Source organism: Asterias amurensis, chromosome 2 (genome assembly GCF_032118995.1).
Source record: "Asterias amurensis chromosome 2, ASM3211899v1".
In the NCBI taxonomy this organism is placed as follows: Eukaryota; Metazoa; Echinodermata; class Asteroidea; order Forcipulatida; family Asteriidae; genus Asterias; species Asterias amurensis.
Window position 1 is genome coordinate 20,696,427 of NC_092649.1, and position 132,945 is coordinate 20,829,371.

The 132,945-nt window shown below is 38.4% G+C and overlaps 7 protein-coding genes across 10 annotated transcripts; 4 read left to right on the plus strand and 3 right to left on the minus strand.

The window, feature by feature from the left end:
* Positions 1-829: 829 nt before the first annotated feature.
* Positions 830-1,789, minus strand: LOC139952535 (somatostatin receptor type 5-like). Its single transcript, XM_071951705.1, has one exon. It carries the CDS (start codon positions 1,787-1,789, stop codon positions 830-832), a length of 960 nt encoding a protein of 319 aa, XP_071807806.1.
* Positions 1,790-8,145: 6,356 nt separating this feature from the next.
* Positions 8,146-9,660, plus strand: LOC139933980 (rhodopsin, GQ-coupled-like). Its single transcript, XM_071928229.1, has one exon. It carries the CDS (start codon positions 8,544-8,546, stop codon positions 9,579-9,581), a length of 1,038 nt encoding a protein of 345 aa, XP_071784330.1. The 5' UTR covers positions 8,146-8,543; the 3' UTR covers positions 9,582-9,660.
* A 4,777-nt stretch (positions 9,661-14,437) lies between these two features.
* On the plus strand, positions 14,438-28,653 carry LOC139953311 (sodium- and chloride-dependent GABA transporter 1-like). Its single transcript, XM_071952808.1, has 12 exons — positions 14,438-14,872; positions 18,604-18,735; positions 18,955-19,222; positions 19,711-19,843; positions 20,572-20,706; positions 21,169-21,272; positions 21,695-21,819; positions 22,274-22,386; positions 22,966-23,100; positions 23,901-24,104; positions 25,235-25,405; positions 26,125-28,653. The coding sequence occupies exons 1-12, from the start codon at positions 14,605-14,607 to the stop codon at positions 26,380-26,382; spliced, it is 2,046 nt and encodes a 681-aa protein (XP_071808909.1). The 5' UTR covers positions 14,438-14,604; the 3' UTR covers positions 26,383-28,653.
* Positions 28,654-32,185: 3,532 nt separating this feature from the next.
* On the plus strand, positions 32,186-46,561 carry LOC139953318 (sodium- and chloride-dependent GABA transporter 1-like). Its single transcript, XM_071952818.1, has 12 exons — positions 32,186-32,610; positions 34,609-34,740; positions 35,297-35,564; positions 36,119-36,251; positions 37,340-37,474; positions 38,273-38,376; positions 38,709-38,833; positions 39,306-39,418; positions 41,440-41,574; positions 42,247-42,450; positions 43,141-43,311; positions 43,665-46,561. Exons 1-12 carry the CDS (start codon positions 32,376-32,378, stop codon positions 43,875-43,877), a joined length of 1,968 nt encoding a protein of 655 aa, XP_071808919.1. The 5' UTR covers positions 32,186-32,375; the 3' UTR covers positions 43,878-46,561.
* A 1,417-nt stretch (positions 46,562-47,978) lies between these two features.
* LOC139953288 (sodium- and chloride-dependent GABA transporter 1-like) lies at positions 47,979-77,388 on the plus strand. 4 transcript variants are annotated; one of them, XM_071952778.1, is made up of 13 exons: positions 47,979-48,117; positions 50,148-50,552; positions 56,433-56,564; positions 59,320-59,587; positions 64,196-64,328; positions 65,984-66,118; positions 66,514-66,617; positions 67,518-67,642; positions 69,294-69,406; positions 71,698-71,832; positions 73,720-73,923; positions 74,576-74,746; positions 76,206-77,388. In XM_071952778.1, exons 2-13 carry the CDS (start codon positions 50,174-50,176, stop codon positions 76,371-76,373), a joined length of 2,067 nt encoding a protein of 688 aa, XP_071808879.1. In that variant the 5' UTR covers positions 47,979-48,117; positions 50,148-50,173; the 3' UTR covers positions 76,374-77,388. The 4 variants fall into 4 exon arrangements, with proteins under 4 accessions (XP_071808879.1, XP_071808888.1, XP_071808873.1 ...); XM_071952787.1 differs by having other exon boundaries at positions 47,979-48,113; positions 49,525-50,552; XM_071952772.1 differs by having other exon boundaries at positions 47,979-48,113.
* Positions 77,389-113,015: 35,627 nt separating this feature from the next.
* Positions 113,016-113,978, minus strand: LOC139952545 (somatostatin receptor type 5-like). Its single transcript, XM_071951717.1, has one exon. It carries the CDS (start codon positions 113,976-113,978, stop codon positions 113,016-113,018), a length of 963 nt encoding a protein of 320 aa, XP_071807818.1.
* A 9,450-nt stretch (positions 113,979-123,428) lies between these two features.
* Positions 123,429-124,382, minus strand: LOC139952555 (galanin receptor 2b-like). The gene has a single exon (XM_071951729.1). The coding sequence runs from the start codon at positions 124,380-124,382 to the stop codon at positions 123,429-123,431; it is 954 nt and encodes a 317-aa protein (XP_071807830.1).
* Positions 124,383-132,945: the final 8,563 nt, after the last annotated feature.

The following is a 132,945-nucleotide window of genomic DNA, read 5'->3' on the forward strand; positions in this document are numbered from 1 at the left end:
AACAAACTTGCTGGGTTAACAATACATTTTATACCTTAACAAGGCACACTGGTGGTACCACATTAGACAAGGGGTCATGTCACCTGCACCACCACAGATATAATATCTTACGAAACTTTTGGTGCTCAATATATTATGTGAAATCAAACGTACAGTTATATAGCGGCCATTGATCCATATTGGCAACACCATTTTAGTAGTAAGCCGTTTGCAACAGCTACCTTCACATTCGTTGCAAGACACTGCAGTTTCCACGTGGTATCTCACTAAACTCAACTAATGTGTTCAACGTTTTCAGAGTCCAGTTTCTGTTTAGTTACAAATATCCATGTTCAATCTTGGCTTGGTGTATATTCAGACCGGGAAACATTTACCGCCGACTATAAGGTTTAGACCGGTCCCTTCTCGGTAATTTAAGTTGATGTGTGTAAGATTTAAAGACACTGGAAACATTAAATAACCAATATTCCCTCTAGTAGGTGTATCCCAACATAAGCATAAAATAACAAGTCTGTGAAAATTTTGACTCAATTGGTAATCGAAATTGGAAAAGAAAAATGACAGATAATCCCCTTGTTGCCCAAATGTGCGTGCTTTCATTATGCCTTTTGAAACTGAGTGAGGAATGACCTCAAAAAAGACTTCATTTTTCACAATGTTTTTTTGTGTGTGTGTTATAAAATGCTCCCCAATGCTCGTTACCAAGTAAGTTTTTTATGCTAACATTTATTTATTTGAGTAATGTTGAGTAATTACCAGTGCCCTAACAAAAAGTGTTTTAATATGATGAGGTTATTATTTTTACACCTCCTTTAGAGTTCTCAATGCGTTACCCGGTACCGGTTGATATTGTGCTCATATCATTTGCTTGATTTCGTTGTCTGCAAAATATCTGACGTAATCCATTACGAAACTGACGGTACTTGAAAGCGTAAATCATCGGGTTGACGCAAGAGTTTGAGGCAACCATTGCGACAGTTATGAAGAAAAACCAGCCATTGAACTGAATGTCTATCCCAAGATTAAACATAAGAAAGATGACCTGGTTAGGCGTCCAGCAGATCAAGAATGTTATGAAGACGATCAGGAGCATCTTGAAGGTGTTGCGTCTTGCACGGAGGAGGGACTCGGCCATGTCCGGTGCGTTTGCTCCACCGGGAAGATGCTGGGCTGGTGCCGGGCCGACACGGGCTGCTCCCCGCTTCATCTCCACACTGATGCGAATGTAGGCGAAGAGCATCACGGCAACCGGGACGACGTACTGCAAGACCGCGACAATAACTCCAATTATGTTCGCTCCTGGGATCAGATTCTGAACACATTTACCGTTTTCCTCTTTGTAAATCAGCAAAGTATACGACATCAGAATGGTATTGAAAATCCAACACATCGCCATAGACATTGAGACTTTCAGCCGAGGCCAAGTGGTGAATGCTGCCTGATATTTGAAGGGGTAAACGATGGCGAAATACCGCTCCATGGTCAACACCAATAAATTGAAGGTCGACAGAATGAAGAAGTAAAACAGCGAATAGTTTGAAACCCAGAACTGGCAGGTAAACCGTCCCAGAGCGTTGCTTGGGATAGTATCAGGCAAGACGATTTCATTTCTTAAGACATTCATGGTAGAGCCAAGTAAATCAATGACTGCTTGATGAAATATGAAGGCGTTTGTACGCGTCTGCATTGTTCGTACTTTGAAGATGACGAAGCAAACTAAACCATTGCCCAGGATCCCGACTATACCGGTGAGGTCTTGGTAGATCCGCAGAGCAAGCAGGCCGTCCATGTTGAAAATTTGTATCGCAACTTGGAGAAACTAGAACCGTATCCGAATTTCCTGTACATCAGGTTGCGTTTTATATGCGTAGGAATTCCTTTCGGCCCCTCCACGTGGATTCAACAATGCATATTATTGGTCGATGTAAGCGAGAACGATAACGAGAACGATAAAAATGCACGCCCTCGATTGGTTGAAATGCTTCACGCAGAATACTTCGCTCGTCCCCATCGCCTTGCTTTAATTAACCAAAGGCGCTGGGATGGGCAAACGTGTTATGCACTGTCATTGGTTTATAATGCGCAACCCATCATGCATCACACTCACACAGCACCACATCTATATGCACTGTACGCATGACGTACTTCCTGAGCAAGAATCTGTGGATCTGGCAGGTCGCTGGGGCCAAGCGAAGCAGAATACGTCCACGCTCATTCAACCAATCGAGGGCGTGCATTTTTATCGTTCTCGTTATCGTTCTCGTTATAGGGGCCTGTGTGACCGGGCGATGGGAGGAGCCACCCGTGGCTTCACATTTTCGCGTGCACACAATAGATACATTCAGGGCCCGGTTTCATGGCTCTGCTTACCGCCGAATTCTGCACTTAGGATCACCATTTCTGCACTATAATTAGCTGTGTAAGCGTAGAATGCCTAGAAAAACGTGGAGTACGCACGCGCACACAAGCCAAAACTCACAGCTTATGTGAAATACGCGTGACCTTTAGCCTTAACATCTGAAGTCACACTTCGAGGCTCGTGAATAACGCCAGAGAGTGGCCTCTAGTGTAGGTCGATCCCTTTCCACCTTCACCTTTCACCTAGATTCATATGCAGACGACCTCTGCAAGTGTAGCTGCCAAACATCACCTCGGACCAATCAAAACACCGAAATAGAAAGTTTACGTCACTGCACGTTTATCCAATGAAATGATATTATCCAATGAAATCACTGGTTCTAAACGAGCATGTACCTGCCTTTGCGGATAAACGGGGACAAGTCTACGACTATCTGCGCTATCTGTGTTAGCGTAGGACGCCTACGAGTGGGTATGCGCACTACGCCAAAAATCACAGCTAACCTGTGAATAGTACACTTCACGTATGCACAGAATTCACTGCTTCCGTAAGCGGCCATTACTTGCTAACGGTAAGCAAGGCAATGAAATTGAGCCAAGGTTGGACTACTGCAACAGCCTCTTGATTGGTGTAAGCAAATCCCGAATCACTAAACCTAACAATGCCCAACGCACCTCTGCTCGCGTCATTGTCAAGCGCAAGAAGTATGACTCACATAAATCACATCGTATCTCATATACTAAGGAGAGCAGCAGAGTATACTGTTCGAAACGCCGAGACCACACCAGCTCTTTCGTGTGGTTTGTACCCGCAAGTTTACTATTTATTTTTAGTTTCCTCCTACATCGTAACTCATTACTCTTCCCTATATACAGCAGCGTATCCAATACAGAGTTCTTTTTCTTGTGTACAAAGCTCTCCATAGACAGTCTCCATCCTACATATGACTTACTACAGATGCACCAACAACGCAGACGGATTAGATCATCCACATCTTCTCCTCAGTTTATCGAGCCCATTTATATAGAACCCTTGCCGTGTCATTTCCGATCGCTCACTCTCCTGCACGGACCGAAAGAATGGAACACTCTTCTTCCAAATCACACAAAGGATGCTCAGACTATTTATTTGTTCAAGAAACTGCAAAAAAAAATGTGTTTTTCATTAAGTGTAAAATTAAAAAATAATAAGCCTATTTTCATGTAATAATTAGGCATAGATAAACATATTTGTTATTTGCTACATGTAGATAATATTTGCATCAGGGATACAATAATATTCATGGAATATGTTTTACCCATACACCGATGTACTCAGTAGTTTCCCGAGTTCTGTGAAAATAAAACCACGGGCAAATCTCGGGTGGGATTCAAACCTACGACCTTTGCACTCCCAGAGCAGTGTCTTACCAATAAGGACACAGACATTGCCCGGTAGCTATACAGGCAGTTCGGTTCTTATGTATTGTAAATAATTTCATGTAACTGTCTTTTTTTCCCTTCTTTTTTTTGCGCTATTAAAAGTCATTGGATACTTTCGGTAGACAGTATTGTCAAGGCTCACACTTCGTCTATCGCAACTTATGTATAATTTTAACAAACCTGTGAACATTTAGGCTCAATTGGTCATCGGAGTCGGGAGAAATTAACGGGAAAACCCACCCTTGTGTCCGCACGTGTCGCCGTGTCATGACGTGTGTTTAAAATAAATCCGTTATTCTCGATATCGAGAACTGATACTGCTTTAATGTTTCATCAAAAAGTAAAGCATTTCATGGAATATTATTTAATGAGAAGTCTTTCACCATTACCTTCTGTATACCCTGTAACTTATTTGTATATCTGTGAACTTTGAATATTGTTTTTCTGTTCCGAAAATGTCCAATGGCTTTAAATAAAATATTCCGATTGATTGATTGATTGATTGATTGGATTGGTTTGGTGAACGTGGACCACTTTAGCGTACTTCTTTATGCATGTTTGCTTCGTTTTTGAAATGACAAGGGCACCAAAGCATGTTTTCCTTGGCAAAGGGCATCCTATGAAGAAATTGTAAATTTATACAGGAGCATTTCAAGGGCACCAAGTCACGGAGGCATTCGTTGCCTCCGTGAAGTGGCAGACCTGACTCTTTTTATGTAAAAACGAGAAACAGTTAGGCTAGTCTTTTTCTGCTTCAATACACAACATAATGTAAAGATAGGTAAATGGGAAATTAGGTAACTGGAAAAAACTTAAAATTATTTGAGGTTGATTTAATTTTAATATAAATTTGCTGTGGGCTTTAAGTGGGGAATATACTCCAAGTTTTTGTTTTCTTATAATGGTTTTTTTTTTGCTGTTAAGCGCTTTGAGGATATTCTAATTCATATTGCGCTGTATAAATACTGTTTTATTATTATTATTATTATTATTATGGTGCATCTGTAGTAAGTCATATGTAGGATGGAGACTGTCTATGGAGAGCTTTGTACACAAGAAAAAGAACTCTGTATTGGGTACGCTGCTGTTGTTGTCGTCGTCGTCGTCGTCGTCGTCGTCGTCGTCGTCGTCGTCGTCGTCGTCGTCGTCGTCGTCGTCGTCGTTGTTGTTGTTGTTATTATTATTGAACAAAGGCAGCTTTATTTGAGTGGGACTCGAACCAACGACTCCCCGAGTTAACATACCGGCGCTTAACCAGTTGACCTTTATCCCGATGTTCGCAGTCTCTCTATTTTGTCAGTAATTTTTGTCGGGTGCCAGTCAGAAGCCATACAACCGTAAGCCACTGTGATAGCCAACATCCATGGTGTAATTATTTAACACCCCAGTTTTGCAGTGTACTAAATTTGAGTATTGTTCTTAAGTCAGAACTGTGGTCGGTATAATTTATAGGTTGTGCAGAATCCATGGCAGAAAAAAAATCTTTGGAAGAATGTAGAATTGCTATCGTAAAGGCAGTGGACACTATTGGTCATTACTCAAAATAATTATTATCATGAAACCTTACTTGGTAACGAGTAATGGGGAGAGGTTGATGGTATAAAACATTGTGAGAAACGGTTCCCTCTGAAGTAAGGTAGTTTTCGAGAAAGAAGTAATTTTCCACGAATTTGATTTCGAGCCCTCAGATTTAGAATTTGAGGTTTCGAAATCAACCATCTAAAAGCACACAACTTCGTGTGACAAGTATGTTTTTCTTTCATTATTAATTATCTCTCATCTTCAACGATCGATTGAACTCAAATTGTCACAGGTTTGTTGTTTTATGCAACTGAGAAGACTAGTTTTTGACAATTACCAATAGTGTCTATGTATTTAACTGTTATGTGCCCTCGAACAGGTTAGAGTACGCAATATAAGTTTAATAAAAAATTGTTTTATTATAAATACCATGATTATACACAAGTGCCCTTTTTGTGAACAAGTGCCCTTTTTTGGTTTTGACTAGCGCTGAAAATCAATGTTGACTGTTGCCTGAATGATTTTTTTTAGTGAAAGCCTTGGTGGCCTTCGCAAATTTGCGTAGAAAAACAGCAACAATGCTACAGCCACAATGCTACTGCCGACAAAATATGTTGAATAAAATGTCAAATCTTGAAGTAATTGTATTTAGTTCCTGATAAAATGGGCATTGTATGGGCAAAATTCTTTCTGCGTTTCGGTTTGAAATCTTAAATCGGTTGGCAATGACATTTCTAAGTGTTCGGATTGCAACTTCAAGCTATTGTGTTTTCTTCCGTTATGAATTCCTTCGATGCGTTCCATTTAGATCATCTGGCGTTACAAAAATATGTTTTAAAAGTTGATGTTCATTTTCAAGTTGCTGCTCCAGTTTCCACAAATTCCTACATCTTCATTGTCATCCTTTTCTCCAAATGTAATTACATTTGTAAAATAAAAAAAAGACGTTTAAATTTTAACACAAGTGATGAAATCATACGAAGCTCCGCAAGTGCCATGCAACTTGTTCAAGGCACCGTACACTGTTGAAAGCCTGATACTTCACGGAGGCAACGAAGGCGATTGCATACACCCTGGTCGTTGCATTGATGTTTTTATATGACCTATTTATAATAGGAGACTTTGGAACGCTAGGTGGCAGCAGACTTACCAGGTAAATGGCAATACGCAATCCGTACTTCAATGAGAACAGCAAATTTTAAGTACCGATGAACGAACACCTTTAATGTTTCACCCTAATCGTGGGATGGATCATTAATTCCGACAAGCGTTTGGACACATGATAAACCACTTGAGACGAACAAGTATTAAAAAAGACATGTCAGAGTAATGGTCGGGCGAGACACTGAGGTAGAATATTAAGAACAATTATCCAGTACATCTGGAGCAGCAAGACTCGTCTTAAAGGCACTGAACACTTTTGGTAAATACTAGCCTTGCTCAAGGCAGTCGAATTATTCACTCCGAAAAAAGACCACCGCTGTATAAGAACCCAGCCGTATTCACTGTGCGTAAAACCCACCCGTATTCACTGTGCGTAACATCGCACGACACGATGCCCCCGTACACTATCCGCATGCGGAGGCCGTCAGGCCGACAGCCTTGTAGGATCTGTGTTGAAGCCACTGACCTCATTACTATAATAAGCGAAGAGTTCCCACGGTCAGCTCATTACCATAATGCCCGCGAAAGATGAGACATGTCTACATCATCACACACCACCACCACGGACGCTCAGCGAGCATGATAGGCGTGTGTGATTGGACGTCAAAATGAATAATTCATTTGCCTCACATCCTGTGTTGTCTGATAGGTCTGACGAACGATATACATATTCATGAGCTGCATACTAGCATATCCTAGAGCCCCCCCAATTTCGTCCACTATTGGAATTTTTTCAATACAACACATTAAAACGGGAAGATACAGACCCGACAAGGCTGTCGGCCTGACGGCCTCCGCATGCGGTTAGTGGTGTACGAGTGCGATGACTTGTGTGAACAGTATTCGTGCGATGTGACAGTGTGTGTACGGGTGGGTCATTCGGTGTGATCGCACACACCATACACAGGGTATATGGCGGGTGGGTTTACAGCTGCGTTTTTTCGGAGCGAATAATGCGACTGCCTTGAGCAAGGCTAGGTAAATACTCAAAATAACTGTTAGCATAAAAACTTACTTGGTTGTGAGCAATGGAGAGCTGTTGAGAGAAACGGCTCCCTCAAGGTTACATAGTTTGTGAGAAAGAGTTTTTTTCTCGCTGAAGCCTTTTTATAGGCATTTGATACGTACAACAATGCGTTTTTCCCCTTAATTGTATTATTCTCTTGCAATTGCGATGGCAAATTGAGGCAAAATTTCCACAGCTTTTGTAATACTTTATGCATGTGTTGAGCTACACCAAGTGAGAACACTGGTCTCTGACAGTTACCAAAGGTATCTTGTGACTTTAAAGCAGAAGAGGCCGAGAAATGTTATTTTGGTACTCACTATAAAAATTAATGACAAAATAAAAACAGTTGGCATTTGAGACAATTCGTTTTTACAAAATACACCATACCTAGTTAAAATTATGAATAATTGTCGTGGTGGTACAGTTTCGATTTCCTGTGAAACGAACACGACTTTCAAAATCCAATTAAATTGAAAATGCTAATCATCGTCCATGTAATAACTCTTGCAGGTTTTATTTATTGCGGGTATGGAATAATTATTATAATCATAGCTTTATGATCAAACCATATATCAAGGGACATTGAATGTAGTCACGAAGCCTGACAAACCATGATGACTAGCAGCTGGTCTTTTATTACACGTCGCGATGAGCCGAATATGGTGGAGCTTTCCATGACACCATGACGCACTTTGTCTGTCCTCGCCTTATGGGTTTATTTATAACGCCTCCAAATTACAATCATTCTGAGAGGGCTATCCGTGAATAATTTAGAGCTTTTAATAACAACGGTTGTTTAGTAATAGCCGTCGTTCGCTGAAGAGCACTTTGTATTTTGGAGAGCGTCCAAACATCATCAGGGAGTCTTTACATTTTCTCCTCTTTGCTGTTCTAAACCTGGTGACGAAAACGATGCGGTCGGTTGTGAAGAAAGTTGCATTATGTCTTAGAGTGTGTGCGAACTAACACCCGGTGTGATTTGAACGTCTTGAACTTGTACTCCGGGGTCTACTGAGTCTCGTCTGACTCGCAGATCGGTATGTTGTAACTTGATTGGTGAGGAGTAAACATGGAAAATGTTACCAGTGTAGATATTATGAACGCATCGCCATTCACGTACAGCGAAAGGGTAGGCGTTGCGATATTGCTTCTGATTATCTTCGTTCTAGGCACAGTAGGAAATGGCATCGTCATCTTGGCTGTAGCCCTGTCTAAAGATTTACAGACTATTCCTAACGTGTTTGTAGTGAGTCTAGCTGTTGCAGACTTATGTTATTGTCTGCTTCTTCCGTTTAGCTCAGTGGTACCTTTACTCTCTAGGGACGGGTGGCGCTCAGAAACTCTTTGCTTCCTTCTAGCGCTCATGGCCTTTACCAGCGTCGGTTCAAGCTTGTACAATCTCGCATGCATCGCTCTCAACCGCCTATTTGTGATTAAAGGACCAGTGAAAGCACACGAGTGGCTGTTTACCACCAAGAAGATTATCATCATGGTGGCTGGTACGTGGGTTATCCCTCTGGCAGCTATGCTAGTTCCACCCGCCTTCGGGATCGGTGCTTTGGGTTACGACGAGCAGGATAACACATGCAGTGATATTGACACACACCTACGATTCATGGATTACCATTTGATCCAGGTGTTCTGTTTTTATCCTATCCCACTTCTGATACTAACTATCAGTTACTCTCTAGTATTCATACACGTCAAGCGTCATTTCAAGCACAGAGAAGAGTCATTTAGGTCATCACATGAGATGACTGACTTTCAAGCAGACGATGAGATGCAAGAACAAGTCACTGTGCGTTTCAAGAAACGCGCGAACAGACAACAACTTCAGATCACTAAAAATCTCTTCATAGTGACCTGTTTATTCGTTGTGTGTTTCTCTCCATATTCAGTTGCTCTTCTAGTGACATCTAACTCGAGAACATTGCTGTTTTCGTCGGTGTTGTTTACATTTAACAGCTGTGTCAATCCAATAGTGTACACTGTGAACCATCCACGGTTCAATGTTGTCATTCGATGTATCTTAGGATGTAGGTTCAAGGATATACCTAAACCATCAGGACTTCTTGTGTCGACCCGTGAAAGATTCTGTCGAGCATAAAGTGACATCGTGCACGGATCTTCTTGTAATTTGAGCATGACGGTGACTTTATGATGTACCTAATTTTGTCGAGCTTCATAAGGACATCATAAAGTGAGCATAACTTTGATTTCATGTTTCGAACTTTAGGCCTATGACGTAACATGTCGAGCATAAGAGTGACATCGTAAAGGGTATAGTACCCCATGTCGAGCATAAACGTGACATAAAAAGTGAGCATACAAGTGTCGTACTTTGTAGTCAATGTACTGTGAGCATAATTGTGACGTTATGAATTATCGCACCTTGTAGTAAATGGTATGTCGAGCATAATAGTATGAAGTGTCGTAATTTTAGTTCAATCTCCTGTCGAGCAAACAACATCAAATACTGAGCAGTTGTACTTTAAGGCCAATGCCCTGTCGAGCAAATCACTTACATCACGAAGTGTCGTCATGTGTAGTCCTGTCGAGCATAAGCATGATATAATGAAGTGTCGTACTTTAATGCCTTGTCGAGTTTAAAATGACACAATGATGTATTGTAGTTTATCGACAGAATCATTCTCTATAAAGGAACGTCACATTGACACCATATTGTTCTTTATATTAATTTCTCATTATTCATGCCACTACTAACGGTATTTGTTAGGATATTATGTTATTATTAAACTGATGAATTGCTTGCTCTAATCTTAGCCGAAATGAATACGTGGTTTAGGCTATGTTTTGTGAATCAAAGAAACCGTTCATAAAAACATTAAATCGTACAAACAAAGGCACACCTGTGTAATTTTCCACAAGTGAACATTTATCTCGAAAAATGCCCCTACACCACTTAACAAATAAAACCTACTTTTCAGGGCCCATGTCGTCCAAAATACCTCAAGTTGAAGTCAACGTCCAATGTCACAATTAGGTAAATGTTGACATTGTACCCCCTTCTGTTTGGCTCTCACATTTGTTTAATGTAGAGTATTTTGAGAGCCTACAAAATGAGGCCGATGCTCTGTTTAATTTTGTCTCCATGTTCGATAAAGCCTTTGAAGGTAGAGTATACCTTTGGTTTTAGGAACCGTTCGATATTGTTTTAATTAAAGACCCTGGACACTATTGGTAATTGTCTAAGACCAGTCTTCTCACTTCGAGTATCTCAACATATGCATAAAATAACAAACCTGTGAAATGTTTAGCTCAACTGGTCGTCGAAGTTGTGAGATAACTATGAAATAAAAACACACTTGATGGCACTGCACGAAGTTGTGTGCTACCAGATGCTTGATTTCGAGACCTCAAATTCTAAATCTTAGGTCTCGAAATCAAATTCGTGAAAAATTACTGCTTTCTCGAAAACTACATCACTTCAAGCCGTTTTTCATAATGTTTTATCAGCCTCTCCCCATTTACTCGTTACCAAGTGAGGTTTTATGCTAATAACTATTTTGAGTATTTACCAATAGTGTCCACTGCTTTTAAGTACACATGGCTTAGGTCGGCTTAATGAAGCTGTCACCTGTCTGCCTGTAAAGAATAATGGTCATGAGTAATAACAAAAAAAAGTATAAGGAATTGCTTTCATGATTTAATTAAATCCAATATCTAGTCTTTCAATGACGTAGGCCACTGTAAGATTAAATTTCTTAGATATTCCTGGAACAATTTTATTGCTGTACATAAAAAATCAAATTAAATCAAGCGAGCTGCTCATTAAAATCAAAAACAAAAAACGCCTCCCCTTTTTGAAAAAAAAAGCCGGAAGTTTGAGATTAAATAATTATTACCAGAATTTAATCATTACGTCGTATTAGCTTTTATTAAAATAAATACATGTTTTTTCAAAAAGAATTGTGTAGTTACTTTTGTATTTGTTTTTCCAAGTCAGATTATCTTGTAAAAACTATAGAGAATAAGATTTACAGGCAGTGGACACTATTGGTAATTACTCAAAATAATTATTAGCATAAAACCTTTCTTGGTGACAAGTGATGGGGAGAGGTTGGTGGTATAAAACATTGTGAGAAACAGCTCCCTCTGAAGTGCCATAGTTTTGGAGAAAGAAGTAAACGCACACAACTTCGTGTGATAAGGGTGTTTTCTTCGTTCATTATTATCTCGCAACTTTGATGACCGATTGAGCTCAAATTTTCACAGGTTTGTTATTTTATGCATATGTTGAGATACACCAACTGTGAAGGCTAGTCTTTGACAATTACCAATAGTGTCCACTGCCTTTAACAAAAGAATATAATTATTTTATTCTGTTCCCCTTAGACCGATGTGTATAAAGCACAAATCCACATGCCATGAAACCATATACTTCAACAGATAAAGATACACAGTTTTTATTTACCAGAAGTGCCTCCCCCTATACAAAAATGATATTTCTCCGTGTGCCCCGTAAAATATTTATTATAGTTTCGTCGCTGAGTGAAACTAGTTTTATTTGCAACATTTTTTGGTTGTTTTGAATGACGGATGAAATGACGTCATTTGTCACGGTGAGTTCCGTTTACGCACACATGTATAATCACATGATTCAAACACTTTTTTTTTAACCAACAATATTTTCCTCGTTTTAATCTTCAGTTATAAAGGGGATTAACATTGTTGACAACTCGATCCCTGTATGCACAGTAAAGCTTCCCACTGCACAAAAACTTTGATGTTAAAACTGTCACCATGGATGTCATTATAAATACCGACAACAACATCAATATTTACAGCATAAGTGTGTTATTTAAATGACATATGGTGTTAATTTTGATCTCGCTTGCGCATTTTATATAAGCCAACACCAGGGTGTCGGTTTAAACACCCTAGTGTAGCAGCATCAGGTATTAAAATATCACCATATCCAAAACGTTGTCTTCACCTGCAATTGTTGTATTTACTTTGCTTTTTGGTGAAAGGCCATGACTTTTTCGAGTGCGGTATTATGTACATAACACGTTTCAACACTTGTAATAACTATTGTTTGATATGTATATAGCATTGTGTATTTAAAAGCAAAAGGTACACATTTAACGCCCAGAAAGAGGGCAAACATGGTTCCATTTTATTATTATATGATGACCTTATGCTTAACATCTTGCCGATAAATTAGGGCCGTTTTTATCAGATAACACGACATCAATAAAGTTAATGCAGTTATTAAAACTATACAGTATTGTGAAACACATTTTATACCATTTGAAAACCGTTCGATTTTACTTCACTATGTTTCCCTATAATGTATTGTTCCTATGTTCATTGTATATGTATAAATCCCATTTCACACGAGAGCATTTGGGCAAGGGTTCCTTGCTAAATATTCGCACGGTTGTAAAATTGTACAAAATGTACCTCGTGTGAAAGGAATATAACTGTTTCTACTGTCCAGCTTCTCCAGCTTATCTAGTCAAACAGAGCTACATTTTACAACCATGTTAATATTCAGCAAGAGACCCAAGTTTAAATTGCTGTCGTGTGAATAGCACTTAATTAATGCATCATCGTCCATATGGTGGAAACAAATCAACGTATTTTTCCAAACACTAAGAGTGATGACAATTAAAATTCCATCCTCAGAGTCTTTTTTTTTGCAAAACACTTGCAATGACGTTGTTCTAGATCGACATCTGATTGGTCAGCGTGTGGTTGGTATCACGTACCATGGACATGGACACAATCCCACGGAGCCATGTGATAAAACCTTATTGTTAATCACATCTGAATCATGTTGTGTTTCACACCACTATCTTGCTAATAGCACGCCAATCATAGTGCCATGTATGATAAATAATGCCATTGTTATCGCACATCTTGCTATCGATTATACCAATGGAACAAACACCATTGGTCAATAAAGCACCCGTTGATCAACTGCCTTCCCAAACCACTGATCAACGGAGTACCAGAACTATTGATCAACAATGTACCTAAACAATCGATCAGTAAAGTACCACAACGTTAATTTAGAAAGAACTAAACCATTGACAAAGTACCCAAACCGTTGATCACCAAGTTACAAAACAATTGATAAACAAAGTACCAGACCCACTGGTCAACAAAGTACTATGGTAAGAACCCTTAATCAACAAAGTACCAGAACCTTTGATCAATAATGTACCAGAACCATTGATCAATAAAGCACCAGAACCATTGATAAAAAAAAAACCAGAACTATATTGATAAACAAAGTACTAGAATAATTGATCAACAAAGTACCAGAACTGTATCGATCAACAAAGTACCAGAACTGTATTGATCAACAAAGTACCAGAACTGTATTGATCAACACAGTACCAGAACTGTATTGATTAACAAAGTACCAGGACTGTGTTGATCAACAAAGTACCAGAACTGTATTGATCAACAAAGTACCAGATCTGTATTGATCAACAAAGTACCAGAACTGTATGGATCAACAAAGTACCAGAACCATTAAACAGCGTTGATCGATAAAGTACTAGAACCATTGATCGACAAAGCATTTTAATTTATCAATTACATCCCCCAACCCTTTTCCTTGTTGTTGGCATATTGCATCAAAGAAACAAACTTGAGTAACACTTGTTTGGTTGGTGGTGGTGCCAAACTCGTTCATTGTTTCTTTTGGAAATCTGAAGTACCAAAACTTGTTTGAATATCCAATAGGGCAAACGCTATAGCCCATGGATTTTAAAAGATTTAAACAATGAATACAAATGTGGACACACCCAACCTTGGTTTGATGTATAAAATAAACAATGACACCGACAAATACCACGAGGTCCGCCCTTTAAATTTATTCAATGAACTTTGAACTGTTGGTACTAGTGTCTCTTATCAATTCTGTGTACAATACTCTGGCGTATATTGATCTCACCCTCACTCAATCAGCCAGTATCAACATAAATCTTTCAAGTGAACGGACTGTAAGGCTTAATCAGTTATACAACTGTTGATTAGAGTTTGGTAAGGTTGAATAGTTACGAGTCTTTTTGAGTTGTGCTGGAAACTTGATTGGTAAAAGACTCCTGAAAACCAGTGAAACCTGTACTGTTAAAACTGATTCCAGAGCAAGTATGGCTGACTTGAAGTCAGAGATAGCGCTGAACGGAGATGTTGTGGGTGGAAAGACGCATCTGAACGGCGGGGTTGAGAAGGAGATGATGCCCATCGATATGGGGAAGATGATGATGGACGATGATGATGAGCTTAATGAAGAGGAGGAGGAAGTTGAAAGAGAAGGATGGGGGAACAAGATGGACTTCATCATGGCGTGTATTGGTTACGCCGTGGGGTTAGGAAACGTCTGGAGGTTCCCGTACCTATGCTACAAAAATGGAGGAGGTTGGTCTTAGTCGAATCATTTGAACTTCATCCTCTTCTCCCATGTCCATTGTCATTGTCAATACTACTTTGATTATGTCTTTTTTCGAGCGTTGAAAGTCAGCTTCAACCTTACACCTATAAGATTGAAGCTGGACCTCAATTTTCAAACAAAGACAACTCGTGTACACTCGCAAAACATTTTTGTTTCATTATACATTTAGTATAATCGTTATATGTTGAGGCTCCGATTTTTCAAAAGAATGTCCTTTAAAAGTAATAAAATTAACTTGTTTAACTTTAAGGCATTAGGAAGCACTACAAAGTATTACATATAAATATCAATGGTCTTAGAAAATGGATGTAGCTCGCAATTAATTTTAATAACAGCGCGCTAAGAGCCAAACTACTAAGCGTGTCAAAAATCTGACTGACATGGCTTTACCCTCTCAAGCATAAAGAACAAAATTCAATGCAACAAGGGTGTTTTTCATTCACTATTTTCTTGCAACTTCGATGACCAGTTGAGCCAAAAGTTCACAGGTTTCTTGTTGCATACATATGTTGGGATACACCAAGTGGAATTACTGGTCTATAAAAATTACAAAAAGTATACCTTGTCGTTGAGACACTTTTATATCATTGTGCCATCTCTTTGTTCTAAAAATTGGAGCAGCTGAAACTTGCATACAAACTCATGACAACGGATGTATTTTAAATAAATATAAGTCATCCTTCAAGTTATAAAATGGTAATGATTCATTCGTGCACTTTTTCTTTAGACACAAAATATGGACATTTAACAAGTATCTGACGATTAGAAAAGTCCACTTAGCTGCTCTTCATTTATTGATCAAATCCGTTGTTTTTCCCCCAAATGTTTTCTCCATAATTATAGAATGTAAACATCATTATACGTAAGTTTTTCTTTTAAATTGGAAGGTTTATGGTTAAATTTTGCAAATGTCCTTTTGTATCAAGAGGACATAACAAAATGGACATTTAACAAGTATCTGCCGATTGGAAAATTCCACTTCGCTGCTCTCCGATTATTGATCAAACCACTTGGTGTTCTCCATATGTTATCTCCACAATCATAGTATGTAAACATCATTATCATTTCATGGTTTTATAGAGGCCAGCCCCTGACCAAAGGTCACCAACACCGCTGGACAAAATTAATTATTAACTTGCTTGTTTTATCAGAATATCTGTCCACCTGTAACTTTGTATTTATTTTGCTCCGGGCTGTTGGTCATTACACAGTTTTATGAATATATCATACAACTGTAAATAGTGTGTTTATACAACTGTAAATCGTCTATTCGTACATCTGTACATTTATTATTATGAGCAACACCCTGGAGGAAAAATAAATACAAAGTTACGGTTGGAGAACTATAATGACAAAGATGATCTTCCACATTACCTAATTTACTTCTGATTTTAAGAAAAACAGAATAGGTTTTATACAAGACTGGATTCAAACTCCCGAGCAAACTTTGTGGTCTAGTTCGTTGGTAAGACACTGCTCTAGAATGAGAAGGTTCGAATCCCACCCGTCGGCGAGTAATTTGCCTGTTTTTTTTTTTTTGGACCGAGCTCGGGAGAGTACTGATGAGTATAAAGTGCTAACACACATCGGTGTATTGGTAAAACCATGGTAAAACCAAAAATAATATTCTTTATCCCCGATTGCAAATTTCCATCTTTTGGATTTAAACTCTTAACAGAAATGATAACATTAAGGTTATGGCAAACTGCCAGGACTATAAGCCCAATAATAAAACTTAATATTTAAATGATTAAAATTCGCTGGGATCAAAATCACAAACCAAACCGGATACGGACTCCGAAAATAGCCCATTAAATGAAGACTTAAGTTTATCACTATTATGATAAATTAATTTAGCTCGTGATGTCCCATGACCAATAATCGCCTTAAACAACAGCTGGGGAATAGAAGAATTTTCCCCGTCAAATTGTTGACGCAGTGAGATGGTTGATGGGTCTTGTGTACAAGACACACACAGGCATACCTTTTCTATTAGCCATTTTTGTTTTGGAAGTACAAATCCTACTGTCATTATATGACAACTCAATTTCATCTTCGGGAGGTTTTACATGCTTAAACTTAATTTCATCTTTAGGAAATATGACATGCTGTAAGGCAACGTAAACGATTGTTCCTTTGACAATGTAGATGTTATTCAACATCAAAACTAACCTGTGAAATTTGTATTTTAAACGGCGGTCCCAATTATGAGATATCCCTGAAAATCTTGAGCGAATAATGTCCACGCAGGAAGAATACTCCCTAATAATAGGGGTACACACTCTGAGAAACGTCACTGACAGTAACACTTTTCAGATTCAAATTTTTGGGCATAAACACTGATATCTTTTTACAGAACCACACTATTTCGAAGTGAGGTATTTCTTGAAATGTTTTATAATATTAATATTAGAATTGTGACATGCTTGAACTCAATTTCATCTTTAGGAAACCGGACTGCCAAACATTAAATGTTATCGGTTATACATTTTAAAATGAACTAACTATTTGGTTAATTCCTCTGTACTCATTCATATAAAAGCAAAATATAAACCTTCAATTTAGTCTTTCATAAGGCCCAAAGTATCCTGTTAATGATATATGACATTTATCTGCGTTATATAAGGTATATTTAATTATTTATAACCTTCTAATCATTGCTAGTACGTGTTGTAAATTTCCACTGGGTCCATCAAGTGACCGGGTGGAGTTTATATCGCTGCTTAAATATAAGCTTATAATAATGATAAGGATAGGTCAGAAAGCTAGTACAGGTATGGTCATTGTCGATCCACCCATTGTGTTACTGAACACGACATCATTATAGTTGTATCAGAGAGTAGCAGTGTTTACTTAAGATATACAAACCAGGATCACAAACATGTGATAAAGTACGGTGTATGATCTGACAAAATCCTCAAAAAAACTCCCCCCAAAACAAACTTTTTTACTCATCTGTCAGCTCTTCTGGTAACCTTTCTCGTAACTACCCCTGCACTCTAAACAAATAACATAATACATAGACACAGACCCCACCCGTATAAAAACACGTAAAATACCTTTATGGTTTTATATATCTCATGTCAACAGTGCATAGAGTGTCACTGAAACGGACAGCGCCTTTGCGGTGTGGCCGACCGGCTTATGGCATCGGACTCGAGTTCTGGTGGCTGGGTCATCGGGGTGTGGGTTCGAATCCCAGTCATGACACTGTTTCCCTTAAGCAAGGCACTTAACCATAATTACTTCTCTTCACCCAGTCACCACCATAATGATGCCTAGAGCAAGCTATAGGCCTTTATCACGCTACACCATCTTGGTCATGTTCCCTTTTCCAATAACAGTAATGAATGCGATTATTCATTGCGCATGACACCAGACTATTATTTCGTCTAGCCTCAGTTTGGTTACAATGAGTTGGAATTGCGTAAAGTCAAGATGACCACACCGTCAACTATTTCTATGAAACGTTGAAACAAGTAACGTTTATAATGAGAAGCCCCCTCGAAGCTAGTAGTAGTACCGGACGCGATAATGGTTTACCTTCCGCCCAGCAGTTAGTAGTCAAAGAGCAGAGAAGTCTCCCGAAAAATCTACTCCGCGCGCATAGATTGTTTCTGCATTGATGCATTTTTCATCCCGTATATTATGATAATTTGCATAAACAATTAACATTAGTGATTGATTGTTTCTGTAGGTGCCTTTTTGATCCCGTATTTTATCTCATTGGTCATGTGTGGTGTACCAATCTTCCTGATGGAAGTCTCTCTGGGACAGATGTTACAGACAGGTGGCATCAGTACATGGGATTTATTCCCAGCAATAAAAGGTAACAGTTTGATCACCTCTTAAAAAAAAAACCTTTTCCCTTACTTTCTAGGGCTCGATTTCCCAAAGCACTAAGATTCACCCTAAGATGAGTTGTCAATATTACCATAGTGATTTGTTTTGTGACCCCACATTTATCAATTAAGACTTGTGACATCATGTATTGGTCTCTTTTTAATAGTGTTACGTTTAATATTTCCTTCACGTCCGTTATTTACAGGTGTTGGTCTGGCTGCCGCCACAATCGCCGCCATGCTGAACGTGTACTACATCATCATCGTGTCGTGGTCTCTCTTCTACATGTTTGTTTCTTTCACGTCCGTATTGCCGTGGAACGACTGTAAAAATTACTGGAACAATGAGTATTGCAGCGAACTTGAACTTCAAGCAAATTTGACCAAGGAGGTCAGGCAGGAATATTTCCTGTCTTTGAATGGGTCTCTACTGCCGAAGGTTATGGGCGAGTCACCAGCGGAGCAGTACTGGGAGTAAGTGGCATTTAGAGGACACCTTAACTTTAACTCCTTAAAGGGACACGTTGCCTCTGATCGGCCGAGTTGGTCTTTGAGTGTACCCGTTTGTTGTGAAATACATAATGGTGTTGAAAAAGATGTTGAATAAGGATCCACACAAAATAGGATTCGAAATTGCACGGTTTCCTTTTACTTTGCGAACTAAACACGGTCGGCCATTTTGTTGGATTTACAAATTTGGCTTCACAAGTTGGCATGCCATTTTTTTTTACAATTTCAATGAAACAGGGTCACATGTTTCCACAGAATAATAATCGTAATGCAGTTTTATTCTGTAGGCTTATCTAGTATTTAGTGATTAATTTTCGGGTTTGAGCGGCGGGCACATGTATGCTGATTTGGAAACTTTTGTTTACCCTCCCCCTGAACGGCCTCTACTTGTATCATTTCAACGAATTAAAATGAATTTGTCAATAAATAAGTATGAATGTTGGTACTTTCAGGAGAAGAGTTCTTCATATTAGTTCCGGCTTTGAGGAGATTGGAAGTATCCGTTGGGATCTTCTGGGTTGTCTGGCTCTGGCCTGGGTACTGACTTTCCTCTGCATTTGGAAAGGTGTCAAAACGACCGGAAAGGTATTCCATATCATAACCTAACATCATAACTTCATTGGAAGAAACTATAAATGAAAATTAAAATTGCGACTACATTTGTGTAAAGCCCTTTTGTGTGGGTGTTGGTTCTGAATTGAGCCGGGGGCATGGTCTCGACGTTTTTTTTATAGAACAGTATACTCTGCTCGTCTTCAGGAGTAATGCATGACTAGTGCTAGCCGAACGAAACGTCGAGATCTTACCGGCTCTTTTCAGAGCCAACACTCCTACAAAAGAGATTTACACATGGTTGTACCCGCAAGTTTACTATTTATTTATAGTTACTTCTATTTATCCACGCCATGCACGAACACTTCGCATCAGTTGTCTTGCCCTGAACTCCTGCGAAACATTCGCTGCGAAAACAGCCCTGTGACGTAGGTCCTACAGCAGCTTGAGCCATATTGAACTATTCTTTTGGATTAAAGCCTGAGATGCACTTAAAAAAAACCTCCCCGGCTTGACCCCATTATTGGTCAGCTTGACCTTATTCCGGTCAGGCTGACCCAGAAAATTTTTACAGAAGTGTGATTTTTAACTCAGATTCTGCTTCAATCAGTTGACCAATTTATTGGTCAATGTGACACAGATTCTGGGTCATACTGACTGGGTCAGGCCTCACGGAACCCAGATCCGAGTAAATTTTGACCCATAACCTTTTTTTGTGGGTAGAATGTTTAATATTTCGTATGATTTCTTTTGATGCCTAGATCGTCTGGTTTACGGCTCTTATTCCTTACGTCATCCTTTTGATTCTCCTCATCAATGGACTCCTCCTGGAAGGCTCAACGGCTGGTATCATTTATTACGTCACTCCAACCTTTGATAAGCTGACGGAACCAACGGTAAATATACGCAGACTACGCCCATGAATTCGTGGATACACATAGCTTAAATTATTCATCCAAGTGACTATCTACCAATGTTTATTCCTCTTTATACATGAATGGGTATAGTAGAGTTGTTATTGGTTGAGAACCAATCAAGTGGTATGGGATAACAGACGAATGTACATAATAATTTGGAACATGAATGATGTACTGTACAGGACCCATTATCTTGCTCTCGCTGGCTGTTGTGCAGCCTGCAGCCTCTCGAATAATTCATAGAGAGGTTTGCGGGAACACCGTGTAAATGTATACAATTTCTTAATAGCCCATGTTCGAGGTGAATGCTGACAATGGTACAGATAAATTGATGTAAGGTTCATTGTGCGAGTCAAAGCTCTGTATTTCGGCGGTGCGTCTTACTTAACAAGTTGTATCTTTATAATTGAATATTTTGACTTCTTCCTCATTCTCCCGTAGGTATGGGTAGATGCAGCGACGCAGATCTTCTTCTCGTACGGTGTTGGTATTGGTTCTCTCATCTCACTCGGTAGCTACAACCCCTACAGGAATAACTGCTTGATGTGAGTACTCATGCTCTAAAACCTACCGGGTCAGGGTTGACCTGGATCACTGACTCGGATTCTTGACTTGGATTCCTGACATGACCCAGATCCCTGACCCAGATGACCCGGATGACCCGGATCCAAGATCCGTAACCAAAATTCCTGACCCCGGTTCCTGACCCTGGTTCTTTACCCTTGTTCCTGACCCTGGTTCCTGACCCGAAATTTCAAAATGGATCCCGCCGATTTGGACCTAAAATACAGGGCAATTCTGACCGGGAAATTCTGTAATACTCACGACCTGAGAAAACAAAAGAGATGTAAAAATTTAGAGACAATCAACATAACTAATATATTATTAAAACAAAACTAGATGTCAGAAACCATACATGGTTTGGATAGTAAGTTACCAAGTGTCTTTCATTGTATCTTTCCCGCAGTGATACTATTGTCGTGGGTATCGTCAATGCGGGTACCAGCCTGTTCGCTGGTTTCGTCATCTTTGCCATTCTTGGCTACATGGCATTCATACAAGAAGTAGACATACAAGATGTTGCTGATGAAGGTATGGAATATTCAGTGCGATATTGCTTTGTTACTTGTTAAAATCTGAAACCTCTTAGCTTTTTTCCGTATGACGTCACAAGAGGAATAAAATACACGTACCAACGACTGTTTAGACAGTAATTGTATTGGGCTCAATATTGATCATCGAAGTTGCAAGAGAATAGTGAAAGAAAAAAAAACACCCTTGTTGCACAAATAATTGTGTGTGCTTTGAGATGCCTAATAACAGGTTTCAGGCCTGAAGTCTTATATTATTTGAGTGAGAAATCACCTCTCTCTAAAAAACCTCAGAGGGAGCCTTTTTTTCACAATGTTTGATATAATACTATGAACAACTCTCCTAACCAAGTAAGTTTTTGTGATAACAATTGTTTGAGTAATTGCCAATAATGAAGTGCATTTATAACTGTGGAATTTCAAACAATTAACCCGTTTTGGGTTTTTTTTTTCAGGGCCTGGTTTGGCGTTTGTTGCGTATCCCACGGCAGTGAATACGATGCCTGGAGCTCCATTCTGGTCAATCTTGTTCTTTGCTATGTTGGTCATGCTCGGCTTAGATAGTCAGGTACTTGAAAAAACGCATTGGACAAATCTGAGGTTTTAAAAATAACACAAAGGGTGTTGTCACATATGGCAAAAAAAAAAAAAATACATATCAATTGTATGCAATTGTAGCACCCCATGATGCTATTTAAAACTCTGTTCTGTATCCCATGGTGTCCATTTTAACAGCCCAGTTTTTGGCTGTGTAATTATTAATGAAATAGTATTGGAGAAACTAAAGGGACTAAAAAAGAAAATTAACATAGAGTTTTTTTCAGAACAAACTTTAAATAATAGTCAACTTGCGGGTACAATCATGTATTAAATTTCTTCTAAGGGAGTGTTGGCTCTGTAAACAACCGGTGTTGTCTCAACGTTTCGAGCAGTATACACTGCCCTTCTTCAGGAAAAAATATATTGTTAAAGGTATGCACAAAATAGAATGTGTGTACACCATTGGTGATTCATCTGTAGTTTATCTCTAATACGAAAACAATGTCTTTCGAATTTAATTGTTAACTATTTAGGAAAGACAAATTGTAACAAATGGAATGTTTGTATACCATGGTTCATCAATCGTTGTTTTATCTATTTTTAACAGTTTTGTGTCGTAGAGGGCTTCATTACGTCACTCATGGATGGTTTCCCAGAGTTCAGACTGAGACAGAGACGCACCATCTTCGTCATCTCGATTTGCGTCATAGATTTCTTCTTAGGGATATTGTGCATAACCGAAGTAAGTTCAACATTAGTTAAAGACATTGGACACTCTTGGTAATTACTCAAAATATTTATTAGCATAAAACCTTACTTGGTAACGAGTAATGGGGAGAGGTTGATAGTATAAAACATTGTGAGAAACAGCTCCCTCTGAAGTGACGTAGTTTTCGAGAAAGAACTAATTTTCCACAAATTTGATCATGAAACCAAGCATCTGAAAGCACACAACTTCGTGTGACAAGGGTATTTTTCTTTCATAGTTATCTCGCAACTCCGACGACCAATTGAGCTTAAATGTTCACAGGTTTGTTATTTTGTGCGTATGTTGAGATACATTAAGTGAGAAGAATTGTATTTGACAATTACCAATAGGGTCCAGACTTGTCTATGACATTTACCAATAGTGTCCAGTGTCTTTAAAGAGAAAAAAAAGAGAACAAAATCCTTTCTTGTCTTCGCTCCATTGGTTTTTGGCCTATACAGTGATTAAGTTTGCTCTTTTGAGAGTCATTGGCTTCACAACCAGAATAAAGGAAATGAAATGAAATAAACAAAAATTATGGTTTCCAATTTATTAATTTATTTACACAGAGAGTTTGTTTTCTCTGACGGGTTTGTGTCTATTGAGTTTATGGAGTTTAGTGTACTAATCTTCCCGGAAAAAAAGGTCCTTCATATAATTTGGAATTCATGGCTTTTAAAGAATCAAATCATCGCTGGTTATGATTTTGTAAAGTGATTCCATTGTTACACAAAACACGATTTTGTTTTTGTCTTTCTTTTAATTTTGCCCTGTTTAATTTGTTTTGTCAAAAGGGTGGAATGTACATGTTCCAGTTACTGGATTCGTTTGCAGCAAGTGGTATGCCTTTACTGTGGGTCGCAAGCTGGGAATGCATCACAATATCGTATGGCTATGGTATTAGGAAATACTACAATGACGTCAGCACTATGTTAACCTTCACCCCAGGGTGGTTCTGGCCATTCAGCTGGGCTATTCTTACCCCTGTCGTCACAATTGTAAGTATCTCACTTTATTACACAATTTAACTTATATACCTTACACATAGATCCTTTTCATTTGATTAGAGGAACATGCATCTTGGTCACACTTAATTTATAGATGGATTGCAATACGCACCATTGACCGCCATCTTTGATGTATAACAATGGAAAAGTGCACGCGTGTTAGCGCTACGCACGACTCTCAGCCAATGATATCGCTTCAAGCGTGCACAATTCATCAAATATGGCGGCCATAACGTCATGCGCAATCTATCTATTGCAAGTTATATATTGATAAATAATTGACACTTTGGACACCTCGCAGCGATGCTTTGCAGCTTGGTTTCCCAAGATGATCGTTCCCGCTAGTTCGTAAAGCAACGAAACAAAGTCATGATGTTGCGACTAGACTTTACACAATATTTTAATAAGCGGAGATTCGTTCAAAATTAGACTAAAAGCCACTCTTGGTTAGGGGGACAGGAAGACAAAATAATACTTTAGATGAAAATAATCCAGAGGAGCTGAAGGTAGAAACTGATGATCCTCGTAAAACAAATCTCTATATATAGAGATTTTTTTTTAAGGAAGGAGGGGGAAATGCACCAAACAAGGGGTAATCTAAAGACCGCAGTACATGGAAAATAACTTTTGAAATGGTTCCTTGTGATGCATCTCATTAAAGCGAGAGGTTGAAAGCCCGGTGTCGAAAATGGGGTCGTCCACGCCAAGGTTTGGGGTGGATTTTTCAAAGTGAAGGGTGGACGAAGTTTCAATTTTGTCCCCATCATTGAATGCAATAAAATAAAATAAAACATTAAAAATGCATTAATGCCGCATTATAGAGGGGCCATTTAGTTACTAATATTATTTCAAACAATAGCACGACGTAAAAGAGGAACATACAGCACTTCAACTTAAACAAACAAAATTTGCAATAAAGCGCTTGATTAAAAAAAATAATCACATTTGTATCCTTACATTTTTCTGTTTTGCTTGTCCTTGAATGTTAATGCTCAGTTAGATTTTTACTTAGTTTGACCTCAATATCAAAAAACCATTGCAACTGATGCAATAAAGCGCCTGATTAAAAAACAACAAGATTTGTTTACCTTTAAATGTTTCTGTTCTGTTTTTTTTTTCAGGGGATATTTTTATTCAGTCTGATTGATTATTCCACTCCTAAATACGGCGAGGATTACTATTTCCCGATATCCGGTGAGATCTTGGGCTGGATGATGTCCATAGCCTCTATGCAGTGGGTCATCACTTATGCCGTGTACCTCTTTATCATTACGCCAGGATCATTCAAAGAGGTACATACAATTTGTTTGCATTCTTTAGTTTGTTGGGAGGGTATTTTGGGTACTCCACTTTAGGTGGCAGCAGACTGACCAGGGGTCGATATCACAAAGAGTTAGGACTAGTCCTAACTTATGACTAGTCCTAAGAGATATAAAAAACGTACAGCTAGTCCTAAGTTAGGACTAGTAACTCGTCCTACTCGAGATAAGACTAATCCTAACTCTTTGTGAAATCCGCCCCTGGTATCTATTATTTTGGTTAATTTGTGCAAATACTCAGAACTATGTAATCATTTAAAAAGGCTGCTTCTCTTTTTCAAAATTATGTCAGTATTGTCATGCATAAGCTCTACTCGTATTGGATCAGTTTTGCCATGTTAGTTATTTTTTTCGTAATAACCAATATTTGTAAACAATTAAAGATATCAGTGGCCCCGCTGTAAGAATTGCCTGAGTAAATACAAAACAAAACCTTGTGACTTTATTAAATATGTTTTTCCCTGTGAGCTTTCTAACTCTCTATTCATGTATTTCCACTTCACTGCTTATGATACTTTTAGTTACCTATTCATGTGTGTTGCGTTGTCATTTAGCCTTCAAGAAAAACTCTGGGGTTGAAACGTCAAACCACTAAACACGTTTTGCATTTATACCATGATGGGTCTTTTTTGTTGGTAAGCAGTTTGCAACAGCTAATTCTATTCTCTCGTTTTTTTTCTAATTTTTCTTAGCGAATTCATTACATGGCAACTCCTCGAATATTCCCCAAAGAGAAAGAGAATCCACTCCCAGTGGAAGATGTAAGCGTCCACGGAAACTCAGACGTGTCGACAGACCGTACATCGGAAGATGTCATCCCACCAACCTACAAGAAGACCGTTACAGAAGGCGCTGAGACCGAAAACGCCTACGACAATATCGCATTCACGAAAGACAACGGCGAGGTTCGTGTGGACGTTGGTGTCGAAGAAGAGGTAGCCTCTTTGTAAATGTAGAGCGCCACCAAGAGGTCACCAGGTGTTAACAACACTGTGTACAACATCTTTAAATCCCATCAGACACTTATATGTCTAGTCTCTGTGGTTAAACTTCTTCTATCATTTGTTCTTGTGTGTTTTATCCAACACGACTGTTTAAACTTCAACACCAAACTTCGGATGGCAAGCAAACGATCCAAGTCATTGAAATGGATAGATGGCTGTTTGTGATGTGCATGAGGCAGGACTAAGGGCCCTGCTCCCAAGTGCACCATAGAGAAAGGGTCTAAAGGTGCGCTGAGAATGGCACTCTGGTTTAAGGCAGGGATACCAACATCAGTTAATATTAACCTTCACTGAGCAAGTGTCTCATCTTTATAATGCACGATATGCACCAGCTAAGTCAAATGAAAACTTTGTGGACTTGTAGTTGTTTACAACTACTCTGTCGAGGAATGACAACTTAACACAGCCTTGTATCCGATAACATTGAACTACACTGTGTTGCACAATATTTAGAGTTCTAAAAACTAACACCTTTAAGTTCAACGTATTGTCCGTTGTAAGCGTCTTATTGGTTCATGGTAATTTAACAACATGAGCAAATGGCAATGGTGGCTGCTCTATTTGTCTCCCAAGATGTCTCTAACATTATGTTGGACTTTAATCCAAAACGTGCTTCCACATAAAGTTGCTGGGAATTTTGCATCTTCATTTTTACTAAAACGAACGTTTCTTACGTTCAAAATAGGCTGAAACGAACAAGGGGTCTTTTAAATGAGCTACACTTGATGTACATTAATGTTTAATTATTAACGATAGCTCTGAAATCTTTAAAGTTTCTTATGCACAGATCGTTCACTTTGTATATTATAAGCTACATGATGGATACAATTTTTTTTGTTAAAATTCCTTATCCTTATAGCTCTGAAATCTTTATATTTCTGAAGCAAAATTACGATTCTTGAATTTAAATGAAGTTGTAAGAATCCTGGATGCGTTTTCGGCTGTAACCAGTAACTGTTTCATTAATTGAGAAATGATTAGTACAATGCAATGTATACTTCGGAACGCTAGGTGGCAGCAGACTTACCAGATAAAAATTTCATTGCTCACGTTGTTCTGATCAGGCCCCTATATCCAAGTTACAGTTGTTGGTTTCGATCGCGAAAACGTACCCCTGCACAAAAAACAGTGTGTTACTGGTAAAATACGGGTTAATAAATAAGTTATACATCTGTTTTTACCGACAGTCACTCTAAAAAGACCCGTGGTACCTGACCCTAATAAGTCAGAATGACCCGGAAATGGGTCGGTAACTGACACACAATTTCAAAATTTAAATCCCATTATTCCAGTATCATGGTCAGGCTGGCACAGTAATGGCTCAGACTAACTCAAATCTGGGTCAACTTGACCCAGGGAAGGGTACACTTGACCCAGGGATGGGTTAATTTGAACCAAATATTGGTCAGCTTGACCCAAATTTGGTCAGGCCCTTTCGGATACGAAATCCAGGTCAATTCTGACCCGGGAGTTTTTAGAGTGTGGTTTCATTATCTGTCGCGTGATTCGGACAAGCATATTTCTTTTAAAATATGTTTTAAGTTTTTGAGCATACCTATAATATAATAGGTAAGCAGCTTTAAAAAAAGGGTGTCAGAGTAAAATCAAAAAAAAATGTGAAAGACAATGAACGAATAGTAATGAAACAGTTGTATAATTCTTCTGATTGTACACTTTGGGTAAATGGTTTATGTCTGCACAACACTAAAAGCTCTTTTAAAGATCAATCTCATGTTAAGCGAATTAGAGTTTTAAAATGCCTAGTTATTGATGATTTCTGATGATGCGTTGTGTTTTACTAAATGTATTTAACACAAAAATAAGACATTGCAAAGATTTATAAAAACATATTATGTTACGTATATCATGTAAATATATATTATATAGAATGTGGATAGACTTATATAAAGAATTATCTTAGCTGAGAGTGTTACACTGGAAATACTTGGGTGTTAATGTTGACACTATGGGTGTGGTAACGATCAGACCAACAAAGGGTGTGTTTAAATAACACTAACTATAAAACACAGTTATCTTAGTGTTTTTTAACACCTTCTATGCTAGTCTGGATTCTCTTTTTGATAGGTGTCAATTTTAACACTCAGGTTGTGCAGTGTATGATATTTCATAAAAAAAATCAGTATAATTTTTCAAAATTTAACTGTACAAACTAATGACGACTAAATAAAATAAAAGCCACAATGAAATGATTTAACACGGAGCGGTTTTAAACTACAGGGAGATTTGTATTAACATTGCAATTAAATGTCGTAGGTTGGAATCCCACCCGAGTATTTTGCCTGTGATTTTGTTCACAGAGCTTTGGAACGTACTAAGTATACAGTGATAATACACTCATCGGTGTTTATGGGTAACACCAAAAATGATTATTGCATTCAGTTGTTTAAACCCTTTGTGTGTGTTTCGTACGAAAAGTTACAGGTCGCCCATGTAATTGAATGGTCTATATTTTGGTATAGTTCTTTGCACGTATAGATTGGTTATGTATTTTACTATACTGGTTCGGATGCTATGGTTATTACACAGAGAGAAGGTTTGATATTTCAAACTTGTCAAAGGATTATATCAAAATAGTGTAAATTTCTAAATTTCGTATGTGGTGTTCAGAATTTCGAATGGGGCAAAGTTCTATGTGCAGATCTATCACATTTTTGTTCTCTTTCATAAACAGTTGCCAAATGATAATATAAAATACTACTGTTTCGTACGTACGTTTTACTAATCTATACGTACGGAACGTACTGCGAAAACTGGGAGTGTTCAAATATATACCCGTAACGCACCGAGAAGAGACTCAAACTTTCCATTGGTATGACACATGGTATGATTGGTGTTTATTTAATACCCTTTGCTGTTAATTTTGATTCTCTCTGTCTTGGCAACCAAGGTTTAGTAATCCGTACGTACAACAGGGATTATTAATGTGTACGTACCCAACGACTTAGTAATCCGTACGTACGGAATATGGTTGCTCGTTTCTCTCTCTTTTTTGACAACAAGTGTTTCCGTACGTACAACAAGGATGACTTGTGTCTCTCTCTCTCTCTCTCTCTTTTGACAACCTAAGTTTTGCAGTGTAATCCGTAAGTAAACAGTAATGCGTACGTACAACAGGGATGACTACTCGTACATACAAAATAGTATTTCGTACCTGCGACTTAGTAGCCCGTACGTACGGAATGTGGTTGTTCGTTTCTCTCTCTCTCTCTTTAGACAACCAGGGTTTCCGTACGTACAACAAGGATGACTTATGCGTACGTACAAAATAGTATTTCGTACGTACGACTTAGTAGCCCGTACGTACGGAATATGGTTGTTCGTTTCTCTCTCTGTTTTTTTGACAATCAATGTTTTGCAGTGTAATCCGTAAAGAAATGGTAATACGTACGTACAATAAGGATGACTATTTCGTACGTACAGAATAGTATTTCGTACGTACTATACTTAGTACTCCGTACGTACAGAATATGTTTTTACAGCCTAAATACACTTTAATGCGTTGAGTTTCCAATTGTATTTCCATTTGTTTGTTGTTTAAATATCCAAGTAGGCATATCTTAGGTAAAACCTTATCGTAATTGACACAATTTAGACTTTGAAACTTTCGAAGCTGATAAGCAAAATGGAAGCGTTCTGATAAAACACACCCACTGCACCTTTGAACCAGTTTAATCGCACCATGCATCATCTGATGGCAAGCATTTTGTTGCCAAAGTAATACTTAATTTAGCATCTATTATATCGTTGCGGTACCCGCTGCCGAAACATAGGATTCGAACTGCCTCTAGCTACCGGGTAACCTCGGTAGTCTAGTTGGTAAGACACTGCTCTAGAATTGCAAGGGTCGTGGGTTCGAATCCCACCCGAGTAACATGCCTGTGATATTTTTTCACAGGACTCGGGAAAGTACTGAGTATACAGTGCTAACACACATCGGTGTATGGATAAAAAGCGAACAACTAATAAAGTAATACTGGTTTCATATTGCATTCAATTTCTGATAATGCAAACTGCTGATCCAGAAAGCTATAATGCTTATAGGAACATAGTTTCGTTTAGTGTCACCCTTTGATTATAAGCAGTTATTGGTAAACAAAGTGTTGTTTTATGAAATCCTAAACAATATTGCTGGCAGTGTGAATAATCAGCAATTATTAAATTGTCCATGCAATGTAAATACTATAATATAAGCAGGTGTTGCCAATGTACGTAAGGCTGTATATTATAGGCAAAGCATCCTAACTAGAAAATTGTTTTTACTTGTAAGAGATCATTTCAGGGTATGAGAGCGGTTTGTTTTTCAAAGGTTTCAAATGCATATGTTCTATCTAACTATGTGAATACAAGATGTCCTATGTCGGCCTCTTTTTACCTTCTCGTCTCGTTTTAAAGCAATTATGCATGTTGCAGAAAGCCATACTTAACTGTCGTACAGTACTTTTCCATCAGCTTCTTTGTTAGATAAAAAGATTGCCTGCCCTACACGCAGGTCAGACTGCTAAACACTCTAAACTCAACCATCGTAATTATTTACTTAGTGAAAGATAAGAGTATTGGCACTGAGAGGTCTATCTGCAATATCATTGCAAACATAGAGGGATTTTTGAGAAACTTATTGAAATTCAAATGTATTGTAAGACCATATCTTTCGAGTGTTGGTTGTTGCTAAAAGACTGTTGGGTACAACATAAGGTGTCGTGGCCTAGCGGATAGGAGCACCAAGCTCTGGTGTTTCTGATCAGCAGAGTGTCGGTTTGAGCCCAGTCGAGACACCTGTGTCCTCAGGCAACACACTTAGCCATGATGATTCGTCCTTCGAATGGGACGTAACGCCGTTGGTCCTGTGTGTTGTGTAATACACGTAAAATAACCCAGTGCACTTCTCGAAAAGATAAGGGGTTCGCCCCGGTGCTGCTGGTTTAAGAAAGTGGGTCAAGCTGACCCAGAATAAAGACAGACCCCATGTGACACACAATCCGGCTCAATTCTGACCGGAGTTTATCCGAGGAAACTAAAGCAAATAGTATTTCAGTTTTTTTTTCCCAATTTGAGATAAGTATGTTGTGTTTACTATTTGATTAAACTCTAATCTATTGAAGTCAATGTTTACGTTCAAGGCGTTGGAATGACACGCCCTGCTAATGTGCATACTCTTGTTCAGTAAGTACAAGTTCATGCTTGAGATAGTTGTGACATGGAGGGACCAGTTTTGGGAAACTTTAAACATTTTCGGATCAAATTTGACCCGGATTTTATTAACCAGGGGGCCTAACCCATTGAAGGGTAAGTTTGACTAGAAAAGTGTTTTAAAAATGGTATACCCTGCGTCAGTTTGACCCATTTCTGAGTCATTTCTGAGTCGTATTCCGGGTCAAACTGACCCAGAAATTAGTCTGCTCCCACCACTGGACAAGGTTACGGGTCAATTCTGATCCGGAAGGGTTTGTAGAGTGTATTCATTCTTGTTTTTCATATAAGGCGAGGACTTTCTAATTTGCAAAGCTAATAGCTAATAAGTGGTTGTATTTTTGTTCTTATAAGAGACTCCGTATTAAAAATTGTGTGCAGTTAAGTGAAGTTTCAGTGAAACATTGAGAATGAACCTTGGAACCTCCAGCTCAAGTACTGCGACAAAAAGCTTTGTCCAATTAGCATTATTCTCGTGCCCTTAATAAAATAGTCTGTATCATTATTTATTGACCGCTAACCTGATAGTAATTAGTCTTATCGGGTTTGACTGTTGTTCACTCCCTTTAACTGCGGTGCACAGACATATAGTTCATTACCGAAGCTCTTTGCAAACGGTGGAGGTGAAGCCTGTAGTTTTGTCTGAAATTTTGTTTAATAAGAGATGGAAGACTGCTGTATAATAGTTTGATTAATGTGCTGTATAAGGTCTGTTAAGTTAAGATTTTGCAATGGCAGACGTGCAATACGGGAACAGTAAGACGCCGGAAGGACCGATGAAGACATTGGAATTGGAGCACAGGACGGCAGAGAGTGAAGATGTTTCGATTGAAGACGAAGAGGAGGAGGAGGTTGAAAGAGAAGGATGGGGGAACAAGATGGACTTCATCATGGCGTGTATTGGTTACGCCGTGGGGTTAGGAAACGTCTGGAGGTTCCCGTACCTATGCTACAAGAATGGAGGAGGTTGGTTCCAGTCATATCATTTGAACTTCATCATCTTGTTCGATGTCCAATGTCATTGCAAATACTATTAAGAGTAGGATTGGAAAAGACTTAGCATGGTGGAAGTGTAACAAGAGAGTTTTGCGGTAATACCATGGAGGTCTCTACTGAGTAGTTTTGGTTTTCTGAAAAGAATCGGTGTTTTACCACCTGACGTTTCGCTCAGTATTTTCTGATCGTCTTCAGGAGAATGTTCTATTCAGAACCAGCACTTCTCAATTAGAGATTTTAACAAAATGAACACAGTATGGTTTTAAAATAACATGCGTGCAGAAATTCTTGTTATTTAAACATCTTATGGTATCTTCTTCTTTTTTTGTTTGCAAATGTGACAACACCCATATGCCGTAAATTTTAACATGCCCAGGTTTTGCAGCGAACCCGTCAAAACGATCGCAAACCGCTAAGCCTTTAAAACATGAGCATATTTTGCTTACTACGAATTTAACATTATAAGAACATGAAACATGAAGTTGATACATTGTCTCTTGAGTAAAACTTTACATAATTTAACAAACGAGAAAGGCCATTACATAAACTACGACTATCCAACAAACAGTTCTTAAACGCATAACCTTTCACAGATGCGAACTGAATTTAGCGGACTCTGGCCAGAGATACCGCCAGCAATACGAAGATGAGTAAACAGTATTATCTAAACGCGTCCAAAGGTTAACCTATCCGTTATCAATTTACACGATGTTATTACGCTCCTTGTGTTTCCAGTCGCAGCTGTAGCTCCAATTATTTTTCCATGGCCAGTCAGGAACAGTGTTTAAATACAGTTTATTCACTCTGTTTGACAATTCTTGAAATTAAAATTTACTTTAAAAGTGAGCAAAGCCCGGTTCATACTTCCTGCGAATGCAAATGCACCTTTCTTGTTGTATCTATCAGACCGTGATCAGACTTACATGTACATGGCTATAGACGAGCGATGTGACCTGTGTCATCACATGTTTACAAAAGAGCCACCAAGCCTGGACAAGCTGTAATGTGCAGGCAGGATTTGTACACGGCATAATGGAAGAAAACATACAATCTTATATTAATTTATGGATATTGCAATGTCTATTTTTCTTAACAACTTTTGATATGATGAAAGGGGGCACATCTTAAAACTTGTTTAGCTTTTACTTTCATAACTCCTGGTTTTATATGGAAATTAAGACACCAAGATATAAACTTCCCCACATGACCAGTGCAGTGTCTTGCCTACCAGAAAAGCCAAATAATGTACAAGGCCACACTTATTGTAAACAAAGGTTATTTTATAAGAGATGTTAAATTTGCATCGGGGATAAAGACTATTAATGTTGGTTTTTTCCCATACACCGATGTGTGTTAGCACTGTATAGTCAGTACTTTTCCCGAGTCCTGTGAAAAAATATCGCAGGCATGTTACTCGGGTGGGATTCGAACTCACGACCCTTGCAATTCTAGAGCAGTGTCTTACCAACTGCAGTAAAATGGACAAAGACGCACGGCTATACATGTATGATTAAAGAGACACGACATTACCAATAATATGAAAATAAATACCCCAACCCCAACAACGCTGAATACCGATACCACTAACATATCAATCCCTATTACTCATCTGATATTGTCTTTTCTTTTAATTTTTATAACTGAATAATTATTCGGAATAGTTTGATAAACAATGTCACATCGGTATATAACCCAAAGTAGTAAAATCCAACAGGTAACGCTTTAGATGCTGCTTGAGTAAAATATTTGATTGCAAATTCTTTTTTCTTTTCTTCAGAAGACGTTCAGAGCATACTGATCGAAACCTAACGGTTCTTTTCAGAACCACCCCAACTCATTAGAGATAGTCATTACATGGTGTTACCGCAAACCTTACTTATCGTGTTTTGCACCATGCTAAGTTTCAAATCCTTCTTTACAAAAACTGAATTAACTATTAATTACATTTATTGTCTTTGTTGACTATAGGAGCATTTCTCATCCCGTACTTTGTGTCTTTGGCGATGTGTGGAGTTCCAATGTTTTTCATGGAAGTCACTTTGGGACAAATGCTGCAGACGGGAGGTATTGGAACATGGGATATATTCCCAGCCATTAAAGGTGAGATTTTAATCACGTATCAATGATTTCATTGTCGTTGTACATCGCCAAAAGCAGCTGTGTAACCAGACATTTCAAGTAAGGGCAAGACATTTGGAAGGGGCTATTTTAAAAGTGAACCATCGATGTTTTCGTGTTGTGGCTGAGCGGATAAGAGAACTGAATCAAGCTCTGGTAATTCTGATCAGCAGAAGTTGGGTTCATGTCCAGGTCGAGACACTTGTGTTCTTGAGCAAGACACTTAACCATTAATGGTGCGTCCTTCGGATGGGATGTACAAACGTTGGTCCCGTGTGTTGTGCATCGCACGTAAACGAACCCGAAAGGATTAGAAAAGAAGCGGCTCACCCCCGTGTTCCTGGTATGATTGGCTGTAGTAAAATGTGCAACAGAACCATCTTGTTCTAACACACAACATAATTTTTACAACCAAGATGTGTGTCTAAGTTGACCCCGCTTATGAGCCCGCAAGGTCAAAGTAAATTGATACAAAAATGAGCGATTTTCAAACAGCTGAAACCATGCTGATTACTGTATCTACTGTTTGTACATACAGGTGTTGGTCTGGCCGCCGCCACAATCGCTGCTATGCTGAACGTGTACTACATCATCATCGTGTCGTGGTCTCTCTTCTACATGTTTGTTTCTTTCACGTCCGTATTGCCTTGGAACGACTGTAGAAATTACTGGAACAATGAGTATTGCAGCGAACTTGAACTTCAGGCAACTTTGCCGAGTGACGTAAGGAAAGAGTTCTTCCTGTCTACAAATGGGTCTCTACTGCCAAAGAAGCTTGGAGAGTCGGCAGCAGAGCAGTACTGGGAGTAAGTGGCACTCAAGGGACTCCGTAACGAAATCTTAAAACATGACAATCAGCAATTTCGAGATATGTTGAGGATTGGAAAAAAATTCTGTATACACCAAAACCAACCATATCTCAAAAAGGCTAATGCCGTTGTCGTTTTATTGTATCAGAAATTACATTCAAATGTGGAGCAATAATTGAAATCATTAAAATTCTTACAGTTGTTTCTTGCAGTCTGTCCTCTCGCCCAGTGTATGTAGGCCTACATAGGTATATATTTTTTGAAAGCGATTTTTTTTTCAATTTAGCAAATAGGTCTACATCCTTCTGAGAAACTCAGCAATGGCACGGCAGAAATTCATACGTTGGATGTTGTTTACATAATCTTATACAAATTTCTGTAGGCCCCACCGCGTACAAAATCTAAAGGTCAACATCCCCATAGACTGTGACTTTCAACTCTCTGTTTTTATTACATTTCACGATCTCCTGGCAAATAAGCTGGTGGTCACCAGCTTTCATTGAATAATAAATAAATAACTTGTTTATAATATGGCTGTAATTCTTTGATAGAAGGAGAGTTCTTCACGTCAGTTCAGGCTTTGATGAGATTGGAGGCCTTCGATGGGATCTCCTTGGATGCCTCGCTCTCGCTTGGGTCTTAACTTTCCTCTGTATCTGGAAAGGTGTCAAAACCACTGGAAAGGTAAATATATTGCACAAGTTTTTTTTTTTGGAACGCTAGGTGGCAGCAGACTTACCAGGTGAAATCATTGTAAATACCCAATGCGCAAGCGCCGTAAAGTTATATATAACTCTATGGCAAGCGCTTCTGTTGAATGAGGTACATGCTTGCATGTATCTAGCTAGCGACAACTTGATCGCGTTTACCGAGATTGCGTTAAGGTCTGTGACATTTAACCTGGCATTAAAGTCTGCTGCAATCTAGCGTTCCAAAGTATCCCATTATGGAAGTGTTTATTTAAACCTGAATAAAATCCTGCCTACATTTTTTTTTGGTTGGAAATCTTAAAGAAAATTAGGAATGGATAGGGTTGCTAAAGTCGATTCAGCTAAAACAGTACAGGGCTCAATTGTATAAAGCCTGAAAGCGTGCATAAACATGCATGCACAGAAAATACTGCTAGTGGATGATACCACATGTTACATTGTGAAGGGGATGGGGGGGGGGGGGGTAATCCTGTTTCAGCCCAGTAGTAGGTGGCAATGTGCTCCTGTTGGCAAGTGATATGGATCAAGAATCATAATCAGTATAATTAGTGTCGCTCTCACCTTGAATGGACCGTGTAGCCTCGTGAAGATGGTGATCTCTCATAAAAAATAAAGCAATGGAAACTAATCATTTTTTAAATCGTTATCTTTAAGTCATCTTTAAAAATGATGTTATCTCCCATTATGTATCTTAGCTTCCCATCATATGTAATTGAACCACATCCATCTCTTCAACACTTGTCTTATTTATTTTCATCTTAAACTGTTCTGCCATCTTGTCGCTTCTATTACGAACTTGTTGTGTCATGTCTTACGTTCATCTGCCATTTTGTATGTTTGTCTGTCTGTCTGTCTGGTTTCTTGTTTCTTGTTTGTCTGACTGTTGTTAACAAGCTCATGCTACCCCAAACGGCCCGTACTCTATTTATTTATTACTGTAACCTAATGAAATGTTTTGCTTTACTCCGTAATACATGTAACTATCGATATTCTTCAAATGAGAGTATTGACATTTCCTGAATTGAATTGAATTATCTAATCTTGATTTCTGTTGATGTCTAGATCGTCTGGTTTACGGCTCTTATTCCTTACGTCATCCTTTTGATTCTCCTCATCAATGGACTCCTGCTGGAAGGCTCAACGGCTGGTATCATTTATTACGTCACTCCAACCTTTGATAAGCTGACGGAACCAGCGGTAAATATAGACCACACCCAATAAAAAGTCTGCGATTTTTTTTTAATCAATTCGTCATCGAAGTTGCAATGAAAAAAAAAAACCTTGTTGAAAAAATTTGGGTGCCTTCAGGCCTCAAGTCTTTTAACAATTGAGTGAGAAATAACCTCTTTCTCAAAAACCACGTTACTCCAGAGGGAGCCGTTTGAACTATTCCCAGCTCCCCGTCGCTCAATGCCATGTAAGTGTTTTTTTATGCGAACAGTTTTGTTGAGTAATAGTGTCCATGCTTTTAAAGTCATTATACACTTTCGGTACAGAAAAAAAAAGTTCACAGATTTACAAATAATTTACAGGGTTTACAGAAGGTAATGGTGAAAGACTAATTCTCTTGAAATACTGTTCCATGAAATGCTTTACTGTTTGAGAAAACATTAAAACAACATCAATTCTCGATAGCGAGAATTACGGGTTTATTTTAAACACATGTCATGACACGGCGAAACGTGCGGAAACAAGTGTGGGTTTTCCCGTTATTTTCTCCCGACTCCGATGACCGATTGAGCCTAAATTTTCACAGGTTTGTTATTGTATATATAAGTTGTGATACACGAAGTGTGAGACTTAGACAATACTGTTAACCGAAAGGGTCCAATGGCTTTAAGAACGACGTCGAGTGATGCTGTTTAGTAACAACGGAAATGACTATAGAGCTGGTATTTGACTGTACGTCTACATGTCTTTCTTGGTCGAGTAGGTATCAATGACAACCACTACTGTTTAGCGTACAATCATGGTATCTTCTTGGTTTTCCCGTAGGTATGGGTAGACGCAGCGACGCAGATCTTCTTCTCGTACGGTGTTGGTATTGGTTCTCTCATCTCACTCGGTAGCTACAACCCCTACAGAAATAACTCACTTATGTACGTATACAAACTAAACAAATAAACCAGGTTTATACCGGATAAACTAATACTAATTTGACAGGGTTTATTGTGGTAGTATTGTCTCATCCTTCGGTTTGGACGTAATGCCGTTGGTCCCGTGTGTTGTGTAAAAAACGAAAACAAGAACCGAGTGTACTTTTATCGAAAAGAGAAGTGGGTTTGTCCCAATGTAGCTCCACACACCTTGCATGACAAAAAAACGAGCGTTTTGATACGCTCCATGTGATTAAGTACTTTAAGAAACTAGTATTAGTATTATTTCAGTTTTCTTTTTCACTGTCTACTCTATATATTTCTTTTCTTGATAGAGACACCGTTGTTGTTGGTATCGTGAATGCGGCTACCAGTCTGTTCGCTGGTTTCGTCATCTTTGCCATTCTTGGTTACATGGCATTTATACAAGAAGTAGACGTAAAAGATGTCGCTGATGAAGGTATGGTTATTCATATAAGTGTTGCATCTATCATGTTGAACATGTGGTACTTTCTTTTTGTTCAGGTGGCTAGCAAATTTCACTCTTGCTTTTGTTTTGTCCGAATGTTAAATAAGCTACGAATTAAGCAGCTTCTTGTGGTTGTGATTCAGATCTAGTGGCCGGTGATTCGGTTCTTGTGGCCAGTGATTCTGTTATTTTGGCTGGTGATTCCTTTCTTGTGTTTGGTGATTCAGTTCTTGTGGCTGGTGACTCGGTTTTTGTGGCTGGTGATTTGGGTTCTGGGTTCTTGTGGCTGGTGGTTCAGTTCTTGTGGCTGGTGATTCGGGTTCTTGTGGCTGGAGATTTTGTTATTGTCTCTGCGTGATTCGGTTTAAGTTTTTAAATGCAGCCTGGTACTTGACAGACACAGTGTTGGTTGTATTGTTCGAAGCCTATTAATTAATTTGTATTCTATTATTTAACTTTTCAGGGCCTGGTTTGGCGTTTGTTGCGTATCCCACGGCAGTGAATACGATGCCTGGAGCTCCATTCTGGTCAATCTTGTTCTTTGCTATGTTGGTCATGCTCGGCTTAGATAGTCAGGTAATACAGCACTTCATTCTTGTGAAAATACATGCATTAATATAGGGGCTTGTATGTGAACAAACCTACCTTTTCTGATTCACCCGATCAATACCAATTGATCCGTTTACAGTACCCATCTTGACAACTAGTTTAATTGACTTGGATTAGTGCCCGAATCCAGTTTGACAAAATCAATTTGATTGACTCAGTTTAGTGCCCATTTCGTTGACAATCAATATCAGTGCTAGGTGTTTTGTTAAGTGGTGCCCATCTTTGCAACCAATTTGCTGATTGACTTGGTTTAGTTACTCGGTTTAAGTAACAAATTCCTATCTCAACAATCGATTGATTGACCCTAATGAGTGCCGTATACCCATCTTGACAAAATAGTCTTATGTTCGGTGCAAAATGCACTCTACAAACATCATGGTCAAAAATAACCCACATCCGCGTCCATGAGGCCTAACCCATTTGTGGGTCATTATGACACAGACTCTGGGTCAAATGACATAGAAATGGGTCAAGCTGACGCCGAATGAATTACTTGCGAGTTGAACAATCAGCTTTATCTTTTCTGACCCTGGGATTTTTTTATTTGGACTCAATCAGAATTTCTTTTCAAATCTTGCCAATTAATTTTACTAGCCCAAATTAGCTAGTTCCAATATTGACCATGAGTTTGATTAATCTGGTTTACTTTCCAATCTTGACAATAAACTTGGAGATTGAACAATACGATGGCTTATCAATGTCAACCAAGGCACAGCTTGTACGCAGTAGTAAGGTTTTAAAAAGTGTGGTTTATTCAGATGGATACCCTTCAATTTCAGTTTCCTATAAGATAATTAACCTTTACATTTAAATCCAGCGAGTGCCAAAAGGTTACCATCATAAAAAGGCAGCCCACATACAGTCATGCAGCCAATTGTTCTCAGAAATTAAGTTACTGATACAAAGACTGATTTATTTTAACTTCATTGTCCTAGGATATATTGTGGCTGGCCTTTCTGTTCTTTGTGGCTGGTGGTTCAGTTATTGTGGCTGCTTGATTGAATTTGATGAACTTGACATTTCCACACGTCAAGCGGTATCATCATCAAGAGCAGTCGACTTTGTACCCAGAAATTTATAGTTTCTTAACAAAAACCTAATTATTACGAACACAATTGAGGTTCATTTTCTTAAGACGGATGAACTTGACATTGCAGATCAAACAGCTAACTCTTCTTGAACTCAGTATGCATCCATTTCCGCTTGAAATTGTCTAAAAATTCCCTTGGGAAAGTTTGTTGTGGAGCTTTGTATCATTGGTCGTTAATTACATGCCAGTTTACGTATTTCTCCCATAGCAACCCAGTCCATTTTAAAAATTTTTATTGTTACCTGTTTTTCTTGTCTCTTTGGTTTGTATTTTGTCTGTCTAGGTTGTCTTCTACCAGCCTTGCCCTTAATCTGAGAGCTCAATACTCCCTTTATAATGGTTTACATATAGACCATAGAGCTATGGACCTAGATCTATGCATAGACTATTTTCCCTCCATCCTCTGTGCTTATTATACTTTGCGTATCTATGTAATAATTGAGTAAAATGTTTTATCCTGAGAAATAGTATGAAATCAAGTTGGTGTTGCTGTGTCTCGCCCGCCTTCTACCACTAGGACCCCGGTTCGAATCTCACCGGGGGCACTATGTGGATTGGGTTTTCAGTCCCTACTTGACTGCATGTTTTTCCCTGGAATAATTCTCTGGGGTTTTCCTCCTATATTTAAAACTGAAACTTCTTCATCATCTTCTCTTCTCGTTTGGCTCTAATGGGAGACTTTCAGAACGCTTGGTGCCATGAGCAGACTATACCAGGTAAATTAATTTTCTCGTTAATGTGCACATGCTCAGAGCAACGTAAACAATGGACATTTACCTGGTAAGTCTGCTGCCACCTAGCGTTCAAAAGTCTCCCATGAGAGCGTTGAGAATATACATATTCAGAATTAAATATTGACTTGAATTGAACTAATGTGAGTTTGTTTAATTATATCTAGTTCTGTGTCGTGGAGGGTTTCGTTACGTCTCTAATGGATGGTTTCCCCGAGTTGAAACTGAGACAGCGACGGACAGGCTTCATCATAGGTATCTGCGTTGTGGATTTCTTTCTTGGTTTTTTGTGCTTCACTGATGTAAGTTTCCCTCCATTTGAATTTTTATTTCTTGTTATACTTCTGGTCGACAGATAGATTATGGCCATTTGTCGATAATCTATTGAGAAGTTGGTACACTCATACCTTATACGATTTTGTTTATAATATCATCTTTTTTGACAGATCTTTTTCACATGCTGATGGACCATCTCTTTTCTGTAATGCTCTTCAACTGAACCTAAGACTAGAATTCACTCTCTCCAACTTCAAAACAAACACGAAAACTCAGTCTTATATAGGCCTAGCTTTAAGAACAGTCATAAGTAGAGTTCCTTTTCTATGCGTCAGGAGTGTCTTTCTGATGGCTCCTACACAAGTCTCAATTGTCATTGTCTTACATAAATTGTACAGACGAATATTTATTTGAGTATATGAGTATGAATTTACACCACATTGTGTTCCAGCTGATGTGGAAACAGTACAATCACAAATAAATATGTTTAATAACAAACACAACAATAACAATTCAATACCAATTTGTTACCGCAAACCAAATATTTTGATACCTCACCATGCAATGCCTCAAATCCTTTATAACAGACCCAACAAAAAATCAGTAATATGTTGTTCAGTATACATCTATAGGCAGATGCCCCTATAGAAGTAGAAGGAAACAAATTACATATTTTTGAATGTTGTCTTCTGGATTAGGGTGGAATATACATGTTCCAGTTACTGGACTCCTATGCAGCAAGTGGTATGCCTCTGTTGTGGGTCGCAAGCTGGGAATGCATCACAATATCGTATGGCTATGGTATTAGGAAATACTACAATGACGTCAGCACTATGTTAACCTTCACCCCAGGGTGGTTCTGGCCAATAAGCTGGGCTATCCTTACCCCTGTCGTAACAGTTGTAAGTATCTTACGCTAAATCTCAGTTAAACATTTATATCGCATGGCGTGCTTTGCCAGCGGTTAAGAGCACCAGACTCAAGCTCTGGTGTTTGTGATCGGCAGACGTTTGAGTCCCAGTCGTGACACCCGTTTCCTTAAGTAATAAAATGCTTAATCCTTCGGATGGGACATAAAGCCGTTGGTTCCGTGTTTTTTTCACACGCACTTAAAAGAACCAAGTGCTAAAACATCACGAAGTTTGGTAAAGAAGAGCTCGTCTACTGAGAACTATAAGGTCGCAATTTGTATGGGTTTTGTAAAACTGCTTTTTGATTTTTTTGGAACTCCCTTGTGCAACAACAAGGGTGTTTTTCTTTCGTTATTTCCTAGTTACTTTGATGACCAATTGAGTCATAATTTTTCACAGATTTGTAACTTTATGCATGAACGTATACACCAAGTGAGATAAATATTCTATGACAATAGACCGATCCATTACGCCCCGCCTCCTTACCAGTTGACCAATCACAGCCGCGAAACCCGATCACCATTAGTGCAAAGATCACCAAACGGTTCAAATGGTGATCAGATTTCGCGGTTGTGATTGGTCAATAATAATCGGGCCTCGCTTAATGGATCGGTGTATTACAAAAGGGTGTCCAGCAGCCCATTTCATAACATCTGTCTTTTTGTCTGCCTATTTTTCCAGGGCATATTTATATTCAACTTGGTGGCTTACTCGGCACCTAAATATGGTCCAGATTACTATTTCCCAATCTCCGGTGAAATATTAGGATGGATGATGGCAGTTGCAGCTATGCAGTGGGTTCCTTCCTACGCCGTGTACCTCTTCATAGTAACACCAGGATCAGTCAGTGAGGTATACTATGAACCCTTATTGTGTTACACGAGCAGTTAGGGCAAGGTCGTTTATCCGCTGGATTATTTTACAACATCAACTGGTCCACTGTTTCAGGAGAATTTCCCATAGACCTTTTCACAAGTACTCATTCCGCAAGCGTTAACTGTTGAATGCAGGTGCATAATGCCATACATTATTTGTACACAGTTACCTGTGTCGTTTTAACACCTTGTTTTGTTTATGTTTATTAACTCTTTGTTATCTATAATGTGACAACACCCGTAGTGCAAATTTTAACACCCTATAGTTGCTCTCAATCTCCCTCAACGAGGCTTTACTAAACGGGTGCCATTTTGATGTTTCATATCTAGCGCCTACATTACATGGTCACACCCAGAGTCTTCCCAAAAGAGAAGGAAAACCCAGTCCTTGATGACGTCAGCATGGATGGATCATCCGGGGGTGCTAAACAAATTAAGAAGATAACCGCCCATGAGAACGAGTTCGATAACAAAGCCTTCACTAAAGACAATGGAGATGTACACGTTGATGTAGGTATTGGGGACGAGGATGCTGCTTTGTAGAACTTGATATTGGAATCAAATATTCTAATCAAGAGCTCGGTCGGAGTACACTGACCGAAACGTCGAGTAGTACAAACCGTCTCTTCTCAGAGCCACCACTACTCACAGAGAATGTTTACATGGGTTCACCGCAATTCTTACTTAACTTAGAATCGAATACTGTTTCGAAAAAACGTGGACGATTGTAATGAACGGTCAACATTGACGCTGTGAATTCTGGTTCACCATACTTTTGCATAAAAGGGTAATCCTTTGGTAGTTACCCAAAACTTTATTGGTTGTAAATACCTACCATAATAAGCTACACTGATAATGTATATCATTTGAAGAAGCGATTATCCTAAAAGAAGTGTGGTTTAAGGGAAAGATATTCAAAGGCAGCTTATAGTATAACTTTGCATGTAAATACTCTCTGAAATAACTCTCATTTGAAATACTCTCTTTTGGAATACTTTCTGAATTATCTCTTAAATACTCTCTTTTGAAATACTCTCTAAATTATCTCTGAAATACTCTCTTTTGAAATACTCTCTGAAATACTCTCTTTGAAATACTCTCAGCAAATACCCTAAATTATCTCTGAAATACTCTCTGAAAAAACTCTTTGAAATACTCTCTAAAATACTCTCTGCAAAACAAATTGATTTTTATTGAAAAAATATTCTGACTTCATAAGTAATAACTTGAATTCCCAAGAACAAATGCCTAGAACATTCTCCAAAGAACGCTGAAATAAATTATTAATGTATCATTATACCGTTATAAACACATCGTGGTAGTTCTGCAAACTATCGGTCATTTTTATTGTAAAGTATCAATGCAAATTGATAACATTTATGTCTTGTGATAGTTTTGTATATTAAAAAACTGCATAATCTGATCAAATACCAGAGAAAACTCAATCAACCGTATAATATTGTAAAAAACAAAAAAATGTAACCTTACACAGTTTAAATAACATTTCTTCATTTGGTATTATTCTAACACAGATGTTCGTATATAGCACTGTATATACTCGGTACTTCCCTGAGTTCTGTGAAAAAAAAATCACATGCATATTACTCGGGTGAAAAAGAAAGTATTCTCTCTTTTGTTGTTTTCCTAAAAGGAACATGTTGCCTTGGATCGGGCGAGTTGGTCTTGAAAAGCGTTTGCAACCAATTGTTGTGAAATGCATATGGTTAGAAAGATATATTAAAAGTGTCACTCGAATTGGCACGATTGGCCATTTTATGAAGTAAACATTTTGACTACACAAAATGGCCGACCGTGTTTCTTCGCGACGTAAAATGAAAACCGTGCAACTGTTACCGTTTGCATTGCATAACAAACGGTTTCAAAAGCTTTTCAAAGACCAACTCGACGGATCCAAGGCAACGCGTGTTCCTTTAAAGCTTACCGATTGTTTCTTTGTTTCACATGTTAATGTTAAAGGATGAACAGAACACCGATGTTGATATTAGAATGATCGGTTTGTCTTTTTATGTAAATTTGTAAATCATACAAAAGTGTTTATCTTCATTTCATGTTGGCTTTGTATATCTACTCACCCGCCACAGCAAGTTTGTTTTATTCATTATCTATAATTTCGATGTCTTTTGTTTTTGCTTCTAATTATTAGAGCATATTTTTGTCTCTTGACTAGGTTTTAATGACCACGACGGAAACTGACTGGTTAAATTATAAATGGTTTGGAATTGAAAAAAGAAAAAAACTTCCCAACTGAGCTATCTAGCCATATGTTGGTGGTCTCCTATTATTAGTATTTCAATGTCGTTATTCTGTACCATTTAGAAGCCATAGAACAGCTTTCGTTGCTAGGGATCACACCCAAGTTTAAGATACAATCTAAGAACAATCTGTGTAATATTTTGAAATGATTTGGGGTTGACAAAAAAACAAATTACAATAGAGCGGGATTCGAAACCAACGACCTCTATATTAATGTGCCGGCGCTATACAAGCTGGGTTATCTAACTGTCACGAATGAGACTGGAAAAGAACTAATTATTCCATCTTATGTTCGCCATTATTTACACAGAAACATGACCTAATTGTTATCAGATTTTTTAAAATTAAGAACAAATTGGAACAAAATTGAACGACTACATTGTTTGTACATTTTCTTTTTGGCATTGTTGTCTACCTCTTGTATCGATGTTAGCGACGTTATAATGTTTAAATTTCATTTGGTGTTACATATTAATTACCATATACATCGACTGCATTAGCATATTCATTACTTATTCAAGGGTTTTGATGGTATACATATTGCTATGAAATAATCATGTCATTGAAAACTCATGTTATTTCAAACTAGTATTTTCATGATAAAATAATCCTGTTTCTTCAAACTACTCTTTAGGTTTTTGTTTTTGTTTTGTTTTCTGAGAAGAATCACCAAATGCAATTCACACTCAAACTCTTTAACATAGTTCTGTGAAAGGTTATACGAAAAATACTGGTATTATTTCTTATTCGTATTAAACATATTTTTCCTGTATTATATTTTGTTTCATACATCTTGATCGTAATAACAGTTCATTTGAATTGTAGGTGAATTCTAATTACCAAAGCATTTTAAATATTTTAAATACTATGCTGTAATCATTTGTATGAATAATAATTTAAAAAGAACACATTCCAAAGTAATTGATACATAACTGTAAACGTTCTTTATTATAATGACTATAATGTGCTAATTAAATTTGTGTATGTTATCAATTCCTCCAAAGTTTAATGAAAATATCCGAAATTATCCGTTTTTCTTTTTAAATCATGGGATGACTGAACTGTTCTTCTATGAAGAAAGCACTATAATTTAAAGGGAAGGTACACGTTTGGTGTGTACTCAAAACAAATATTAAAGGAACACGTTGCCTTGGATCGGACGAATTGGTCTATAAAAAGGGTTTGTAACCGTTTTTTATCAAATGCATATGGTTGGAAAGATGTTTTAAAAGTAGAATACAATGATCCACACAAATTTGCCTCGAAATTGCGTGGTTTTCCTTTTACTGTGCGAACTAACACGGTCGGCCATTTACGGGAGTCAAAAGTTTGACTCCCATAAATGGCCGACCGTGATAGTCGCCGAGGTAAAAGGAAAACCACGCAATTTAGAGGCATGTTTGTGTGGATCATTGTATTCTACTTTTACAACATCTTTCTAACCATATGCATTTTATAAGAAACGGTTACAAACTCTTTTAAAAGACCAACTCGACCGATCCAAGGCAACGTGTTCCTTTAACTTAAAAACTGACTTGGAAATGAGCATTGGAGAGCTGTTGATAATATAAAACATTGTGGGAAACGACTCCCTCTGAAGTAGCATAGATTTTGAAATAGAGGTAATTTCTCACTAAATGATAAAAGACTTGTAATATTATAGCTAGAAGTCTTTAATTCCTATCTGAAAACACACAAATTCGTCCAACAAGGATGTTTTTTCTTTCATCATTTTCTCCCAACTCCGATGACCAATTGAGCTCAAATTTTCACAGGTTTGTTATTTTATGCATATGTTGAGATACACCAAGTGAGAACACTGGTCTTTGACAATTACCAATAGTGTACCTTCCCTTTAAGTAATGTTTACTGTGGTTGGCAAGCCAACAACATAATGCACGACTGTATAATGATACACCATTATGGGAACAATTGTCAATGTGGAGCAGTTAAGCTAAGAACTTCATTTAATTACCATGTTTGTGTAAAAATTACACTAAATGAAGTTAAACATATTTAGCTTTACCCACAAATACTGAACGACTTAATCCTGGGTTTTAAACTATTTCGATTTCCTACCCAATTTCGGGTAGTATTACCCCTTTTCATGTGTAAATTGACACAAATATGTACACAATTTTACACTTCTTAATTTAGAGTGTGCAGTACCCGAATCTTCTCTTTAATATTGCATAGATCGGGCAGGAGTTGAATTGAAGTAAACAGTAAGCCTGATAAATGACCAGGGTACTTCTAAAAGCCTATACAAAAAGCACCGATTTGATGCTGAAGTGATTGTTAGATGTTATATAATAAAGGTATAGTTATCGTGACAAAACCACTGAAGCATATCGGTGGCTGTGTGCCAGACACGAGGAGGCAGTCTGGGTTCTTGTACCACAAAGTACCCTGACGTGTGTCTGTATTTTGTTACCACGGAGCCAGGACTTGCTCTTTCTTTGCACCTTTTTCCCAATACACTGATGGCGACGAGGAGGTAATACTGTGAGTAAGTTTGTAATGATTATTTGAGATTCTAATAATGTGTGCACTAGACCTCAATTCTGTTTGCATTTAGATGAACATTTTAAATGCTTTTCTTGATTTCGATAGACCTTTCACTATTTCACACACAGCTCGCACTTTCTTTGTCAAGGACTGGAATACCGCCCTCTGTTGTTGTCTATTATTTTGCAGGGTATTTCGTTTTTGGACCTCGTCAATATTAGCCAGGTTAATTAGCCAGGGATCTGTTATCACAAGCGACATATCAAATTAGGCAGAGGCAAGGCAATGAACACTATTTGTAGTTACTCGAAATAAGGAAAAGTTTCCTTATGGTGCCACCACTTTTTCATTCGATATGAAATAATATAGTATCTAATTTACCTCAATGAGATATCCCTTTTTGTAAAAATGAGTGAAAAGGTGTTGGCGCCATACGGAAAGTTATCCGAGATGGCTCCCTCTGAAATGCTCGGAAATAATAGAAAACTACTCACCCAAATCATTTTCCTCCATGCCCAACTAGGAATCACCCAACTATTAAAAGACATCAGGCCTAAGCATTTTGAGGCATCTGAAAGAACACAATTAATTTGTGCAACAAGGGTGTTTTTTCTTTCAATCTTGCAACCTAGTCCAATTTTCACAGATTTTGTTATTGTATGCATACGTAAAGTGAGAATAGACCTACTGGTCTCAATTGCCAAATGCGTCCAATGCCTTTTACCGCCAATGAATACTGTTTACTTTACTTATAAATGCTGTTAGATTTCTAGGTATTTTGTTGTGTAATGTTTTCATTTTATTATTTAGCATTGTGGGGCACTCGGGAGATCGTGTCCCTCAAAATAACCGAATTTCATATAATATAGCGCCCTCTTTTGAATAATCTTCCTTCATCCCTGTAATATTATATGATGTGATTTTTTTTTTTCATAAGTGGCATTATTATTTGCTCGGTACTCGTTAAACCAGGGCCCAATTTTGTGCAGCTCTTTGTGCACAAAATATTGGTAAACAATTTTCTCATCAGCAACAATCAGGATACAGTCATAGATACATAGGAAATTGTAACTAAGCTTATAACGGTATGCTATGTGTTGTGCTTCGATATTTTTATTTTGTTTGTGCTTACCATGCCACAGGCAGCTATCTGAAATTGGGTCAAGTTAAGTTATAACCGGAATGCTATGTTCATTCAGAAAGATAGCAATTGCTACATTAATTTCTGTATGCTATATCCGTTTTATGCAATATCCATTTCTTTGTGCTATAAAAAAAGGACCCTGTTCTATGGCTCATTAATGGTCTATAATGGTAGCCAGAGGGCTTGCGTTATCAGTTCTACGCACATTCTAGGCTAGCGATTTGTTATGGCATTATCTTGACCCAATTCGCTCACACACTCCAGCTGTTTCAGCAAGACGGACCTAGCACCCAAAATACACCGCCGACTGTGCATTCCGTATGAGAAGATAATAACCTAGAAAGGGATGAGAGTTATCTGACACCAGTTATAACCCCCCTTGCCCTCTAACACGCATGCTCAGACAAGACAAGAAACTTCCAAACCCCACACGTCCGGGGGTAAAGGGAGGCATTTCACATGGGAGCCCAGCGCAGTCCTTGACACCCGTGACCTGCAAATAATGCGACCCGCTGCATCTCTACACACGCGGGGACCTACCGCTTGTTTCTACCCATGTAAATGTGCGTGTTTTGTCAAGTATTGGCGTCATTGGTTTACACTTTCACCGGGGTTCAACTGTGGAGCATACACGTGGTGAGTCCCTCGCTGCTACACTCCATGGGTACTGAGCCTTGCTTCTGTTGGGTTGAGGCACCCTTAGGCTCATCACAAAGGGAGCCCATGCACGAACACTACTCATGGTGAACTTCCTTCCTCAATGCCTTCTCCCATGAGAAGAGTCTAGCCTAACCAAGTACATGAATGAATGCCAATTTAACTTTGGAACAGATCCATGATTCAACCTTGCTCTACGATTCGACTTGTCTTCTTTTTTACCACAAAAGGACCTTGACTGGAAACATTGCTAAAGATGGACGGTGTACACGTGGACAACAACAGCAGTCCCAACAATGCAGTGAATAATGTGGATTCAAACGAAAACTCGTGTGATGGTAGCACACAAACACCGACTAAAGAACACACCGTACGAGCAGGCGGGGACGCATACAACCCTGATGAAACTACTGGTCTTGTGAAAGTGAATGCTGAGGATGGGAAGACAAAGGAGGCCAATGAAGATGTGGAAAGATGTTGCCAGGATGAGGAGGGCGATCAGAAAGACGGTGAGGACGAGGTGATAAGAGAAGGATGGGGGAACAAGATGGACTTCATCATGGCGTGTATTGGTTACGCCGTGGGGTTAGGAAACGTCTGGAGGTTCCCGTACCTATGCTACAAGAATGGAGGAGGTGAGTATAACTAGCTACTTATAACTTAGTTACTGATTAACAAGTTAATTTACCTGGTTACTTAGTCACTGACAAACTAGTTTATTCACCAATTGACCTGGTGACTGGCAGTGTAATTGAGTAACCGCACAATGAAACCAACACTTATCTGGGTATTGACCATGTAACTAACAGGTTAACTAAGTTACTGACAATGTAACTAACATGTTAATTTGGTTACCTGGTTAACTGTCAACGGAACTGTCAAGTTTGTTTAGTTACTTGGTGATTGACAATGTAACTAACAAGATAATTTACCGACAGTTAATTTGGTAATCCCTGGTCACTGACAATGGAAAAAACAAGTTAGTTTAGTTACCTGGTTAATGACAATGTAACTAAAACGTTAACTTAGTTACCTGGCTACTTACAATAAAACTAACAAGTTAGTTTAGTTACCTGGTTTAACTGATAGTGTAGCTAACAAGCTAATTTAGTTTCCGTGTAATATACAAGTTTTAGTTACCTCGTGACGGTACTCTGACAATGTAGCCTACTAGTACAACTGGTGTTGTTAATTTTGTAGTTGACAATGTAACTCAAGTTAACTTGTTTACCGACAATGAAGGTACACTTTCTTTATTAACACGAATAAAATCGGTCACAACTAGTATAGTTTCATACTACTGCAAGTAACTAGGTCCTACTTCCGAAGTTCTGTAGTCTCACCTTATATTTGCCCCTGAACTTGACGTGAACCTTTTCGGCTGCTTTATCTATATCAATCTGTCAATGTTTAATATTTAATTGTTTGTATCATAGATACATGTCGGGGTTTCTGTAAAGTTATGTTGTGTTGTTGAGAGGTTAGTTTGTAAGTTATTGTAAAAGTCTCATCGAATCTCAGACAGTAGTGCGTGGAGGGCACCACGTTGGGGACCTTTCATATGCAGCATCTACTTTTACCTTAAAGGCACTGACCGCTATTGGTTATTACTCGAAATAATTATGAGCACAAAACCTTAATTGGTCAAGAGAAATGGGGAGAGGAGATAGTATAAAACATTGTGAGAAACGGCTCCCTCTGAAGTGACGTTGTTTTCGAGAAAGAAGTCTTTTTCATCAAATTTGATTTCGAGACCTCAGATTTAGAATTTGAGGTCTCGAAATCAAGCATCTGAAAGCACACAACTCAACGTGACAAAGGTGTTTTTTTCTTTCATTATTATCTCCCAACTTTGATGACCGATTGAGCTCAATTTTTCACAGGTTTGTTATTATTTATGCATACAAATTATGTTGAGATACAGCAAATGAGAAGACTGGTCTTTGACAATTACCAATAGTGTCCAGCTGTCTTTAAAGGCACTGGACACTATTGTTGGGCCCTTTTGCTCTAATCGTTATATAGGTCAAATAAAAAAGGACTCATGCCTTCAATATTATGTGATTATTATGGGGAGTGTGGGTTGTGGACATACTGAGGAAAACTGTGGAAACTGAACTGAACTCATGCCCTACGGCCATACAGGTGGTCGAGTTGACCAAACCATGACAAAACCAAGGGTACAATTTCACCAAATGTTCAATATTAGTTATTGCAGCACATGCACATGCTGTAATTTTAGACAGCCCAATGTACACAGAAAAAGGGCTAATGTATTTATTTTTGTCCGTGAACTTTTTCAATGATAAGGTGTTTTATATGGAAAACTTAAATGAACACGTTGCCTTGGATCGGTCGAGTATGTCTTTGATAAGCGTTCTGTAACCGTTTGTTATAAAATCGGTATGGTATAAGAAAGATGTTGTAAAAGTAGAATACAGTGATCTACACAAATATGCCTCGAAATTGCGTGGTTTTCGTTTTACCTCGTTGACAAACACGTTCGGCCATTTATGGGAGTCAAAAATTTGACTCCCATAAATGGCCGACCGTGTTAGTTCGCGACGTGAAATGAAAACCGTGCAATTTGAGTGATACGTGTGTGGATCATTATATTCTACTTTTAAAACATCTTTCTAACCATATGCATTTCATAACCAACGGTTTCAAACGCTTTTCATGGACCAACTCGTCCGATCCGAGGCAACGTGTTCCTTTAAAGACATTGGACACTTGGTAATTTTCAAAGACCAACCAGTCTTCTCACTTGGTGTATCTCAACGTATGCATAAAATAACAAACCTGTGGAACCTTGAGCTCGATTGGTCGTCGGGGTTACTTCTTTCTCGAAAACTACGTCACTTTAGAGGGAACCGTTTCTCACAATGTTTTATACTATCAACCTCTCCCCATTACTCGTTACCATGTGAAGTTTTATAACATTTTTGCCGCTAAAATAGGCTTTTGGTTGGGCCTAATGCCATCTAACAATGTGGGCATGGAACCATATGATGCCCTACCCACTAGTACATTCGACTACCCTAGATCGAACTTGAATCAACAGAGTACTCTTTTATCCGGAGGTAACTGGGGGAAATTAATCGATTCCACAGGTGAAATTACTTTTTTGTTGGTGGGTGCTGTTTTTGTTGGCTTGCCGTGTGATGAGAGATGTTGCCTGAAGCTCCCCGCCTAGCTTTGTACATGTAGTACGTGACTGGTAATGTGTGTCAGGGAGTTTGGGTGGAGGCCCAGCGGGGATTATGCAGTGTGTCTGGGGATAGTGTTTCCCTAGTCTTCGATTGGCGTGGTCTCTCATTAATGTATGGTACATCAATAGTCTATCACAATTTTCTATTATTAAACAGGATTGAATGAGCTGACAAAAAAATCACAGACAGTGTTCATGTTTTGTATGTGATCAAACATAAAAAATAACAAACCTCTGTTGTTTGGGGCTTTAAGAGGATTTGTTATCCTGAAGACAAGCATGACGTATGAAGTATGAGTATGAGTATGACGTACGAAACCTCGAGACCAAAACCAGCTCTTTTCAGAGCTAACACTCCCTCATAAGAAAATTATGGCACGGTTGTACCCGCACATTTTCTATATGAAAACTATGACAGTGAAAAAGTAAGCACAATTTTCAGGTAATATATAAAGCAGTTTGAGAATCAAAATTTCACTACGAAGTTGTGGAAAAAGATAGCAGTTTTTGTCCTGTACCAAAATTTGAATTTTTATAAAAGTTACTGTCAGAAACGTTTCTCAGGGTGAGTATTCCCATTACGGATTATTCTTCCTGCACTGACATAACCGCTCCAGATTGTCGGCAATTCTCATAAGCGCTGCCACCTCTCATAAGCGCTGCCACCTTTTGAACACTCAGTCAAATGGTTCTTGAAACTAAATGTTTAGACGATGTAGCCTGTGACATCACATGGTTACGAAAGAGCCACAGAGCCTGGACTTCCTGCAGGCACGATTTGTAAACAACCTAATGGAAGAAAACATAAAAAATCTTATATTTTATGGAGATTGCACTGTCCAATTCTTATCAACTTTTGATATGATGAATGGGGGCACATCTTAAAAATTGTCTAGCTTTTACTTTCATAACTCCTGGATTAATGTGGAAATTATGACACAAAATTTAAACTTTCCCATAGGATCAGTGCAGTATTTTGCCTGCCAGTATACTCAAAGAATGCACAAGGTCACACTTAATATTGTAAACAAAGTTCACATGGTATATACGATCCCTTTAAACCATCCCTTCCAGATAAAAAACAACAAAAGCACATGCTTTTTTAGCGACAATGAATTGACAGGTTGAGTGTGACTGATCACTTAGTCACAGTCAACCTATTTTATACCGCATTAGGCCTACATGAAACTGATGTATTCGCATACATGCTAAAAGGTGTCAGAACACTTCAGAACAAAGTGGTCTAAACAACACCAAATCACCAACTGAGCAATTGTCGTTCCATTATTCCACTAAACCTTTCATAAGCTGTATTTACTTTCGATAAAAACACTTTAGTGCATACCTTTCTTCCGTTTCAAGACATCATCACCGGTCTAACTTTGTAGGTCAGATGTCGAAAGGCCACCATTTCCTATGCCCCTCGACGGTTCGTGAAAACCCAATTGAATGAAGTCCTTATTCAATAGCGTGTTGTTTGGTCAAGTCAAGTTCAGTAACCGACTACCGTGTTATTGAACCGCGCTGCTGCACTTTCTTACCAGGGTCGGCCAAACAAACCGGTCCGGGCAAACAAGATGGTCCAAATTAAATATTCCAGCTACTTCCTTCTTTGAACGTTTCAGCACTCTAAAAGTAAACTCAGGGATCATTTGACCCAGTTTCAATCAATTGACCCAGTTCCATGTGTGAGGGCCTGAGTGATATCTGGGTCAGTTAATTTGTGTTAAAATGGTCTAGATGTTGGTCAAACTGCACGATTGTAGAGTCCAAGCTAAAATCATACTTTTAAAACCAGTTTCTGCGTCAGTCTGACCCAGATATGGGTCAGGTCCCCCTTTGACAACGCATCCGGGTCAATTCTGACCCGGGATTAGAGCCACACTCGAACCAACGACCTCCGGATTAACGTGTCAGTGCTCTTCCAACTGTGCTATCTATAGCTCTATGCTGTATTACTATTACTGTCTCCCTAATTTGTCAAAATATCTCCCTTTTTCGGGGTACGCCAGTCAGATGCCGTTTCCGAGGTTGTTGTATTGTAAACTTTGATAATTCTTTTTGGTGGGTATTGTTCTTTTTGATTGCCTATTTGTAGTTCCTCTTCGGGTATCAGCCTTTCACCCATGCCAATCAACCCCTTCCTTTCACAAATTGAATTCTACCACTAAAGCCCTCCGGAGTCGTGCATGTCTCGGTAGGGTTCCAAAACATCCAGTTGAAAACCTTATTATCGGTGTAAACCCCTGGACACGTCCTTGACCCCTGGCGTACATGTTCGTGTACACACACAGACACATGTACCATGTACATGTAGATGCATACAATGTACATGTACATGTAAATGTAAATGGTTTTAACCATGTGGTTAAATGTAACTCCAAGGTGATGCCACCCTCGGTCCTCAAATAACCGAAACCGAGCTTGATGACTTGATCATATGTTCAGAAGAGCACAGAGAGGCGACCCAAAGTGGCGATAAAGGCAGTGGACACTTGGTAATTGTCAAAGACCAGTCTTCTCACTTCTGTATCTCAACATATGCAAAACATAACAAACATGTGAAAAATTTGAGCTCAATTGGTCGTCTAAGTTGCGAGCTTATAATGTAAGAAAAAACACCCTTGTCACACGAAGTTTTGTGCTTTCAAATGCTTGATTTTGAGACTTCAATTACTTCTTTCTCGAAAACTACTTTACTTCAGAGGGAGCCGTTTCTCATAATGTTTTATACTATCAACCTCTCCCCATTACTCGTAATCAAGAAAGATTTCGATAACAATTATTTTGAGTAATTACCAATAGTGTCCACACTGCCTTTAAAGGCACATCAGCCGATTACACGAAATGCCACGGATCTCGAGTAATATGACGTGTAACTCGTCCTTACAACGTAGGTATAAGTAACTCGTCCTAACTAATAGAATGAGTAACTCGTCCTAACTTACGATGGGTTCAATGCGTCCTAACGTCTATGGTTATGGAACTTAACTCGTCCTAAGTCCTAAGACTAAACCTGAGTAAGGAAGAGTTTGGTAAAATCGACGGCTGGAAAATATTGGTAATTACTCAGAAGGTTAGCATAAAAAGTTATCTTGGTTGTGAGAGAAATTTAAGACTTACGTACAAAAGTTATCGTGTACGTACAAAACTTATTGTGTACGTACACAATGAGTTGGATGTATCGAGTATTTACAGAATAGAAGATACAATGTTTTATGCATCTGGCGGCTATACGCTTTGTGCCCGTATTACTGACTATTAAATGCTAATTTTTTCACTCCTCTCTCTCTCCTTTTCCAAGGTGCATTTTTAGTTCCTTACTTCATATCGCTGGTAGCCTGCGGGGTACCGATGTTCTTTATGGAGGTGTCCTTGGGTCAGCTCATGCAGACGGGAGGCATCGGTGTTTGGGACATCTTTCCCGCCCTTAAAGGTCAGGGCCGTAGCACATTGATGATTGTGCAAAACCATTAACGAAGTCTTGTGTTAAAGTATAATTATTTACAGAAGTTTGTGCTGACTTGTTCCAACCATTTTACAGTATTGGCCACAGGGTTTGTGTAATTTTGTACAGAAAAAACAAAAATGTAGAACGATATACAACGCTTTCCTAATATCATTACTTGCTAAGGTGCTGTAGTCTTTGAGAAATGGTAAAAACAATGTCAAGATGATAGTTGTCGTCTCAGTGAAACGAACAATATTTTAGCATGCGACGCATAACGGGATAATTATATGCAACTCTCCTGAAAATATTGCTCTGTAGTTTGAAACAATTGTCCTTAAGAACTCATCAACTAAAGAAGCTGAAACGTAGGTAGTTTATATTACATAATGTACATCTTCATAGTGAGTAAGGATTCATGTCATGGCCAACAAACTTGATCCCAAAGGGTATAAAAACCCTATAAACAATACGCCTTTGCGGCACCATAATGTAGCCTGAGCCCTAAATGTAGCCTGACCTAAATGTAGCTTAGGGCTCGGGCTATATTATGGTGCCGCACATACGCCTTTCTTGTTTATGGACCCAGCTATATCGATGATCGTGGGGGGGGGGGGGGGGGCACTCCACAAAACAGGGAGAAAACAGAGCGTCGACCATGTTGATATTCTGTAGACCTCAAATTATTCTCTTAAAGACAGATTTGAGAGCCCAATAAAATGGACATCGCCTAGATGTGACCTAGGGGTTGTTGACCTCCAAATTGAGGTATTTTGGATGAATGAACACCAGTCACACGTACAAAGACATACGGTCATCGCTCTATGGCATACTCATCACATGTACTCTGGAACCCCTCTGCCAAACCACATAAAAACTGCCCAAACTGCTAATCAATTCAAATCACTGCTCCAAACCTATTTATTCAATTAGTTCTCTGTTGTTTTCTGCCGCTTTCTGTGTATATATATGCTCATCTTAAATTATGTTGATTTGTTATATTGTTGTTGTTTTTCCTTGTAAAGCGCTTTGAGGCTTTTTGTGTGAAGCGCTATATAAAAACTGTGTATTATTATTATTATTATTATTATGAATGACCCTGGAATAATTTTCCTATTTGCCGAGAGGTGCAGAGACACTTCATTTTCAGTATTGATGCTCGGACGGTTGGAAAAGTACACCGGCGTATGATAGGGGTAAATTTATTTGAAGGAGAAGAAAACTGGACTTGGGCCTCAGGCCTTGGGATTCCACATACATATGAAATTGAACAGAGGATAATAGTTCCAGAGGCAATTAATAATTTATCCTTGAATGTAGAAAGCTGTGGGACCTCTTAGTTAGACTTAGTATTGTTTGCGTATTTTTGGAATAGTTGGCATTTCGTACGGTATTGTTATGGGGGTTTTCTTAGTGGGGTGGGGTGCGCCCTTGGAATTAACACCTCACCTTGGCGAGTTAGACATTCTTAAGGTGGTTGAAGGTTGACCACGTAGGGGTGCATTAACATGTTTATGTTTAAAGTCAGTGGACACTATTGGTAATTACTCATTATTAGCATAAAACCTTTATTTGGTGACAAGTAATAGGAAGAGGTTGATGGTATAAAACAATGTGGGAAACGGCACCCTCTGAAGTGCCATAGTTCTCGTGAAAGAAGTATTTTTCCAAGAATTTGATTTCGAGAATCAACTATCTAAACGCACAAAACTTCGTGTGTTAAGGGTGTTTTTTCTTTCATTATTATCTCGCGGGTTCGATGACCGATTGAGCTCAAATTTTCACAGGTTTTTTATTTTTTTTGCATATGTTGAGATACACCAACTGTGAAGGCTAGTCTTTGACATTATTACCAATAGTGTCCACTGCCTTTAACATGCTGATGTTAGACTAGACCGGCATTTAGAACTATGACATTCCTCTCATCGGAGCTTATCAATGAGAACCAAAGCCCGATTTAAAAAAATTCTGCTTGGCAAAAATCTGAAGGATGCCAAGTCCAGGGTTTTAGCATTTTTTTGAGGGCAAGGCCCTTTTTGTAAAGGGCTCTTCCAATGGAAAATCTTAAAATCCATGGGAAACTTCTAAAAAAGGCACCAATGGGAGACTCTTGGGACGCTTGGTGGCAGCAGACTTACCAGGTAAAATTCAATGTTCTCGGTAATGTGCGCATGCTCAGAACTACGTAAACAATAAAAATTTACCTGGTAAATCTGCTGCCACCTAGCGTTCCAAAGTCTCCCATTGGCATGGCCTCCGTGTCCTTGGCACGGGATACAAGTCAAATAGAGTACATGAAGCATTGTAGTTTATTTGGTAGTGTGATTTCGGCAAGCACGTCTCGTTGTGCGTAGCTACTTGTTTAGCTTAGAGACACTAGACACCGTTGGTTATTGTATTCAAACAAACATTTGCATAAAATATCAAATCTGCTAAATTTTAACACAAATTTGTGTGCTTTCAGATCCCTAAAAAAGGGTTCGTCCAGGCCTGAAATCTTTGTATATTTAAGTGAGAAATCACCTCTTTCTCAAAAACTACGCTACTTCAGAGGGAGCCGTTTCTCACAATGTGCTATACTATCGACAGCTCCATTGCCTGTTATCTTACGTTTTTATGCCAACAATTATTTTGAGTAACTGCCAATTTAGTCCAGTGCCTTTAAATCAAGTTTTCGTTGTCCCATAAGAAGTCAACCTGAGTTAATAAGAGCAGCATTTTGACCTTTTGTTGTTTTCTACAGGTGTGGGTCTTGCAGCTGCCAACATAGCCGCCATGTTAAACATATATTATATCATCATCTGCGCCTGGTCTATATTCTATTTCTTCGCTTCCTTCAGCAACCCATTGCCATGGCACGACTGCCAGAACTACTGGAATGATATTCACTGTCTGGACAGGGATCTTCAGAGTAACCTTACAACAGACGTGAGAAACAATTCCTTCTTGACAATAAATGGAACCCTACTGGCGAAGAATCTATCAGAATCACCAGCACAGCAATACTGGGAGTAAGTGACGCTAAAATTATTCTGGTTTCACTTGAAAGGGTAGAATCTGTTCAAGTTGTATTCATTTTTATATTCCAATTTCGATAAAGGGAACCTGTAGGCTTTGGCTTTTGGAAGGGCTCGATCGTTTTAAAGACAGTGTACACTATTGGTAATTGTCCAAGAGCAGTCTTCTCACTTGGTGTATCTCAACATATGCATAAAATAACAAACCGTTAATTTAAGCTCGATTGGTCGTCGGAGTTCTAAGATAACTATGAAAGAAAGAAAAACACCCTTGTCACACGAAGTTGTGTGCTTTCAGATGCTTGATTGCGATACCTCAAATTCTAAACTTGAGGGGCTTGAAATCAAATTCGTGGAAAATTACTTCTTTCTCCACAACTAGGTCACTTCAGAGGGAGCTGTTTCTCACAATGATTTATACCATCAACCTCTCCCCACTACTTGCTACCAAGCAAGGCTTTATGCCAATAATTATTTTGAGTAATTACCATCAGTGTCCACTGCCTTTAAGCTATATAAATGTAGATATGTACAACAAAACTAATCTAGGAAACGTTCATCTCAAATGTGGGCAGCATTTCTGAGATAATGCTGAAAATCTAGAGCGTAATATTTGAAAACACAATATCAGAAACGTTGTGACAGTAACAGTTTTCAGGTTCAAATTTTTTGAGATAGAAACTGTTATTTTTTCCATAGCCACTTATTTCCAAGTGAGATGATTCTCGTAATGCTTTAAACTATCGAAACCTGTTGTACCAAGTAAGTTTTTGTTGCCATTAACTGAGTCGAGTGATAACCGAACGTAACATTTCCTTTAAACATTAAGTGTACACTGTGCAGCAGTCATGTAATAATATGCTCATGATTGAAATCTGACTCGGGTGTCGTGGACGAGTGGTCGAGGGCGATGCACTCAAGTTCTGTAATTTACAGAATGTGTTTTCGAATAAGGTCACCGGTCATGTCTCTTTGAGTTGGGCAAGGCACTTTACCATAACTGCTTCTCCCCACCCAGGAGTACAAATGAGTACCAGCGAGAGCTGGGGAACCTGCGATGGACTGGCATCCGGTCCAGGAGGAATACAAATAATATTTCAGACGTGTTATGCCAAGGAAACCGGATATAAACACCGGCCTGATAAGCGATATTGGCCCGGGACATACTTCACTGTAATACTTATTTTAAACCCGCGTATAAAAAAAAAATTATATAGTCTCAAACCTAAACCTTTTTTTGCAATTATTTTAACTTGGAGAGATGTTGAAGAAATTGTGCTATGTACGACCAGTGATGTGGCTGGTACCCGCTGCCACCTCGCTTTTTAATAACAAAAGCTTACCATTCAACTAAAACTTTCGAATATTACTTTTATTTTATCTTTCCTGACAATTGTGCACATAAGTTAATAAACCAAACCGATTTCATGGACCAAAGCCAAGCTTATCCAGTTCGCGCACCACCGAGCCAAGTACTTAAGCAGCATCCGGCAACAGAGTCCAGTCGTTGATTTCACCAAGAGGATAAATCATAGGACGAATCCCGCTCTTTCACTGTAACATGTAAAACCTCAAGATTAATCCTAAGTTAGGACTAGTTACTCGTCCTTACCAGAGATAAGATTAATCATAGCGTTTCGTGAAACCGGCTGCAGCATTCCCCTGATGACGATCAAAGCAGACTGATCGAAACGTCGAGTTGAAACCAACGGTTCTTTTCAGAACCAACTCTTTACTCAAAAGTGCACATGGTGCTACCGAAAGAAAACAAATCCATGACGACACTACTTTGCTGTAGGCTTATGTAAATTGTACCCGATGACTTGAGTTCAAACCTTTGTGGTAAGGCAGATGTGGCAGATGTTATTTTGGGGGATAATAACAACCATCCTACGGTTTGGATATCGAGAAAGTACAGGTCTTGGCGATGTGAAAGCTATTTGCTATTTACACGTCAATGTGACGCCACAAGCTATGGTCGGATTTCACACTTGCATTCAGCGCTTTGAATGAGCGCCTTATAAGCAATCATTGCGACAACAATTAAAGAAACATTACAAAACTGGTAAGAACAAAATCCGTCGAAGATAACACAGATTTGAATAAAACTTACACAGTCTATCTAATGATGATGATATTAGAAAACCTCTCTTTAGATATTTCTGTCTGAATTGTCATGTTTCTTGATGAGAAATAAATAAAACCAAGTTACCGTTTGGAGTTTATCGCTCAGTGACCGTTTTATTAATTTTTGTAGAAATCGATGTCTTGCTAATGTGTAATCGTTGTCACTATTTTCGCGTGACACTGGCCGATCGATCCCAAACTTCTACAGGGTTGGTCAGTTTGTGTATGTGTGGATTACATAAAGTGCTTACACTGTTAGCAACTGATTTGTTGGCAAAAACCAATTTTGCAATGTTCCTTTAAGAAATATAGTACGGTAATATTTTTATTTGCAGGAAAGGGTCTATCGTTGGAGGATTTCATGATCTTAACTTCCCCTCATAAATAAGAAATTCAATCACATCCACTTATCAGTCTTGCTTACCATAGTTGTTTTTGATGGTTTCTGCTTGAACTGTTCTGCAATTATGAACTCGTTGTGTTTCCTCCAATAAATCTTGTGTTAGAGTATATGTCATGTCTTTTGTTCTTATGTCCTGCTGTTTGTATGACTGTCTGTCCCCTTGTTTGCATGTTTTTTGTTTTTTTGTTTGTTTATTTGTTTGTTTATCCTGCTAACATGTTATTTATATCTGATACATTTTGTGTCAGAATATAGCTGTCATTTCCTATGTTCTTCTCTCCTTCCGTTTGTATGTCTATATGTTAGTTAGTTTGTTTGTTCGTTTGTTGTCTGTCTTTTGGTGTGTTTGTCTGTCTGTAAGTTTGTTTTGTTTCTTTTTGTGTCTGTCTAATCTTTTTTACAAGCTTCATCTTATCAAAACAGCCCCATACTCTACTTATTATATTTATCATGCTTACTGCTACATTGTGTGATCTATCGTGTGTGAGCATACTGCCATGTCCTATGTTTGTCTATCCTTTCGTTTGAATGGCTGTCTGCTTGTTTTATTTGCTTGTTTGTCTGTCTGGCATTTTTTTTTTTTTTTACAAGTCTCTGTTTTTCAAAACAGCCCCATTATACTCTATTTATAGCACCCACCTGCTTACTGTTACTTAATGTTGTTTTTGCGTTACTCAATCGTAACATGTTCTTGACAATATTTTCTATGTAAATATAGACATTATTGTGTATCTGAATTGAATTGAATTTATCACAAGTTCCTGTTAACTTCAATGTATGACAACAGAGCTACAGATGTATGGTTAGACGGTTATATAAATGTTTACAAGGTCACACTGCAGGGAATAAACATTATCATCACGTGAATGTACTTTTTATGAGCGTTCAAGGTTGGACACATTGTGTCCATATGGCTTAGTGCATACTTAAATCCAGGGCAGGTTAATTTTTTTAAGTAAACAGCTCCCCCCCCAAAAAAAAAACATTGTGTCCATATGGTTCAATGCGTAATCAAAACCAGGGCAGGACCATTTCTTTAAGTAAACGGCTTCCCTCCAAAATAATTCCATATACAATCTGGGCCCAATTTCATAGAGCTGCTTAAGCAAAAACAGTGTTGCTTCAACCGCTATAAGCACAACCAGAAAGCACTGAGCAGGATACCAGTTACATTTTGTACGTGTAAACTGGTATTTTAGCTGGTAATCTTATTCTGTCAAGCATAATTTGGTTATGCTTAACAACTTTGTATTAAAGACATTGGACACTATTGGTAATTGTCAAAGACCAGTCTTCTCACTTGCTGTATCTCAACATATGCATGAATTTTTTTTATTATTATTATGAAATGACAAACCTGTGAAAATTTGAGCTCCATCAGTCATCGAAGTTGCCAGATAATAATGAAAATAGATAATAATAGAAAAAACACCCATGTCACACGAAGTTGTGTGCTTTCTGATGCTTAATTTTGAAAACCTCAGATTCTAAATCTGAGGTCTCGAAATCAAATTCGTGGAAAATAACTTCTTTCTCGAGAACTACGCCACTTCAGAGGGAGCCGTTACTCACAATGTTTTATTCTATCAACCTCTCCCCATTACTCGTTACCAAGTAAGGTTTTATGCTTATAATATTTTTGAGTAGTTACCAATAGTGTCCACTGCATTTAAGTAAACAGCTTCCCCCCTAAATAAAAAGCATTGAGCAGGATACCAGTTACATTCTGTACATACATACTGGTATTTTAGCTGGTAACCTTACTCTGGTAAGCATCATTTTGTTATGCTCAGCAACTTTGTATTATGTAAGCTCTAGGGCACTGCACGTAGAAGATAACACTTAAAAGCTTTCAATGCTGGACACATCGTAATTAAAACCAACAATATTCAGGGGTTGAAGTTTAGTTATGGTATGGGTAAACATGTTTTCCCCAAGAATTGCCATATTTACAGTCTGCAAGTAGAGTACAGCGCTAAAAATAGCATTCAAATGCTTACATAAGTCAGGGAAATGTTCAAGTTAATAATTGAAAAAACCTGTATCTCTCTTTTTATTTTTGTGTCCCGTAGACGACGCGTGCTAAGTGTTTCAAGTGGTCTAAGCGACGTGGGACGCATCCGCTGGGAGTTGGTTGCCTGTGTAGCTCTAGCATGGATCCTTACCTTCTTATGCATATGGAGGGGCGTCAAGACAACTGGGAAGGTAAACTACACTGGAAAGTCACCCCCCCCCCCTCAAGGAATTTTGTGTAAAAGGCACTGCAGCCGATTTCACGAAACGCTAGGATTAATCCTATCTCGGGTTATGGGATGAGTAACTAAAAGGATTTGAGTACTTTTTCAAAATGGCCATAGATTTACATTAAACTTACATAGTTTGAAGATAATGATAGTGGAAAGCTTCCCTTCAAATCTTACTTACTGAGGCCTGTAGTTTTTGAGAAATGAGTAAAACAATGTCATGAAAATACGTTTGTAAATGATTAAAATAATGTTCGTCTCATGTGACGAAAACTATTTTCATGACATTGTTTTACTCATTTCCCAAAAACTACAGCACCTCAGCATGTAGTATTTTCAGGGAAGCTTTCTACTATCATTATCTTCAAACTGTGTAAGTTTAGTGTAAATCTGTGGGCATTGTGTTTTTTGTCCCGCAAAAGTTACATAAACCCTGTAACTTATGATGGGTTCAATGCGTACTAATGTCTATTCGTTGAAAAGAGTTTTGTGAAATCGACAGCTGGACACCTTTTGTAAATGTCAAGGACTAGTATTCTCACTTGGTGTATCTCAACATACGCATAAAAAACAAATCTGTGAAAATTTGGACTCAATTGGTCATCGAAAATGCAAGAAAATAATTTAAAGAAAAAACACCCTTGTTGTACAAATGTGTGTGCTTTCATCCATAAAAAGAAGTATTTTAATATTTGAGTGAGAAATCACCTCTTTCAGAGAGAATCGTTTCTCACAATGTTTTGTACTATCAACAACTCTCCATTGCTTTGAACCAATTCGTATTTATGCTTACAATTATTTTGAGTAATTACCAATTTAGTGCCCAGTGCCTTTAACAAAAATCTTTTGAACAGTAATTGTCATAGGGTGATGTAACCTCACCTGTGCTTTATGGAGTGATAACTTCTCTCTCACCTCCGTCTCGGTGTATGGATTATTCATCATCGATAAGTGTTTCCGATTCTTGGGGAGGAAAGCTCCAATTCATGGATAACTGCTAAGGCAGACGGCAAGGGTCACCCCACGATAGGGATACCATTTTTCTTCAGTTTTTGTACCGTTTCTTTGTACTGTGTTTCTTGAACTAAACTTGTAATGGTGTGAGTTTCATTTGTTTTGGCGAATTATTTCTATTAAATTAGCCAGCTAAACTGAAATGACGGGATTAATTTATTTGTTGAAATTGCAAGAAAATGGAAGAAAAAGCCACATTTGTTGCGAGAGTGCCATGCAAATTCAAATTTGCTTATGAAAAACTACCTCTCTCTCTTAAACTATATTTTTAAGTGTTGGTGTCGTTTCTAACGGTGTTTTATAAAAAATAAAAATAAAAAAATACATAAATACATAAATAACATCAAAAGACTTCTGGCCTGAAGCACCTTAATATGTACAACATTATTAATTGTGCAACGAGAGTGTTGTTCTCCTTTATTATTTTCTTGCAAATTCGATGACCAGTTTAGTCAAACTTGTTCACGTATATTCCATTCGATACATATGAAGGGATACACCAAGTAAGAATAATGGTCTTTGGCAAAGTGTCCAATAACTGTAATCGTTTAAATATTTTGCTAAACAAGTTAAACAGTTGATTGTCTTTTATACATTTTTCAGATCGTTTGGTTTACTGCTCTGGTGCCGTATTTGATTCTGTTGATTCTCTTGATCAACGGACTCTTACTAGAGGGATCGATGGATGGGATTCTATTTTACATCACACCAACTTTTGACAAGCTTGGTGAACCAACGGTAAGATACCAAAACGATGTTTTGATTCGTAAAATACTTAGGAACATCGTCATACATTATGGCGCGCCATTGCGTATCGTGGCCTAATGGGCCAGTCCACCGGACCGAAGGTCTTGAACCAATTTCATATATGAGCTGCTTAAGCACAAAATTTGTTTAAGCTATAAAAATCCTTGCTTAGTAAATTAGATAACCGGTCAAGACTCCACTCATTTGTTATGCTAAGTCAACAGCAGCTAAATACCAGTCACAATAAATGTATATGTCATAATACAAAAGTATTATGTGTAAAATAAGCAAGTTCCTTTCGTGCTTAATATACCCCTGCAGTAAGGATTCTGTATATTATCTTTAAGCAAATTTGCTTAATTTTTTTCTTCTTGAAATGTTGGCAGGTATGGGTAGATGCAGCGACGCAGATCTTCTTCTCGTATGGTGTTGGTATTGGTTCTCTCATCTCACTCGGTAGCTACAACCCCTACAGGAATAACTGCTTGTTGTGAGTTTGTATTATTAATTTTCTCCCCGATTTGACGATCGAGGCCTACGATTATTAGAGCGGAATGACCAGCCAGCCTTAGGCATTGCTTCTCACTCGCATGGCCTCCTATACCTTTAGTTATAATCAGTTGACATTTTGCTGTGAACTCCAGTGACCCTATCCAGTGCAATATGATCGCGGTTATTGAAAGGGTATTGGTAACTCGAACTCTCTCAATTGAAATGGACTTAAGCTGGAAACTTTCTCTCGCTATTCAAATGATAAAAACCTTGAATAAGAAGCATGAGAAAGGACGTGGAATTTATCTGTGTTGCCCTTGGCAATGTTTATTCATAGAATGTAAGTATAAGCCATGTACTTGCATACGCACGTCTCCCAAAACCTTACATCTAGGTGCTTTTGTAATAGAAGTAATGTTTCATGATATTTGCTGAAATTCAAAGATCCGAAATAAGCTGATCTAAGATTTACACTTAAATAATTTGTCTTTAATTTTTTAATCTATGAGTTTAAGACATTAAATGTAGGTATCAATTTATACAGTTTACGGTAACTTACATATATGGATGTGTATACATCTTACTTTTATATTATATTCTACTGCCATTTTTCAGATGTCGCCAAAAAACCCAGGCTATGTCCATGCAGGAAAAGGTTATCCCTAATAGAAATACAAAATACAAAAGCGTTACCGCAGTAACGCTTTTCAAATTCACTTTCATGGGGCATAACAACTTTTACATTTTGTACAAATCACAATCCTTCAAAGAGAAATTTTTACAAAATGCTTTATACTATCGAAATCTGTTGTAGTCTTCTAGCCATAAGTTTTTATTGTGATTAATATTAAGAATGATTACCAAACTTATTACATGTATACCTACCTTATAATGACAGTGACACGTTGGTGGTAGGCGTGGTGAACGCTGCAACGAGTCTTTTTGCTGGCCTTGTCATCTTTGCCGTCTTGGGATATATGGCTTTTGTCCAAGAAGTACACGTAAAAGACGTCGTCGATGAAGGTAAATGATGTCATTAAATTGTTTCACAGGTCATGGAATCGATCAGGGAAATATGATGGACTGATCATCCATTATGGAACACTCTCCCTCTCAAAATTCAATGCTTCTTCCTGAATTAGACTCACTTATTCAAATCTTTGTAGTTACCCCCATTCTGCAGCTAGTTATGTGCTGTTAAACTTGTTTTTTTTTTCTCATTTCTGCTTATTTTGTTTAAACATGTATGTTTAAACGCGGTGTAAATACGCTTATATTATATTAAATTCAGATATCCGTTTGTGGTACCTTCTGCCAAAAATGACTTCACTCAAAACTAATACCACAATAAAAAGGGAAAATACGGACAAATGAATACCTTTGTTTACGAAAAGAGTGGCGATGTTTGTTCCTGGCAACGATTTTTTTTCTGTAAATCAAAATTGTCACAGAACCCGATTTCAGCCAATCACAATATTTGGTATGCAGACGTCGACAACTTCATGCATAGATAACAGCGTACATAACACATTTAGTGGATGTACATGTACATGTACACCCCTGTGGATGAACATGTACAAGTGCATAAATGATCTGCATGCAGCAAGACTGGTCATTATGTGTCATATTTTCCACATAAATATTTCAAGAATTATACAACAAAATGGCTGAGCAAGTTTTGAGATGGGCCACCTTCTTTCATAATATCAAAGGCGATACAAATCACACAGTGCAACCTCCTACTAAATCAGATTGCATGTATTATTCCATTGAGCTGTGTACAAATTAATCGTCCCTCAGGAAGTCCAGGCTCTTTTGTAAACATGTGGTGTCTCAGGTTACACGGTCTGTACAAATAGCTATTTGCAATTCAAATTCCCTCGTCCTCGGTCTATTTACACATTATTTTGTGGGAAAACATTAATCTTTGATCAACTGCACTCCTTGCAAAGGAACACACGGTAGCACAAGAGACAATCTTATAGCTGGAACTCATTATCCCCAAGAAAGTACTAATAAAACAGAAATGTAGATGAATGTTTTAGTAATATTGGAAATTGCCTGGAAATGGTTGCCTGTAAATTACACTGCTTTGGGATGTGTGTCTCGGATGTAGTTGAACTGATTGCACTTCTGATATCAATTATGTTTTGAAAAAATTGCTAAACTCAAGGACATCTTTAGAATTTAAAGGAATGTTTCCTTTTTCAGGCATGATATTTTACTTTAGTCTGATTCCCGAGTTTTTTGCCTCTGGGCAATTCTCTGAAAAAATGGTAATTAAAAAGCCTGAAATATATGTTAAACCATGAACATGTAGGTCAGCCATTGTGCCAAACAATTATGCTCCTAAGTAGAAACTATAAATACATAGCAAACTTGCGGGTACAACCATGTGTAAATCTCTTAGGGCGAGTGTTGGCTCTGAAAAGAGCCGGTTTGGTCTCGACGTTTCAAACAGTATACTCTGCTCGTCTTCTTATTTCTCCACACCATGCAAAGCTTCAAACAATAATTATTTTCCTACTTCATCCAAAGATAAATATCATGCCTGCTTTGAGTGTGACTTGATCTTCAACCGTATTCCAAGAATTCATACAAACCATTTTTAGAAATTTTTAGTTGCCGATTTTCTCCTCCAAATATCTTCTAAGCCTGCGTGTTTTCTTTAAAGGTCCGGGTTTAGCCTTCGTTGCCTATCCCACGGCTGTCGACACGATGGCTGGGGCACCGTTCTGGTCAGTGCTGTTCTTCGGCATGTTGATTATGCTAGGACTCGACAGTCAGGTGATATATACTAGATATCGAGTGGGAGACTTTAAAACACTAGGTGGCAGCAGACCTACGAGGTAAATTTCCACTGGTTACGTACCGAGAACAATGGATTTTACCTGGACAGTTTGCTGCCACCAAGCGTCCCGAAAGTCTCCCATTGTTTCACTGCATTACAGTTTCTGAAATATCTTTTAACTTTGCAGTTAAACAAAATAAACAACTTTTGAGGTAAAGCTTGTGGTACTAACTACATGAAACGTATCATAGACCTTTATCACGCTGTCACCATCTTGGTCATGTTCCCTGTTTTCATAACAACGAATGCTAACATTCACTGCGCAAAAATGACACTAGACTATTATTTCGTCCAGCCTCAGTTTGGTTTCATAGAGTTGGAATGGAGTGAAATCAAGATGGCCACACCGTGATTAAGGTCTATACCTTTTCCTTAAACTTTGTTTACTTATTTTTATTTTAAAAATCTTTAGACATAGTACACATTGATTACAAGTTGGGCAGGGGCTGCAAAGGTAAAACAAAAGTATAAAAACGGTCACCTTAAGAGGTGTAAGACAACCTACCCCTGCCAACGATAAAAATATAATTAAATCATGATAAAAAGGAGATAATACCTGTCAAAGCAGTCAATGGAAAGAAAATTATTGTACCTACTGAGAGATCTGGACTCTTTTGAATGAGGCTTTAAAATGGTTCACTGACGATTGGCTTTTGATTTCTTCGTCAATGACATTCCACAAGCAAGGACCAAATGCCCGAAATGCAGGCATGTAGTCCTTTAAAGGCACTGGACAACTTTGGTAATTATACTTAAAATAGTTGTTAGCATAACAGCTTACTTGGTAACGAACAATGGTGAGCTGTTGATAGTATAAAACAATGTGAGAAACGACCCCCTCTGAAGTTACATAGTTTTTGAGAAAGAGGTAATTTCTCACTCAAATATTATGTGAATTGAATGAGACCTCCGCTAAGGTCTCGCAATCAAGCATCTGAAAGGACTGAAAAGGTTTTTTTACGTCCATTTTTCTTTTGCAACCTCGACGACCAAATTGAGTCAAAATGTTCACAGAGTTGTTATTTTATGGAAGTGTCGTGGCCGAGCGGTTAAGAGCACCGAATTCAAACTCTGGTGTTTCTGATCAGCAGAGTGTGGGTTCGAATCCCCAGCCGTGACACTGTGTCCTTGAGCAAGACACTTATCCATTGCTTCGTCCTTCGGATGGGACGTAAAGCCGTTGGTCCCATGTGTTGTGTAACGCATGTAAAAGAACCCAGTGCACTTATCGAAAAGAGAAGGGGTTCGCCCCGGTGTTCCTGGTTGTGGCTGCTTAATGCGCCGTAGCACCTTGTAACCCCTTACAAGGTGCTAAATAACTGGGTCTCAGAAATCATCACTACAATAACCTATCTTTCTGAAAGTTTGTATATACTCAGCGCCTTGAGTACCTTGTTTGGTAGATACGTGCGCTATATAAGACTTCGATATTATTATTATTATTTTATGCATATGTTGGGATACATCAAAAAGTGAGAATACTGGTCTTTGACAATTACAAAATGTGTCCAATGCCTTTAAGCACATCCCTATCGACAACAATCTGATCTTTCGTACCCCTGGACTGCTTCCAACATTCCAACATTAATGTAGTACCCCTCCCTTTTTATTTTAATAGTTTAGTTGAAACTATTCTCCAAAATAATTACTCTGAACACAAAATGTTTTTTAATGGCAATTACAAATCAGAGTACCTTTATGATTGTAAAAGTGAACCAAATTGTTTGTTCTCTATTTCTATGAAATAAATTAGTCATCACTGTTAGTTCCCCTGAGAAACGGTCGTTAAAAGTACTGGACACCTTTGGTAATTGTCAAAGACCAGCATTCTCACTTGGTGTATCTCAACATATGCATATAAACATTACAAACCTGTGAACATTTTGACTCGATGTGTCACTAAGTTGCAAGAAAACAATGAAAGAGAAAACACCACTGTTGCAGTAAGTTGTGCGCTTTCAGAGAGGCTTCAACCACCATATTCGAGTGAGAAATTACCTCTTTCTCAAAAACTATACGTTACTTCAGAAGAAACCGTTTCTCCCAATATTTATAAGCTCCCCATTGCTCGTTGCCAAGTAAGTTTTTATGCTCACAACTATTTTGAGTAATTACCAATGGTTTGGTTTCCATTGCCTTAAGTATAACAGAAGTACAGTTCTACAAAGCATTACCCTGCATTAATTTAATTTCATGTGTTAATGTGTTCCTGTTTTAATGTTTACAGTTCTGTGTTGTTGAGGGATTTGCAACCTCTATCATGGACGCCTGGCCCCAGTTTAATCTCCGGAAAAGACGCAGCCAGTTCCTGGTCGCAATTTGCGTTATCGACTTCTTCCTTAATCTCTTTTGTATAACTGAGGTACATTCTGAAATGATTGATAGTGTTCATAATATTAATGTATAACTATTGCTCTCATGAAGTTTTCCTTGAGTCGAAGGCCACACACATATATCGTAGCCTAGATGACCTTTTTGTTTCGGATCAATTCCCCGGGCCGACCCCGTTGTGCTCATCCAAGAGCAAGTTCGAGTGTGCACAATAATTAACTAAAGGTTGACCATTTTGACTCGAACCCAGGCTGGTCGACCATTGGTTGACTACTGTGGTCGACCAAGTTGGAACCAGCCTCGAGCCCATGGTTTCTTCACTGGTCCCAACAGCATGTTCCATTCTAACATGTGTTAAGCACAGAGGGGAACCAGTGACACTTTAGCGAAAAGGTGGAAGGTTGACTAGACTTACCAAACGAGTCGTTCGGGTGAGTACGTCACTGCGCATGTGCATTGCTAGTCTGTGGTCGACCACTGGTGGACTAAACGCACTCGAACTTGCCCCAAGTGAGCCCCTGAATTTAACCAATCAAACGCAAGCTATCCCCAGCATTCACATCAATGCATTTTGTGACATCAGAGATTCTGTCCACCGGAGATTCCGTCCCACCATATAGACGATGTGACCTTTGACATCACATGTTTACAAAAGAGCCACAGAGCCTTGACTTTCTGAGGGCACGATTTGTACACAGCCTAATGGACGAAAACATAAAATCTGTTACTTTATGGAGATTGCACTGTCTATTTCGCATCAACTTTTGATATGACGAAAGGGGGCACATCTCAAAACTTGGCCAGCTTTTACTTTCATAATTCTTGCATTTATGTGAAAATTTTTGACACAAAATCAACTTTCCCATATGACCTGTCCAGTATTGTGCCTGCAAGATCACTCAAAGATTGTGCACACTTATTGTAAACAAAGTTCACATGGTCTATTAGCTATAACTTCGCTCGTCCCCGTCGCCTTGCTTTAACCAAAGGCGCTGGGATGGGCAAACGTGTCGTGTACTGTCATTGGTTTAATAATGCGCAGTCCCATCATGCATCACACTCACACTGCACCATATTTTTATGCACTGTACGCATGACGTACTTCCTGAACAGGAATCTGTGCAAGCGATTAGCCCATCCCAGCGGTCCTGGGTAGACTGGCCGCTGGGGCTGAGCGAAGGTCTATAGCGAGCTGTGTACAAACTTCTTCTGATAGCGCCCTCTATTAAATCCCCCTATATCAGCCTCCTATATTAATTTCCTATATGGTGGACAGAATCTCTGGGGAGATCGGAACTTCTTTCAGTACAATTTGGTTTTTTTCAACCCCATGCTGATTCAATAGTTGATACAAAACTTACCGCTTAGTCGCTGTTTTAAGGACACTGGACACTATTGGTAGTTGTCATAGACTAGTCTTCTCACTTGCTGTATCTCAACATATGCATAAATTAACAAACCTGTGAACATTTGAGCTCAATCTGTCGTCGAAGTTGCGAGACAATAATGAAAAAAGAAACTTCACACGAAACTTCAAGATGCTTGATTTCGAGACCTCAAATTCTAAATCTGAGGTCTCGAAATCAAATTCGTGGAAAATTACTTCTTTCTCAAACTTTACGTTACTTCAGAGGGAGCCGTTTCTCACAATGTTTCATTCCATCAACCTCTCCCCATAACTCGTTATCAAGTAGGGTTTCATGCGAAAAATTATTTTGAGTAATTACCAATAGTGTGCACTGCCTTTAAGGCTGAAATGTGCGTCAAACTTCCCTAAAGAAATTTAAACAAAATGTAGGTTATTGACAAAGTTTTTGTAACCCGGATTCCTGGTAACTCTGAGCTGGGATTTTTCAGAGAATAAGGGGAACCAAAGTTAACTCTTATATTTGTCTTGCTTTCTTTTGTTGATTTCTAGGGAGGAGTTTACATATTCCAGTTGATGGATACCTACGCTGCTAGTGGGATGCCCCTGTTATGGGTAGCTGGTTGGGAGTGTGTGGCCGTTTCATATGGTTATGGTACCAGACGAATGTACAATGACGTCACCACAATGTTAACCTTCACCCCAGGGTGGTTTTGGCCAATAAGCTGGGCCATACTCACTCCTGTTGTGTCATTTGTAAGTTTAAAACCATTACGTTGTGATATTGATTAGTAAAATAGTTGGATGTTGAGTTAGTTCTTACCAAAAATCATGCTTATTTCATTCATGCATGCGTACATACAGTATTGGTTTGCATATGCAATATACTTGTACATTAAGCAGACGCACAAACGTGTAGCAGTATGCCACCATCAGCCCTCATACAGAGAGGAGCAAAGTTCCCTTATTTTGCCAACGAATAGATATATTGAATATATTTATAAATTGAATGAATTTGCGCTCTCGAACAGGCTGGTCCTGGAGAGAGCGCAATAATAAGTTCCGATAGGATAAGGACATGTGTTGGCTTTATATGGTAAAGCACGTTCGTCGAATTTTAACTGTGAATCTCCATAACCATGAAGGCTATGTGAAATTATGCGAGGTCAAATGTGATAATGTACGTTAGTTCAACAGCAGATCTCTGGTGATCCACGAGCCTCGTAGTGTGACGTCGGTTGTTCAGGTTAGTGCACGTCATCAAAGATGGCGGCCAATGCAGAGGGATTCAAGTGCGTACGCAAAATGTGAAATATTAACCTATTATTTTCATGGAAAGGGTATACCTTTCTTTTAAAAGAACCACTTCATTTTGATCACGAACACAATGTTGATTTCTGTTCCATAGGGGATATTCATCTTTAGTCTGGTTGCCTATAAGGGGCCGAAGTATGGAGAGGATTATTACTACGATTCGACAGGTGAAATGCTGGGTTGGTTTATGGCTCTGGCTCCCATGCAGTGGATCCCAAGCTACGCTATCTACCTTTTTATCGTTACCCCAGGAACAATGCGTGAGGTAGGATTTTATAAAACAAACTCGTAAATGACTAAATAAGAAAACGTACAATGGCCAGATTACTTGGGATTGTAACAGGGGGGGGGGGGACTTTGGAACGCTAGGTGGCAGCAGACTTGCCAGAAAGATTTCCATCGGTACACGCTCTGTAGGCGTTTAAGTGCATGCTGGTCTAGCTAGCGCCCAGGTTATCTGCGAAAAGGTATTTTGATAACGTAGTTTTTAGCATGCGCACATGATTTATAACCGAAAACAATGGACTTGCCTAGTGAGTCTGCTGCCACCAAGCGTCTCTAAAGTTGCCCATTGGTGTTAATTTAAAACAAACTTTATTAAAACTCTGTACTGATGGCCGCTGTCAGCACATGCTGACATGTTTTATATGCCATGATGATATCTTAAGCTGGACCATTCCACACCTTCAAGAGGGGTGTCGATCAACAGGGTTCAGCGATTTGGTTAAAAGGGGTTTGACAAAACTCTACCAGAATCACTGTATATAAATCGTTCCAATTTGTAAACAGAAACGGTAACGGATTAGTGTAATTTTTAATGGTAGATGAAACCAAATTATAAATCTTGAGCACACAAATAAGCTTAATAATGAGTCTTATCCAGGCAAAACATTGACTTGTTAACAAAAAACTATACAAAACAAACCTTTCTCAACCAGTTGGAAACAACAAACCACGCTTAACCTCCTCATTGCGTACATTCGAGACACTCCTGAAAGCTCACCTGTTTCAGGAGGTATATGGCCTATTTTTAAAAAATGGCCGGAAAATAAAATGGTTCAGAGTCGGTAAAAAAAAACCAAGTTTAACCGCTTGCAGTTTTTTCAACAAATACACCTGGCTCAAATTGGCCTATTTTTAAAAATTTGCAAAAAATAAAATGGTTCAAAATCATTCAAAAGAACAAGTTCAACCCCTTGCAGTTTTTTGAAACGAAAAAACCTGGCTCAAAAAGGCACATTTCTTAAAATTGGCCGAAAAATAAAATGATTAAAAAAAACCAGGTTTAACCCCATTGCAGTTTAAAAAAAAAAAAAAAAAAAAAATTCTTTAAATTGGCTGCAAAAATAAAATGGTTCAAAAATAAGTAAAAAGAACCACTTGCAGTTTTTTCCAAAAAAATCCTGGCTCAGATTTGCCTAATTTTTAAATTCAATCAAAAGAGCAAGTTTAACCCCTTGCAGGGTTTTTTTTTACCAAAAGCCCTGGCTCAAAAAGACCCATTTTTTCATCTCACAACTTCGACGACCAATTGAGTTCAAATTTTCACAGGTTTGTTATTTCATGCATATGTTGAGATACACCAAGTGAGCAGACTGGTCTTTGACAATTACCAAAGGTGTCCAGTGTCTTTAGATGAAGGTTTACACTGAACTCTAAATGTGTGTAGGGTGATGTATAAATAAGTTGCTAGCTCAAATCTTTATTTCCACTCATCTCACCAGCGTCTTCAGTATATGACCACGCCACTTGTCTTCCCGAAGGAAGCTCAAAACCCTCTGAGCCCCACGGAGCAGGTCACTCTGGAGCATTACGAGTCGAAACGAGACGACCCGATGATTACATCACCATTACGACAAGAGGCAAATACGGATCATGAAGAGGAAAAATAGGTGCTGTGTGTCTTTTTAAAAACCTGGGACCAATTTCATAGAGCTAATGTGGCTTACACATGTAGTGCTTAGCATAAAATGTGCAGGATACCAGTCACAAGTAAACGTGGCAAGGTTATTTGGCTGTAAACGTGTACTAAAAATGTATATATATAGAAAGGTTTTTAGTAACACCATGCAAGGATAATCTCGGATTGAGTTGCTGTGGTTCTAAAAAGAACCGTTGTTAAGGTATGCTCTAACCTTCATGATAATAATAATAATAATAATAACCCGTTTTTATATAGCGCTTTTCACACCCGAAGGGCGTCCCAAAGCGCTTCACATTATTACCCCTGGTCACTGGGCCTTAAATCACTCCTTAAACCATCTCAGCTCCCTGGTGGGGAGTATGCAGCCTGTGCACCATTAGTTATGCGCTACTCGGCTAAATCAATCACAAGAACCATCTCTGCCCTCACAGGTACCCATTTACCCCTGGGTGGAGAGAAGCAATTATAGTAAAGTGTCTTGCTTAAGGACACAAGTGTCACGACCGGGATTCGAACCCACACTCTGCTGAGCAGAAACATCCGAGCTTGAGTTCGGTGCTCTTATCCGCTTGACCATGACACCTTGTGGTGTTTTTTCCTCTGAAGACAGTCAAAGCAAACTGATCAAAACTTTGAGTCGAAACCAAGTTTTTTTTTTAGATCCTGTCCAACTAAATTAGAGAATACCTTTACAAGGTGTTACCGCAAACCTTTCTATATCATATGTCCGCCATGCAAAGTTTCAAATTCTACTTCAACTTATTCTTGTTTAAGCATAATTGAGTTGTGCTTATAGTTACGTTTTGTGCTTAAAGAAACGTTACAGAATTGGTGACAGATCTAACGAAACTTATGATGATGATAGTTGAAAACATCGCTTGAAATATTTCTGTCTGAAATGTCATATTTAATGAGAAATTTTGTGTTTACCGCTCAGGGAGCATTTTATTAATTTTTTATTTTGGCATAGATGCAATGCAAAATTTGTAATCAGTTTTTCACTATTCACTCGTGACCCAGATGGCCGATCGATCTCAAACTTCTAAAGACTTGTTTGTTTATGATATTGTGGATTACATAAAATGCTTACACTGCCAGCAACTGTTTTGTTAGCAAAAACCATATCTGTAATGTTCCTTTAAGCAGCTCTATGCAATTGGTCCCTGTCTCTAAAGAATATTGCCTAAACCCATGTTTCGATGGTGGGGAGTTTGAAAGTTTGTTCTTTGTTATTGTAAATAGAAAGCTGCAGTTTGCGGTTTATTTCTTACGCCTTTTACTGATTTATTTTTTAAATCTCAGACAATGAAGATGTTTGATATGTTGTCTTATTGGTTCAAAAAGGTAATAATTGTCGTAATTTTTTACATTTTTTACAACTTTAACCAGAAGGAGGATGATTGTATCAATCCGGCAAGACCATGCGTGGCTTGTATTGTTATACTTCAATAACTCTCTTAAAGTTGCTAAGCAAAAAATAGTACTTCTTAAAGGCAGTGGACACTATTGGTTATTACTCAAAATAATTATAAGCTTAAAACCTCACTTGGTAACAGGTAATGGGGAGAGGTTGAAACCAAGCATTAGAAAGAGGGGAAACCAAGCATTAGAAAGCACATAACTTCGTGTGACAAGGGTGTTTTTCTCTCATTATTGTCTCGCAACTTCTAGAACCGATTAAGCTCAAATTTTCACAGGTTTGTTATTGTATGCATATGTTGAGATACACCAAGTGAGAAGACTGGTTTTTGACAATTACCAATAGTGTCCACTGTCTTTAAGGAACAAGTTTTGTTTTTCTTTCATTTTTGTAATTGAAACTTCGATGACAAATTATCCAAAGGTTTGCACGGGTATGTTATGTTGTTCATTGGTTTCTGGTCATTGACAACAAATTACTAGATGATGGTGCATTTCAGCAGTTCTTTGAAATTGGGTGCCGATCAATTTGGACCTGGATCAACATGACCCGGTTCTGAATTATTTCTGATCCAGGAGATTTGAGCCAAGATTGTCTGATGAATTCTAGTATCAAAAGCACAACTGGAACTGAAGTTTTTAGGAAAATGTTTAATTTAGACTATATTAAATGTAACCTTAAAGGGAAGGTACACGTTTGGTAATTACTCAAAACAAATATTCATTTAAAAACTGACTTGGTAATGAGCATTGGAGAGCCGTTCATAGTATAAAACGTTGTGAGAAACGGCTCCCTCTGAAGTAACGTAGTTTTTGAGAAAGAATTAGGCCGTGTCCGAAACGGCGACTTCGGCTAAAGCTACGGCTAGATCGCGCGCGTCTGCCTATTCTTCAACACTGGTAGACGCGCTGATCTAGACGTAGCTGTAGCCGAAGTCGTCATTTCGGACACGGCCGTAGCTTCTCATCGCAAAGAGGTAATTTCTCTTAAGTCATGAACCCTTTAGCTAGAGGTCTTTTATTCCTATCTGAAAACGCACATATTCGTCCTACAAGGGTGTTTTTTTGCTTTTCATCGTTTTCTCGCAACTTCGACTGACCAATTGAGCCCAAATTCTCACAGGCTTGTTATTTTATGGTTATTGTGGGATACACCAAGGGAGAACACTGGTCTTTTACAAATGCCAAATATGTACGATGCGTTTTAATAATTTGGGATAATCCAATGCAACCAGATAATATTTCTGAAAAAGTGCAAATTCATCTTTAAAGAGTATAATTTTGTTCGTTAAGCAGTGTTTCTGCTGGGGAATTATTTTGTTTTTATATCCATTTTTATTACGGCTTTTAATTACACCTCAATGAGTTCTAAAAAGAGTTGTTATAACGTGAATTGATTCCCGACAAACTCAATGTTGATTAAACCAGAAGAGAAGACCGGTTCGGCAGGATATTTCACCGGAAGGTCTGATAGCGCCCTCTTTCGACCTAATTCCCTTAGCCTGTGTTAACTTACCGTAAGGGGGAAAACACAAACAGTGACCAAAATCTCCCATGAAACCGTCGCAACAAGTAAACATACTTGTACTGCAGCAAAAAAAAAAACTTCTTTGTAGTTGTTAACTTATTCAACACAAGCACTTATCTGAAGTGAAATTTGAATATATATTTTAACCTATAAAAAAAAAGATGTTTTGTTATCAGATTACGTTTTAGCTAATGAACATGTGCGTATTATGTGATCACGTTCATAACAAAATGAACAGGTTGCATCACAGGTTTTATTCTTTAAACGCGATTGCATTTATCCCGGGTTCTAAAAAATATATGGCATTGTTCTAGGTAGCATGTTTGGTATCGTCTTGTTTTGTATATAAAATGTATGTTTTTAAACGAAGCTAAAAACAAACTAAAACTTGAGGTGTTTCTACATTTTCGTTTAATAAAGTGCCGTATTAATCATGTAATGTACCATGTTATTCTATCGTTGTTTTAAATACTGCTAATGCGTATTACAAACACAGGGTATTTAGAAAAAAACTGAATATTATTAAATAAAATTTTCACAAAAAAATTGGTATTCATTTATAATGGTGAGAATGTGTGATTTTGTACTCTTGTGAAATTGTTGTGACTTTTCAAAAGATTTGTTTTCATCTTGATTTTGAATTATCGTATATCCTTATTGTGGCAATATCTCAGAAAGTTGACACCGTGGACTACAAAACCAAGATTTTTGTGATCGTCGCACCTTTTGACACCCGAGTATGAAATTTCAGGCGATTTGGAAACTAAAAATTTCGACCGATTTTTGAAAAAAAGACAAGGGGGTATTATAACTTGACGTTTTTTCACCCTCGAAAACTTTTTCTCTCCGATTTGCCTCAAAATTTAACCAAAGGGAGTTCTTTATGTGAAGAAGACATTCTCCAAGTACAGGTTGCTGGAATAATGGGATGGGTCTCAATAATTCAGTTTTAGCATGTTTTTGAACCGTCGTTATATCCGAATTATGGCAATATCTAAAAAGTTGACACCGTAGACGACTAAAACCAAGATTTTTGTGATCCTCGCACCTTTTTACACCCTAGTATGAAATTTCAGGCGATTTGGAAACTGAAAATTTCGACCGATTTTGGAAAAAACGACAAGGGTACGGTAAGCTTGACGTTTTTTCACCCTCGAAAACTTTATCTCTCCGATTTGCCTCAAAATTCAACCAAAGGAAGTTATTGATGTGTAGAAGACAGTCTCCAAGTTACAGGTTGCTGGAACAATTGGATGGGTCTTAATTACTCATTTTTAACACGATTTTGAACCGTCGTTATATCCGAATTAAGGCAATATCTCAAAAAGTTGACACCGTAGAGGACTAAAACCAAGATTTTTGTGATCCTCGCACCTTTTTACACCTGTGTGTGAAATTTTAGGCGGTGGGAAAACAAAAGTTTTCGGCCGATTCTGGAAAAAAACGACAAGGGGGTAAAGCTTGACGTTTTTTCACCCTCGAAAACTTTTTCTCTCCAATTTGCCTCAAATTTTAACCGAAGGGAGTCCCTGATGTGTAGAAGACAGTCTCCAAGTTACAGGTTGCTGGAACAATGGGATGGGTCTCAATAATTCATTTGTAACATGATTTTGAACCGTCGTTATATCCGAATTATGGCAATATCTCAAAAAGTTGACACCGTAGACAACTAAAATCAAGATTTTTGTAATCCTCGCACATTTTTTTCACCCGAGTATGAAATTTCAGGCGATTTGGAAACTGAAAATTTCGACCGATTTTGGAAAAAACGACAAGGGGGTAAGCTTGACGTTTTTTCACCTTCGAAAACTTTTTCTCTCCAATTTGCCTCAAATTTGAACCAAAGGGATTCCCTTATGTGTAGAAGACAGTCTCCAAATTACAGGTTGCTGTTACAATGGGATGGGTCTCAATAATTCATTTGTAACATGATTTTGAACCGTCGTTATATCCGAATTATGGCAATAATATCTCAAAAAGTTGACACCGTAGACAACTAAAACCAAGATTTTTGTGATCCTCGCATATTTTTACACCAGAGTATGAAATTTGAGGCGATTTGGAACTGAAAATTTCGACCGATTTTGGAAAAAACGACACGGGGTATTCACCCTCGAAAACTTTTTCTCTCCAATTTGCCTCAAATTTTAACCGAAAGGATTCCCTTATGTGTAGAAGACAGTCTCCAAGTTACAGGTTGCTGGAACAATGGGATGGGTCTCAATAATTAATTTTTAACATGATTTTGAACCGTCGTTATATCCGAATTATGGCAATATCTCAAAAAGTTGACACCGTAGACAAATAAAACCAAGATTTTTGTGACCCTCGCACCTTTTTACACCCAAGTATGAAATTTCAGGCGATTTGGAAACTGAAAATTTCGACCGATTTTGGAAAAAACGACAAGGGGTATAACTTGACGTTTTTTCACCCTCGAAAACTTTTTCTCTCCAATTTGCCTCAAAATTTAACCAAAGGGAGTCCTTTATGTGTAGAAGACAGTCTCCAAGTTACAGGGTAGACGACTCAAACCAAGGTTTTATTCTTCAGGGAACTCTTCAAGTCGGTGTTTCCATTCTAAGATACTACATTAAATAAATATGCAAATTAGGAAAAGGAGCGGTAGCCCAGAGGAAGGGCTTCGGATTCTGAACCCAAAGGTACTGGGTTCGAGCCCTGGTGTTCTTTATTCGCTTAAGGCCATTAGATTTTTGCAGAATATGGTAGAGGAAAACCTCTGCTTCACACTTTAATAATTTGCGAGTGGAAAGATATAATACGCTAAAATTAGTTTTATTAATTTATTTAAAATAATTTGTTCCTTCTAAGATTTAAAATTGAACTCGAACACAATTTCAATCGAGAAGAGTAGTGGCCGAGTGGAAGGGGTTCGGATTCTGAACCCAAAGGTACTGGGTTCGAGCCCGGCTGTGTTCTTTTTCTACCCTCAAGAATATTGGTCTACACGTTACCCCAAAGCATATAATAGGGAAATACTTGCTTTACACTCAAAAACATGCGAAGGGAAGGCACACTATATTTATATACGTTTTGATTTCATGTTGTTCACTTTAATGATTATAATTAAACTCGAATGCAATCTAAGTGTTAAGAGTCGTGGCTTAGTGGAAGAGCATCGGAATCTGAACCAAAAGGTTCTGGGTTCGAACCCGGGTGGCTTCTTTTTCTACGCATAAGACCATTATTTCACGTAGTACCCTATGGCAAAGGGAAATCCTTGCTTTATACTTAATACGTCGCGAGTGGAAGGCATACGCTATAATACGTTTTGATTTATAGTAGCTCAATCTAAGGTTTATAAATAAACTCGAACGCAAATTTAAGTAAGAGTAGTTGTGGCCCAGTGGAAGTGCTCCCGACTCTACACCGAAAGGTACCGGGTTCGAATCATGGATGTTCTTTTACTACGTTTTGATTTAAAGTTGTTCAACATATCGTTTAAATTTAAACTCGGACGGAGTTTAAGTAAGAAAGAGCAGTGGCCCAGTGGAAGGGCTCCCGACTCCATACCGAAAGGTACGAGGTTCGAATCATGAGTGTTCTTTTTGTATGCTTAAGTCAAATGGTTCATGCTTTACCCTATGGCATAGGTAATCCTTGCTTTATACTTCATACTTTGCAAGTGGAAGGGCAACGCTATAACACGTTTTGATATAAAATTACTTTTTCTAAGGTTTATAATTAAACTCGAACGCAAAACAAACAAGAGGGGTAGTGGCGCGGTGGAAGGATTCCGGACTCCATACCAATAGGTACGGGGTTCGAATCATGGGTATTCTTTTTCAAATGGTTTACGCTTCTCCCTACGGCAAAGGGAAATCCTTGCTTTATACTTAGTACTTTGCGAATGAAATGGATACACTATAACACTATAATGCTTATTCTAAGGTTTATAATTAAACTCGAACACAAATAAGAACAACGCGTACTAGTGGCCAAGTGGAAGGGCCCCGGGCTCCATACCGAAAGATACGGGGTTCGAATCATGGGTGTTCTTTTACTAAGTTTTAATTTAAAATTGTTCATACGAAGGTTTAAAATTAAACTCGGACACATATAGTAAGAAGGATCAGTGGCCCAGTGGAAGGGCTCCGGACTCTAGACCGAAAGATACCGGGTTCGAATCATGGGTGTTCTTTTACTAAGTTTTAATTTAAAATTGTTCATACGAAGGTTTAAAATTAAACTCGAACGCATATTTAGTAAGAAGGACCAGTGGCCCAGTGGAAGGGCTCCGGACTCTAGACCGAAAGATACCGGGTTCGAATCATGGGTGTTCTTTTACTAAGTTTTAATTTAAAATTGTTCATACGAAGGTTTAAAATTAAACTCGAACGCATATTTAGTAAGAAGGAGCAGTGGCCCAGTGGAAGGGCTCCCGACTTTATACCGAAAGGTAATGGGTTCGAATCATTGGTGTTCTTTTAATTCCGTTTTGATTTAAAATTGTTCATACGAAGGTTTAAAATTAAACTCGAACGCATATTAAGTAAGAAGGAGCAGTGGCCCAGTGGAAGGGCTCCGGACTCTAGACCGAAAGGTCCCGGGTTCGAATCACGGGTGTTCTTTAATTTCGATTTTATTTTAAATTGTTCATACGAAGGTTTAAAATTAAACTCGAACGCATATTAAGTAAGAAGGAGTCGTGGCCCAGTGGAAGGGCTCCGGACTCTGGACCGAAAGGTACCGGGTTCGAATCATGGGTGTTCTTTTACTAAGTTTTAATTTAAAATTGTTCATACGAAGGTTTAAAATTAAACTCGAACGCATATTTAGTAAGAAGGACCAGTGGCCCAGTGGAAGGGCTCCGGACTCTAGACCGAAAGGTACCAAGTTCGAACCATGGGTGTTCTTTTACTAAGTTTTAATTTAAAATTGTTAATACGAAGGTTTTTAATTAAACTCGAACACATGATTAGTAAGAAGGAGCAGTGGCCCAGTGGAAGGGCTCCCGACTTTATACCGAAAGGTAATGGGTTCGAATCATTGGTGTTCTTTTAATTCCGTTTTGATTTAAAATTGTTCATACGAAGGTTTAAAATTAAACTCGAACGCATATTAAGTAAGAAGGAGCAGTGGCCCAGTGGAAGGGCTCCGGACTCTAGACCGAAAGGTCCCGGGTTCGAATCACGGGTGTTCTTTAATTTCGATTTTATTTTAAATTGTTCATACGAAGGTTTAAAATTAAACTCGAACGCATATTAAGTAAGAAGGAGTCGTGGCGCAGTGGAAGGGCTCCGGACTCTGGACCGAAAGGTTCCGGGTTCGAATCATGGGTGTTCTTTTACTAAGTTTTAATTTAAAATTGTTCATACGAAGGTTTAAAATTAAACTCGAACACATATTAGGTAAGAAGGAGTCGTGGCCCAGTGGAAGGGCTCCGGACTCTGGACCGAAAGGTCCCGGGTTCGATTCACGGGTGTTCTTTTAATTCCGTTTTAATTTAAAATTGTTCATACGAAGGTTTAAAATTAAACTCGAACACATATTAAGTAAGAAGGAGTCGTGGCCTAGTGGAAGGGCTCTGGACTCTGGACCGAAAGGTTCCGGGTTCGAATCATGGGTGTTCTTTTACTAAGTTTTAATTTAAAATTGTTCATACGAAGGTTTAAAATTAAACTCGAACACATATTAGGTAAGAAGGAGTCGTGGCCCAGTGGAAGGGCTCTGGACTCTGGACCGAAAGGTCCCGGGATCGAATCCCGTTACAGAATCCTTCGAGCCTTTTAAGAAAAGTCTTTTTCTATAGAACTTCAAAATTAATTTTAAAAAAGTTCATAGGTTCGTTTTAAGTTTTAAGTTTCTTTTCTAAGCGAGTGGGAGCGGTGGGTGCCACTGCGCGGTGAGTCGAGACTTCGCGGTCGGTCACTCACCATGCTGCCACCGCCGTGGCTCGTATCGAGAGGCGCTGCCGCTGCCGGGGTTCGAACCGGGGACCTTTCGCTTCGGGGACCGACACCTTCCCACGACACCTAGGTGGGTCCCCCCATTAAAATACGCATTTTGGACTTGATAAACCTTCGGTTCATACTTTACACAGGACACTATGGCATGGAAATACAGTGCTTTATACTTAGTATATAATTTGCGAGTAGAATTATTTGCACTGGATGCTATGGTATGGGAAATACAGTGCTTTATACTCGGTATATAATTTGCGAGTAGAATTATTTGCACTGGATGCTATGTTATGGGAAATACAGTGCTTTATACTTGGTATATAATTTGAGAGTGGAATTCTTTACACAGGATGCTATGGTATGGGAAAGTCACTGCTTTATACTTAATATATAATTTGCGAGTGGAATTCTTCTTTGCACTGGATGCTATGGTATGGGAATTACAGTGCTTTATACTTATATATAATTTGCGAGTGGAATTCTTTGCACTGGATGCTATGGTATGGGAACATAGGAAACATAGGCATAATAGGGGGACTCTTTGGTTTGGACTTAGAAAATAATTCAAGTGGAAGGCAAACGCTGTAGGTATGGAGCATTAGTTTAAATAGGAAACATAGGCATATAGGGGATTCTTTGGTTTGGACTTTAACAATATATAAAAATCTGAATTGGAGGCACACGCTGCAGACCATAGATACAGCAACTTAGTTTAATTAGGAAACAGGGTACGCAGCAGGGTAATATGACATAGGGAAATCATTGCTTTATACTTGAACATAATTTGCGAGTATGTGGTAGGTATACGCTGTAACGGGAGTAGGTTAATAGGGCAGCAGACGGGGGAGTCTTTGGTTCTGACCTGACAAATATTGTGAGTAGAAAGCACACGCTGTAGGTATGGACAATTCGTTTAGTAAGGAAACATTGGCATATGGGTAACTCTTTGGTTTGGACTTAGAAAATTAGTTCACATAGGAAACTGTATTGGGAATGATTGGTTTGACAACTGATGGGAATACATTGGGGTTGTTGCAGGTGATGGTTGCGTTGGACGGGTAGCGGGGTAGGTCGCTATTGGGTTGCGGGTTGGATGGCGGGGTAGGGAATAAACAGGTACTCGCTGTGATACCGTCGGGGATGATGCTTTGAATTGGAGAGGGGCAGTCAGTGAGACTTGTTGACGACCATGGCTGAATTACATAGCGCTGCTTAACGGTAAGTAATTTTGGGTGTGCTTACTGTAGCAGAACACTTTCGGTGAGTGTATTTCACGGGTCAGCAAGAGCATTGGGCGGCCGTTTTGCGTGTCTAACATGGGTTTACATTGTTAGTTGATTAATTTTCGTGCAGTATAGGCACCGGAAGGTTAGCATGCCTCTTCGTGTGCTAGCGGTTAGCAGATAATGATGATATCACAGTAAGCACAAAATCAACCGTTAAGCAGCTCTAAGAAATTAGGTGTAAGGTGGCAAAGAACGTGGAACGTGAATTGAAGAGCAATACCGTCATTATGCGTTTGTTAAATTTCCTATTTAAATAATATTTAAAGTTATTTTGGGAGGGTACAGTGAAGACATTTTTTGTGTCGCAATTAACAGCAAAGATTACGTAAAAATAAACTTTAAATTGTGACATGTTGTCATTCTGATGTGGGTAGGCAGAGGCAGGAGGGGGGAAATGTATCATGAAGAACATGTTTATTAATGTCTGTTAAGTTAATAGTCTATTTGGGAAAAATAGTATACAAAATACCAAAATAACACTTAAGACAATTAATCATAGCAAGTACTTTAACATTAGAAAGTCACATGAACTATTTAATAGAGATTATTGGCCCTTTATTTAAAATGCATTTAAAAGCTCTGGACATAACAAATTTGTGAAAACTTGGGCTCAAATTAGTCTCCGCACAAATTTGTGTGCTTTCAGACGCATAAATAATAAAAGGCTTCAGGCTAGAAGTCTTTTAATATTTGAGTGAAAAATTACCTCTCAAGAACTATGTTGCTACAGAGGAAGTCGATTCTCACAATGTTTAATACTATCAAAAGCTGTCCGTTGCTCGTTACTAAGTAAGTTCTTATGATATCAACTATTGAGTAATTACCAATAGTGCCAAACATGACTTTAAGGTTGATTGTCAATTCTGTTCTTGAAAGCACATGGTTTGGAAGCAGTTAACGGGCGGCCCATGGCACATGTACACACATTTATCAGATACTAAACTATACACGCATTGAAGTATAAATACTCAGGAACGCAACAAGTGGTTAAGGATGATGTAACCCATAATACTCTTAACAGAAAAGTTTATTGTTCCATTTGATTGACAGCTATTCACCATTATCTGACAACACAATGACACACAATGGGTCAAACGTTTACTGTATAGCTACTTCAGGGGCCCACTTTCAAGGGTTATTGTTTACATGCATGAAGGCAAAACAAAATGCCTCAAAATTAGCCCGTTTTATGATATTCTAGGTGTTTACATGGCTTCCGTGAGGCCTATTCCTGTTCTACACTATGAACTAAATCAAATTACGTGATAAAGCTTACCTCTAGATACATTAAATCACAACAAAAGATCGTAGTAAATCCACGGTGTTGACATAAACCAAGCATGGCTGGTGGCCATTTTGAATACGCGTGACGGCTTCAAGCCGTCAAGTACCCAGACCCTACCGTATGTTATATCGTGTTAGGCGGTAGTCTGGTACCTTTCGGTTGCTTTGGCTGGCTCCAATCACCGATGCCTGTCCAAGGCCACGTGGGTATTCAACTGGTTCCCTCAGGAGGTCACAGAAATGATTAGATATCGTATTTACTATTCGGACAATTGTAGTAGTTTTGCTGAGATGTGGCTGGTTGGACGTGAAAATAATCAAGCTAGGAAGATGACTTGAGCCAGGAAGAGCGTCTAGGTTGTCAATTTGAGGGTAGGGGATGTGGACTAGTGATAATTTTGCTGGGGTGTGGATGGTTGTACATTATGGGCTTAACACGGTGGGTGGGTAACTGGGAGTTCGACTTGAGGGTAGGGAGATGGACCTGTGGTAATTTTGTTGGGGTGTGGATGGTTGGACATGGGTATGAGCAAGGTGGGTGGGTGACTGGGGCCAGGGACAGGGAGTTTTATTTGAGGGTAGGGGAGATTTTTTAGTCGTAATTTTGCTGGGGTGTGGCTGGTTGGACATAGGTGCATGAGCAAGGTGGCTGGATGACTGGGATCATAAACTGGGAGTTCGATTTGAGGGTAGGGGAGATGGACTAGTGATTATTTTGCTGGGGTGTGGCTGGTTGGACATGAACATGAGCAAGGAGGGTGGGTGACTGGGCCAGGCAGTGGAAGTTTTTACTTGAGGGTAGGGGAGATGGACAAGTAGTAATTTTCTAGGGGGTGTGGCTTGTTGAAAGGATATTGGTATGTGCAAGCCAGGTTTTTTTTTTCGGGGGGGGGGCGGTGAACTTGAATCATACTGGGAATGGCTGCTTGGGAATGATGGGTTATTAATGGGATGGTAGGGCTGAGCCTGATTGGGGAGGAGGTGTTCTAGCTGCGTAGAAACAAAAGTCTTGTTATGTGGGTATATTATTCTCAATGGTTTTTACTGGAGGGTGGACTTTAGTTTACGGAACTGTTTGAAATAAAGTGAAAGAAAACATGTCTTTGATGTGGGTAGAGGTTGAGGCAGGAGGGAAATAAAATAATGAAGACATGTTTGTTGGTGTCTGTTAAAACAATAGTTTATTTGTGCAAAAAAAAACCGGTTATATAATACCATACCATTTAGTTAATAAACAATGTAGCAAGAAGTTAAGCATAAGAAAGTTACACAAACTAATGGGTTCTTCGTTTAAAAATGTGAATAAATTGAGAGTATTTTGACCGCATGAGGGCGCTCTCAACAACGACTTGTCTTTGATCACAACAGTTTGAAGTTACTTTGACTGTCTGTATGTCGCTTTAAAAGTGGTTCTCATGTGTGCCCTTTCAGTCAAAAATACTACAAATTACTGCAACATTAATTGCCAAATTTAGCAAATTAAGATCTAAGCTGGCTCAAATTATAAACCAAAGTTATTATACTTACATCCAGTAATTGTTGTTTGATAATATCAAAAGGGAATCTAAATGTTTAATTGTTTACCACCAAGTAAAATGTGGGTTCACTCTAAACACTGAACCGTCACCTTTATTACCATTAAATAAAAACAAATTGTTCTTGAAGCGAGGCTGCTTTTCTACCTGGCTAAACAAACGCAGTAGTCATATGCAAACTCTTTAGACGTCAAAGGCATTGGACACTTTTGGTTATTACTTAAAATAATAATTATCATAAACTAACTTGGTAACAAGCAACGGAGAGCTGTTCAATTATTTCAATATAATCAAAAACTTCAGGCGTGAAGCCTTTTTAAGCATATGGAGGCACACAAATTGTACAACAAGGGTGTTTTTCTTTCATATTTTCTTACAACTTAATGACACATCGAGTCAAAATTTTCACAGGTTTGTTATTTGTATGCATATATTGGGATACACCAAGTGAGAAGACTGGTCTTTGAAAATTATCGCCAAATGCCTTCATTGTATACAAACTGCAAACTGTTGTACAGTAGACCTAGTCAACGCAAAAGCAACAGGGCCCAATGTCATGCCTCTCTTCCTTGCTGCTGAGGAATTATGCACTTATTGCCATCCAAATCACTCTCTATTAAACATAGCACATGACTTTTGAAGGTCAGCCCTTTTGAAGGTCAGCCCTATTTGATGGTCTTCCAACAGCATACTACCTGAACAAAAAATATCAAAACAAAGACAAAATAAATGTACAGAAATGTCACTATATGAATTCCACTTCAAACCACAAGTCAATGTCACTGAAATACTGAACAAAGTGGATATCTTTTGCTAAGGCATATTAAGATCATTCATCTCATTTATTTATGCACTTTTCCAATATCGACTGGAAGTGTCAGCCAAAAGTGATAGACGTTTCATTAGTTCAAGTTTAATTCCACAATTTTTTTTGCAGGGAGGGGGTTCCCGCTTTTGCATTCAACTCGGGGAGGGGGGGGGGATGATGATAAACCATTACTTTTGTGAATTTGTTGTTAAAGTTTAATAGGGGCAATTGATGTAGGGTTCTGAGCAAGGGGATGTGGTTCAAGGATAAAATACTTGATTTGCATGCAAATGGGCAAAGACAAAAACAAATTAAAATATCAAATCATGAATTTTTGCAGTTTCAAACTTCATAGGCGAGAGACTAGACATGTAAGAAGAGCTTTGATGAGAAAAAAGGAGGGCTCCCAAAATCAATTAATTTAGATACAGAAAGGGGCGTCTGCGATCAGATTACTATTTTGGGGGCAGGGCTTTTGATATATTAACAAACCATTCAGCGTGTACGTTGTCAACCTCATTCATGGGGAGGGGGAAAGAGGACGGAGAAATGCTTCTGAGAGTGGCTCCCTCGCTTAGCACCCAACTTGAATGCAACGTCAAATGTACCTTTATTTGTGTTTTTAGATTGAAAACTTGTTGGTATTTCGTGACGGTAAATTACCACCTTACAGCTAATCGTCCATGCTTGCTCTGTCTCTTTTTGAGGAATAATCGCACCTGTATGTTGCCTACGACAATCGAACACATGCCAACACTCTTCTTCATATAAAATTGATTTATCAGCCAAAGGTACAACTTAAAGGGAAGGTACGCGTTTGGTAATTACTCAAAACAAATATTAACTTAAAAACTGACTTGGTAACAAGCATTGGAGAGCTGCTGTTAGTACAAAACATTGTGGGAAACGACTCCCTCTGAAGTAATGTACTTTTTGAGAAAGTGGTAATTTCTCACTGAAACAATGAAAGACTTCTAGCTAGAAGTCTTTTATTCCTATCTGAAAGCACACAAATTCGTCCAACTAGGGTGTTTTTTCTTTCATTATTTTCTCGCAACTTCGATGACCGATTGAGCCCAAATTTTGACAGGTTTGTTATTTTATGCTTATGCTGGGATACACCAAGTGAGAAGACTGGTCTTTGACAATTACCAAACGTGTACCTTCCCTTTGAATCCCTGTGAAACCCCACAGCTAATTGTTTATGTTGGTTGTCTCTCTATTTGAAGTTAAGACTCACCTTTATAAAATAAGACGAAGGGAAACACTGAGTTGAAGATGCCAGAAATCTTCTTCATGGATCGATTTGAAGTGTCAACCAAAGAGTACAATTGTCTGAGTGGGATGAAGTGATAGATATTACATTAGTGCGAGTTTGATTCAAGAACATTTCACTGAGATCCAGTCATAGCTTAAAGGCACTGGACACTATTGGTAATTACTCAAAATATAGCATAAAACCTTACTTGGTAACGAGCAACGGAGAGCTATTGATAGTATAAAACATTGTGAGAAACGACTCCTTCTGAAGAAACGTATTTTTTTTAGATATAATCTCACCTGTATACGTAGGAACACACTAAGGCGTAGATATCAGAAATCTTCTTGTATGGATCGATTTGAAGTGTCAGCCATAAGTACATGTCTGAGTGGAATGAAGTGACAGTGAGACATTTCATTAGTTCAAGTTAGATTCAACAACAATTTTAAGGCAGTGGACACTACTGGTAATCACTCAAAATAATTGTTAGCATTAAACCTTACTTGGTAATGAGTAAAGAGGAGAGGTTGATAGTATAAAACATTGTGAGAAACGAACTTGATTTCGAGACCTCAAGTTTATAATTTGAGGTCTCGAAATCAAGCATCAATAAGAAAGTGTAAGGCCGCCAGGGCTAGGCATAGATAAATGACTGGAAGAAAAAAACATACCTCTGTGGAATAAAGTGACAGAGATAATTTGTTTAAGTTCAACTTTGATTTGAGAAAATAATAATTTACGATGAAAACATGTAGAATTGTACACTTTCAGCCTCTAGACTATACACTCTTAAACACAGGTCTGTGTATGTATGAATGCAAAACTTAGGTAAAACTGAGGTAAAAAGAAAGCCATGAAATTGGACAATGTATTCAGCCATAATCGTCATTGAAACCTTTTTTATTTATACAAAGACTTTTGAACCTCCCTAATCCAAAACCTCATCAATTTCTAGATCAAACGCTCAACGAGAGTAAGCCAACCTGCTGATTGGTCTAATTTCGAGACTGCGTATAAGCACAAAGCAAATAAACACAACAACATGATGCTTACCATGCAATATAATTAAAATCTGAGATTGGTATCCTGCAAAGTTGATGCTTAAAGGCTCAATTTCATAGAGCTGCCTAAGCAGACCATTGCTTACAAATGTTGTGCTTCAGAACACCAGTCAGAAATGATGCATGTGACCTGATATTTTGACTGGTAAAGCTTATCTTGTAAGCCTATACTGCATTGAGTTCATAGCCTCTGTTGTTGCTTTGTATACAGCAGCTCCATGACATTGGTCCTAGTTTTGTTGTTTTTCTTTTAATATTATCCAAAACACATAGAATTTGTGGTATTATCTCACCTTTATAGTACGTAAGACGATGGAACACACCGAGTGTAGATATCAGAAATCTTCTTCATAGATGGATCGATTTGAAGGGTCCGCTAAAAGTACATGTCTGAGTGGAATGAAGTGACAAAGATTTCATTAGTTCAAGTTTGATTCAACAACAATTTATGGAGATCAAGTAATAGCTAAAGCAAGGACCCAATCTTCCGCATAGATGAAATGATTGGAAGTAAGGTACATCACGCTTGAGTGGAATGAAGTGACAGAGACATTTCATTTGTTCAAGTTTGATTTACATTGTACGCTGAACTCCTATTCTATATGGAAAAACAGTCATAGCTAAAGGCAGCATGGCCGATTGTCATGTCTTCGCTGACAGTGGACTGCTGCATTTATAGCACACAAAATAACAAAAACACTGTAGAATTCACAAGTGCAGAATTCTATGGTAAAAGAAAGTGGTGCAGTCATGAAATTGGAGAGTTTTTAGCGCGAGGTGGCAGCAGACTTACGATATTCCATGCATGGATCGTTTCTCAGGTTCATTTTATTTTTTTCGGGGGAATTTTAGATGAAATAATTTATAAGTTATCTTAAAACAAAAACTGTTCACAACTTTAACCATAATGTATACAAACTAGCTTTCAGATTAAAAACTAGATTTCAATTACATTATTTCTTTTGGGGTCTTCCCAATTAAAGGCAGTGGACACTGTTGGCAATTACTCAAAATAGTTATTAGCATGAAACCTTACTTGGTAACGAGTAATGGGGAACTGTTGATAGTATAAAACATTGTGAGAAACAGCTCCCTCTGAAGTAAAGTCGTTTTCGACAAAGAAGTTCTTTTCCACAAACTTGGTTTCGATACCTCAGAATTAGATTTTCGGTAAGCCTCTGAAAGCACACAACTGTGTAAGACAAGGGTGTTTTTTTCTTTCATTGTTATCTATCAACCTCGACGACCAATTGAGCTCAAATTTTCACAGGTTTATTTTATGCATATGTTGAGATACACCAGGTAAGAAGACTGGTCTTTGACAATTACCAACAGTGTCCAGTGTCCTTAATCCACATTTTTCTCGAAAAGTGCAGTGATAAAAAGCGATGTTATTCCAGTTCAAGACTTGAAGGTTCTGTCCCCCATAATGATACTGGCAAACTGTGCACAAACTTCTTCTGAGAGCGCCCTCTTTTGAACCATCCTTCTTCAACCCATATATGGGGGACAGAATCTACGGGATGCGGCGGACAGAATTCCCTGGGACACCGGACCGAAAACCACACGTTTTCAAAATAACTGACGAAGCTGTCTTAACCCCTGTTCACACGGCAGCAATTTAGCAAGGGTCCCTTGCTTAATCTTAGCAAGGTTGCAAAGTTGCACCATGTGTGAAAGGACAACAAGGTTTAATGTCCATCATAAAGGATGACAACATGTGAGATTACACTATAGGGACAGTCCAAAAAATGTTGTCCTGTCACAAGAAGTTCAATTTTTCACACTTCACAACTATAGCGCTACTCACAACAATTTTACTGACCTCCCTTGCTTAATTTTAGCATGATCGTAAAATGTAGCGATGTTTGAAAAGATTTTACAAGAGAGCTTGGACAGACATTGTTGTTCTTTCACATGAGGACCGTTTTGTTAAATTTGACAACATGCTACAATTTAGCAAGGGGACCCTTGCTAGATTTCTCTCGTATGAAAGGGGCTTATTATGCTTAAGTTAAGCAGGGGACCTCTGCTAAAATAACTGGCTTTACCCATACACACCGGGACCTCAGTGTTCGTTGGGAGCTGTGGCGTGTGATCAGCAGAGCTTCCCGAATGTTCGCCAGCGACTATTTAAAAACCATCCATCGTCGGTAGATAAAGAAACTGCAATTAAAAAAAATGAACGATTAAAAAAAAAAACAAGCTGTAAAAAACCACAAAGGCAATTCATTTCAAGAATGTAGAAAATTACTAAAATGGAGTTTAGTTTAAATTAAATCATTAATCTTCAATTTATTAGTATAGAGGCCTGTTTATTTGTGCAAGCTTCTTAACATTGTTAAGAAGCTTGTCAAGCACTTGGACAAGAAACTGCACTAAAAAAAAGAACGATTAGAACAAAACTGCAAAACCACAAAGGCGATTGATTTCAAAACCTTAAACTACTTAATAGTGCACTTTGGTGTTTAATTCAGCATTCTTCAATTTATTGTTATAAAGACTTGTTTATTTGTGCAAGTTTCTTATAAACCTGAAACTGCACAAAAAGAACAATTCACACCAAGCTGTAAAACCGCACATGCAATAGACTTCAAGAATACCGAAAGTTAGTTAACGCACTTTAGTGATCACTAATTTTTGAAATATTATTGTTATGAAGGCATGTTTATTTGTGCAGCTACGTTTAAACATGGGAAAGAAACTGCATTAGAAAAAGAACGATTCAAAAACTTAAGAAACTGCACACAAACAAGAACGTTTCAAACCACAAAGGCGATTTATTTTTAGAATATCGAAAACTACTCAATGCACTTTTATGTTTCTATGTATAATTCATTATTCTTCAATTTATTGTTTTAAAGGCCCTGTTTATTTGTGCAAGTATTTACTTGTGCATTTCAAACAAACCCTGAAGACGATCCCTAGGGACGATTAAAAACGTCATTCAGCTGGTGATTAAATATCAAACAAAGAAGATAAATGAAATCTAACCGTAGCTTTCAAACATATGTTTTGTGCAAAAGTACAGATGAAGAATCTTTATGAACATGTCATCGCTCATCGAATCCTGTCAGATTCAGCCAAGTAAAAATCAGCTAAAATCGTATGTTAATTTAAATGTGGCTTTTGCGATTTAAAGGCAGTGTACACTTCTGGTAATTACTCAAAATACTAATTAGCATAAAACCTTACTTGGTAAGGAGTAATGGAGAGAGTTTGATAGTATAAAACATTGTGAGAAACGGCTCCCTCTGAAGTAGCGTAATTTTCGACCTATATCCACCCATACAACCCAATATTCCAAACAAACTAACACCCCGACAAAGAAACACCCCGAAAAAGAAAAGCCCCAACAAACAAACACCCCAACAAACAATGACCCCAACAAACAAGCACACCAACAAACAAACACCCCACAAACAATGACCTCAACAAACAAGCACACCAACAAGCAAACACCCCACAAACAATGACCCCAACAAACAAGCACACCAACAAACAAACACCCCACAAACAAACGAACAAACGACTAAAGAACAAACAGGCAGACAGGAACTTCAGGCAGACCGACAGACAGACCGACAGACAGACAGGCAGACCGACCGACAGACAGACAGACAGACAGGCAGACAGACAAACATATAAAAAAAACGGTTTTCGGAATCTAACATAAGACTTTAAATGTGACCCGTCTATTTGTACAATCATAATAATCGATAGCATAAATCTATTTATTCTATTTTAATACTTAAAACAAAAGTAACCAGAAATTTTCAACCTTGCCCCGCAGAATTGTACAAGTGCGCATTCAAAGGAAAAAGCACCATTTATAAAGACTCAGTCACTTGAGGTATAAAGGAATACGTTATATGCTTACCGCCTCGTCATTCTTTGCCCCTATACAGATAATGGTTTCTTTCCCTGTTCTTCTTCAATATCCCTCCCAGCATACACCCTTGAATACACCAAGACTGTTCCCTATAATTGAATTACTCTAGTTCCATTGAAGTTCCAGTAAAAGACTGATGGTGCGACCGTAGAAAAACAAGAAAGGGATAGTGAGTGCCACACTTATTGCCATTGATTTAACAAACGAATTCGTTTCGACGTCCTACAGTTTCATTCGCTTCTCTGACGATAACACAATTTCAATCATATATTGGAGAGTAAAACTTGACCCTTTTTATACTTACTGTTGTGGGGCTTAAAGACACTGGACATTATTGGTAATTGTCAAAGACCAGTCTTCCCACTTTGTGTATCTCAACATATGCGTACAATAACAAACCTGTGAAAATTTGAGCTCAATCGGTCGTCGAAGTTGCGAGATAATAATGAAAGAAAAAATACCCTTGTCACACGAAGTTGTATGCTTTCAGATGCTTGAGTTCGAGACCTCAAATTCTAAATCTGGTCTCGAAATCAAATTTGTGTAAAATTACTTCTTTCTCGAAAAAGACGTTACTTTAGAGGGAGCCGTTTCTCACCATTTTTTATACCATCAACAGCTTCCCATTTCTCGTTACCAAATAAGGTTTTATGCTAACAATTATTTTGAGTAATGTCCACTGCCTTTAAATTGTTTCCCCCATAATCTACTTTTGGATGTACGTCTAACGAATAGCAATCTAAAACGTCTTATCAGAGTCAGAATGGTGGATTAAAGGAACACGTTGCCTTGGATCGGTCGAGTTGGTCTTTGAAAAAACGTTTGAAACTGTTTGTAATGAAATGCAAATGGTTAGATTGATGCAATCGAACATGTCTCGAATTTACGTCTCGAAGAAACACCGGTTGGCCATTGTGTGGAGGCAAATTGTTGACTTCATAACATGGCCGACCGTGTTAGTTCACGACGTAAAGCGAAAACCGTGCGGTTTCAATTGATACTTGTGTAGATCACGATATTCTACTTTTAAAGTCATCTGGAAGTGGTATTTTTTCAAAATAAAGCTTTTGTCACTAATATATGTGTTTTGATGAGTGGAATGTGAATAAACAGTTAACTAAGGTTTTAAACAATCAGTTCTTATGTTATTTACAAATTTGAGAGTAGACCCCGACCCGAGAGGGCGTTGTTCGTGACGTCGATCGAGGTAGACTTTGCCTGTAATGCGTAGAGTAAACACAATTGCAAAGTACATGTACGGACCAAGTCGTGAGTTTGTACGTTTCAAAAAAGATTTTTTTTTTTTTTCCGGCAATGTCGACCAGGTGTATTGCTGCTGTATGCAGAAAAACACTTTTTATGATTATTTATTGTGATATGTGGGAGAAAAAAGAAGAAAAAAAAATAACAAACGGTTTCAAAACGCTTTTCGAAGACCAACTCGTCCGATCCAAGGCAAGGTGTTCCTTTAAGTGTGTAACAAGGAGGGTTGGGGAACGTGGCAGGGGAAAAAGACGACACCGTGTCACATTATAAAACACATCATTCATAATTTCCACATGAATTGGCCCTTGAGTTTCACTTGAGTATGCATTTAAAAGCCGTGACGCACTTAAATGCAAATTCCTTGTTCAATGGCTTTTATGGTGGTCATTATAAATAGCATCATATGGACAGATGAACCTTCGGAGCTGCCGAGCGACGCGGGCGGAAGGACCATCTTTATACTTGTTGTAATATCTACAAAATAATGTAGATCCATTCCGCTGATTTTATTGGCAGATGGCAGATTAGACCATAATGGAACAATTATAATGTGCACACACAAATTATTCTGTGTGCACAGAAATGTAATCCTTTGACTTTGAGTGCAGTTTTTAAGGGGGAACTACTGAATGTTTCAGGTTGCTGGAGTTACTTCAATGGTCGTGTACTTTAAAGGAAAGGTACACGTTTGGTAATAGTCAAAGACCAGTCTTTTCACTTGGTGTATCCCAACACAAGCATAAAATAACAAGCCCGTGAAAATTTGAGCTAAATTGGTCATCGAAGTTGCGATATAATAATAATGAAAGAAAAAACACCCTTGTTACACGAAGTTGTGTGCTTTTATGGTTGGTTTCGAGACCTCGAATTTTAAAATCTGAGGTCTCCAAATAAAATTCGTGGAAAATTACTTCTTTCTCAAAAACTATGTCACTTCAGAGGGAGCCGTTTCTCGCAATGTTTTATACTGTCAACCTCTCCCCATTACTCGTTACCAAGTAAAGTCAGTGAAATTGGCCGCTGATCCCGAAAACTCTGCTGAGTGGTGTCCACTGGATATAGAAATGACAACTAAAGGCAGTGAACACTATTGGTAATTACTCCAAATAATGTTTAGCATTAAACCTTTCTTGGTTACTAGTAATGGGGAGAGGTTGATAGTAAAAAACATTGTGAGAAACAGCTCCCTCTGAAGTAATGCAGTTTTCGTGAAAGAGGTTTGATATCAAGACCTCAGATTTAGAATTTGAGGTATCGATATCAAGCATCTGAAAGCACACAACTTCCTGTGACAAGGGTGTTTTTTCTTTTATTATTATCTCGCAACTTCGACGACCGATTGAGCTGAAATTTTCACAGGTTTGTTATTTTATACACAAAGTGAGAAGACTGGTCTTTGACAATTACCAATAGTGTCCACTGTCTTTAAGTATCTTCCTTGGGTTGTCATTTCGCTGAAACGTCATCTCAAGTTGGAACTTCACTCCCCTGCTTCTCGCCAAGATGTTCTTGATGGCTAGCACACAGTGGTTATTAAAAGTCAAATTGCTCGAGCGTCCTTGCCTTCTCAACCAGACCAAAGAAATGAAATGAAATGAAATGAAATTAATTCATTGTTTTCTCTGTGGTTTTCCTCCTCGATCTAAAAAGCGAATAGTCCTCCATTGTCTTGTCCCATATGGTTCGGAGCTATACCACAGTAATTAAATTCGCCTTTCGGATAGTCATCAATGGCCTTACAAACAGATAAATGAAATGAAACAAGTTGCTATTACACTCATATTGACTGGCGTCCCTGGCGACATCTGGGCCCAAGTTCATAGAGCTGCTAAGCACAAAAGTTTGCTTCAGCATGAAACTTCTTTCTTGATTAAAACAGGATTTCCAACCAGATTTTCACTCGGTGCATATTGCTTGTTACTGGCATTCAGCTGCTGTTTGATTAAATCCTGAAAATCACATGGAAATTTGGTTGGTAATCCTGTTTTTATCAAATGAAATTGGGCCATGTTTCCCAAAAGACTTTTAGCGACATAAAAGCGGAATGTCTTTCCCGAGGCCGAAGACTGTACGAAATAGGTCCTTCTTTTGATGGTCACTCACGCCTCAGTCTCAAGTTATAAAAAAAAGAAGAATGTTTTCAGGGCTTTACTAAACGTACCCATGATTTCCCATGAGCAATTATTGAACGATTGAAGGAGCGCACTGATTTTAGTTTTTCCCTGATTCTGCTTTTCTGAGGTAAATTGGGACGCTGTTGGAGAGATGTGCAGTATGTAAAAAAAAACTGTCAATCATTCCGAAGTTACTTCTATACGATAAAACTTTTGTCTGAAAAATACACTTCGTTTATTTTACGATTCCTTCCTACTCGGATTGCAATGCGCGTCATTGGCTGGCCACCATATTCGCATCTATGATGTAAATAATGGAAAAAGTGTATGTGCTACGCATAACTCTTAGCCAATGATAGCTCTCCAGCCGTCGATTAATCTCAAGACTTAGGACGAGTTAAGTTCTGTATCCCAAGACGTTAGAAAGCATTGAACCCATCCTGAGTTAGGACGAGTTACTCGTCCTTACTGGAGATAAGATTTATCCTAGCGTTTCGTGAAATCGGCTGCAGGCGTGCAAAAATAACCAAAGATGGCAGCCAATGACGTCAATTGCTGTCCATCTATTGGCCCTGATCAGGCTAATAACTCACGATGTAATTGATGTTAATAGCGAATATTGATTTTTGTGCAGCCTGTTTCAACTACCTCGGCGGTCATCAGCCTTATCACAACATTAAGTGCCTTGTTTTTTCAGGCAGGCCAAATGAAAACATCCTAATTTTCAATCAACTACTACTTGTGTCGTGTGTAATTGCTCGAAATCATTATTAGCATACAAACTTACTTGGTAACAAGCAACGGGGAGCTGGCGACAACATTAATCATAGCTCTGAAGTATCGTAGTTTTGTGAAAGAGGTTTCACACAAAATTTTTTAAAAATTCAAAGACAGTGGACACTATTGGTAATTATCAAAGACTAGTCTTCACAGTTGGTGTTTCTCAACACAGAAAATAACAAACCTGTGAAATTTAAGCTCAATCGGTCGTCGAAGTTGCAAGATAACAATGAAAGAAAAATAACCCTTGTCGCATGATGGTCACACCAAGTTGTGTGCTTTCAGATGCTTGATTTCGAGACCTCAAATTCTAAATCTGAGGTCTCGAAATCAAATTCGTTGAAAATTCATTCTTTCTCGAAAACTACGTCACTCCAGAGGGAGCCGTTTCTCACAATGTTTTATACTTTCCAACAGCTCTCCAAGTAACCAGTTACCAAGTAAGTTTTAAATTATGCTAATAATTATTTTGAGTAACTACCAATAGTGTCCACTGCCTTTAAGCAGTCGATTCTGATTGAGATTTTAAGGAACACGTTGCCTTGGATTGGTCGAGTTGGTCTTTGAAAAGCTTTGGAACCGTGATTTAATTAGCTGCATATGGGTAGAAAGATGTTGTAAAAGTAGAATACAGTAATCCACACATTGCCTCGAAATTGCACAGTTTTCCTTTTACCTCGTCGACTAATTTTTGACTCTCATTATTATTGGCCGAGCGTGTTAGTTCGCACAGTAAAAGGAAAACCACTAAATTTCGAGGCAAACTTGTGTGGATCATTGTATTCTACTTTAAAACATCTTTCCAACCAATGCATTTTATAAACAACGGTTACAAACGCTTTTAAATAGACCAACTCATCCGATCCAAGGCAACGTGTTCCTTTAATAAACCTTTTACTGATTCTCCTCGCTATAGCATTGGCATTAGCCTTCCTGAGGTACGGTGTACAATATATTAGGTGTGCACTGTTTGGTTTGGGTGTCTAAAGACAAATTTACACAAACAAAAATCGTGTCATAGTACTGCACGTTGGAGACCATTATAAGGTGCTTAATAATTGGGTCTCAGAATTCATCACTGCAATTACCTATCTTTCTGAAAGTTTGTATATACTCAGCACCTTGAGTACCTTGTTTGGTAGATACGTGCGCTATGTAAGACTTCCATATTTCTGCAGAATGAAACGTAACGACACTCCAGCGACTTAAGCACGTTGATTCGAGAGGAATTGTGAAGAAACGAAAATAGTTATTTCGCGGGAGCAAAATATTATATTCGTATTCACAAAACTATGGAATGGGATATTTTCGGGTTATAACCTTATTTTTATCTTCTTCTCATTTTTCATTTTGTTTTGCCAGTCCCTTCACTAGCTTCGTTGTATGTGAAATTGAACGGGTGTTATAAATTTGTCCGTCAAAATATGCTTGGTTTCATCTAAATTATATTTCGTTCCCCCGAAACAATTTTTATCATTCGTCATCAAAACTGTATTTCACAACGTAAAAGCATAATTGAGAGACCTAAGAGAGACCTAAGTTATGAAGGTTTATTAACTAAATTAATATGGGGAAGGAAATAATAGATTAGGCGTGCTGAAACGTATGTTTCCCTCGACATGTTTTCGCGGATACGCAGCCCTTTAGTACAACATTTAATTTATAAGTACATGTATCTTATAACAATAATATCACGGTACTTGCCAAGGGCGTGACACAACCGCCTTGGTGTGGTTTACAACGCTTCAAATAAATATGAGATTGTTTTTGCAATAATGTTTCTTTGTTCAGGTTGTATTCTCGATATCAAACCTTCCTATTTTGAAATAGAGTGGGGGAAACTGAACGAATTCCGTAAAATTTGCCCTTGACATAAAAGTTGTCGTACAGAGTAAAACTATTGATTTACTAAACTGTATATGGGTTTATTATTGGCACTGTAAAGCGCTTCGGACAATTTTGATTGGCATTGGGTTTTTTTTTTTGCCGTATTGCCTTTGGAAAAACAACTCGACGACATCGTGGAATGAGATTTTATCAAAGATTATGTTTTGATATCCTGAAGTGGAATACCAAGGGCAAGATTGTTGGGAACGACATTAATTTTGAGGGAACATAATATTATTTTAAGGGAACGAAATAAAGTTACTTTGAAGGACATAAATATTATTTCAAGGGATTAATCTGTCTCTTTAGGGACCCCACCCCCCCCCCCATTATGATTAAGCGCCAGTTTAAAGACACTGGGCACTATTGGCAATTGTCAAAGACCAGTCTTCTCACTTGGTGTATCTCAACATATGCATAAAATAACAAAACCTGTGACAATTTGAGCTCAATTGGTCGTCGAAGTTGCGAGGAAACACCCTTGTCACACAAAGTTGTGAGCTTTCAAATGCTTGATTTCGAAACCTCAAATTCTAAACTTAAGGTCTTAAAATCAAATTCGTGGAAAATTACTTCTTTCTCGAAAACTAACTTTACTTTAGAGGGAGCCGTTTCTCACAATGTGTTATGCTATCAATCTCTCCCCATTACTCGTTACCAAGTAAGGTTTTATGGTAATAGCTATTTTGAGTATTTACCAATAGTGTCCACCGCCTTTAAAGGGGAGGTTTACATTTGGTTATCACAGTCCTAAATTGAATGCCATTTTAACAACTTACTTGGTTAAGTAATAAAGCTTACGATAAAGCATTTTCAGAACAATTTCACTTCGAAGTTGAAACTATTGAAGTGATATATTTCAGTTGTTATGCTCCAAAATTATAATCTGATAAACGTTTCTGTCAGATACGTTTCACAAATTGTTCATTCCAATTGGATTATTTTCTCGCACGTACATAACCGCTCTGGAATTTCGGCGATATGTCAAAAACAAGACAAATTTCCCAACTGGTTAGTAACACTGTATTGATATACATTTATACAGGACAACGGTTCCAAAAAGCAACGGTTCCAAAAAGCAACGGTTCCAAAAAGCAACGGTTCCAAAAAGCAACGGTTCCAAAAAGCAACGGTTCCAAAAAGCAACGGTTCCAAAAAGCAACGGTTTCAAAAAGCAACGGTTCCAAAAAGCAACGGTTCCAAAAAGCAACGGTTCCCAAAAGCAAAAGTTACTTGTCATTTAAAGGCTAGCTTACTTGGTAACGACCAATGGAGAGCTATTGATAGTATAACACAATGTAAGAAACGTTCAGTTTGCAGTAAAAGTTTTTTTTGGGGGGAAAGAGGTAATTTCTCACTAAAATCTCAAAAGACTTGTATTTGTTTGTTTATTTATTTTATTATTTATTTTTAATTTATTATTTATTTATTCATTCGGCAACTCACATCAACAATACTTAAATGTATAAAAAACATTAGTGACGAAAACATAGAGACAGACCCAAATACCCCCCAAAACAAGCAGAAGCCTGGAAGTGCCCGAAAGCAAACCAACCCGCCATCAAAAGAGCAATTCTTATAGGTATAAAAATAAACTAAACAATTACAAATACCAGAAATAAGAATAAAACATTAAACAAGTTGACAAGAGAGAGTTTTAATTTGTTGTTGTTAAACCTTAGAGAAGATGATTGTGTATAATGGCCTCATACCCAGCTGAGTCAAAAGCCCAGTCACTTTAGGCATGAATTTAGGCTCTGGTTTGGTAAATTTGGTAAAATTTGGTAAAAGGTGTTATTCTCTCAATATTCTCTTGCACATTCGATGACCGATATTTGACCCCAAGTTGTTTAAAATTTGTTCATTGTTGCATATGTTATTGGGATGCACAACGGGAGACTACTGGTCTTTGACATTTCCAAACGTGTCTATATAGTGCCTTTAAATGACAAAAATTAAATAAAGAAAAAATGTTTTTTATTTTTTTTACATATTTTATTTAATCAGCCTTTTGAAACCAAATCGGCAACTCAATAAAACGTGCGGTACGGCTGGACCCGAACAAAGACCAAAGCTCAACCTTTCGGTTAGCGGCATGAGTAAGGTGAAAAGAAAAGCATGATAAATTAAAAGCCACTGGACACTATTGGTAATTGTCAAAGACCAGTCTTCTCACTTGATGCGTCCCAGCATATGCATCAAATAACAATTCTGCGAAAATTCAGACTCAGTTGTTCATCGAAATTGCAAGAGAATGATGAAAAAACAAAATCCAGTTTGACTTGTGATTTGTGTGCCTAAAGAAACGCATCAAGCCTGAAGTTTGTTTTAAATTATAGTGAGAATTTACCTATTTCTCTTGTACTGTGTTACTGCAGAGGGAGCTGTTTCGCACAATGTGTTTAACTATAAACAGCTGCTCTCCATTGCTCATTATACCAAGTAATTATGCTAACAATTAGTTTGAGTAATTACCTATAGTGTCCAGTGCCTTTAAAGCCAGTGGACACTTTCGGTACAGAAAAAAATTAAAAGTTCACAGATTTACAATAACTTACAGGGTTTACAGAAGGTAATGGTGAAAGACTTCTCTTGAAATATTATTCCATGAAATGCTTTACTTTTTGAGAAAACATTAAAACAGTATCAATTCTCGATATCGAGAATAATAATACAGATTTATTATAAACACATGTCATGACACGGCGGAACGTGCGGAAACAAGGGTGGGTTTCCCATTATTTTCTCCCGACTCCGATGACCGCTTGAGCCTAAATTTTCACAGGTTTATTATTGTATATATAAGTTGTGATACACGAAGTGTGGGCATTTTATAGGACATAACTGTTTACCGAAAGTGTCCAATGGATTTAACTTTATGTGATGAAAAGGGAACTAACTATACAGTGGTTCATCAAAGCACAGTCTGAAAGAAAATAATGTAACGTCAATTTTAACTTCGAACAAATAACACAATGTTCTCTATCTCTACCCTGAATACGAAAAGTGTGTATAGTTTTTTTATACAGATCTGCACAAAACACAATTTTCTTCTAGTTCGTGAGTTTCTTTATTGTGGTACATAACTTTTTGTGACGTAAATGGTTGTGAATGAAATCGATTTGAAAAAGCATAATCACAATGTAAGCTTTAAAACAGGTGAGTAGGCAACGAAAGAATAACACAAGAAATTAACTATTGATTTTCTCTTGTCAGTGCAACCGGGGTCCAGTTTTATTATTAAGGCTGCTTTTTTATTAAACAGCAAATCTACCTCAATGCCTAAAGCTTTTCTCAGATTGGTTTTTGGGATTTTATTTTATTTATTTATTGTTTTGTTTTTGTTTATTTTTATTTTGATTTTATTTTTCGGGGGGGGGGGGGGTTACTACCTTACTTCAAATGGGGATGTTTAAAACAATGTTCAAGTGTAAAATCCCTCCGGGTACTTTAACCAACTACGTTTTCAACAACAACAAAAGGTGTACACTGCAGGTAGATTTCGTTCTTAAGTGAACTGTCTTGCTTTGTATTCTACTACCACGGAGAAGATTTTCTGATGTTCTGGAGACTTCTCAAATCTGAAAAGAACTGCCCTGCTGTTCAACTACTACTCGAGTAGAAGGTAGACAAATCGGCTAGGACTACTACTTTAGCATAAATGATTGTTGTTAACTGCACGCACCGAGTGAGTTCTTACTATTGGTCTCAATGATTCGAGTCATCGTCAGGACACTGCAGAAATAGGTTGTTATAAGTGCTATTCACAACACGGCAATTTAAAGGCAGTGGACACTATTGGTAATTACTCAAAAAAATTATTAACACAAAACCTTTCTTGATTACGAGTAATGGGGAAAGGTCCTTTAAAAAATTTTGAGAAACGGCTCCCTCTGAAAGCACACAACTTGGTGTGACTAAGGTGCGACAAGGGTGTTTTTGTTTCATTCGTATCTCACAACTTCGACGCATATGTGGAGATACACCAACTGTGAAGACTGGTCTTTGACAATTACCAATAGTGTCCATTGCTTTAACTGTGGTCTCTTGCTTATTTTATTTTTTTAAATAATTGTAAAATGTAGAAACGTTTGCAAATATTTTGCAAGAGAACTTGGACAGTAGAACAAACTAATTGTCCTTTCACACACAAGGTACATTCTGTATCATGTTAGCAAGGGACCCTTGTTAATTTCTCTCAGGTAACAGGGGCTATATTAATTTTTGTTTGAGTAATTACAGAAGGTATATACCCTTAATTCAAGGTGGCAAGAAAAAACTTACTACAAATCAAGGTGTATGTCTTATCGTGGAATTCTGCACATAATATTCCACGCTAGTCTTGGTTCCAAGACGCTCAAGTTGCGTAGTCACAAAACACATAATAGCAGTGTGATAGCACTTTTATAGCGATTATAGGTCGTTTCGCGACTAAAGCTGAAGCGTCTTGGAACCGAGACTACTTCGACAAATAAATAATACATGTGGTATACAGCAGTCCAGAAGACGCGATCGGAGCATACTGATTTAAACGTCAAGTTGAAACCAACGGTTCTTTTCATCAGAACCACCTTAACTCGATAAGAAATTATCATTACATGTGCTATTACCGCAAACCTGACTAATACCCATGCAATTATACGCAAATACTATTAAAGGCAGTGGACACTTTTGGTAATTGTCAAAGACTATAGCCTTCATAGTTGGTGTGTCTCAACATATACATAAAATAACACACCTGTGAAAATTTGAGCTCAATCGGTCAATGAACTTGCGAGGTATGAATGAAAGAAATACCCTTGTCACACAAGGGTGTGTGCGTTTAGATGGTTGATTTCGAGACCTCAAGTTCTAAATCTGAGGTCTCGAAATCAAATTCGCGGAAAATTACTTCTTTCTCAGAAACTATGGCACTTCAGAGGGAGCTGTTTCGCACAATGTGTTTAACTATAAACAGCTGCTCTCCATTGCTCATTATACCAAGTAATTATGCTAACAATTAGTTTGAGTAACTACCTATAGTGTCCAGTGCCTTTAAAGCCAGTGGACACTTTCGGTACAGAAAAAAATTAAAAGTTCACAGATTTACAATAACTTACAGGGTTTACAGAAGGTAATGGTGAAAGACTTCTCTTGAAATATTATTCCATGAAATGCTTTACTTTTTGAGAAAACATTAAAACAGTATCAATTCTCGATATCGAGAATAATATTACAGATTTATTATAAACACATGTCATGACACGGCGGAACGTGCGGAAACAAGGGTGGGTTTCCCGTTATTTTCTCCCGACTCCGATGACCGCTTGAGCCTAAATTTTCACAGGTTTATTATTGTATATATAAGTTGTGATACACGAAGTGTGGGCATTTTATAGGACATAACTGTTTACCGAAAGTGTCCAATGGATTTAACTTTATGTGATGAAAAGGGAACTAACTATACAGTGGTTCATCAAAGCACAGTCTGAAAGAAAATAATGTAACGTCAATTTTAACTTCGAACAAATAACACAATGTTCTCTATCTCTACCCTGAATACGAAAAGTGTGTATAGTTTTTTTATACAGATCTGCACAAAACACAATTTTCTTCTAGTTCGTGAGTTTCTTTATTGTGGTACATAACTTTTTGTGACGTAAATGGTTGTGAATGAAATCGATTTGAAAAAGCATAATCACAATGTAAGCTTTAAAACAGGTGAGTAGGCAACGAAAGAATAACACAAGAAATTAACTATTGATTTTCTCTTGTCAGTGCAACCGGGGTCCAGTTTTATTATTAAGGCTGCTTTTTATTAAACAGCAAATCTACCTCAATGCCTAAAGCTTTTCTCAGATTGGTTTTTGGGATTTTATTTTATTTATTTATTGTTTTGTTTTTGTTTATTTTTATTTTGATTTTATTTTTCGGGGGGGGGGGTTACTACCTTACTTCAAATGGGGATGTTTAAAACAATGTTCAAGTGTAAAATCCCTCCGGGTACTTTAACCAACTACGTTTTCAACAACAACAAAAGGTGTACACTGCAGGTAGATTTCGTTCTTAAGTGAACTGTCTTGCTTTGTATTCTACTACCACGGAGAAGATTTTCTGATGTTCTGGAGACTTCTCAAATCTGAAAAGAACTGCCCTGCTGTTCAACTACTACTCGAGTAGAAGGTAGACAAATCGGCTAGGACTACTACTTTAGCATAAATGATTGTTGTTAACTGCACGCACCGAGTGAGTTCAGAAGACGCGATCGGAGCATACTGATTTAAACGTCAAGTTGAAACCAACGGTTCTTTTCATCAGAACCACCTTAACTCGATAAGAAATTATCATTACATGTGCTATTACCGCAAACCTGACTAATACCCATGCAATTATACGCAAATACTATTAAAGGCAGTGGACACTTTTGGTAATTGTCAAAGACTATAGCCTTCATAGTTGGTGTGTCTCAACATTATACATAAAATAACACACCTGTGAAAATTTGAGCTCAATCGGTCAATGAACTTGCGAGGTATGAATGAAAGAAATACCCTTGTCACACAAGGGTGTGTGCGTTTAGATGGTTGATTTCGAGACCTCAAGTTCTAAATCTGAGGTCTCGAAATCAAATTCGCGGAAAATTACTTCTTTCTCAGAAACTATGGCACTTCAGAGGGTGCCGTTTCTCACAATGTTTTATACCATCAACCTCTCCCTATTACTTGTCACCAAGAAAGGTTTTATGCTAATAATTATTTTGAGTAATTACCAATAGTGTCCACTGCCTTTAAACGAAGGTTTATGATTGCCATTGATTGAGAGATTATCTCAATAATTTAGTTTTCCTGAAAGACACCCCAAGGACAAGATAATACTCAATGAGTAAACATTACTACACGCGAGGTGCATTCATAGTATGTGATTGAAGTTTCTCTTGGGGGAAAAGATGTTAAATGAAACGCAAATATCAATCCAGCTACATCTTTAAAGGGAGAAGTTGCCTTGGATCGGGCGTGTTGGTCTATTGGACCGTTTGTTATAAAATGCATTTGGTTAGAAAGATGTTCATAAGTATAATATAATGACCCGGACGCCTCGAGTTTGCAAGGTTTTCGTTTAACAACTCTCGCCCGATCCAACGTGTCACTTTAAAGATGTAGCTAGGCGGATGTTTGCGTTTCATTTGATGTCTTTTCCCCCCAAGAGAAATTGCAATCACATAATATAATTGTTCATCGCGTGTGTTAACGTTTTCTTATTAAGTATATTATCTTGTCCTTGATATGTCCTTTCAGAAAATTACATTATTGATTGTCCCACAGATAACAATCTAATAACCTACGTATTACAGTCTTTGCTCTTAATAATTATATTTGTGATGTCACTCTATTGTTACATTTGTAGTGTAGGTTATGCTCACGAATCTACACTTAACAGTCACCTCAAGCGATTTTGCAAGGATAGTGTGTGGATGTTTGAGACATCGCAAATAGTTGCAAAGAATAGTCAACATGATATTTTCGAAAAATGCTAAATTTTGCAAACAGACGTTATAATTGCTGCTATTTCTTTTTCTGAAGTAAAGTTAGTTTGATTAGTTTTCCTACCCGGACCTACTCTAACCAGGGAAGACCCTGGGTGGGCACATAGTGCCTTTCTTATTAACCCTTTATTTTCACGCGGATGACTTTCACGGAACTTTCCACAGAAAACATTCCTAATGGACCAAAGTAAACATGGTGCACATAAAAGGGGGGACCGGAAAGCCCCCGAAAACTGTAATACTTGCAATGATATTTGCGATTTGTAACTTTCGACCAGGACCATCATAGAAACCAAAATGTCTTTTAACTAATGTTTAACAAAAGTTACCTAGAGAATAAGATTAATTGATTTACCATGGGGGGGGGGGGGGACAGAATTGTTTTTGTTTCATGGGGTAGCTATGGCTTCCTGTTTTTAATGCAAGTTCACCCCACACAAGGCTAAAAGACAATCTTTGATAAGGGGATCTGAGAAAAAAATATTTCAGAAGAAAATTGCTCAAGGGAGCTGAATCAAGGAACTGATATTCCTCTAAAAACAGTGATTTTGGGGATCATGAGGGAAACATGCATTAGGCAATGAGTTCCAAAGAGATGCAGTACGTGGAATAAAGAGGTTGGATTGGCTCATTGTATACTACATCTCAGCAAATGGGTTGCGAACATGGGTTGAGAACAAGCAGAAAGTCTTGTTTCACGCTCGAACATATCAATAGGAATCACTTGTGGCATAGTTACCTGAAAGGCACAGGACACTTTTGGTAATTGTCAAAGACCAGTACTCTCACTAGGTGTATCTCAACATAGGCATAAAATAACCAACCTGTGAAAATTTGGTCTCAATTGGTCGTTGAAGTTGCAAAAATCACATATGTCACACGAAGGGTGCTTTCAAGTTGCTTGATTTCGGGACCTCAAAATCTAATTATGAGGTCTTGAAATCAAATTCGTGGAAAATTTCTTCTTTCACGAAAACTACGTTGCTTCAGAGGGGGCCGTTTCTCACAATGTTTTATACTATCAACAACTCCCCATTACCCTTTACCAAAAAATGTTTTATGATAATAATCATTTTAAGTAATTACCAAAAGTGTCCACTGTCTTTAAACAAGCTAGTTTCTGTTTCAACACATTGCTTGTTATCAAGTAAGGTTTTATGCTAACAATTATTTTGAGTAATTACTAATAGTGTCTACTGCCTTTAAACATTGAATATACCATACCTCATATTATAACTTTCCATGCCGTTTAGATCTATCAATGTTTAAATATCACATAAATACCAAAATATCAAACAATATAAATCAACCAGCAACCACCAATGGTTGTCTCAAATCCATATGTAATGCGCACACTTCAAACAAACTTACTAAGTGTTAAAAATACATTTATCTGGTGATTATCCCAACCATGACCGTTAGTTTTGACTCATCGCTACTGTCATTAATCACATTTACGTGTTAACATTATATCCATAGTGAACCGTGCTTATCATTTCATAAACTTCGATGGCAACATTAGGACAAGACCACCTGCATGTTGTCACTAGCTTAAACCAGCTGTTTTAAGGTGAACTTAAATCAAGAATTTAAGCGAGATTTTTGGGGGAAAGATAGCCCATTAGAAGGGATCTGAATGCACAATACATAATCCGTAACCAGAAAGTATTTCAAAGATCCACACGCCATTGCATCTGCGTATTCGCATCAACATGAGCTTTAAAGATATTGGACACTTTTGATAATTGTCAAAGACCAGTCTTCTCATCACTTGGTGTGGCTTAACGTTTTATGTACAAAATAATAAAACTGTTAAAGTTTGAACTCAATATTGTTCGTCGAATTCGAAGAGTAAAACAATTTTCACACGAAGTATTATGTTAAACATTATTTTGAGTAAATACCACTAGTGTCCAGTGCCTTCCGTAAGACCTTCGTACTTCGCAAACTTTTGAACAACTTGGGATCTACCATATCTAACACATTCTTAAAGGCAGTGGACACTATTGGTATTACTCAAAATAATTTTTGAGCATAAAACCTTACTTGGTAAAGAGGAATATAAAGAACTGTTGATAGTGTACAATATTGTGAGAAACGGCACCTTCTGATGTTCAAGGCAGTGGACACTATTGGTATTTACTCAAAAATAATTATTAGCATAAAACCTTTCTTGGTAACGAGTAATGGAGAGAGGATGATAGTATAACATTTTGTGAAAAACGGCTCCCTCCGAGGTAACGTAGTTTTCGAGAAAGAAGTAATTTTCCCACGAATTTGATTTCAAGACCTCAGAATATTGAGGTCAAATCAAGCATCTGAAAGCACACAACTTCGTGTGGCAAGGGTATTTTTTCTTTCCTAGTATACTCGCAACTTTCCTAGTATACTCGAATTTTAAAAGGTTCGTTATTTCATGCATTTGTCGACTGAGATACACCAAGTGAGAAGACTGGTCTTTGACATTTACCAATACTGTACTTTGTCTTTAAAGTTGGATTTATGGAATAATTTTCCACAGCCATCTTTAAAGCTTGTTAGACATCGATAAAGTTGTCCTAAAGCAATTGACATATTATTATCATTACACAATGTTTAAGCCTTTATAAAACATTTATAATAATTTTAACTATAAAAACATCGCTTCTGAGTGGTCAAGAGACGTGTGTTTTTACTGCTTATTCCACAAGTTCGAGTGCAACACGGTTGTCAATAGTGCTTCACTAGCATAAATATCGAGTGCAAATACTAAATTATGTATCAGGATTATCAGGGTTTAGGTCAAGGGTAGCAAAGATTAACGCTTGGTGGATGCTAATAAGTGACCATATTATTTACCAATCAAATGGACGGAATTTCCACACCAGGGCCAAATTTCATGGCTCTGCTTACCGTCAGCAAATAATCGGCGCTTACGGAAGTAGAGAACTCCGCGCTTATGTCAATGGTGATTTTGATACAAGACATAATAATAATAATAAGAATAACATTGGATACGACCTTGTTTTTACACGATGCCCTCGCCCCGTGTATTATAGAATATTCACCCAGTCGTGACGGTTTGAAAACTACTTTCATTTGTTGGTCCACTCTGCTTGCAAAAGATCTGTCGTAATCCTTTACGAAACTGACGGTATTTAAATGCGTAAATGGTAGGATTCGCACAAGAATTGGTGGCTACCATCGCTATGGAAAGGTAATAAAACCATTCGTTGTATTGCAGATTCCAACCAAGATTAAACATGAGAAAGATGATCTGGTTGGGCGTCCAGCAGATCAAGAATGTTATGAAGACGATCAGGAGCATCTTGAAGGTGTTACGTCTTGCACGGAGGAGGGACTCGGCCATGTCCGGTGCGTTTGCTCCACCGGAAATATGCTGGGCTGGTGCCGGGCCGACACGGGCTGCTCCCCGCTTCATCTCCACACTGATGCGAATGTAGGCAAAGAGCATCACTGCTACGGGCAAGATGTATTGCAGGATCGCCGTCAGAACGCCGATAATCTTGGATCCTGGGATCAGATTCGGAGTGCATTTGCCACCCTCCGCCTTGAAGATAAGCATATTGTAGAATTTGAGAACTCCTGAAAAGACCCAACACAACACGAAAGACATGCACACCTTCAGTCGCGGCCAAGTGTAAAATGCTGCCTGGTACTTGAAGGGATGAACGATAGCGAAATACCGCTCCATGGTCAACAGTAACAGGTTGAACGTCGACAAAACGAAGAAATAAAACAGCACAAGGTTTGAGAACCATAAATGGCAGAAGAGCCAACCCAATACCTTGTTTTCTTCAATGTTCGGATTGGGAACTTCACTTTTCAGAACGATCATCGTAGCTCCTATTAAATCAATCACTGCTTGGTGAAAGATGAATGCATTTGTACGAGTCCTCATAGCTGGCACTTTCCAGATCACAAAACATACCAGTGCATTGCCAAGGATGCCTAGAATTCCTACAATGGTCTGATAGATGCGAAGAGGGAGTACTTCTTCAGCCATTGTCTCAAAATGTTCGGGTGCCAACTCTAGTGTGTCAGATCTTGATGATCCTCAGTCTCAAAATGTTCGGGTGCCAAATCTGTAGTGTGTAAGATCTTGATGATCCTCAGTCTCAAAATGTTCGGGTGCCAACTCTGTAGTGCGTCAGATCTTGAAGATCCTCCTTCCGTCTCGAAATGTTCGGTTGCCAACTCTTTAGTGTTTCAGATCTTGATGATCCTCGGCCTCAAATGTCTGGGTGCCAACTCTGCAGTGTGGCAAATCTTGAAGATCTTCAGTCTCGAAATGTTCAGGTCCCAACTCTGGAGTGTGTCAGATCTTGAAGATCCTCAGTGTCAAATTGTTCGGGTGCCAACTATAGTGTGTCAGATACTGATGATCCTCAGTATGATGTTCGGGTGCCAACTTTGTAGTGTGTAAAATATTGGAGATCATCGGCCTCAAAATGTTCGGGTGCCAACTCTGAAGTGTTTCAGATCTTGATGATCCTCGGCCTCAAATGCCTGGGTGCCAACTCTGTAGTGTGGCCAATCGTGAAGATCTTCAGTCTCGAAATGTTCAGGTGCCAACTCTGTAGTGTCAGATCTTGAAGATCCTCAGTGTCAAAGTGTTCGGGTGCCAACTATAGTGTGTCAGATCCTGATGATCCTCAGTATGATGTTCGGGTGCCAACTTTGTAGTGTATCAGATCTTGATGGTCCTCAGACTCGGAATTTTCGGGTGCCAACTCTGTAGTGTTTCAAATTTTGAAGATCCTCAGTCTCAAAGTGTACTCATTGCCAACTCTCTATGTGATATCTTGACAATCCTCAGACGAAAGACAGCAACCAGCTACACAGTATAAGATATACAATCATGTAGCAAAAGTCCGATTGACAAACTCTGCAATTCGTGGGATCTTTACTCTCCTCAGATGAAATACAGCTATCATCAGCTCCACACCGTAAGATTGATACAAATTCACTACAAAATTCCGATTGCAAACTCTCTGTAGTAAAGTGTTTGATATCTTGAAAACCCCCAGACATCAGTGAGGCACATACAAAATTCCACTTGCACGCTCTGTATACAGGAGAGTGTGTGGTGATGTCTTGAAGATTCTCAGACGAAATACAAATATGATGCCTACTAGCTCCACACCATAGCTTTATACACATCTTTATGAAAAATGACTATGTCCAATGGGATTACAAAGCATGTTGGGCGATTTCCCAACGCGGAATAAGTATTGGGCGCCTTTATGCAGCCATTGTTTCAAATACCCAGTCTCAAAACAAAGTGCGAATATTCTCATAAGAAATACAGCTACTAAGCTTCACATTGCAAGCGCTATACAAGTGTACGACAAAAAAAGTCCAATTGGGTTAGCGAAACGTGTTGGGCGACTTTATAGCGCAAAGTAACTGTTTAGTGGGCGCCTTTTGTTGGGCAGCGGCATGGGTATTTTTTTTTTACACCGCAGCGAAGGGGCTTTGCACTGGAACACTGCAAGTTCCCGGCTTGAGTAAGAGACTACGTTGTAATGCTTTTTGAAAAAATTCTCCAATGGGGGGGGGGAGCCTAATGGCGTTAGAATATTAAAGTTGGTATCGTCCTCATTTTCACCGAATTTATTACTAAAACTTATTATTATTATAAAAATTAAATAGCTTAATATGAAAGCTGTATTGTAGCTTCCTCCAATTATCAGCAGTAGAAGGCCTATTAAAATAAACATGTGCTGGAAATGGTGAGAGATTTTATTCTCAAATCGTGGTTATGAAAAGGGAAAATATTCAACCAAATAGTTTCCATATCTTTGTGCGGCAGGCGTATGATTTGTGTTCAGCGGCAGACTTTGTAATTAACAGCTTAGTGTTTAACTAATCGATTACATGCCCGTCGGTGTCATGAATATATGAATATATAAATGTTTGCAACATGACTGTTCTGCCACTGGTGTGTGCTTTATGCTGCTGATCCACAATGCTACACCAACGGGTGGACCAATTACATAAATTGGAGACACACAACCAACATGTTTAATTGGTATTCTGCACTATCAATAATGCAACCAGTACGAGGGATCGAGATCACAAAGGACTAATAGATTTACTTAAAGATTAGTACAAACTCAAAATATATATCAGCATACAAACTTACTTGATAACGAGCATGGAGAGTTGCTGATGGTGAGACACGGCTCCCTCTGAAACATAGTTGCGGAGAAAGAGGTAATTTCTCACTAAAATGTTTCAACATATGAAAGCCTTTCCCGTGCACGTGAAAGCACACACATTGTGCAACAATTGTGTTGTTTGTTTAAATTTGTACTTCTTGCAACTTCGATGACCAATATTGTGCCCAAATTTTCACAGGTTTATTATTTTATACATAATATGATGGGATACACCAGGTGTGAATGCTGGTCTTTGACAATGGATCGGTTTGATTGGCTGCGTTTTTGCGCCACAGCGCCTTATTAACAAAGTGGTGGTATGTAAAAAGTCTCATAAAAAAAACATCTCATACTTCAAAACGTAGTCCCACACATACCTTGCGTGTAAATATTGAATGGTGAAGCACCTTGAGCGCCACTGAGTGACGAATACGAGCGCTATAAGAAGCCACTGTTATATTATTGATTATCAAACGTGCCAAAGACAGTGCCTTTAACTCTGTTAATCAATCTTCAATGCTAAGCGAAGTGTGATGGCCTAGCGCATGCAACACTCTACCGCAATATACCGACAACTCATCACAAGTTGCATCTAAAGCGCTCGAATTCTAGCCCAGAATCAAATCGAATTAAACTCGGCTTAAATAAGCGTGTCAGTTGACCGTCCTTACCTTAATGAATCTAGTAAGGTTTTATGCTGATAATTACTTTGAGTAATCACCAATAGCGTCCACTGCCTTTAAAGGCAGTGGACACTATTATTACTCAAAATATTATTGTTATCATAAAACCTTTCTTGATTACGAGTAATGGGGAGAGGTTGATAGTATAAAACATTGTGAGAAACACTCAGCTCCCTCTGAAGTGACGTAGTTTTCGATAAAGAAGTAATTTTCCACGAATTTGATTTCGAGACCTCAGATTTTGAATTTGAGGTCTCGAAATCAAGCATCTAAAAGCACACAGCTTCGTGTGACCATGGTGCGAAAAGGTTTTTTTTTCTTTCTTTTATTAATATCTCGCAACTTTGACGACCGAATGAGCTCAAATTTTCACAGGTTTGTTATTTTGTGCATATTATGTTGAGATACACTAACTGTGAAGACTAGTCTTTGACAATTACCAATAGTGTCCAGTGTCTTTAAACCATCGCGATCCCTTGGGAGTATACAGCCTGCGCAACATAATAATTATGCGCTACTTGGCTAAATCAATCTAAAAGACCAATCTCTGCCCTCACAGCTAGGTACCCATTTACCCCTGGGTGGAGAGATTTAGAGTTTCTCCTGCTCAGGGACACAAGTGTTATGACTGGGACTCGAACCCACACTCTGCTGAACAGAAACACTGGAGCTTGAGTTCGGTGGACTAATCCGCTCGGCCACGACACGCTAGTCATAAAAGAGGAAAATCAAATCAATGTTTTGGTGATTACCATGACAACTCGTGGATGTCATCCCTTGTATTTTCAGACACTATAGGGTTCTTGTAGTGTAACAATTGATGTACTTTTATCACTATATAACAAGTTCATGTATCCACGATCAGAGTAAAAGCTTTATCCATAATAAAGAAATGTGATCCTTGTAAACCACAAACAAATCAGATAACTCAGCTATTTACACATACACATTTGTTGGAAATTGAAGTGAACTATTGTGTCAGATTCACGTTAATTTACTGTATACTCACGTAGAGTAGTTGGCAACTCATTTTCCACTACTTAATTAGACAAAGCAGGGAGCAATAAAATATACACAGACTGTGCAACAAATAGACAAAGTATACACAGACTGTGCAACTTATTGTTGCCTGACGAGTTCTATCAATGTCTTGCCTTTTGTCGAGGCCTTCGTGGTTCGGAGAAGTAACGTCGTTTTTTAGAAAGAAGTAATTTCTAACTAAATAATTTGAATTTAATAAGAGACCTCAGCTGCTGTGGTTTCGAATTCAAGGCATCTAAAAGCACACAACTTGTGAGACAAGGGTGTTTTTCTTCCATTATTCTCTCCCAACTTCGACTACCAACCGAGTCAAAATGTTCGCAGGTTTGTTACTTTATGCATGTGTGAACTGAGAATCCTGGTAAAAGGTGTCCAGGGGCCGATTTCACAAAGAGTTAGGACTAGTCCTAACTTAGGACTAGTCCTATCGAGATATACAAATTGCATGGATAGTCCTAAGTTAGGAAGAGTAACTGGTCCTAACTCGAGATAAGACTAGTCCTAACTCTTTGTGAAATCCACCACAGTGCCTTTATAGTGTAGCGGCGCTCCACATCACTCCACTCCCCTCTGCGCTTGACTGCCCGGTCACGACACGGGGGGGGGGGGGGGGGGGGTGGGGGAGTACGTGACATGCAACAAACGACAGAGACACACACTCGTAACTTGAAGAATGTCAATAATGAATAATATATTGTTTCAAAACGATCATCTCTGCCAATAAGCGCATTGATTTTTTTTACCGCCGGCAAAGTACGCTGCAAAAAAACAAAACCCTTCCAGACAATTGATCTGAGACACTTGAGGGCGGTATTTCAGGAAACTGTCAGAAATTTAATTCTCATTATTCTTTAGCTCAACACCAGCCGTCCCAGCATTCTCCTGTAAGATGTCGAGACCAAACCAACACTCACACAAAAGAGATTTACACATGGTTTCACCGCAAGTTTACAATTTATTTATAGCTTCTTCCAATCTCAGAATCAAGTTTGCAGGGGTGAAAACAATGGATAGCTAACAGCTTACGTCACTGTACATATGAAAACATTGTGTATCAAAAATGAAATCACTGGTTCTGCTATAATAAATAAAATAAAAAATCCTGTGTTTATCCTTACGAGAGCAAGGGGGACCATGCAGTCTAGGGTTGGTTGACGCCAAACGTGCCACTGAGGATGAAAAACTCTTTCGACTTTTGCAACGTGGACTTTTTGAATACCTCTGACAAAACCGATGCCAGAAACACAGATTGACGTCACACTTCAAGGCTCGTGAATAGAGACAGGGTAGTGTATCTTCACCTTTCACCAACATTCATTTCACGTGGAGATAAGTAATCACATTTATGCAAAACATGCACAGTGCATGTACTGTATTCAATACACACGTACGTGGACATAGCAGACGACCGAAAGTAGGCTTTCCATATCTGTGTTTTGATTGGTCCGAGGTGATGCTTGCAAAATCACCTCGACCAATCAAAGCACAGCTATGGAAACCTTATGTCACCGTCACGTTTATCCAATGAAATGATTGTACCCAATGGAATAATTGGATCTGAATAGCAAGTGTATGTCTTTGGGTCTAGAGTCATGTGTGCTTGATCGCCCGGTTAAGTGAAACACATGCAATGCAATACACAAAAGAGATACACTCCTACCTTGCAATGGCAATGAACAATATTGTGGAAAGCGATCATCTCTGCCAACAACGCATCGACTGGATTTGCCATCGGCAAAGTACGCAGCCAAACAAAATTCGAGACAATTGATTTGAGACACTTGAGGGCGGTATTCCAGGAAATGGTCGGGTAAGTATCAGATTCAAGTTTAAAGGGGGGTGAAGCTGTAGGGCTTCGTATACCAAGTAAGTTTTTATGGTCATACTTTAAAGAGTAATTACCATACGTATGCACTGCCTTTATTAAGTTTTTAACAGTGTATAAGTGCATGACTGCAGAGTTTTAAAGGTATTACCATTTCTAAATATTTCCAGTCAAAATGTCACACAATGCTCAATTGCCAACACTAAAAAAAATATTGTTTATGTTGATGGTTCCATTATTGTGAAATGCAAGCAGACGTTTCATTCACATAAAAACGTTGATTCTTCAGTTGTAATCATTCGTTTTCTTTCGTCTACCTAAATCGTCTCTCCGTATAATATTAATAATTCCGTATAACCTTCCGAAATTTACTTTCATAATACCCAATATGTTTGATGCAACGAATGAACAACAATAGTAAGCGCTTGTGATTAGCATTCAATAAAGCCAAGATGAAATTATCAACTTACAAACCTATCAAACCCGACCTTACTCAAGGAGACACAATTACTGCGGCTAGTTGTGGCTATCTTTTGACCTTCATTATAATGAAAAAGAAATTACTTTCAGGATTGTACTCCTGTAAGCCTTGTCTGGAATATCAGCTTGTGTAAACATGATTCTACTCTTCATTTTGTACCAGCGGTGGGGGGTTGATTCGGATGAGGGTGGGGGTGGGGGTGGGGGGGGGGGGGTTACCAGAACCACATAAAAGCTTGAGGTTGGGACAACTTGCGATTTGTAAAGTTTGGAAAACTTGCGTTCGGAAGCCATGATGTGTCAACACAATACATGTGCGTACACAGGGTGCCTGACTGCACATTTTGCTGTGCTACATTTAGGAATTGGACCGAAAATTACCTAAAGCAACCATGTTTACCAACAAAACTGACCTCTTTAGGTCGCAACTTTCTCAACGCAAAGTTTTGGGTTAGACCGGTCTCCTGCGAGAGTACAGACATGCACTGGTCTTAAGGGCCCAATTATTTATTGCATGAGGCTGGATTCAATGATTTCATTGAGAAAACGTGCAGTGACGTAAGCTTTCCATATCTGCGTTATGGTTGGTCCGAAGTTATGTTTATCATGTAATGTTGTTTTATTCACTATGTAATAATAAACTGCACCAATAAAGTATCTAAACACTTACAAATAGTCAGATTTATCGGAACCTGAATTAGTATGCCAAAGAATAATTATTCATTTCTATTCACCGTTAATTTCTGCACATTTTGACACATCTTATGTTACGCTACGATGTTGTTGGGTGGATTTATGGGCACTTGAGTGGCTTAAGGTCGAATTTCAAAAGTTGCAAAAGCCCCTATTCACCCCAATTCCAGAAGGGAACTCACACAAGCCTCACACACAGACAAAATCAAGACAAAAGACACAAACTCGTTTCGTTTACTTGACCATGAAATTTATGGCCGTATCTTTAACTCTAAAACTGCTGATATCCTGTCCTCAATACTTGGTGTGTCCTCCATCACTGTTAACGGCAAGGAGTCGTCTTCTCATACTCCAAACGAGACATCTGATCTGTCCCTGGTCAATCCCCTGCCATTTTCTGATCAGGATGCGTCGCAATCCCTCGAGAGTGGTGTCAGGCTTGATGGACTTGTTCACTTTCTTCTGCTGCAGAAGTCACACTCGGGCGGCCACTCCTTGGCAGGTTGTCCACATTTCCCTGAGCTTGGTAGCCATTCCACCATTTTACTGACCGTCGCTGGTGACGTTCCAACTTGATGAGCTGCAGCTCGAATCGACATATATCAAACCAACGATCCGTCCTCTTTCCTGTTTGGTCAGTTGAGCCATCTTTCCTGTTATCTTGAAACACCTTTCCCTGTCTTACCATAATCAGGGATTCTGGCTCTTAACCCATTTTGTTATATGCTTCCATCTTTGACCCCTTTGCTTGGTTACTGACAATTATTGCTGATGTTCATCGCAACCGATTTATCCAAAACGCGACAAACAAATCATTTATAAAGGGCGGGCAAAAGAAACGCTGATCTTACTCGTCACAATACAACGATTTAGCTTGAATAGGGGCTTTTGCAACTTTTGAAATTCGACCTTAAGCCACTCAAGTGTCCATAAATCCACTAAACAACATCGTGGCGCAACACAAGATGTGTCAAAATGTGCAGAAATTAACGGTGAATAGAAATGAATAATTATTTTTTGGCATACTATTTCAGGTTCCGATATATCTATTTGTAAGTGTTTAGATACTTTATTGGCGCAGTTTAGTTGTATTGTATTGTATTGTATTGTGTTATGTTTTATTCCAAACTGGCACACACCCCATAACCCTGGGGAGGGTAACAACTTTCGTATATGATTTTTGGTTAGGCTATTAAAGGAACACGTTGCCTTGGATCGGTCGAGTTGGTCTTTGAAAATGGTTCTGTAACCGTTTGTTGAAAAATGTATATGCTTTAGAAAGATATTGCAAAAGTAGAATACAATGATCTACACAAATATGCCTCGAAATTGCGTGTTTTTATTTTTACCCTGTCGACTAACACGGTCGGCCATTTATGGGAGTCAAAATTTTGACTCCCATAAATGGCCGACCGTGATAGTTCGCGACGTAAAAAGAAAACCGTGCAGTTTCGATTGATACTTGTGTGGATCATTATATTCTACTTTTAAAACATCTTTCTAACCATATGCATTTCATAACAAACGGTTTCAAACGCTTTTAATAGACCAACTCGTCCGATTCAAGGCAACGTGTTCCTTTAAACTGCCTCAGTGCTTTTAAAAAGTAATGGGAGACTTTTGGCACGCTTGGTGGCAGCTATATTACCAAGTAACATCCATTGTTCTCGGTAATGTGGGCATGCTCATAATTACGTAAACAATGGAAATTTACCTGCTAAATCTGCTGCCACCTAGCGTCCCAAAGTCTCCTATTATGATATATAAATATATACTTAGCTTAAAGCCAAAAGTGGACACTTTCGGAACAGAAACAAAAGTTACAGTTTTACAAATAACTAACAGGGTTTACAGAAGGTAATGGTGAAAGACTTCCCTTGAAATATTGTTACATGAAATGCTTTACTTTTTTGAGAACACATTAAACAATATTAATTCTCGATATCGAGAATTACGAATTTATTTTTAACACATGTCGTGACACGGAGAAACGTGCGGAAACAAGAGTGGGTTTTCCTGTTATTTTCTCCCGACTCCGATGACCAATTGAGCCTAAATTTCTACAGATTTGTTATTTTATATAAGTTGTGATACACAAAGTGTGGGCCTTTGATGGACAATACTGTTTACCAAAAGTGTCCAATGGCTTTAATAGACATTCATTGTATGATGGTCGATTTCACAAAAAGCAATTTTTTTGAAGTCTCTAGATGCTCTGTGGTGCATTCTAAGCTTCTTTAGATCACTATTTGTTGCCCACTTCCAGTGCTTTTAGGAGCAAAAAAAAACCCCTCAAATATTGCATTAATTTACTATAGAGAGCCTTGTCTATTAGTCAACAATTCTATGACATTATTTTACAGATGTTTAAGTTTTTGCATATGCTGGAAATAATACAAAATACTGCATGGTCCTTGACAATTACCGAAGGTGTACATGCCTTTAATTGGCTATCGAGTGCCTTTAATTGGCTATTGAGTGCCTTTTGTTTAGTCAACAGTTCTAGGACGCGGTAATAACTGTCTCTGCAATAGTGGTGTTCAGTCAAGGGTGCTTAAAGTGTTTTGATTTTAAACAGAAATCATGGTTGCACTAGCGCCCGAAGTATCTCGTCCCCGCCGGCATCCAAATACACTCCGCACACCTTTTCTAAATTGACTGTACTTGAAGGCGTAAATCACTGGATTAACGCATGAATTGGTTGCCACCATAGCAACAGACAGGAGGTAATACCACTCGTTGAATTCAAGCTTCCAACCAAGGTTAAACATGAGAAAGATGACCTGGTTAGGCGTCCAGCAGATCAAGAATGTTATGAAGACGATCAGGAGCATCTTGAAGGTGTTACGTCTTGCACGGAGGAGGGACTCGGCCATGTCCGGTGCGTTTGCTCCACCGAAAGGATGCTGGGCTGGTGCCGGGCCGACACGGGCTGCTCCCCGCTTCATCTCCACACCGATGCGAATGTAGGCGAAGAGCATCACACCGACAGGCAAGATGTATTGCACGGTTGCTGTTAAAACACCTATTGCCTTGGATCCGGGTATGGAAACACACGTACCATTTTGCTGCTCAAAAATCAACATGAGATAGCTCTTAATAGCTGCAACTAAAAGCCAGCACAGTATCATGGCTACAGCAATCTTCAGTCGTGCCCTTGTTGCGAATGCTGCATGGTACTTGAAGGGGTAAACGATGGCGAAATACCGCTCCATGGTCAACACCAATAGGTTGAAAGATGACATCACGTAGAAGAGAAATAGAGCAAAGTTAGAGACCCAAACATGACATAGGAACCAACCGAGTCCGTTGTTAGGAAGCGGTACAGGTAAAGGGATCTCACTCTTAAGCAATGTCACTGTAGCTCCTAAGAAATCAATCACTGCTTGATGAAAGATGAAGGCATTTGTACGAGTCTGCATGGCTGCTACTTTCCAGATGATAAAGCATACCAGAGTATTGCCAAAAATCCCCAGAATTCCAACGATAGCTTTGTAAATACGAAGAATAAGTATTTCTTCCATATCTATCAACGATCATCTCCTCTCCCTTTGAACAAGAATCACACTTTACTTATTATAAATCAAACAATCTAATCACAACATTATTTGACTAATGTTGACGCCGTCACAGTCTGCATGTTTTCATGCCAGTGTAATTCAGATTGCGTGCATTTTCCACTCCTACGTCGGTTGTCATGCAGAATCAAACTTGTCGATTTAAGGGCTGCATGCATCAGTGGTGTATGAAATAGCATCCGTAATACAAGGTGCTTCGCCGACTACGATGTTGAACATTCAAGTAACATTAATTACCAGAGATTGACTAATCCGAAATGTCATCCTCAGGAAATAATTCAGTTTCTGTTTTAAAACCGCAAAAGTATTCGCTGGAAATCAAAAACTTGCCATGGCCACCGCGCAACTACGGTAACCCCGCTTCGTGCAGTATGCCAGTCTGTCTCCAAGCCGGTCGTGTGTGGTCTGCTGTAGCGATTCACAACTGAGCGTATAAGTACACATCCACTATCAACCACTATATCGTTGTTGGCCAAGACTAGTCCGTGTGTTTTAGGCGTGTATTTATGGGCGGTGTAAAAGCTGGACACGCAGTGACCGCCTGGACAAAAGGCTAGTGCGAAAAGCCACGCCAAATCCGACAATATTTTGAAGACATTTTTGAAAAGAAAAGAATATAACATTTTAAACAGGTTCTCCCTTTAACAAAGACAAACCCCAAAGGAATGTATGATCAAGGCTCTTATTTCAGACTTAGGCGAATGGCTGTTTGATACATTTAATGTATTCCCTTTAATGATGAAGTGTGCAGTTAATGGTGGAACATAGTCACAAATTAAGTAATTTCTTTAAAGTGTAATGACATGGGGGAGTCCAAATCATTGATGTCCTAGAATGGACCGTTCCACATATCCATGAGGTGCCGGGGGGGGGGGGGGGCAGATCCCAATTTGTTTATATATAATTATAACATGAGTTTTGGGATGTGGTAGTAAAAGGGCACTGTCATGCCCTTAACCTTAAGAATTTAGATAAATAGAGAAATATATAGTTTACTGGGGAGTTTAAAGGACTCAAATAATCTTAACAGTTGGGAATCTAAAGATGTTAATTAAACAAATAATATAGAAACAATAAACAAATAGTGGGAAGTGAACATTTTTATGAACCTAAATAAATCTGGACAAAAGCTGGGCAGAATTCACTTTAAATAGTTTGGAAATGAACCTAAATAAATCTGGACAAAAGCTGGGCAGAATTCACTTTAAATAGTTTGGAAATGCACAGAAAATAATGGTTGTTGGTGTGCCTGGATCAACCATGGAGGGAGAACTATAGCAGCTATCAGCCCCTTTCAAATGTTGACGTAATGGCTTTTCCAACATTGTGAGGGGTTTAAAACATTGCATGTTCGACTAGTGACATTTATTGATTATTTTTGGTTAAAGCGTCTGCTTTGGCCTTCAGTTTTAAACTTAAGTGAATTGACCATGCAGGCGTTAAATTGAATGAATGTTTTAAACATGTCAGGCTAGCGGTGTGTGGGGAAAGCAATTACTCAAACACCCTAATTGTATCTCGTTCGGTGTTCATAAAAACTACAAACACAGTTGATAAATCTATACTATTAAAAGCGTAACCCGCGCCATCTTGGATTGAAATTAGAAGGTCCAGTGGCATGGCATCCTTGCGGAAATCAACACGGTTGTGTGTGTGGAATTCACGTTTGTCACACGTTTGTGTCTTTTCAGACGTCGGGTTGGAAGTCTACAAAACCCTGACCCAAACTCCCACTTACGAGTCATCTGATTGGAGGTAGTTTGGGCAGCGACCGTGTCAACCACTGGTCGATGTTGTTTATTTATTTATTTATTTATTTATTTCTTGTTTATCCTGGGAAATCCATTCAGTAAGAAAAACTCACTGATCTCCCATGGATCCCAGCTAATAACAAACTACAGAAGTGAACTTAAGATAAAAATATTACAAATTTACACAGAAAAACATTGCACATTCATTTAAAAAGGCACTAGATCCAAGCATGCACATACATTTGAAAACTAAAAAAAAAAAAAAAAAAAAAAGTTTTTAAATAGGACGAAACGAAGAAATTTAAAGGGGGAAAAATACACATCCATTAAAAACACACAACCAAATAAAAAAACAAAAAACAGATGAACCTCAATGGAGTAATGACAAAAGCCAGTTAAATTGGGATTAAGAAAGTCAGTAAGAATGGGATAAACTGAGCTGTTTGAGTTGAGTTAAAAATTGATTGAGTTCTTTTGGCTGTAGAGATTTCAGATTATGCGGCAAGTTGTTCCAAGCCTGGGCACCCCTAAAATTAAACGTTCTTCTCCCACTTTCTGTTCTAGGGGGCAGGAGGGTCACATTACCAACAGTGATATTCCTAGTTTGGTGACGGTGTAATTCACTGACTGGAACAAAAACACTGCTAAGATAACTTGGAACAGTGCCTGATAAACACTTAATAACCATGGTATTTATATGAACGGCTCTTCTTTCTTCAAGAGTTTTCCAGTCTAGTTCATTACGAACAACTGAAGCTGATGTTCTAGATGGGACCTTAAGAATAGTCCGTCCTGCTCTATTCAAAAGAACATCAAGCCGCTGTAACAGGGTTTTGGATGCATTACTCCAAACAATATCACAGTAATCAAACTGAGGTAATATAAGACTTTTCACAATAAGGTTAAGGGTACGCATAGGCAAGACATTTTTAAGTCTGTTTAAGATACCATTTCTTGTTACCAGACTTCCTAGAAATCTTTCTGACAGGTGACTCATTGGACAGTGTTTCGCAGATGGTTCTCTGGATTGGTTCACTCATTGCCCCTTGCCCGCCCACCTGCCATTCGATCCGCCCTTTTTGGTCGGGTTACTTTCGTGTTGTACTAAGCATGGTTCTCCGGATTGGTTCATTCATTGCCGCGCAGGGTCGAAGAGGCTGGGTGCCAGGACGAATTTCAATTGAATATATGAAGTAAATCACAGATTGATGTTTCGTAGGCGACCATGTGTCAACCACTGGTCGATGTTGTTACCAGACTTCATAGAAACCCTTCTGACAGGTGACTCATTTGTTGAAAATATTAAATTTAAATGGAGAATATTTATAAAAAAGCAGTCACTTCCAAACGGCATGAGAATTATGGACAAGGCGGATGGGATCAAACCGAAGCTTTATAATTTGTAAACATTGGGTAGGGCTATAGGTTGGAAGGAGCCTGAAAGGTGTCTATTAATAACATTTGGGGTTGGGGGCGGGGGCTTACAAAAAAAAAAGTAGGCATGTGAAATCGAGCCCAACCTCCTTACATTCTGGTCAGTGTATTGTGAGTGGTGTGTTGTCTGGTTTTGAGACAGGCAACCTGTTGTTTGGTGAAGGAGGTCGCCGTGGGACCACTTTAGGTTGAAAGTGGGTGGCGACCTCGGACTTACAATAAATCTCCATAGAGAAATTGCACTATTGATGCAAAACGTATCTTGCTGTTTTTAAACCATGGACACTATTTTTATAGAACAAATTATTTACAAGAAGAGAGTGTATACATTCTGATTCTTTTTGCCAGTAAACTCAAATGAGTACATGAATACCGTTTTAGAATACGGTTTGTTTCAGAGTTTACCCCATCACGGAAGTTTGTGAAACTTATACACGTAAAAAAAGAACTTTGCATTTGGTCAAAGTTGTGGAGCAAAACGACATTAAGTTTCCTTTTGAATAAGTCCATTCACAAAATGGGTTAGAGCAGTGTGTCAAGGTCAGGTCTCAGAATGCATTTTGCCAAATCCATTTTGTAGCCTACTTTGGCAATCGACCCGTCGGGTTGGTTACTGGAGATAATGTTAACAAAAGAGCCCTCCGATGCGACTGAATGGGGTACATTTTGAGGAGTTTGTCTATTACAAAATTGACCCAAACTGGACGTAACAAATCCTAAAAATAACTTCACATGCTTTCTGAAAGTGAAATAAATTAGAGAAAAAAGTGAGGACGAATTTACCGTTTTTATTTAGTTTGTACGATATAGGGTTCCAGAGATATGGCATGTATGGAGGGTTGTTCCTAGAGCAGCGTGAACATGAACGGTCAGAAATTGTGTCGTTAAAATTTCGCGAGATGCAATAAGCCCTAAGTGACAATTAACAATACACTTATTGACGTTCACGTTCACGTTTAGTGCTCCCGTAACGCGCAGCCTATTGACCAGAAAATTTACAGGGCCAATTCAGATGAGAATAAACTAAAAAGAGGCCTACGCTCTTACCGCTCCCACCCCCGAAAAAAAAAACACCAAAACAGCGGTGGTACAAAAAAAACAGTAGATAGATTAGATTTTTGGCACACAGCATGTTGAAAACTCGCATTATTTGGTGCTGTAACAACGCTAAGTATCGTGGGACGTGACGCTCCATAAATCGCGAAGAATAAGTAAAGGGTCCAAGATAGACTGGGTAAACTTTCAAAAAAAAATCAACCCTCAAGGCAAATTGTGTTAATTTATGGCATACAACTTTTACAGGGGTAGTGAGGGGTGCTGAGCTCGAATTTGCTGTATGACAAGCTCAAAAATGTCCCATAATGCCTCAAAATCCCAAATCCAATATGGGATGGCATCCCGCTAGTAAATATTAATAACAGACAGACAATGGGAGACTTTTGGGACGCCTGGTGGCAGCAGACTTAACAGGTAAAATCCATTGTTCTCGGTAATGTGCGCATGCTCATAACTACGTAAACAATGGAAATTTACCTGGTAAGTCTGCTGCCACCTAGCGTTCCAACGTCTCCCATTGCATTGACTATATTACTGATTTCTGTATTAATTTTAATCACACGTAACGTAAGGCATCGCAATATTATGTCAGTTAAATACGGAGCTTTTGTAAATGCTCTTATATTTAGACCATTGATCAAATTAATAACCGTGTTATAGACAGTCTGCCAGGCATATTTAGGTTGTGAGCGATTCAATATCAATTATGCTACAAAGAAACCAAGTTATGACATTTCGAGTATTTCTAAAAGCCAGTCAAAGGTGATAATGATACTGTGGAACATTCTTTGCGGGAATGAGGACATTTCTGAAAGTTCTGGCAACCAACGTGCGGTTATGGACCATTTTGGAGTGAGTTTTGGAATTCGGCATTTAGTTTAACATTTCAATAACCGTGCACATCAAAAGTAACTCAGTCAACGATTGTTCCTATTATATGTTGGGAAAAGCTGAAGCAATCTAAGAGGCTTTTTGCAATGTAGAAATAGGCACAAAAAAAAATTATCGTTTTAGCTTGCCGTGAATTTGATTGGGCCAGTGGTTCACTAAATAGACCATCCAGTTGAAGAAAACAAATTATAATCAGGGAGAATGTAATTTAAAAAACCTAATCAATCCTAAAGGAACCCGGTCCAACAATAATCAATACTAATTTACTGTTTAGGATTCACAAGATTAGTTACCCTCTAAGGATTTTGTGTGATTAAATTTTACGGATTATGTGGAATAGGTAATTTCCAGGCAAAATCCTTTGTGACGGAGACTGTTGTTTATTATAAGTAACAACACACTTTATTGCAAAATGAAATTGCACCGTGTGCTTTATATGGGGCATGGTGGTAAACGTAAGTGTCAGTGTTGTTGACATTGTTTCCAGGAGCAGCGACACTGTCATGAACCTCACGACGCTCTATACAAACAAACCATGTACGCTATTCAACGAAGAGACAATCTTACAAATTAAATAATTGCTCACCCATTAATTGCGCTATAAACAGAATGAAACTGTTTATCTTTTAATTTTAAGATTCACAATTTGTTAATGTAGAGACACGGGTCATGAGGCCGGTACTCTAATTGAAAAAGGACTAGCAGTCACCGAAATACAATACATGTCAAAAGCCATTAATGACGACGTCTATAAATAAACAGACATGTCCTATACTGATTTAATCCTTCAGTGTTTACAGCACCGTATTAAAGGCAGTGGACACTATTGGGAATTACTCAAAATAATTATTAGCATAAAACCATTCTTGATGACAAGTTTTAGGGAGAGGTTGATGGTATAAAACATTGTGAGGAACGGCACCCTCTGAAGTGCCATAGTTTCCGAGAAATAAGTAATTTTCCATGAATTTGATTTCGAGACCTCAGATTTAGAACTTGAGGTCTCGAAATCAACCATCTAAACGCACACACCTTCGTGTGACAAGGGTGTTTTTTTCTTTCATTCATATCTTGCAAATTCGATGACCGATTGAGCTCAAATTTTCACAGGTTTGTTATTTTATGTATATGTTGAGATGCACCAACTATGAAGGCTAGTCTTTGACAATTACCAATAGTATCCACTGCCTAATGTCTTGACACAAAGTCAGCACAGCAGGAGGCTGGCCACTAACAATGGTTTACAACATATACCGAGTCAAATATGCATGACAATTATTTATCTAATAGAAAGATATTCTAAGACAAATTGATACTCAAAGAAAGTTCTAAAGATTGTATCCCTCTCAAATAAATGGTATTTGGAGCATGGTATGATCTATGCTGCCTACAAAATGGAAAAGCTAAAAAAACAAAAAATGTATGTGCTCTCTCTTACTAAAAGCTAAAATGGAAAAGAGGGTGATCCTACATGTATTAACAGTTATGTTCATCACAAATTTGCATTTGACAGTTGAACACCGAGGGCGCACTTGTGTTCCAAACATAAGGATTTCCAATTTGTATAAATTTTCAATGGTGAACTAACCACTAAAACAATGGATTCGAAAATGGTTTACATTAAAACATTAAGGTTTGACTGCGGGGTTGACTTACATTCACTATCTTACGGAGACCGAAAACAGGCAAACATGAACGGTCAACACAAAAGAGCAATTCTAAAGACAGGGGTGCTGTGTGTACTTTGTGTACAGAGTCTATGATGTGAGATTCTTATAATTTCAGGGATAAAAGGAAACACTCAAAGGAAATAACAAAAGACGATATGTCCCACTGTTGTTATTTGGGGCCACGGACGATTGCTAACAGTCGGAGTTAAATTGGTACAATAATAAGCTTTATATACCGACGGAAGTACAACTTATATGTAAATGAAAACAATTGTCACCATAAATCCTTCAATTTCCTCTTTGCCAAAGTGTATAATAAAGAAGGATTTAGTTTTTAAGGGATTGTATCACAGGAGATTTTAGAAGGGTTTGTGTTACAATGAGTTTTTCGTTAGGGTGGGATTTAGAAGGACTTGGGCTATCAGGCTGTTTTTACAAAAGAGGATTTAGATGGTTTTATGTCTCATGCTTGGCAGCTTGACCAAAGACGTTTGGAGGGGTATTTCTTTGTTTGTCAACTAAAGTGTGTTTTGTTAAGTGGGTCATTGTTTTTAGGGTTAACAGGCATTGAATGTTCATTGTACACCACACAGACTTTGTAAACACACCATTTATGGCATTGGAATTTTTGGAATTCCCAAGGGCATTGTCCTGGGCCCAATTTCATAGAGCTGCTAAGCACAAACATTTGCTTAGCATGAATTTTCTGCCTCGATAAAAACAGGATTACCAACCAAATTTTCAGATGATTTTCAGAATGAGCAAACATCAGCTGAATACCAGTAACAAGCAATATGCAACAAATGGAAATTTTGTTGGTAATCGTGTTTTTAGCAAAAAAGGAATGAATTTCATGCTAAGCAAATTTTTGTGCTAAGCAGCTCTATGAAAATGGGCCCTAGCCATAACACAGCGTGTGGGCATGTGGGCACTTCCATTTGTTTGAGGGTAATATTATGTAACAGTCTTGATTTCAAAAACAATAATTCAGTGAGATATATAGGTCAAAGGATATCAACAATAGACACATTGATCTGATTTTAATATCAATGAAGAATTATGTAATAACTAAGTGCTGATTTGGGCGATGAACTGATGGTACGAACTCCAACATAAAAATATAGGTTGACTGAGCCGAAAAGAAAAGCACACAAAAAGAAGCTAATCACAAGGGCACAAGTTATAACAGTTAAAATTAAACACCAAGGTCCCCAACAGAGCACCTAAACTAAATCACAAAGTTGACTTCCCAAACTTCTATCACAAAAGAATTTAGAAGGACTTGGGCTCATGTTTATTTACAATAAGGAGAGGGATAAATGGCAGTGTGTTTTCCAAAGTCAGGTAATTGTCAGTGTCTATTGGGCTTGGTTTAAAACCAATACAAAAATAACAGTTATCATTCCTCCATGATTTCTTGACAAATTTTCTATTCAAAATCTATCTTGGAAAACTTTCCGTACCTCCCACAACTTGATCACTCGACTTCACAGAAAATAATACGTTATTTAGATTAGTTAGAGACGTTTTGTTTCTTAACGAATGAAAAGAAGTGGTGGCAGGCTACGGAAACTTTTCCCCTATCTTTGCCATGATGAATTGATATCAATAAAAGCCACATACCACATTCTTTATAGTTGTTCTCGTCATCCCCGGTGCCTCCAAGACAAGGAAAACAGCTGAAATTCCACCATCATCAGCCAGGTT

What these genes read in the sequence shown, in the direction of transcription:
- LOC139952545 (XM_071951717.1), bottom strand. Translation starts at nt 113,978, where the DNA reads ATGGCTGAAGAAGTACTCCCTCTTCGCATCTATCAGACCATTGTAGGA.
- LOC139953318 (XM_071952818.1), top strand. Translation starts at nt 32,376, where the DNA reads ATGGCAGACGTGCAATACGGGAACAGTAAGACGCCGGAAGGACCGATG. An exon ending in TATATTCCCAGCCATTAAAG is followed by an intron (nt 34,741 to 35,296) that starts GTGAGATTTTAA and finishes TTGTACATACAG; the next exon opens with GTGTTGGTCTGGCCGCCGCC. An exon ending in TTACCCCTGTCGTAACAGTT is followed by an intron (nt 42,451 to 43,140) that starts GTAAGTATCTTA and finishes CTATTTTTCCAG; the next exon opens with GGCATATTTATATTCAACTT.
- LOC139953288 (XM_071952778.1), top strand. Translation starts at nt 50,174, where the DNA reads ATGGACGGTGTACACGTGGACAACAACAGCAGTCCCAACAATGCAGTG. An exon ending in AAAAGACGTCGTCGATGAAG is followed by an intron (nt 67,643 to 69,293) that starts GTAAATGATGTC and finishes TTTTCTTTAAAG; the next exon opens with GTCCGGGTTTAGCCTTCGTT. An exon ending in TCACTCCTGTTGTGTCATTT is followed by an intron (nt 73,924 to 74,575) that starts GTAAGTTTAAAA and finishes TCTGTTCCATAG; the next exon opens with GGGATATTCATCTTTAGTCT.
- LOC139933980 (XM_071928229.1), top strand. Translation starts at nt 8,544, where the DNA reads ATGGAAAATGTTACCAGTGTAGATATTATGAACGCATCGCCATTCACG.
- LOC139952555 (XM_071951729.1), bottom strand. Translation starts at nt 124,382, where the DNA reads ATGGAAGAAATACTTATTCTTCGTATTTACAAAGCTATCGTTGGAATT.
- LOC139953311 (XM_071952808.1), top strand. Translation starts at nt 14,605, where the DNA reads ATGGCTGACTTGAAGTCAGAGATAGCGCTGAACGGAGATGTTGTGGGT. An exon ending in TACAGGAATAACTGCTTGAT is followed by an intron (nt 21,273 to 21,694) that starts GTGAGTACTCAT and finishes TCTTTCCCGCAG; the next exon opens with TGATACTATTGTCGTGGGTA. An exon ending in GGATATTGTGCATAACCGAA is followed by an intron (nt 23,101 to 23,900) that starts GTAAGTTCAACA and finishes TTTTGTCAAAAG; the next exon opens with GGTGGAATGTACATGTTCCA.
- LOC139952535 (XM_071951705.1), bottom strand. Translation starts at nt 1,789, where the DNA reads ATGGACGGCCTGCTTGCTCTGCGGATCTACCAAGACCTCACCGGTATA.